The sequence below is a fragment of the Bufo gargarizans genome, chromosome 2, assembly GCF_014858855.1.
Source record: "Bufo gargarizans isolate SCDJY-AF-19 chromosome 2, ASM1485885v1, whole genome shotgun sequence".
Classification (NCBI taxonomy): Eukaryota; Metazoa; Chordata; class Amphibia; order Anura; family Bufonidae; genus Bufo; species Bufo gargarizans.
Genome location: NC_058081.1, coordinates 704,451,281 through 704,595,459, shown reverse-complemented (window position 1 = coordinate 704,595,459; position 144,179 = coordinate 704,451,281). Strand labels below are relative to the sequence as shown.

Sequence of the window (144,179 nt, the reverse complement as noted above, 5' to 3'; positions counted from 1 at the left end):
CCCCCCATGTGCCAGTATTAATAACAGCCCCCCCATGTGCCAGTATTAATAACAGCCCCCCCATGTGCCAGTATTAATAACAGCCCCCCCATGTGCCAGTATTAATAACAGCCCCCCCCATGTGCCAGTATTAATAACAGCCCCCCCATGTGCCAGTATTAATAACAGCCCCCCCATGTGCCAGTATTAATAACAGCCCCCCCATGTGCCAGTATTAATAACAGCCCCCCCATGTGCCAGTATTATAACAGCCCCCCCCATGTGCCAGTATTAATAACAGCCCCCCCCCCTTGCAGTAAAAGTATTGTATATATAAAAAAAAAACCACATACTTACCTCCATGTCAGCGATGCAGGCCTCTTCTGGCCTGTGTCCCGCACTGTATGGCTCAGGCGGCGCGATGACGGCCTCTGATAGGTTGCCGGCCTAGCGCCGGCAACCTATCAGAGGAAGGGAAAGGGACACGCCTCTCACTCCCCTGCCGCAGCATAGACATCTGTATCTCTGTCCTGAGGACGCCGATACAGATGACTGGAGATAAGCGCTTCCACAATGGAAGCGCTCATCTCCCTGTGCCCCGCCGCCGCCAGCTCGGGGGGGGGGGGGGGCAATTGCCCCGTTTCCCCCCCGTTCCCCCCCCCCCTGGATCCGCCACTGGCCGGGAGTTGGACCCTCGACAATCAGAGGGTTGAAATGATGAAGCGCTTCCCCTTTAAGTGGGCCAATCCTCCATCCTAAATGTTTGTTATTCTTTATAATCTACAAGATGGCGCTTCCTCTTCCACAGTGTAAATTTGGGTTAATGATTCGCAGAGCAGCAGCTCATTAACGTCTCTGGAGGCCAATAAAATATAATTAATGTCCTTGATCTCATATATAAGATTCTGTTAATCCGGCGCTCAGTAGTCTGGAAATCCTTTGACTCCATTGTGCGACAGGCAGTCCTATGCTGGATTAGCAGCAGATTGGCCAGTAGTGTGGCAGGCAGGTCATAATGGAGCGGCAACGCACATACATGACAGTGGGGAACAGGGGGTCCCATGTTCTTATGATCAGCCAGAGCGCCAGCTGTTGGACCCCCGCTGATCAGATACTAATCCTCTATCCTGTCGATAGTTCATAGGTGTCTGTAATGAGACAACCCCTTTAAAGGGATTTTGAGGTATCCAACAGTTATCACCTGTTCACAGAAAATGGGACGTCTGACCGCTGGGACCCCAACAATCCCGAGAATGGGGGACCCTGTGTGAATGACCACTGCTCTGTTCCCTTCTATTAGATGGGCATGTAGTGAATGCAGTGGTGCCCACCCTTTTTCTGGTGATTAGTGGGGGTCCCAACAGTCAGACTTCCCAGCGTTCATACATTTTATTTCCTATCCTGTGACTAGATGTTGCTTATAGGAAAACTTCTTTTAAAGGGGTTCTCTCATGATTAATATAGTACATTACAATCTTGCTAACAAAGCTAGAACCAGCCCTGTACCTCATATGTATCCAGAGATCTCCTCATTCATTGCTGTGCTAGATTTATATCAAGCTGGCAGCTCAGGGGGTGTGTCCTCTCTCCCTATCACAACTTAGGGGGTGTCCTCTCCTATGCAGCTCTCTCCCTATCACAGCTCAGGGGGGGGTGTCCTCTCCTATGCAGCTCTCTCCCTATCACAGCTCAGGAGGGGGGGGGGGGGTGTCCTCTCCTATGCAGCTCTCTCCCTATCACAGCTCAGGGGGGGTGTCCTCTCCTATGCAGCTCTCCCTATCACAGCTCAGAAGGCAATTGAAGGATGGAACGGAGCATGTGCATCCACGTCAGTGAAGTGTACAGAGAAATATGAAAGAGAACAAACAGCAGGTGGCGCTGTACAGATACATTTTATCGAGTAGCTCAGTGGCTATGCAATAGTTTTAATTACATGCAATTACAAAAGTATTCAGATCCAGATGCTGGTTTAAAAAATGTAGAATATTTTTTTGTGTGGGACAATCCCTTTAAGAACAGATTGATTAGGTTCTGGAGATGTACTAAACTGCACTCTGACCCTCCACTGTGCTTGGATAAGTATGTGTTACATGTACAAAGCCATGTATCAGAATACTCTAAATGCCATAGGTTATGTAGCTTCTAACAATCTGTATACGTGACGCCGTAGGCTAGTGACAGTCTGATGCGTTATTCTTCATGCCGTGTCGTCTCCTGACGCTGAGAAGCTGATGACATTTCTGCCTGCAGTAATTACATGTTACAGGATATCCGTCATAATAATCACCACAGCCATCTAGAAATCAAACACCAGAGCTGCTGGATATTTATTCGTTCTTTTCTACTAAAGTCTTTGTCCAATGGAACAGATTCCAAACGCCAAACCCGCAAAGAGGTATCTCATGGGGAAATAAAACAATTTCTCTAGCGCCACCTTTTGAAAGTGGCTCTGTCATGTACTTGCTTGTCCACGCTCCCACGGCAACTCCGGTTTCTCTGTGGCGGCGCCATTGGAGTTGCACTCTCACAACCAGCCCTGGCCTATCTCCTGGTGCTGATTCCATCAGGTATTGGACTCTGTGCTTGTCTCTTGTTTTGGTTCTGACGTTAATCTCTGGTTTGAACTCTGGCTTATATTTGGTTCTGCATTTGGATTTGGATTCGGTCCTTGTTGTACTCATCTGGTTCTGATCTGGGTCTGTCTGACCACCCCTTCTCCCTCTTGTTTAGGTCCTGTGCACTTAGCTAGGTGAGGGACTATCGCCCAGTTGGGGGCCGCCGTTTAGGGCAAATTGGGACAGTTATGTAGGTGGAATTTAGTGCTGCACTGTCCCTACCTTACGTGACATGCTCCCTATGAATCAGTCTGACTTTTTAACAGGCCTTGGGAGATGACAAGGGAAAATAGCCCAGTCAAATATCCATTGGTAGACAGCTATTTTGGGTTGCTTGCCCTTAACAGTACAAATTAGGAGTTTGGCTGCATGTATGACCAGGCACAGGACGTCGCACTTCTGTCTGTTAGGAATGGAAGCCTGGGTGCTGGATTGGAGTAGTGGTGAATACTGTTTTCTCTGTTAAACTCTTTCACAGCCATAACTAAAACTGGTTTAATGGTCAGACAGGCTACTTTAACCCCTTCAGGATGGCGGATGTCTGCACTTTAAAGGTGGAACTCAGGAGCCTGGCCATAGCACAAAGCATACTCCTGGGGGCTAATGTATGTGATTGATAACGCTGATCGCTGATCGCAGACTTTTAAGCCCTCAGATGCTTTGGGGTCTGTTTTGACCATGTATGAGGCATGTTTCCCCAGGAGGTCTGCGCTCCATAAGCCCATATGGCTCCCCACATGGCGATCACAGTAGCAGTTCATTCCCTGTGGTACCCTTGGTCCCTCCATTACCCAACGAGCCCTGTGTGTGGGCAGAGAAGCGCTCACATATTGCACTCTCTCTTTGCTGCAGGAGAGGATGCAAGACGGACTCACTAGAAAGATGATGGTCCCGTCTCGATTGCATCTCCTGAGGTGGGGCTTGTGGATCCATCCGGTTTTGTAGAATGGCTTTACTCCCTGCCTCAGAGAGCATATGAAGCAATTTGTCTGCCGCTGGATCACAGCGAAGCTGCTCAGTGTCCACCAGGACAAAGAACCCGCAGAGAGCGTTCGAAGATACTGAGCTGAAGACAGCCGAGACAAGTCTGACGGGTAACTGCCTATCTTATGATCCGTGGAAAGTCTGTAGAACCATTGCCAAAGAACCCGCAGAGAGTGCTCGAAGATACTGAGCTGAAGGCAGCCGAGACAAGTCTGACGGGTAACTGCCTATCTTATGATCCGTGGAAAGTCTGTAGAACCATTGCCAAAGAACCCGCAGAGAGTGCTCGAAGATACTGAGCTGAAGGCAGCCGAGACAAGTCTGACGGGTAACTGCCTATCTTATGATCCGTGGAAAGTCTGTAGAACCATTTCCACGTATCTGGCTTAGAGGTGGGCGATTCTGGCAAAAAATAAATAAAAAATATTGATTATTTCTACTTTATGGACAGTTATCTATTATTATATTTTTTTTCTTGCTAAACTGACTAAATGATTTTCAAGGGGTTGCACTGTGTATAGAAGAGGTATCCCGCATATATAGGGGGTCACGGGTCTCCTTTTTATAGAGGGCATGCACTGTATGTAGAGGGGATGTCCTGTATATAAAGGGGGGTTGGGGTGTCCTGTGAATAGATGGGTAGGTGGTGTACTGTAAATAGCGGGGCGGACTGTATATAGGGGAGTGTCCTGTGTTCAGAGGGTGGTATATAGAGGGGGAAGGTGGTATATAGAGGGGTGCACTATATAGGGGAGAGTCCTGTATATAAAGGGGGTTGGGGAGGCTTGTGAATAGAGGGGATGGACTGTATATAAAGAGGGGTTAGTGTCCTGTGTATAGGGGGGTTATGGGTGCACTGTACATATAAGGGGCGGTGTATAGCTATAACTCCCAGCATGCTCAGGCAGGGTTCAGTACAGATATAGAGGCCTGACATATCACAGAACGGAGGCTCTCCGTGCTCCAGTCACAGTCCTTACATCATACTATTTATATAGAACAGCACACATGATATATACAGGGAGTATACAACATAATATCTACTGATATTATTCAGATAGGGAAATACTCCTACCAGTTCATGCTCCATAGTAGTTGTATTCTTGTACATAGGAGGCAGTACTATAGTGGTTATATTTGAGACCATATACTACATATGCCAATGTTTTGGCCCTGGGTTATACATTTTGTACACTCCCTTTAATAAGAATCAAAGTTTAAAGGTTGGGCACTTTCTGGCTAACCCTTAGGTGCATATTTTATAATTTTACAAATATCACAAAACTCATGTTTGTTTATAAGGCCTCATGCACAGAAACCTTGTTTTGGTCCGCATCCGAGCCACAGTTTTTGCGGCTTGGATGCAGACCCATTCACTTCAGTGGGGCTGCAAAAGATCAAAAGATGCGGACAGCACTCCGTGTGCTGTCCGCATCCGTTGCACCGTTCCGTGGTCCGCCCCAAAAATATAACCTGTCCTATTCTTGCCCGTTTTGCAGACAAGAATAGGCAGTTATATTAATGGCTGTCCGTGCTGTTCCGCAAATTGCGGAACGCACACAGATGCCATCCGCAATTTGCAGACTGCAAAACAGACAACGGTCGTGTGCATGTAGGCCTAACTAGTTGAAAAAGTGACAGTGAAACATTCCCCTGATGTCATATTACTAACTTTAAGGGACAGAAGAGCTCTTCTATTTTTACTACTGGCAATTTTGTCAGCTCCATTTAAAATCCTATGGGGGTATCCCTGTTTTAACAAGCGACATTTGATTTCACTGGCCGCTTGTTGAAAACTTTCCATATTGGAGGAGTTCCTCCTAGCTTGTTTTAGTTCCCCTACTGGTGTCTCTTTTATATTGTGAAACAAGAGTCCACGTGAAGAGCGGTATTACATATAGTGATTGGACCATGTTATTGTGTAAGTAGTCAACATGCAGCTTCAGATCAAGAAATGTATGGTTTTCCCTATGGTGATAAGTGAGCGGTAAATTCACATCACTGCAGCCGAATGGACTCTACTATGGCCGCCACGGGACCAGTCTAGATGAATAATAAATCGTCTACGTAGCGGCAATACCAGAGTAAACTGTCTGCAAACTGGTAAAATGTATAGGGACTCCCATAGTAACTCATGAAAGTATTACCTAGGGAAGGTGACCCCCATGGGTGCTCCTAAGATTTGTTCGCAATATCACCTGTTAAATATGAACAAAAAAATGGAAAATTGCAACATAAATATTCTCCCAAATCATTATTGTGATCAGTATAGAAAGACAGAGACTGCAGTAAGGCGCTGACTGCAGGGTTCTGAGGAACAGCTGTGTATAGTGGAGTTACACCTGCGGGGAACCACCAATGGTTTTCTACCCATTCACAGTCATGGAGAGCATAAAGGACATGATTGATGTCTCTCAAAAAACCGGGAATCCGCTTGACAAGAGGCTTCTAAATATCGGGCTAATTAATTTATATTAACACTAACCGGAATAACGTTATATGTTATCAGAGAATGCAGATGATGTACAATTGCTAAGGGAAGTTGGCTCCAAAGATCCTGGTCATTGGGATCTCTCTTCTGGGCTTTCTTTGTTTATCTGTGTTTTCCTTGTTCCCTCTGTCTTTTTCCTGTTGCTCTCCCCCCCCCCCCCCCTGTGTGGTTTATGATCACAAACTTATCAGTTAGACACCTTCCTAACTTGAGTTTTCCAATCATTGTTGGCTAGGCGTGTACATATGATAATGATGGTGATGTCATTGTATTACCCAAAATGCATTTCTGCTCTTGGTGTAATGTTACTCATTTACCCCTAGGTGACACTATTACCTAAGCTATTATTATCATCCTAGTAAGGGTTAAATATCCAAGTTTGAATTTATCTCACATTCTATACACATGACATATGGAGCCTTAAATCAAAGCTAGGGTATTCGTTTTTGACACAAAAACTAACTAAAACACAGACTTTGTGGTACCATTTGGCTGTTTCTCACACTCTCAAATTTATTTTACAGATAATAATATAATGAACCTTGTTCTCTCACAGAGATATGTGTCTCCTCTGTTACACCAATGGGAGATTAATGGTTAGTTAAAATAACACATCTTTCCTTGAACAGAGACTCATTAACAAACACTTTTAAATTCGTGCTTTAGGAGTATATGCGTTCCTAGTGAGAAATATATATATATATATATATATATATATATATATATATGATAACCGATACATAGACGTCCTTAAAAATAGTAATATAAAACAATACATAGTTTTTGTTTAAGAAAATCAATAGGACCTAAGGTTGATTATACGTGTATATAGATATTACAGATTTTCTGCTTTATTAATAGATACCAAACTGTAGAGATAATTAGCACCAGCTGCATCTAGGAAATATCCTTATCTTAGTAGTAAATCTACAAGGAGACAAGAACGACTCTTCTCAGACTGGTACATGAACTGTCCTTTCCATGAACCTCTTTTAGCCATCTTTAAAATGCATGACATAACGGTGAATATAACACACATGGCCTATTATATATTAAATCCACTATAATAAAAATATTTTGCTATAAATTTTATATACCACATAATAAAAAATTAAAAAAAGGCTGCTCTCAACTGCTCCTTCTCTGCTGTGAGCACGGAAAAAAAACGCACCTGGATGCGGGTAACGAAGTTTAAACAAAAAGCAAAATCCAGACCAGTCTCGCGGAGGTAAAATCGATACTTTATTGACGTGGTATAAAATTACATCCAGGAAAAACAATCTAAGTCTACATGTTTCGGGCTACTTAGAATGTGAGCCCTTTACTCATGACACATTCTAAGTAGCCCGAAACATGTAGACTTAGATTGCTTTTCCTGGATGTATTTTTATACCTCGTCAATAAAGTATTGATTTTACCTCTGCGAGACTGGATTTTGCTTTTCGTTTGGACTTCAAATTTTATATACCTATGAAAAGGCACAACAGTTACTACAGATGTAGTTGTCATTTATCATATTCAGATTTCACTCTTTATAGAAACCTGAATCAAGCAGAACAACGATTCCACCTCTGTGGTCTTGTCACGATGTCAAATCCTGTATACGAGTTAAAAAAGTTTTCCCATGAGTAATGTAAATAATGAAAATCAGCCATCGTACAGTATATGACCATCTCAATCTTGAGCAGAACAATAGTTCCACCTCTGTCGTCTTGTTTCACCGTCAAATCCTGTATATTACGGAGAGAGTTAATGGCGACAATTAGTCTAGACCAGTGGTGGTGAACCTATGGCACTCAGAGCCGTCTCTGTGGGCACCCGCACCCTGGAAAAAGTCTTTGGTGTACCAATATCCCTTAGACTTTTCCTGCCATTCATCAGCGCAGGGCGCACTATGAACAGCACGGGCAGCGCAGTGAATGTAGGCAGCCATTATAGCTAAATGATAAAGTACACGGAAGATACTATACTGGACTGTAGTATTGGCACTTTGCGATAAATAAGTGGGTTTTGTGTTGCAGTTTGGGCACTCGGTCTGTAAAAGGTTTGCCACTGCATTTTGTTAGACAGTGAAATTGAGTCCCGCTCGACTGATTCCTAAAACTTGTCCGGAGCAGCGAGCGTGACTGCACAGGGTAAAAAATTTGACTGTGAAACCTGTTGACTTGTGAACCGGATCTATCGCCCGTAAATCACCTAAAGTACAAATAGCTCCTTAAGGGCCACGCGTTCCGAAAAAGTTATACCCTGATTTTTTTTTTTTTTTTTTTTTTTTTGTATGCATTTCTGCATGTGTACCACCAGCACTAGTGAAATCGTTATCCCCTCCAGAAAAGTTGTTTTTAACCCTTAAATTCCGAGCCAGTCTGTTCACATGAATGATGGTTGAATACAAGTCAAAGTGATAAGACGGCGCAAACGTCAATCCTGTGGATGATTCGTTTAGCTCAGAGATGGCCAACCTGCAGCTCTCCAGCTGTTGCAAAACTACAACTCCCACCATGCCCTGCTGTAGGAATAGGAAGTGTGGGCATGCTGGGAGTTGTAGTTTTGCAACAGCTTGAGAGCCTCAGGTTGGCCATTCCTGATTTAGCTGGTCTTGTGAAATTACTTTAGCAGATAAATGATATAGGGGGACATCATCTATTAGCGATGTCGGCAGGGATAGCCATGGCCTGCGCTTTTTTTTTTTTTTCTTCCTTCCCCACCTCCGTTTTTTTTTTTTTTTTGGTGAATGTCAAAGTTCGCTTTGCTGTCTCCTGCATTTCTGGTTAGAGGCATCATGTTTTGTTCCAGGATCTTGTGTTGAGATGTGGCGTTCTGTAGAGTTAATGGAGAAGTCTGACCTGCATAGTCTCAGCCTTGGCTGATTCCAGTTTGATCAGATTAGCTTGTATTGTGGCGTTCAGTTCCTCGTATGCCTGTTGGTTATGTAACATCATAGCTAACACGGATGTCAGTAATCATCATCATCTGTGTCTCAAAGGTACTGTGTTGAAGCTGTTATGTTGAGTGACAGCCACAAAAGAATTTTTAAAGCAGCAACATTTTTATGGACATGGTGGTGGAGAGACACGCACGCTAACTGATCATACAGTTCATGTCATGTTTGGAGAAGATTTTATTTCAAGAGTAAGGCCTGTATTACACCAACAGATTATCTGACAGATTAGTGTGACCAATCATTGGTCAGATGGCAAATTCCACTCACAGATCTTTTGTTATACACACCAACTATTGGTCTGATTGGACAGGTATTGGTCAGATAATCTATTGGTATGATACAGGCCTTACGCACATGGTGAGATCCGACTACCCTTCAAAGTTAGGTTTAAAAAAAAAAACCATATGGTTTCCAAAAGATTATGGCTTCAAAAATTCACCACTCAAGTTTACTCTGATACCGATAAATTCAACTGAGAATCAATCGGAGTGTACCTGAGTTTTCAAAAAAGTTTGCATAATGTCTTCTTTGTACTGATAATTGTATATATATTAATGTCATTATAATCATGAAGGAACTGGTGTTTTTTTTTGGCTTCCCTAAAGTCTGTCGGCTATATTATTCCCTGTTTTAGCTGCTCAGCTAGATGCATTTCTTTCACAAGCAGGGGATGTCTCTCTTCTGCCAGTACTTTAATGTAGTGACCTCACTTCCCACTATGTTTTGTTTTCTTCTAGGCAGTTCAAAAAGATAAGGAGGGGGATATCACACAGAAAAACAGGACGCTCCTGTGATTTTTAGAAGCCATTCTTTTGCCAGGCTGGGCGTTATGTGAGCTCCTGTGCTCACTCCACTAATGGCCTGCATACCACATCGTATAGAGTGCAGAAGCTTCGCTCCGCTGTCTGTGTCCGCTCTGCTAAAGTCTGACATAGCCCATCTATGCCAGGCTTTAGGAGAGCAGCGCTGGTACAGGCCGGAGTGGCTGCAGGGGAATCTGTACTTTAGTGCACAGTGCTGTACAGATTGTAAAGTGCAAAAGACACCTGAACATCGGGCTACTATTTTGCATGAAAAATTTAATTAAAAAAGTATTACAAAAAATATTTTTAGCACATTTAGAATAGGAGTGGCACCTTCAAGTGTGAATGCACTCCTATTATCTGGGGAGTAGCATTCTTATGCACTTTTTGCCCCGCCTAGCCCACAAGCGACCTTGATTAGGAGGTACATATGGCTGTGTGTGCTTCTCCTCTCATTGGAGAGGAGCAGCACACTATATGTGCAGGGTCTGCTCTCCTGAATGTAGACGCCCAACGGGATAGGTAGGTTTAGAGAAGGACCTGCCTAACTGAGACCACCATGGTGCTGGTAGGTGGGCACAGATGTGTTTTGATCAAAATATATTGGCTGAGAGTCTCGGATTCTATCATATCGGAGTGAGGGCTTAGTCCATATATCATGTTTGCATCTATTGTGTTAGTGCATTATTTTCTTTTCTTTTTTTTTTTTATATTTAGAATAGGAGTTAAGAAAGTTTAGTTAAAAGTTTAGGTGCACTTTAATCTTATCAAATTGGAATCGGACATGGCTGAGACTAAGCAGGTTAAATTTCTCAGCGACCTTCAAGACTACAAATCTGTTTCTTTTTATAATTGACAACGTTCTGATATAAAAATTTCTACTTAATTGACAACATTCTGATATAAAAATTTCTACAAGGTGATTGATTCTGAAAAAAGGCTAATAAAAAGAAACAAACCCAAAAAAAAGCTCCCATCTCGAGTTTATTTCATCTCTTCAGACCTTGATTCCTCAGACACCACATCTCAACACAAGATCCTGTAATAAAACATAAAGGGGGTTATTTATTAAGACCAGCATTTTAGACACCAGTCTTAATATCCCCTATAGCCGGCGGTGGATGCGCCGAATTTATGTAGAGTTGTCGGCCTTTATATAACTTCAGCGTATCCACCGCCTGTCTAAATGTACTCTAGCTTTCTTGCTGGCGTAGATTAGGCCATTTCTACACCTAAAACAGGCATAGAAAATGATAAATGAGATGGGCCTGCTGGCCCGCCCACATCGCGCCCCCTTTTTTTATTTTTTAGACCTGGAGTGAGTGGGGAAACGTTGCAAATAACCTTTGCACCCCAATCTGTGCCAGGTATACACTAAACAGTGGTGCATATCTGTTAGTAAATGACCCCCAAAGTCTCTAATCAAAAACACAGGACGCAGCAAAGTGAAATTGGACATTCACCAAAATAAAAAAGAAGAGACTGAGGGGGAACACAAGCACTGGCCATCGCTATCCCTGCAAATAGATGATGTCCCCATATATAATTTCAGCAGAAATTCTTTCACAAGACCCGCCAAATGTATGATCCAAAGGACTGACATGTACGACGTCTTGTCACTTTGACTTCAATTCAACCATCGTTGCTGTGAACAGACCATCTCGCGGTTTAATGGTTAAAAATGGAGATGAACGAATTTCAAATTTTGAAATTCATTCACGCTTCGTTTACTGGTAAAAGGGGAATCGCGTTATGGATTCCGTTACCACGGACCATAACGCAATTCTATGACAGAATGCATAACGGAATACCTTTAGAGGCATTACGTTATTCATTTCGTCATAACAGAAGTCTAAGGGCTGCAAAACAGATCCGTTCCGTTTCCGTTATGCAGGAGAGGACTCCCCTGCATAATGGAAACGGAATGTATCCGTTTTGCAGCCCATAGACTTCTGTTATGACGAAATGAATAACGTAATGCCTCTAAAGGTATTCCGTTATGCATTCTGTCATAGAATTGCGTTATGGTCCGTGGTAACTGGATCCATACTGCAATTCACCTTTTACCACCAAACGAAGTGTGAACGCAAAAGACTTCTGGAGGAGGTTATGATGTCACTATTACCGGTGGTATACTTGCAGATCTGTATATAAAAAAATATTTTTTACAACAAGTGCCCCTTAAAGGCTGTGTACACCTTTTTTGGAGTCTTTTTTTATTTATTTTTTATGGTTGCATTTAACTTATTTTTGGCGAAAAATAATATTTTCAATTTGCTTTTAAAAAAATACTGAGCTGTTCTGTTACAAAGGGTTACCTGTTTTTCTAACTGTGTGACCGGTACTTTCACATTTTTACTTTGTGCCGTCATCTAATTGCCCTGATCTGTAAACTACTAAGAGGTCATAAACACATAAGCCACATTCTTAGGCCTCTTGCACACGACTGACCGTATGTATTTTGCGGTCTGCAAGAAATGGATACGCAAAAAATACAGCTGACATCCGTGTGCATTCTGTATTTTGCGGAACAGAACAGCTGTCCCCTAATAGAACAGTACTGTCCTTGTCCATAATGCGGATAATAATAGGACATGTTCTATTATTTTTTTTGCGGAATGGAAATACGGAATCAGAATGCACACGGAGTACCTTCCTTTTTTTTTTTTTTTTTGCGGACCCATTGAAATGAATAGTTCCGTATACGGTCTGAAAAAAATAAACAAAAAAACGGAACGGACGCGGAATGAAAATACATTTGTGTGCATGAGACCTTATCAGTAAGATAAGTATTGAGCTTTAATGAGTGTTTATAATGTCAGAGAGCAGAAATGAGGATTCTGTCTGCTCCTCAGATGACTGAAAAGACAAAAAATCCACAGGCAAAAGAATTCCATATTAATAAAATTGAAAATATGCAATAATACAAATGTAGCCATTAAATAAGTTTTCCGAGATCTTAATACTGATGACCTATTCTCTGGATAGGTCTTCAGTATGTGATCGGTGAGGGCCCTACACCTGGGACCCCTGCCGATCAACAGTTTGAGAAGGGTCCTGTGAGCGCTGCGGCCTTCTCCTTGCTTACCGAGCACAGCGCCGTACATTGTATAGTGGCTGTGCTTGGTATTGCAGCTCAGCTTCATTCACTTCTATGGGGCTGAGCTGCTCCTAGGCCACGTGACTGATGAATGTGACCTCACTGGGCCTAGGGAAAGCAGAGGGAAGGCCGTGGCACTCACTGGTGCCTTCTGAAACAGCTGATCGGTGGGGGTCCCAGGTGTCCAACCCCTGCAAATCAGATACTTATGACCTATCCAGAGGATAGCTCATCTGTATTAAAATTGGTATTCCCACCCACACTTTGCTCCCATTGCATTGGGCACCGGTTTGCTGGGTGAGCGGCAGTCGGAAGGGCAATCCGTCTTCTGCAGCCTCTCGTCAAGGGGATTCCAGGTTGAGAGACACCAATCATGACGACTTACACAACAGGGTCAATAGTGTCGCACGTGGTCAACTCGCTGCATGTAATACTGCTCTTCACGTGGACACTTGTCATGCGTTTCATTCTATAAAAGTGATCCCCTTAGGGGAACTAAGGCTACTTTCACACCTGCGCTTTTCCTTTCCGTTATTGAGTTCCGTCATAAGATCTCAATACCAGAAGAAAACGCTTCCGTTTTGTCCCCATTCATTGTCAATGGGGACAAAACTGAACTGAGCTAAACGCAGTGCACCAGAATGCCTTCCGTTCAATTTATGTAGTGTTATAGTAGTTATATTCTTGTACATAGGAGGCAGTATTATAGTAGTTATATTCTTGTACATAGGAGCAGTATTATAGTAGTTATATTCTTGTACATAGGGGGCAGTATTATAATAGTTATACTCTTGTACATAGGAGGTAGTATTATAGTAGTTATATTCTTGTACATAGGGGGCAGTATTATAATAGTTATACTCTTGTACATAGGAGCAGTATTATAGTAGTTATATTCTTGTACATAGGAGGCAGTATTATAGTAGTTATATTCTTGTACATAGGAGCAGTATTATAGTAGCTATATTCTTGTACATAGGAGGCAGTATTATAGTAGCTATATTCTTGTACATAGGAGCAGTATTATAGTAGTTATATTCTTGTACATAGGAGCAGTATTATAGTAGTTATATTCTTGTACATAGGGGGCAGTATTATAGTAGTTATATTCTTGTACATAGGGGGCAGTATTATAATAGTTATACTCTTGTACATAGGAGCAGTATTATAGTAGTTATATTCTTGTACATAGGAGGCAGTATTATAGTAGTTATATTCTTGTACATAGGAGGTAGTATTATAGTAGTTATATTCTTGTACATAGGAGGCAGTATTATAGTAGTTATATTCTTGTACATAGGAGGCAGTATTATAGTAGTATATTCTTCTACATAGGAGGCAGTAGTATAGTAGTATATTCTTGTACATAGGAGCAGTATTATAGTAGTTATATTATTGTACACAGGGGCAGTATTATAGTAGTTATATTCTTCTACATAGGAGGCAGTATTATAGTAGTATATTCTTCTACATAGGAGGCAGTAGTATAGTAGTATATTCTTGTACATAGGAGCAGTATTATAGTAGTTATATTATTGTACACAGGGGCAGTATTATAGTAGTTATATTCTTGTATATAGGGGCAGTATTATAGTAGTTATATTCTTGTACATAGGAGGCAGTATTATAGTAGTTATATTCTTGTACATAGGAGGCAGTATTATAGTAGTTATATTCTTGTACATAGGAGGCAGTATTATAGTAGTTATATTATTGTACACAGGGGCAGTATTATAGTAGTTATATTCTTGTACACAGGGGCAGTATTATAGTAGTTATATTCTTGTACACAGGGGCAGTATTATAGTAGTTATATTCTTGTACATAGGGGCAGTATTATAGTAGTTATATTCTTGTACATAGGAGGCAGGAGGCAGTATTATAATAGTTATATTCTTGTACATAGGGGCAGTATTATAGTAGTTATATTCTTGTACATAGGGGCAGTATTATAGTAGTTATATTCTTGTACATAGGAGGCAGTATTATAGTAGTTATATTCTTGTACATAGGGGCAGTATTATAGTAGTTATATTCTTGTACATAGGGGCAGTATTATAGTAGTTATATTCTTGTACATAGGGGCAGTATTATAGTAGTTATATTCTTGTACATAGGGGCAATATTATAGTAGTTATATTCTTGTACATAGGAGGCAGTATTATAGTAGTTATATTCTTGTACATAGGAGGCAGTATTATAGTAGTTATATTATTGTACACAGGGGCAGTATTATAGTAGTTATATTCTTGTACACAGGGGCAGTATTATAGTAGTTATATTCTTGTACATAGGGGCAGTATTATAGTAGTTATATTCTTGTACATAGGAGGCAGTATTATAGTAGTTATATTCTTGTACATAGGAGGCAGTATTATAGTAGTTATATTCTTGTACATAGGAGGCAGTATTATAGTAGTTATATTCTTGTACATAGGAGGCAGTATTATAGTAGTTATATTATTGTACACAGGGGCAGTATTATAGTAGTTATATTCTTGTACACAGGGGCAGTATTATAGTAGTTATATTCTTGTACATAGGGGCAGTATTATAGTAGTTATATTCTTGTACATAGGAGGCAGTATTATAGTAGTTATATTCTTGTACATAGGAGGCAGTATTATAGTAGTTATATTCTTGTACATAGGAGGCAGTATTATAGTAGTTATATTCTTGTACATAGGAGCAGTATTATAGTAGTTATATTCTTGTACATAGGAGGCAGTATTATAGTAGTTATATTCTTGTACATAGGAGGCAGTATTATAGTAGTTATATTCTTGTACATAGGAGGCAGTATTATAGTAGTTATATTCTAGTTTTCATTCTATCTCACCATTTATAGGGCAGCCTCCTGTATTCGCTGATGTTCTTCCTTCTAGTCATCCTGTCCAGTCAGTTGACAAAACCAGTTTGTAATGCGGTATATCAGCTTTTCCTGGCTGCCATGTGGCTGTTTGTGAGCGGTGGGTGTGGTCAGGTACATTCCTTCTACGTACAGGTTGTCGCTGCTCTCACACCTGTTACACGGAGCTGGAGGAGAATTATCACAATCTCGTGACAGTCCTGTTCAGAACCTTGATGGTTAAAAGCTGACCTTCAGGTGAGTGGTTGTATGTGACTGTAAGTCATTCAATATGTATAAGAGGTATAGTCTGACCTTGATGATGGCTGAGGGTCTATAGGTGGGCACAAAAACCATGATCATGACACCTCTGTATGGTTGGGTTCACATCTGCTCTGTGAACTCCGGCAGTCTGTTCCGGTGTCGCCCCGAATCGGGCCTCCACCTGTGCGGGTAACGCTTGCTTCTCAGTATATAGGCTGCATCATAAAATCCGCCATCCTCTGGCAGGAATGTACTTTATAGGCAATGTGTATTGGGACGGTTTATGTACATTGAGAAGACTGTGAGGTGGATCACATCTTAAGACGACGGTATCAATAGCACTATTGTACGTCTAGTTGGAAACCACGGGAGCTTCCGAGTATCGGCGTGTCATTGTTCTATAGTGGTCTGTGGCCATTACAGGGATTACCTGCAGTTCTATCCTGCCCTGGAGTCAATGCTGCCGGACAGGAATCTCCTGTTCTGTGCTCTCGGCCGCTGATGTCAGTATTTCTTGTGGATGGAAAGTATTTAAATGCTCCTGGGATCTAATACTTTTGCAGCGGCAATGACCTGATTATCTGTACTATAGGCCATAGGGCCCAGGTACGTGTTGTCGATGATATCCTTGTGAATGTTGTCACATTTGTCGTCGTTTTGACTGGAGGTTGTCCTTGTTTTGATGGTGGACATTTTAGGATTGCAATCTGTATATAAAGCATCAATATTTTTCGTTCATGGCTGTTGAGTCAGTAAAATATTCAGAATAAAAATACATGATAAAATCATTGAAAAGCCTGATGTTACCATGATTGTACTGCATAAAAATTATTACTAGTTATTCTACATAAGGTATTTATGCTGATGTCGAAGTGTGAAAAATAGAGGAGTCTATACTGTTACTGATCCCGAGTTACATCCTGTATTATACTCCAGAGCTGCACTCACTATTCTGCTGGTGCAGTCACTGTGTACATACATTACATTACTTATCCTGTACTGATCCCGAGTTACATCCTGTATTATACTCCAGAGCTGCACTCACTATTCTGCTGGTGCAGTCACTGTGTACATACATTACATTCCTTATCCTGTACTGATCCTGAGTTCCATCCTGTATTATACTCCAGAGCTGCACTCACTATTCTGCTGCTGCAGTCACTGTACATACATTACTTATCCTGTACTGATCCTGAGTTACATCCTGTATTATACTCCAGAGCTGCACTCACTATTCTGCTGGTGCAGTCACTGTGTACATACATTACATTACTTATCCTGTATTAATCCTGAGTTACATCCTGTATTATACTCCAGAGCTGCACTCACTATTCTGCTGGTGCAGTCACTGTGTTCATACATTACATTACTTATCCTGTATTAATCCTGAGTTACATCCTGTATTATACTCCAGAGCTGCACTCACTATTCTGCTGGTGCAGTCACTGTGTACATACATTACTTATCCTGTACTGAGCCTGAGTTACATCCTGTATTATACTCCAGAGCTGCACTCACTATTCTGCTGGTGCAGTCACTGTGTACATACATTACTTATCCTGTACTGATCCTGAGTTACGTCCTGTATTATACTCCAGAGCTGCACTCACTATTCTGCTGGTGCAGTCACTGTGTACATACATTACTTATCCTGTACTGATCCTGAGTTAGGCTACTTTTCAATTCCGCTATTGAGATCAGTCATAGGATCTCGATAGTGGAAGGAAACACTTCAGTTTTGTCCACATTCATTGTTATTGAGAACAATCCTGAACTGAATGAAACTGAATGCTCCAAAATGCATTTAAAATGCAAGCATCGGTTTTTTTTTTGTCCGCGATGTGGTGCGGAGCAAGACACAATGTCAGTCAATGGGGATGGATCCGTTTTCTCTGACACAAGTCCCCCATTGCCTTTCAGTGGCTAGAAGCGTAGGACGTGCCGGCAGATGAGAACCATTTGGCCCATCTGGGGGTCATTCTTCATTCTCTGCAGTCTATTTTTGCTTGTACCTCATCGGTGACCGAGATTTTCCATCATTGCTGTTTGCTTGGAGCGTATTGTATGAAAGCATATTGATTACATTCTGAACAGACACAACGGTGAGCACAGCGGGCGGACATGTATTTACAGAGCAGGGTGGATGCTGGGGGCGCTGCCAGAGCACACAGCGCGGAGGTGCTGGGCTTTGTAGTCCTAACCAGATGCCATTGCTGAATCTGCAAAGAGGTATCTCCCAAGGAAGATGCCTCATTAGCGCCTCCTCTTTGAAGTGGCTCCCTGTGAGTCAAGATCCAACTTTCCAATATATAGCAGTGCCAGATATCCGTAGAGCGCTGTTTCCTCGCACCCTGAGTGACTGAATCTGGGATTGTTTGGTTTTGACTTGGACCAGATCCAGGAGACCATTGTTTTATCTCTCCGGTGGCGGATATCGCCTGTAATCGCAACGAGGGTCCTGATGGTTTATCCAGGAACACGTCTTGACTTTATGGTGCAAAACGTCTCGCACCTCACATTTGTAGCTGCCTTTTCAGCTATTGCTCTCTGGTATCAACCTCTTAAAGTAGAGCAGCCGTGACAGGGTGCAGACTACTACTCCCCCCGCAGACTACTACTCCCAGAATCCCTATTTAAAGCGAAGGTAGAATTTATCGACGGTGAATCGATTGCTTGAAAGTACAGGATAAGTCTCCTCTCCCTCACAGTCCATGATTTTGTGTGGGTTCTTGCCCTCTTATTCACTTTTTTCTTGCCGTCTGTCCGTCACTCGTCCCTGTAATGACTGTGGCAGTGGTTGTGTCGTGCGCCCCCCCCCCCCCCCCCCCGCCCTTCCGGCCTGTACGACGTTATTTGCTCTGCCGTGGACTTTACCCCCGGGACTTGGCAGCCAGATCATTTATCTCTCAAATCTGGAGTAGTCTAAATTGAGAGGCATTTAACGAGTCCCGTCCCCCCCCCCCCCCGCGAAATATAGCGTGTGCATGCCATTGGAAAACTGTCGTCTCGCTCTGTTATTCGTTACACCTTCAGGCAGTCATCCCTCTATACAGGCAAACGCAGTGCGTTGCTCTTCGCCATCGGGCTGTTTCCCAATGTTTACCAGCTATTGTTTGCCGTTATTATCCCCTTATCGCAAGTTTCCCTAGGCTATGTGACGTCACGTTCATCTGTCACATGGCCTAAACGTAGCTCAGCCTCGCTGAAGGGAATGGGGCTGCAATACCAAGCACAGCCACTACACAAGGGATGGCGCTGTGCTTGAGCTAAGAGGAGGAGCGGCGCTACTGTGAGTGCCGGTGCCTTCTTAAACAACTGATTGGCGGGGGTCCCGGAGGTCAGACTCCCACCGATCAGATACTGATGACCTATCCTGATGTCCCAACTGGGAACTTAAAGAGGCCCTGGGGGAAAAATAAATAAAAGTTAACACATTTTGTAGTCAGATCCAAATTGACTAAAGGCAGGGCCATCAGTATCATATTGTGGAATGTTATACCCCCCAGCATCACAAAATACCTACCCCAAACCAAAACTGCCCCTCTGTGGCGTCCAGCACCACTCACCATGTTCTTTTCTCCTACTCCAGGATGGCAATACAGTTGAAATCAGGAGGGGACAGATCGTTAGTCACCATGGCTGGTGGCTATGAGGAGGGCACTGGAGGCCCCATGGGCATCGGCCCACCTGGAAGTTTCCCTGTAGGATCTATGGCCAGTCCGCCCCTGGTCACGCGGCCTTTGCGCAGCTCAATCCGATGCAAGTAAATGGTATTGAGCTGCAATACTAAGCACGGCCACTATACTGTGAACAGCGCTGTGCTGGGCGGAGGTAGACTCTAGTGTTCTTTAGGCCCCATGCACACAACCGTATTTTTGGTGTGGATCGGATGTGGACCAATTAATTTGAATGGAGTCGCAAAATATACGGCATCACACCGTGTGCTGTCCACACACATATGTCCATTCCGCCGTCCTGCAAAAAAGTTTTGCAGCTGAGAATAGCCATTTTTTAAATGGAGTGGGACACGGGGAACGTGAAAATGTGTGACGTACATGGCTGTTAAACGTGCGTTTGAGGACCGCAAAACTGAGATGTGGTGCAACAGTCCATGTAGAATCGGCCAACAGAACAGGATTTTAAGTGTTTTTTTTTCTCAATAGGTCATCAACTTCTGATCCTTGGTGGTCCGACTCCCCTGCTGATGAGCTGTATGAGTGGACCGCAGCGCTCTAGTACACCCGTCAGAGTGCTGTACATTGTATAGCGTCTGTGCTTGTGATTGCAGCTCAGCCCCATTCACTGGAATATAACCGAGCCACACAAAAGCCACGTGACCAATGGACGTCGTGTCACAGGCCACGGAAGGGTGCGCAACCGTCACCCAAGCACCATGGCCTCTTATAACAGCTGATCGGCAGGGGTGCCGGGAGACAGACCCCCACCCATCAGATTTAAAGACAGGTCATCAATAAGGGCTCATGCACACGACCGTGTGCTGGCCTTCCGTGCATTGGTGACTACAATTTGCTGTCCCGAATGTGCGGCAACATCCGTGCGGCGGCCGCAGACAGATCCAGACTTTTTCAACTTGAATGAGTCCGTGATCTGTCCACACCGCAAAAAAATAGTGCATGCATTACTTTTTTGCGGTGCGGAGGCACGGACAGAAAACCCACGGAAGCACACCGTAGTACTTCTGTTCCATGCCTCCGTTCCACATCTCCCGGACTGCGGACCCATTGAAATTAATAGGTCCGTGATGCGGGATGCACACGGCCAGTGCCCGTGTATTACGGACCCCTTGTATGTGGGCTGCAATACGACCATGGGCAGCACATGGTCGTGTGCAAGAGCTTTAAGTCCCAGAAAGAAGAAATGTTGCAGAAATGCCCTATTTTTGTCATTTATTGCTCTTTTTACAGTAGCTGTAAGTTGTTGGGGTTTAATTTTAGCTGTTTATACTTGTTGTACTTGTATTTTGCAGTATAATGACCCAATGTGGATTTAAAGCTCTACCATTTGTCCTCAGTATTATGTGGCAGTAGCTGCCCCCAGTCTATGCACTGAAATGCTGCTCCAACCGGGGGGAAATTGGCCTGTTTAAAATTCAGGGTTTTTGCTCTCCAGCAGAATTAACTTTTCCAGGGGGAATATAATTATATTGTGACCATTATTACTAGGGGTGCACCGAAATTTCGGCGGCCGAGAATGCACCTAATCTGTTTCTGCCGATATTTTTACATATCGGCCGGAAATAGCGGGGAGGGACTGGGAGGAGGAGCTGGTGGCCGGTGCGTTCACTGTGCTCCGGCCCCCAGCTCCAGTAGTTATAAAATGTTGTACAATTAATAAGCATTCTATTCATGAGGCCCCCTCTGCAGTATTACATTCAATACAGCCACATCCTACGCACAGGGCTGTCATCTTAATGCTGGCCGGCCGGGCAGACGAGCGGCAGCGTCACGACTGACGTCACATGCCTGCGCCGCCTCCTTCATTCAGAAAGTAGGCCGGGCACATGACGTCAGTTGTGACGCTGCCGCTCGTCTGCCCGGCCGGCCAGCATTAAGATGACAGCCCTGTGAGTAGGATGTGGCTGTATTGAATGTAATACTGCAGAGGGGGGCCAAATGAATAGAATGCTTATTAATTGTACAACATTTTATAACTACTGGAGCTGGGGGCCGGAGCACAGTGAACGCACCGGCCCCCAGCTCCTCCTCCCAGTCCCTCCCCGCTATTTTCTATTAATCTATTAATTGTACAATGGGGGCTGTGGATGGCACTGTTATGGGGTGGGTGGGGGTCTGTGGATGGCACTGTTATGGGGTGGGTGGGGGTCTGTGGATGGCACTGTTATGGGGTGGGTGGGGGTCTGTGGATGGCACTGTTATGGGGTGGGTGGGGGTCTGTGGATGACACTGTTATGGGGTGGGTGGGGGTCTGTGGATGGCACTGTTATGGGGTGGGTGGGGGTCTGTGGATGGCACTGTTATGAGGTGGGGGGGTCTGTGGATGGCACTGTTATGGGATGGGGGGTCTTTTAAAAGTATCTGGGCAAAAAGGCAGTTTCGGTTTCGGTTTCGGTCAAGGGGTATCCTGAATTTTCGGTTTCGGTTTCGGACCAGAATTTTCATTTCGGTGCACCCCTAATTATTACCCAGTGTTTCCCAAACAGGAACATTTCCAACAAGCTCTGCATCATTAGAAATTACCAGATGCAACAAAACATTGCCCCTAGTGTGGTCTTTTACAAACTGGCCCATAAAGTGGTCCATGATCAAACTGAGGAATCTTCTCCACTTTGTAGCTAACCAGGACTCATCCGTGAACAGAACGCCTCTCCAACGTGCCAGACGCCATCGAATGTGAGCAGTCAGGTCCAGACCCCGATAAGGACGACCAGCATGCAGATGAGCTTCCCTGAGACAGTTTCTGACAGTTTGTGCAGAAATTCTTTGGTTATGCAAACCGATTGTTGCTGCAGCTGTCCGGGTGGCTGGTCTCAGACAATCATGGAGGTGAACATGCTGGATGTGGAGGTCCTGGGCTGGTGTGGTTACACGTGGTCTGCGGTTGTGAGGCCGGTTGGATGTACTGCCAAATTCTCCGAAACGCCTTTGGAGAGATGGCTTATGGTAGAGAAATGAACATTCATTGCACGGGCAACAGCTCTGGTAGACATTCCTGCAGTCAGCATGCCAATTACACGCTCCCTCAAACGTTGCGAAATCTGTGGCATTGTGCTGTGTGATCAAACTGCACATTTCAGAGTGGTCTTTTATTGTGGGCAGTCTAAGGCACCCTGTGCAATATACATGCTGTCTAATCAGCACCCTGATATGCTACACCTGTGAGGTGGGATGGATTATCTCGGCAAAGGAGAAGTGCTCACTAACACAGATCTGGACAGATTTGTGACTATTTGAGACTAATTGGTCTTTTGTGAATGTAGAAAATGCTTCAGATCTTTGAGTTCAGCTCATGCAAAATGGGAGCAAAACCGAAAGTGTTGCGTTTTTTATTTTTGTTCAGTGTATATAATCTTTAGTTATTTTAGAATATTTTGCATTATAAGCAGTTTTGTTAAATATTATCTCTTAGTGACGACTTCATTCATCCTGTAGTATTACTACTTGTGTCTGCACTGAGGTCCCATCCTGTTCTTTCCTATTTACACATACAGTACAGACCAAAAGTTTGGACACCCCTTCTCATTCAAAGAGTTTTCTTTATTTTCATGACTATGAAAATTGTAGATTCACACTGAAGGCATCAACACTATAAATTAACACATGTGGAATTATATACAGAACAAAAAAGTGTGAAACAACTGAAAATATGTCATATTCTAGGTTCTTCAAAGTAGCCACCTTTTGCTTTGATTACTGCTTTGCACACTCTTGGCATTCTCTTGATGAGCTTCAAGAGGTAGTCACCTGAAATGGTCTTCCAACAGTCTTGAAGGAGTTCCCAGAGATGCTTAGCACTTGTTGGCCCTTTTGCATTCACTCTCCGGTCCAGTTCACCCCAAACCATCTCGATTGGGTTCAGGTCCGGTGACTGTGGAGGCCAGGTCATCTGGCGCAGCACCCCATCACTCTCCTTTATGGTCAAATAGCCCTTACACAGCCTGGCGGTGTGTTTGGGGTCATTGTCCTGTTGAAAAATAAATGATTGTCCAACTAAACGCAAACCGGATGGAATAGCATGCCGCTGCAAGATGCTGTGGTAGCCATGCTGGTTCAGTATGCCTTCAATTTTGAATAAATCCCCAACAGTGTCACCAGCAAAGCACCCCCACACCATCACACCTCCTCCTCCATGCTTCACGGTGGGAACCAGGCATGTAGAGTCCATCCCTTCACCTTTTCTGCATCGCACAAAGACACGGTGGTTGGAACCAAAGATCTCAAATTTGGACTCATCAGACCAAAGCACAGATTTCCACTGGTCTAATGTCCATTCCTTGTGTTCTTTAGCCCAAACAAGTCTCTTCTGCTTGTTGCCTGTCCTTAGCAGTGGTTTCCTAGCAGATATTCTACCATGAAGGCCTGATTCACACAGTCTCCTCCTAACAGTTGTTCTAGAGATGTGTCTGCTGCTAGAACTCTGTGTGGCATTGACCTGGTCTCTAATCTGAGCTGCTGTTAACCTGTGATTTCTGAGGCTGGTGACTCGGATGAACTTATCCTCCGCAGCAGAGGTGACTCTTGGTCTTCCTTTCCTGGGGCGGTCCGCATGTGAACCAGTTTCTTTGTAGCGCTTGATGGTTTTTGTGACTGCACTTGTGACTGGGGAACGTTCAAAGTTTTCCCAATTTTTCAGACTGACTGACCTTCATTTCTTAAAGTAATGATGGCCACTCGTTTTTCTTTACTTAGCTGCTTTTTTCTTGCCATAATACAAATTCTAACAGTCTATTCAGTGGGACTATCAGCCGTGTATCCACCTGACTTCTCCACAACGCAACTGATGGTCCCAACCCCATTTATAAAGCAATAAATCCCACTTATTAAACCTGACAGGGCACACCTGTGAAGTGAAAACCATTTCAGGTGACTACCTCTTGAAGCTCATCAAGAGAATGCCAAGAGTGTGCAAAGCAGTAATCAAAGCAAAAGGTGGCTACTTTGAAGAACCTAGAATATGACATATTTTCAGTTGTTTCACACTTTTTTGCTATGTATATAATTCCACATGTGTTAATTCATAGTTTTGATGCCTTCAGTGTGAATCTACAATTCTCATAGTCATGAAAATAAAGAAAACTCTTTGAATGAAAAGGTGTGTCCAAACTTTTGGTCTGTACTGTACATAACTCAGAAATCTGTGACATATATCTTTGTCACTGTTTGCATGGTTTCCGCTTCTTGTCTTGAACCTTGTATGGACTTAATTTTTTTGCAATGGTCGTTAACACATTGTTTTTATTTGTAGACTCGAGCAAGCTGCTGGGAGACCAGCAAAACAGCAACTACGGGACGGTCCCGATCTTTAGGCCCCCTTGCATGGTGAGTAGTAGGGAGGTTGGCAATTTACGGTCTAGTAAATGCGTCCTCATGTCGAGTGGCTAACACCCCCCCTCCCCGCTCTATAAACTCCCTCCTCATCCTCTCCCCTTTTTCGCAGGAGCTTTGTGGATACTGTAAAGTAAGATGGCGCACAGTTATCTGTTACCTCCTCTGCGTTCTCACCCTGGGGCTTCCATTCATCATCTTCCACTGGAAGCCTCGACTCTACGTCCTGGCCACCAGCCGCCGCTGCTCCCTGGCTGAAGCCGACACGCTGGTTATTAAGGTAAACGGGCCGCGCCGCAATGTGAAGCGCCGTCCGTGTCCAGAGCTTCTTGCGTTTTTGTTTTCCCCCTTGCGTTACCTTTTGTGTCTTTTGGTTATTTTCCAAAACCTCTCACCCGACAGACTTGATTTGTCGCTTGGTGATCGGACATATTAGATCCCGTGGAGTGACGCTGCTGTCTTTTTGATTTCAGGATATCTTTGGACAGACGTTTATAGTGGACGTGCAGGAGGAGCAGGGAGTGGATCCCAGGTGCGTCAGTATCTCACTTGTAGCTTCACCCACCCTTCAATAAATCAACTGGCGGTGACGGCACAGAATAAGCTAGGGTTCGTCCACATGGGGTGTAAATTACGAGCCGCCGCCTCTTCAAACGGCTAAACTGCTGCGGTGCTGGGATTTGGACACCCTCATCATCAATATTTAAAGGGGTCCTCTCACTTCAGCAAATGGCATTTATCATGTAGAGAAAGTTACTACAAGGCACTTACTAATGTATTGTGATTGTCCATATTGCCTCCTTTGCTGGCTTCATCTATTTTTCTCATCCAGGGGTTACGACCACCCTGCAATCCGGCAGTGGCACTCGTGCTTGCACACTACAAGAAAAAGCGACAGCCTATGTGCACCCCCTCAGTCCTGGCCACCAGATTCCTATAGTGTGCAAGCACGACCGCCGCTGCTGGATTTCAGGGTGGTCGTAACCCCTGGATACGAGCAGTGTATAATGTGATGAAAAAAATGAATCCAGCCATCAAAAGAGGCAATATGGACAATCACAATACATTAGGAAGTGCCTTGTATTCACTTTCTCTACATGATAAATGCCGTTTGCTGACGTGAGAGGACCCCTTTAAAAATCACAAACCTTCTTTTAAAGATGTATTTCCATCTGAGACAATGGGGGCATATCTCTAGGACCCACACCTATCTCGTAAAGTCCCGGAGGGCGCACCTAGCATGTGCGGTTGCCTTCCATTAATTTCTATAGGGCTGCCAAAAATAAAACTGCGGTGGCTCGCCTGTTTCCGTCGGACCCATAGAAATGAATGGGAGCGGCGGCCGCCCATGCGTGGTGCGCTCCCATTCACTTCTGTGGGGGAGAGCACTTGGTGGTGGCCGGACCTCCAGCCACCACTTTCCCCGCTCCGTTCTCGATATAAGAGCGGGTCCCAGATATGCCCCCATTGTCTCAGGTGGGAATACCCCTTTAAGCTGTTCCCTGTATGTTTCTATGAAGATGTGTCCATTTAGAGTTAAATAATTTCCAGCATCTGTATTTGGTCTAATGGTTGGTGTTCATAGCCTGCAGGTTGACAGCCAGCTGGGCGCAGCGGTGGGTGGCAGCGTGGCTCTTGCTGTTGGTGAAGAAGATGAGTTCAAGGACACAATTCAGCTGCAAAACAAGGAGGAGGTGAGGAATCATCGGCAAAACTTAGGACAATGACACAATAAGTGTGTTCCGGATTTCTCTGATTTGGTCTGCTGCGCACATTGGATAATGTGTATACAAGTAGTTGGGGACATGCTCTACTCTGCATATATATATAACACAGGCATTCATTTTTTTATTTGTAGACGAACGTCCTGCGCTACTTTGTGTTTGAGGGGATTCGCTATATGTGGAGGGAGCAGTCGATGGACTTTGTGAAGGTCTGGTAAGTTGACCAGCGTCTCTAACAGCCAGATGTGATAACCAAAATCCTTTCTACCATGAAGAATCTGCTGGTCACATGTGACTTTCTAACAATTATTTCTACTCCCAGTTCACTGGATGAAGGGTTAACATGCGGCGAGGTTCATAAATTCAAGTCCGGCCTTAGCCAATCAGAGCACAATAGTCGGTGAGTTGTTGGTTGGCGAGAATGTCACTATATTGTAATGTGGTGTTTTTTAAGACACTGTGATGACAGAGGAGGCTGTGCTGTAGAGAAGGCTGTGGGCACCAGGGAGGCTGTGCTGTAAAGAAGGCTGTGGGCACCAGGGAGGCTGTGCTGTAGAGAAGGCTGTGGGCACCAGGGAGGCTGTGCTGTAGAGAAGGTTGCGGGCACCAGGGAGGCTGTGCTGTAGAGAAGGTTGCGGGCACCAGGGAGGCTGTGCTGTAGAGAAGGTTGCGGGCACCAGGGAGGCTGTGCTGTAGAGAAGGTTGCGGGCACCAGGGAGGCTGTGCTGTAGAGAAGGCTGCGGGCACCAGGGAGGCTGTGCTGTAGAGAAGGCTGTGGGCACCAGGGAGGCTACACTGTAGAGAAGGCTGTGGGCACCAGGGAGGCTGCATTGTAGAGAAGGCTGTGGGCACCAGGGAGGCTGCATTGTAGAGAAGGCTGTGGGCACCAGGGAGGCTGCATTGTAGAGAAGGCTGTGGGCACCAGGGAGGCTGCATTGTAGAGAAGGCTGTGGGCACCAGGGAGGCTGCATTGTAGAGAAGGCTGTGGGCACCAGGAAGTCTACACTGTATAGAAGGCTGTGGGCACCAGGAAGTCTACACTGTAAAGAAGGCTGTGGGCACCAGGCAGGCTGCATTGTAGAGAAGGCTGTGGGCACCAGGCAGGCTGCATTGTAGAGAAGGCTGTGGGCACCAGGCAGGCTGCATTGTAGAGAAGGCTGTGGGCACCAGGCAGGCTGCATTGTAGAGAAGGCTGTGGGCACCAGGAAGGCTGCACTGTAGAGAAGGCTGTGGGCACCAGGAAGGCTGCACTGTAGAGAAGGCTGTGGGCACCAGGGAGGCTACACTGTAGAGAAGGCTGTGGGCACCAGGGAGGCTACATTGTAGAGAAGTCTTGGCACTAGAGAGGCTATAGTTTAGTGAAGGCTGTGGGCACTAGGCAGGCTACATATGTCCTCTCTGAGCTGTTGGCTCCTTTGTTCAGTGCTCTCCTTCATTTTTGTGCCTTGCAGGAAGTTGATTTATGGTAATAATGAAATTGATGTTCCTGTTAAATCATACGGATACCTTCTAATCGAGGAGGTAAGTTGGTGGCGCCCCCGCCTCTTGCTTTCGCAGACACTTCACAGTGTGAACACGGGCATGCTTGCATCGCAGGCTGTTCCTAAGGTTGATAATTGTCCCTGTTTCCTGACAGGTCCTGAATCCATTCTACATCTTCCAAGTGTTCAGTGTCATCCTCTGGCTATGTGAGAAATATTATTACTTTGCCGCCTGCATCATAATCATATCTGTCATCTCCATCTCCGTCTCGCTCTATGAAACTCGGAAGGTGAGAACTTTGTTACCCCCAGTCCTTTACCGGGATATGGCAGTCATTTTTACATTATGATACAATTCTGTAAGCTCGGTCAGAGCGGGGGAAGTCTTCATGACGGCAGCTTTACCTCCCTGATCTATTGTCTCAGACTTGTTACTTGCATTGTTAAGTCTCCCAATGCATTTCTTCTGTCTCCACTACAGCAAAGTGTCACCCTGCACAATATGGTGAGGATGATGGTGAACATTACAGTGCGAAGGGCGAGCGGAGGTGAGCGTAGATCCCAAATGGTGTCACTGATACTGCTCACATAAATCATGATACTGTCATCGACACATAGGAAATAGTATGGTTTTGAGATTATTTCTCTAGTTTATATTTTCATCTCTTATACTCAAACTCCCACTGAATATTGTATGGCAGGGACACTCCGCTAGTTTAATGAAGGTCAGGGGAAGGTTCGAGCTGAAAAACAACACTGAAGATGTTGTCTTATTAGGGGTTCACAAACTTTGTAGAACTATTGTTATTTGTTAGTAGGAAAACCAGAACAGAATGCAAAATTAGGACTCCGGACCCCTAAGGTCACTCTGACCCCAGTCATATGCCGAAGGTCATTCAGAACCCAGACCAGATGCCTAAGGTCATTCAGAACCCAGACCAGATGCCTAAGGTCATTCAGAACCCAGACCAGATGCCTAAGGTCATTCAGAACCCAGACCAGATGCCTAAGGTCATTCAGAACCCAGACCAGATGCCTAAGGTCATTCAGAACCCAGACCAGATGCCTAAGGTCATTCAGAACCCAGACCAGATGCCTAAGGTCATTCAGAACCCAGACCAGATGCCTAAGGTCATTCAGAACCCAGACCAGATGCCTAAGGTCATTCAGAACCCAGACCAGATGCCTAAGGTCATTCAGAACCCAGACCAGATGCCTAAGGTCATTCAGAACCCAGACCAGATGCCTAAGGTCATTCAGAACCCAGACCAGATGCCTAAGGTCATTCAGAACCCAGACCAGATGCCTAAGGTCATTCAGAACCCAGACCAGATGCCTAAGGTCATTCAGAACCCAGACCAGATGCCTAAGGTCATTCAGAACCCAGACCAGATGCCTAAGGTCATTCAGAACCCAGACCAGATGCCTAAGGTCATTCAGAACCCAGACCAGATGCCTAAGGTCATTCAGAACCCAGACCAGATGCCTAAGGTCATTCAGAACCCAGACCAGATGCCTAAGGTCATTCAGAACCCAGACCAGATGCCTAAGGTCATTCAGAACCCAGACCAGATGCCTAAGGTCATTCAGAACCCAGACCAGATGCCTAAGGTCATTCAGAACCCAGACCAGATGCCTAAGGTCATTCAGAACCCAGACCAGATGCCTAAGGTCATTCAGAACCCAGACCAGATGCCTAAGGTCATTCAGAACCCAGACCAGATGCCTAAGGTCATTCAGAACCCAGACCAGATGCCTAAGGTCATTCAGAACCCAGACCAGATGCCTAAGGTCATTCAGAACCCAGACCAGATGCCTAAGGTCATTCAGAACCCAGACCAGATGCCTAAGGTCATTCAGAACCCAGACCAGATGCCTAAGGTCATTCAGAACCCAGACCAGATGCCTAAGGTCATTCAGAACCCAGACCAGATGCCTAAGGTCATTCAGAACCCAGACCAGATGCCTAAGGTCATTCAGAACCCAGACCAGATGCCTAAGGTCATTCAGAACCCAGACCAGATGCCTAAGGTCATTCAGAACCCAGACCAGATGCCTAAGGTCATTCAGAACCCAGACCAGATGCCTAAGGTCATTCAGAACCCAGACCAGATGCCTAAGGTCATTCAGAACCCAGACCAGATGCCTAAGGTCATTCAGAACCCAGACCAGATGCCTAAGGTCATTCAGAACCCAGACCAGATGCCTAAGGTCATTCAGAACCCAGACCAGATGCCTAAGGTCATTCAGAACCCAGACCAGATGCCTAAGGTCATTCAGAACCCAGACCAGATGCCTAAGGTCATTCAGAACCCAGACCAGATGCCTAAGGTCATTCAGAACCCAGACCAGATGCCTAAGGTCATTCAGAACCCAGACCAGATGCCTAAGGTCATTCAGAACCCAGACCAGATGCCTAAGGTCATTCAGAACCCAGACCAGATGCCTAAGGTCATTCAGAACCCAGACCAGATGCCTAAGGTCATTTATACCACAGACCAGATGGCAAAACTCATTTATACTCCAGCCCGGACCACTAAAATCGTTCAGACTCCAGCCCGGACCACTAAAATCGTTCAGACTCCAGCCCGGACCACTAAAATCGTTCAGACTCCAGCCCGGACCACTAAAATCGTTCAGACTCCAGCCCGGACCACTAAAATCGTTCAGACTCCAGCCCGGACCACTAAAATCGTTCAGACTCCAGCCCGGACCACTAAAATCGTTCAGACTCCAGCCCGGACCACTAAAATCGTTCAGACTCCAGCCCGGACCACTAAAATCGTTCAGACTCCAGCCCGGACCACTAAAATCGTTCAGACTCCAGCCCGGACCACTAAAATCGTTCAGACTCCAGCCCGGACCACTAAAATCGTTCAGACTCCAGCCCGGACCACTAAAATCGTTCAGACTCCAGCCCGGACCACTAAAATCGTTCAGACTCCAGCCCGGACCACTAAAAAACTAATTTAGACACCTGACCAAACCCCTGAACTAATTTAGACCCAAGATCATATTCCTAAGCTCATGTAGACCACAGACCAGACCCCTTGAGCTCCTTTAGACCCCAGAGCAGACTGCTAAACTCATTTAGACCCCAGACTAGATGCATAAGTTCATTCAGACTCCAAACCGAACCCCTAAACTAATTCCGATCCAGACTAGACCTCTAAACTAATTTAGACCCTGACCAAACCCCTAAACCAATTCAGACCCAAGACCAGAGGCCTAAGCTCATGTAGACTCCAGACCAGACCCATAAACTCATTTAGACCCTAGACCAGTCCCCTTTAAGCTCATTTAGACCCCAGAACATATCCCTAAACTCATTTAGACCCCAGACAAAATGCCTAAACTCATTTATACCCCATACTAGACGCATTTAACTCATTCAGACTCCAGACCAGATCCCTAAACTTATTCCAATCCCAGGCTAGACTCCTAAAATCAATTAGACCACAGACCAACCCCCTAAACTAATTGTGACCCAAGATCAGATGCCTAAGCTCATTTAGACCCCAGAACAGACCCGTAAACTTTAGTCCTCAGACCAGACCTCTAAGCTCACCTAGCAGTATTTCCTTCTACAGTGATGCAGTTCACCTTTAACTGTGGCTATTCGGTGAGTGCTGTTAACTCTTCTCCTTCCATTGTCTTCAATTTTAGAGGAGCTGATTGTGAATTCTCTGGACCTGGTTCCTGGGGACTGCATTCTCCTGCCACCGGAGGGGCTGTTAATGCCGTGTGATGCCGCCTTGCTGTCAGGGGAGTGTATGGTGAATGAGAGCATGCTGACCGGTGAGTGGAGGCTGTATATTACCACGATGGTATGGTCACACGTCTCCATTTATATAATTCATTCTCTGCCTCTTGTGACTTTTAGGTGAAAGTGTGCCCGAAATGAAGACCCCGTTACCTGACGAACCCTCTGCTGTTGACACAGTTTACTCTTCGGATGCCCATCGCCGTCACACTCTGTTTTGTGGAACCCAGATCATACAGGCTAAGAGCTACCTGGATAAGGAAGTCATTGCTGTAGTCCTAAAGACAGGTATCGCATGACCTAAAGAAAATGCCATCCAGTAATAAACGGGTTGAATATTTATCCTGTATTAGATGAAAAAATAACTGAAATATGTTTATTCTTTGTGTTAGTGCAGACTGCAATCATGCCACAACCAAGGAGAATATATATGAATCTATTTTTTTAATTCTGTTTATTGCCTTTTTGATGTGATAACATTTGTTTGTGGTGAGAGTGATTTGTCATATGTCCATAGTTACATCCTGTATTATACTCCAGAGCTGCACTCACTATTCTGCTGGTGGAGTCACTGTGTACATATATTACATTACTTATCCTGTACTGATCCTGAGTTACATCCTGTATTATACTCCAGAGCTGCACTCACTATTCTGCTGGTGCAGTCACTGTGAACATACAATACTTATCCTGTACTGATCCTGAGTTGCATCCTGTATTATACTCCAGAGCTGCACTCACTATTCTGCTGGTGCAGTCACTGTGTACATACATTACATTACTTATCCTGTACTGATCCTGAGTTACATCCTGTATTATACTCCAGAGCTGCACTCACTATTCTGCTGGTGCAGTCACTGTGTACATACATTACATTACTTATCCTGTACTGATCCTGAGTTACATCCTGCATTATACTCCAGAGCTGCACTCACTATTCTGCTGGTGCAGTCACTGTGTACATACATTACATTACTTATCCTGTACTGATCCTGAGTTATATCCTGTGTTTGCAGCTCTGAAGCACACAAGACTGCTGACTTTTCCCAATGACAAGCAGCAGTTTTATATCAATATGTTCAGTAGTGGACACAGATTTTAAGCCTGACCTGTTCTGTTCATCAGTTAAAGGGATTCTGTCACCAAGTTTTGGGCTATAGAGCTGTGGACATGCACGGCTAGATCGCTGCTAGCATGTCCGCAATATACCTGTCCTATAGGGCTGTGTACTTTTATAAAAATAAAAAAAAGGATTTTAGAGATATGTAAATTAGTCTTGTAGGTGCCCAAGGGGCTGTACGAACCTTCCTGGTGCCCAGCCACGCCCGCCTGTGAAGGAGCCCAGCACTGCTTATGTCCTCCGAATCTCCTCCTTTCATCAACGATAGATAGCCGTAATCTCGCGATGCGCGAACTCGCGCATGTGCAGTGCCGGTATAGTGTTCCTTCCCTGTGCTGGCATCAGCCTCAGGGAAAGAACTGCGCATCGCGAGATTACGGCAATCTATCGTTGATGAAAGGAGGAGATTCGGAGGACATAGGCGGTGCTGGGCTCCTTCACAGGCGGGCGTGGCTGGGCACTAGGTAGGTTTGTACAGCCCCTTGGGCACCTACAAGACTAATTTACATATCTCTAAAATCCTTTTTTAAAGAAAATAAAAGCACACAGCCCTATAGGACAGGTATATTGCGGACATGCTAGCGGTGATCTAGCCGTGCATGTCCGCAGCTCTATAGCCCAAAACTTGGTGACAAAATCCCTTTAAGGCTTTGGAACTGAAATGATCTTTGTTTTTGACCTTTTAGGTTTTTGCACTGTGAAAGGAAATCTCATCAGCTCCATCCTGCACCCCAAACCGATCCGCTTCAAGTTCTACCAGGACTCTTTCAAGTTTGTCCTCGTCCTCTCTATATTTGGTAAGTTATTTCAGGCTCTTGTGATCGAAGTTTACCCTCAGTGGGTCCAAAGGTCCGGGAGAAGTACTCTACTAAGTATATCACAGGAAGCAAAAAAAAACTTCCCCCTAAAACCTAACTTTTATTGTTACACTTAAAAAGATCCAAAAAATATAGGCAAGAAAAACCCTACAACGTCCCTGTGTCACACATGCACTCCTGGGCAGGCTGGCTCCTCACATGGAGTTGAGCTTCCCCCTGGGGAACCGTCCCTACTACTGGGGACACCGTTCAGGTTGGACCTATCATCTACCAGGGTGATTACTGGATCATCGTCAGCCTCGGGCAAGATGTATATACCATATCTAGTCCTTGACATATCTATCTTTAGGGAGGGATGGTATTTAAGGTTGTCTCAATTTATCCACTAGCCCCTGATGAACCCAGGATAAGACCCCCCCTCCCCGGGAAGAAAGGCGTTGGGCTTTTGGCTAATATCCTGAGACATCAGAGCAATAAAATAAAATCCTACCGTCCCGTTTTATGTGTACACAGGTATATTACTATACACTACGTGCAGAATTATTAGGCAAATGAGTATTTTGACCACATCATCCTCTTTATGCATGTTGTCTTACTCCAAGCTGTATAGGCTCGAAAGCCTACTACCAATTAAGCATATTAGGTGATGTGCATCTCTGTAATGAGAAGGGGTGTGGTCTAATGACATCAACACCCTATATCAGGTGTGCATAATTATTAGGCAACTTCCTTTCCTTTGGCAAAATGGGTCAAAAGAAGGACTTGACAGGCTCAGAAAAGTCAAAAATAGTGAGATATCTTGCAGAGGGATGCAGCACTCTTAAAATTGCAAAGCTTCTGAAGCGTGATCATCGAACAATCAAGCGTTTCATTCAAAATAGTCAACAGGGTCGCAAGAAGCGTGTGGAAAAACCAAGGCGCAAAATAACTGCCCATGAACTGAGAAAAGTCAAGCGTGCAGCTGCCAAGATGCCACTTGCCACCAGTTTGGCCATATTTCAGAGCTGCAACATCACTGGAGTGCCCAAAAGCACAAGGTGTGCAATACTCAGAGACATGGCGAAGGTAAGAAAGGCTGAAAGACGACCACCACTGAACAAGACACACAAGCTGAAACGTCAAGACTGGGCCAAGAAATATCTCAAGACTGATTTTTCTAAGGTTTTATGGACTGATGAAATGAGAGTGAGTCTTGATGGGCCAGATGGCTGGATTGGTAAAGGGCAGAGAGCTCCAGTCCGACTCAGACGCCAGCAAGGTGGAGGTGGAGTACTGGTTTGGGCTGGTATCATCAAAGATGAGCTTGTGGGGCCTTTTTGGGTTGAGGATGGAGTCAAGCTCAACTCCCAGTCCTACTGCCAGTTTCTGGAAGACACCTTCTTCAAGCAGTGGTACAGGAAGAAGTCTGCAAGGTAAGAAAAACATGATTTTCATGCAGGACAATGCTCCATCACACCCGTCCAAGTACTCCACAGCGTGGCTGGCAAGAAAGGGTATAAAAGAAGAAAATCTAATGACATGGCCTTCTTGTTCACCTGATCTGAACCCCATTGAGAACCTGTGGTCCATCATCAAATGTGAGATTTACAAGGAGGGAAAACAGTACACCTCTCTGAACAGTGTCTGGGAGGCTGTGGTTGCTGCTGCACGCAATGTTGATGGTGAACAGATCAAAACACTGACAGAATCCATGGATGGCAGGCTTTTGAGTGTCCTTGCAAAGAAAGGTGGCTATATTGGTCACTGATTTGTTTTTGTTTTGTTTTTGAATGTCAGAAATGTATATTTGTGAATGTTGAGATGTTATATTGGTTTCACTGGTAAAAATAAATAATTGAAATGGGTATATATTTGTTTTTTGTTAAGTTGCCTAATAATTATGTACAGTAATAGTCACCTGCACACACAGATATCCCCCTAAAATAGCTAAAACTAAAAACAAACTAAAAACTACTTCCAAAAATATTCAGCTTTGATATTAATGAGTTTTTTGGGTTCATTGAGAACATGGTTGTTGTTCAATAATAAAATTAATCCTCAAAAATACAACTTGCCTAATAATTCTGCACTCCCTGTACATAAATATTATATAACTTTTTTGTGATCCCAATTGTTTACCCGTGTGCACAGGGTTTTCTAGGGACAACAAAGACGACAGTAGGACCGCCCGCGTCAGGGCAGTTCCGCTCGTGGGTAGGGTGGAATAGGGATGTTGCAGGGTTTTTCTTGCTTATAGTTTGGGGATTTTATTTTTTTATTGTAGTAATAAAGGTTACGTTTTAGGGTAATTTTTTTAATATATTTTTTGTTTTCTGTGATATTCTTGTGCTCTATGGGTCACGTGTCATATGTAGATGTAATCTAGTCCTGTGTGTTTTGTATGGTTGTGATATTGGTCATCACCTCCCTCCGGGGAGGGATTGGGGACTTAAAGTGGCCGTGGAAAACAAACTAAAAGTTGCCCAATGTTGTAGGCTGGTCCAAATTGACAGAAGACAAAACAAGTAGGCAGGGCCTGCAAAACCGTAGTGCAGCACAGAATGCCGCCATAACAGAGCCAAATACCACAGGGCAGCACAAAATACTGCCTCCCCAACCACAGTATTCAACTGGACTGTAGTTGAGTTCAGGAGGGCACCTGCGGCCGTTGAGCAACAGATCATTATGTACCTGGCCTGCGGCCATCAAGAGGGCTTGATTGCCCCCCTGGCCATCGTCCCGCCAGAAAAAAAAATTCCCTGTAGGGTCTGTGGCCAGTCCGCCCCTGTGCACATCTAACTGCAGATAACGGCCAAGAGGAAAGAGAAGGCGCTCATAGGGTAAGTAAGTTCAGCAAATCAGATTTCTAGTAAAAAAAATGGTTTGCTCACCTATTGTGGTTGCATCAATTGGATGCAACTGCAATGGAGAATAAGTGTAGATAAATGACGGTTGGTGCAGCCTAGATTCGTCCGATCGCCTTGGGCAGGAGCCACCCTGCCACTTGGGTAACGGTATGAAGAAGAGTACGCTAGACCTTAGGTAGAGCGTGTGGACCACAAAGGGCGCACGAGACAACCGATCGAAGACAATGTTTTTGATTTCAGCAGTATTCCATTTATTCGTAAGACAACGCGTTTCGGGGTGCTAGGGTCCCCTTTATCAAGTCTGAACCGGAAGGCTGGAGGGATGTCACGGCTCGTCTGTAGAGGCACGTGTAGAACGCTGACGTGTACACGTGCCTCTACAGACGAGCCGTGACATCCCTCCAGCCTTCCGGTTCAGACTTGATAAAGGGGACCCTAGCACCCCGAAACGCGTTGTCTTACGAATAAATGGAATACTGCTGAAATCAAAAACATTGTCTTCGATCGGTTGTCTCGTGCGCCCTTTGTGGTCCACACGCTCTACCTAAGGTCTAGCGTACTCTTCTTCACATCTAACTGCAGGATCAGTGCCATCTTTCCTTCATGTCCATCTGCTGAATACAGTCTGTTAATTACTGTTGTCTCGTTGCATGGTCGTTCTGTCGGTCGTCAGGGCTACTTAACAAATCTGATTTACGTCTTTTTTTATTTTATTTTGCAGCCATCATTGGGACCATCTACAGTGTTGTCATCCATATCACCTACAAGGTATGTGTCCTCCATAGCTGCTGCCTGTCCCAAGGTTCTCCTGGCATGTGCCGCTGATTACCTGCTTGTCTCCCGAGCAGGATAGCGTACCTGATATTATTATAACAGCCCTCGATGTCATCACTATTATCGTGCCGCCTGCTCTTCCCGCCGCCATGACTGTGGGCACTATTTACGCCCAAAGCCGGCTGAAGAAGAAAGGTATATTCTGCATCAGTCCCCCACGCATCAACGTCAGCGGCAAGATAAAGATGGTGTGCTTTGATAAGGTCAGTTCCTCTTTTCGCTCTTTATTACTTACACCTCCGTGGAAATGTGATTTAAAGGGGTTTTCCCAGAATGAAATATTGATGTCCTATCCTCCAGGATAGTGTCTGTGTCTGGTATTGCAATGCAGTCCCATACACAGCAGTCCATGTCCTTCTGGGATAAAACTGAAGGTCACTTTTATCCCAGAGGCTAAAATTCTGATTATATATGACAAACGCAGCTCATTCCAAATATGTTTCACAGTAGTGGGAGTGCGGGGGTCCTCGCTGTGTACATAGCAGATGCGCAGTCCGTAGGTTGTCAGGATTTATGGGCTACAGTGTGCCTGATGAGTCATTCTCTCGCCCCCCCAGACAGGAACCCTGACGGAAGAAGGCCTTGATGTTTGGGGAGTCATTCCCCTGGAGAACTTTAGTTTCTTGCCAATCATCCACGAACCTCGGTCACTCCCCGAAGGACACTTGTTATATTCACTGGCCGCCTGCCACTCTGTCACTCTCCTCAACGGACATCCCATTGGAGACCTGATGGACCTCAAGATGCTGGAGTCCACAAGCTGGGTGAGGTTACAGGGGTCAACACATATGAACCTCGGCACTGTCTACATATTGTTTTGTCTATGGCCCCTGAAGTTTTCTTCATTTTTAAATGGCTCATCAGTATAGCTTAAAGGGCATCTGTCAGCAGTTTTGTACCTATGACACTTCGGCTGACCTGTTACATGTGAACTTGGCAGCTGAAGGCATCTGTGTTGCTCCCATGTTCATATGTGCCCGCATTGCTGAGAAAAATGATGTTTTAATATATGCAAATGAGCCTCTAGGAGCAACGGGGGCGTTACCATTACACCTAGAGGCTCTGCTCTCTGCAACTGTTGTATCCTCTACACATTGATTGACAGGACCAGGCAGTGTAAATGTGATCACATCTGGCCCTGTCAATCAAAGTGCAGAGGGCGCGGCAGTTGCAGAGAGAGCAGAGCCTCTAGGTGTAATGGTAACGCCCCCGTTGCTCCTAGAGGCTCATTTGCATATAATAAAACATCATTTTTCTCAGCAATGCGGACACATAGGAACATGGGACCAACACAGATGCCTTCAGCTGCCAGGAGCACATGTAACAGGTCAGCCGGTGTCATAGATACAAAACTGCTGACAGATGCCCCTTAATCACTGTATAATGAAGAGCTCTGAAATTTTCTAATCTACTTCCTTAAGTTCTGCCAGCGAATGGAATAGATATTTAGTTTCATTAAGGAACTGAAAAACAAAGCTCCTTAGAAAGTTGCAGAACTTTTCTCTATCGGAGGATTTACATAAAGCTGTTAATCCCCGTTTCTAATGAGCTTCTCTCTTTTGCAGATCCTGGAAGACGGAGATGTGGATCCGCAAACAAAAGAAGTTTTTGGGACTAAAGTGCTATCCGTGATGAAACCTCCGAGCCTGGAGGAACAGCCTCATGGGCCGGTAAATGCTTTACGTTCTGTCCTATCCCCTCCTCCTTCCTGAAAATGTTTTCCCCCTAATGACGCGAAAAAACAAGAGTACAACTGTACGGAAATACTGCCGATTTACAGCCAAATGTTACAGTGCCAGGAAAGTGGATGAGATTTTAAGAAATCTGCAAAAAAAAAGCAAACAAAAACAATCTGCAGTGTAAATTCACCTTTCATGTGTGAATCAACAACCACATGCTTGGTTCCGGCCCAGCTGTGATCACCTCGGAAGCGGCCGCCATGTCTGATGCACACATGTATTATAGGGAGGGAATTTGGTTGCAGGCCACGAAATCGCTGCTTCATAGTTGCAGAGAATAGCACCAGTTAAACCCGGTCCCCCTTTAGTGACGCCTTATAGCGGTATAAGGTTTAGGTGACAGTGGCCGACATTTCTGCTCTATTGCTGCTAGAAACTGTTCTGTCTGTTACACGTTCATCTGATCCAGAAATTTTTAATAAAATACAATTCTCTGTACTTTGAGCTGATTGGTTTTTTTTTTCTTCCCTTTTTTCTTCCCAGAAACACCTGGTGCCTGTAGGGGTCCTGCAGAGGTTTCCCTTTTCCTCCAGTCTGCAGAGGATGAGTGTCATTGCCAAACTTCCAGGAGATCACCTGTCTGAGCTGTATATGAAGGGGGCTCCAGAGATGGTTGCCAGTCTGTGCAAGCCCGATACAGGTGAGGCGTGAGGCCTGGTGTATGAATTAGAAAACGGATGTGTGATTGTCACAGCCCTGCCCCCCCACCGCTCCGGTCTAGAACCCAGACTCCATACGGGGGCACGATGACTGGTCTCAGTAATGACATGATCCTAACTGGCACGTGACCCCTTCTGTACACCGACTGGAATTAAAAGGTCACTAACTTTTTCACAGAGGTTTGATATTTCATAGAGACATATCAATAGTTTAGTCACTGATCGCCGAGACTCCCACCGATCCCTAGAACGAGGTGAGAGGAGGGCGCGCTCTCTCCTCGCTGCAAAGAACAGAATAGAGAGGGCACATCTCGTGCAACGAAGAGGCTCTTCTCTCCCCTCGTACTACGGTTATCAGCGCTCAGACCCCCACCAATCTAAACTTTTGATAAGTTTTGTGAAAAGTTAGTTACTCTTTAAAGGGGCTGTCTCACTTCAGCAAATAGCTTTTATCACGTAGAGAAAGGTAATACCAGGCACTTACTAATGTATTGTCATTGTCCATATTGCTTCCTTTGCTGGCTGGATTCATTTTTCCATCACATTATACACTGCTCCTATGCAGGGGATATGACCACCCTGCAATCCAGCAGCGGTGGCCATGCTTGAACACTATAGGAAAAAGCACCAGCCTATGCGCGCTCCAACGGTCCTGACCGCCAGAGAGGGCGGCGCTTTTTCCAATAGTATGCAAACACGACCATCACTGCTGGATTGCAGGGTGGTTGTAACCATAGAAAGGACCTGTGTATTTATGTGATGGGAAAATGAATCAAGCCAGCAATATGGACAATCGCAATACGTTAGTAAGTGCCTTCTCTACATGATAAATGCCACGTGCAGAAGTGAGACAACCCTTAGGGACCAGAAATTCGCCGAACAGAACTCGGGAACAGGAGAATATGAATCTTTCCATACGTACCACACACTAGGGGCGCTACTAAGAAAAGTATTAATAAAGTACTTTTTGCTAAGGCTCTGAGCTGTTTAGAAGTTGGTGCCCTCTACTGGCAATGGAAAGAATTGTTCTTTTTGTCCTCATCATCGTAGTATTAATGTAGTTATAATGACAGTGTAATAAGTGTTTTTATTCCTGCAGTACCGCCCGACTTCACAGCGATGCTTCGGCAGTATACTCAGGAAGGTTACCGGGTTCTCGGGTTTGCCCGTAAACCTCTCCCGTCAGTGCGGACATTTGAAGAGGCGCAGTCCATCTCAAGGTTTGTTGCCCTTTGGTTTAAGTGTAAATTTATATTGGTGGTCCAGCTCCTATCTGCCGGACCCCGGCAAGGTCTGTATACAGTCGTGCCTGGGATCCATGATTAAGGTTTACTCCCGCTGTATCTGGCAGAGGCTCCGCAGAACAAGGTCTTACTTTTTCTGGCTTCCTGGTGATGAAGAACGTCCTTAAACCAGAAACTGCACCCGTCATCTACTCTCTAAGGAAAGCCAATATACGGACGGTCATGGTGACAGGTGAGCGTCCGTTATAAGAACCTTTACCCGTCAATGTGTCGGATCTTTTCACTGATAACGAAGCCTGTTTCCTCGCTCTTCAGGGGATAACATGCTGACAGCCGTGAATGTCGCCAAGAGCTGTCACCTGGTGGAGCCGGCAGAGAAGGTTTTCTTTGTGAACGCGTCCCCTCCCACATACAGTAGCTCAGCCACCCTGAAATTCATTCCGTCAGAGCCAACATATGGAGCAGAGGCCACAGAGGTGAATTGTCTTGTTTTAATATCTAAAATCAGAAGGGTAAAGATGTATGCTCACAGGGGAGGTGCACTTAAAGGGGTTCTGCAGTTTGTGTAAACTGATGATCTATCCTCTGGATAGATCATCAGCATTTGATCGGCGGGGGTCCGACACCTGGGACCCTGCCGATCAGCTGTTTGAGAAGGCAGCGGCACTCCAGGAGCCCTGCGGTAAACATTGAGAAGGCCGCGCCGCTGCCTTCTCAAACAGCTGATCAGCAGGGGTCCCGGGTGTCAGACCCCCGCCGATCAGATGCTGATGATCTATCCAGAGGATAGATCATCAGTGTAAACAAAGTGCAGAACCCCTTTAATCACACCACGGGGAATGCAAACGGTGCTCATTCCCTGGTAACCTCATACCACATAAAAGTTGTAAAGGGGAAAAACCCAGAGAAATGTGTGTCGTCACCTCACAAGGTTCCTCTTCTTCCTCAACAGGGACTGTACCAGCAGGCCGGAGTGTTCCTGGACGGGGGCCCATACTGTTTTGCGATGAATGGCAAATCTTTTGCGGCACTGTCTGACTACTTCCCTGATCTCAAGCCCAAGGTAAGACTGTGACTTGTGCTGCTATTTGTATCCTACGAGCAGCATCCTGCACCTGCATTTAAAGGGGGTTCCCTGTCGTGAGAAATTATAAAAAAAAAAAAAAAAAAAATGGATTAAAAATCTGCATAAGGCCCTGTTTACAGTAATGTTCGAATTCCGACCCATTGATTACGCAATGATTTTAGACCGGACGATTCCTGACATATTTGCTCCATATTTCTATGGAGTCGTGAGAACAGCCAAGCAAAGTGTACATCTTGGGAGTCGTAGTTTTACCACAGCTGGAGTGCCGGAGGTTAGCCGTCACAGGCCTATCCTGAGGATGGGCCATTCATATATCAATCTTACATAGTAACATAGTACATAAGGCCGAAAAAAGACATTTGTCCATCCAGTTCGGCCTGTTATCCTGCAAGTTGATCCAGGGGAAGGCAAAAAAAAAAAAAAAAAACGCCCTGTGAGGTAGAAGCCAATTTTCTCCACTTTAGGGGACTATAAACTTCCTTCCCGACTCCAATCAGGCATCAGAATAACTCCCTGGATCAGCGACCCCTCTCTAGTAGCTATAGCCTGTAATATTATTACACTCCAGAAATACATCCCGGCCCCTCTTGAATTCCTTTATAGTACTCACCATCACCACCTCCTCAGGCAGAGAGTTCCATAGTCTCACTGCTCTTACCGTAAAGAATCCTCTTCTATGTTTGTGTACAAACCTTCTTTCCTCCAGACGCAGAGGATGTCCCCTCGTCACAGTCACCGTCCTGGGGATAAATAGATGATGGGAGTGATCTCTGTACTGACCCCTGATATATTTATACATATTAATTAGATCGCCTCTCAGTCGTCTTTTTTCTAAAGTGAATAACCCTAATTTTGATAATCTTTCAGGGTCCTGTAGTTGTCCCATTCCAGTTATTACTTTAGATGCCCTCCTCTGGACCCTCTCCAGCTCTGCTATGTCTGCCTTGTTTACAGGAGCCCAGAACTGTACACAGTACTCCATGTGTGGTCTGACTAGCGATAATGTCTCTTGGAATGTCTCTTTAAAGCTACGGCTACGCCACAACTTTGGACACACAACAGCAAGTTGCATACGCACGCAACTAAGGCTAGTTTCACACTTGCGGCAGGACGGATCCGACAGGCTGTTCACCATGTCGGATCCGTCCTGCAGCTATTTCGCCGTGCCCGCGGACCGCCGCTCCGTCCACATTGACTATAATGGGGACGGGGGCGGAGCACGAAGAAAGGCCGCCGGACTAAAATTACTGCATGTCAGGCTTTTTAGTCCGGCGGCTTTCTCCGTGCACCGCCCCCGTCCCTATTAAGTGTGAAAGTACCCTTATAAAAATGTGTACAGCTTGCTATCGCACAACTATTTTACGATGCAATTCGACGCCAAGTTGAAACAGCCTTTGGACCGTACAAAACAAAATTCCCGGCAAGTTACAAGGGATCACATTCACACAAAACTTAGATTAAAGTCTATGCCGGAGAAGCAGCATATGACCAAAAAATCTTGCAGGTTTGGATTTTTTGCAGCTGCTGGGTCGCAGTCACTTTATGCTGTTTGTCGAAATACATCCACATTCACGGTCTTTACTTGCGATATCACCATGCAGAATTGCAGTCTTTATGGCGACTTTGGCAACATGTCATATAGTCCTAGCCTAAAGGAAAGCTTACCGTAGAGCACCTACGCATTTTGTCGCCACATAACGCGTTTCATCTCTCTCTCTTCAGATTCTTATTCATGCTGCAGTTTTTGCCAGAATGTCGCCAGATCAGAAGACCCAGCTGGTGCGCGATTTCCAAGATCTGAAGTAAGTGAATTACAGTATCTAACAAATTATGGACATTGTGAATTTGTAATATATTTTATTAGAGAATTAAAGGGGTTGTGTCACTTCAGCAAACAGCATTTATTATGTAGAGAATGATGATACAAGGCTCTTACTAATGTATTGTGATTGTCCATATTGCTTCCTTTGCTGGCTGGATTTATTTTTTCATCACATTCTACACTGCCTGTTTCCATGGTTACGGCCACCCTGCAATCCATCAGTGGTGGTCGTGCTTGCACACTATAGAAAAAAGCACCGGCCTATGTGCGCTCCCACCGTCCCGGCCACCAGAGAGGCCAGAGCTTTTTCCTATAGTGTGCAAGCACGACCACCGCTGATGAATTGCAGGGTGGCCCTAACCCTGGAAACGTGCAGTGTGTAATGTAATGGAAATATGAATCCAGCCAGCAAAAGAAGCAATATGGATAATAACAATACATTAGCAAGTGCCTTGTGTTAACTTTCTCTACATGATAAATGCCACTTGCTGAAGTGACACAACCCCTTTAAGTAAACAGGCTTAGCAAAACTTTGACAGTTGCTAAAGAGAATCCGTATTTAGCATCTACTGAATGGTGAATACAAACATCTGTAAGATGCGGAGGCAGGCTTCTCAGCCTGCCTCTCCTCCCCCTGACCTAGCTCCTGCATTCACAAGGGCATATAGTGCATTTTACTAAAGAACTAGGGATTTTACTTAGGTCCCTGCATATTTGATTCGCTGGCAGCCCCAGCATGTCCCTTATTAATTAGTAATGCTGGCGAGATGGAGAGGGGCAGGGCTGCAGTCAAGGCTACTTTACCAGCACTTAGCAACTAACCAGGGACATGCTAAGATAGAGGGGAGGGAGCATACCACTGTTGTTGGCGACTAGTCAAATAGGCAGGGGGGCTTGGTAAAATCCACAGTTTTTTAGTGGAATAGATGATATACACTTGTGGAGGCAAGGAGAGGAGAGGCAGGTTGTGAAGCCCTCCTCTGCATCTTAGCGATCTGTCATCAACTTTTAGTAGATGCTGAAGACGGGTTCTCCTCCGCAACACTGAGTTGTGCTAAATCTTGCTAACCTAAATCTGTAATAAAGTATATTACAAAATTACTTAAAGGGCAAGCTCCTTCAGAAAAAAAGGAATTGATAGAACAGCTACACCTTAACTGGGACGTCATGGCAGTGACAATGTTATGTGGTGGCTTCATTGGAGTTGGTGTTTGCAGGTGTTATCTCCCCTTATAAATATCCACTCACCTTCACAGGGGCATAGCTATAGGGGAAGCGGCTGATTTGGAGCCCAAACTCATAAGGGGCCCATCCTGGAGCACTACTGCAAAGTTTTATTGTCAGGACCTCCTCAACAGTATTATACAGTGACACTAGGAAACAGGTGGCCGCTGGGCCTGGTCAAGAGAGAGTGATCTTAAGTAGCCACAGGAGTGGGGTTTGCAAAGAAGTTTCTGGGGAAGAGGGCATTCAAACATTTGCTGTGGGGCCCAGTCATTTCTAGTTACGCCACTGCACCTTCGGTTTCTTTAGTGGGAGAGGATTTCACGTGTTTGTGGCTTATGATCTGTGTTACATTGGAGGGGGCTGTAGCTACTTCTCCAGATCATGATTTTCTCCTGTAGGATGTCTTCCTGTCCTGACCTTTATGCTCTTTTGCAGTTACTGTGTAGGGATGTGCGGTGACGGAGCCAACGACTGTGGTGCCTTGAAAGCTGCCGACGTGGGAATCTCTCTGTCAGACGCCGAAGCTTCCGTCGCTTCTCCATTTACAAGCAAACTCAACAACATCGAGTGTGTCCCCATCGTCATCCGGTCAGTGGGAATCCTGTCACTACCTAATGAGACACAAATGTCAGGTTTTGTCGAAACTACATTAAAGAGGACCCGGTACCAGAAATACAATGCAGTCTGCAGGCAGCATGTTATAGAGCGGGAGGAGCTGAGCCGATTGGTACTTTTTTTTTTGTGGGAAAAGATTTCGTAAAAACTTGCAATTTTTACATTTTATATCTGCAGGCCTGAGAACCACTACAGTCGGTGACTGATATACGCACTTATGCACACAATGGCGTCAGTCACTGATAACCCCTCCTCCCCGTACCGATCCCTGTTCACAGGCCTGCGGATATAAATGTAAAAATTACAAGTTTTTGTTAATTTATTTAAGTACATTTTTATTGGTTTTCATTTCATTTTAAGGTTACAATTTATAGTCCATTACATCACATGTAAAATAAAACCGGTTTCCATTAAATAAAAACAATAAAGGATTTATATATAAATATATTAACTGTAAAGTATAATCAGTGTATAGGTGATCAGTATCAGATCAGCGGGGATCCGACACCTGGCACCCCTGTTGAACAGAAGGCGCGCGCCGTGCCAGCGCTGCCTTCCTTCATTGTTTACCTGCTCGCCATCGCAACAGCAGCGGGGCACAGGTGTAATTACAAGTATGGCTCCTTCCTATTCAAGTGCGTGCATACTACAGAGCCGCCCCATAGAAGTGAATGTGTAATTACACCTGCTGTTGCGATGGCGATCAGGTAAGCAATAAAGGGAAGGCAGCACCTCTTCAACCAACTGATCGTCAAGGGTTCCGGGTGTCGGACCCCAGCCGATCTGATATTGGTGACTAGGGATGAGCGAATCCAAGTTCGGTAAAAAGGTGTTTTACAGTAGAAATAAATTTGTTAAAGTTATTACCCGAAGTCTCGCGAGACTTTGCAAAGTGATAACTTTGGCTCTTCGGAGCCAATACATTGTAATACTGTACGGAGCTCCCTCTCCATACAGTATTCTAATGAAGTTTTATGCCAATCGATTTTGGATGTTTCATCTGAAGTCGATTCGCTCCTCCCTATTGGTGATCTATCCTGAGGATAGGCAATCACTATGAATAACTATGACCCTTTAAGTAGGCTCTAATTTTTAAATTCATATAATATAATTTGTTTATTTAAATTATGAAAATAAAAATTCAATTAACTAATTTGTCGAAGTGACGTTTTCCTGAATCTTTTCCCACAAAATGGATATTCCGGTAATCTGCCCGGCTCCTCCTGCTCTATAACTTGCTTCTGGCAGATTGCATTGTATTTTTTGGTGACATCCTTTTTTTTTTTTTTTTTTAAATGCCTCTCTACTGAAATGTCTGCTCGAGTTAGGCTAAGGCTAGGTGTACTCGACGACATTTGTCGTGCGACAATAAGTCACGCGACAGATAGGGCACAACTACACGGCAACATTTGTCGCGCAACATTTTGTTGCACCAATGTCGCGCGACAATTTTTATAATGGCAGTCTATGGTGTCGCACTGCAACATGCTGCGACTGCGACCCAACAGTCGCAGAAAAATCCATCTCGAATGGATTTTCTGCGACTGTTGCGTCGCAGTCGCAGCATGTTGCATGTTGCAGTGCGACACCATAGACTGCCATTATAAAAATTGTCGCGCGACATTAGTGCAATAAAATGTTGCGCGACAAATGTCGTCGTGTAGACCTAGCCTAACACTCATTTCACTACCTCTTCTCCATTAGTGCATGGTTATGATCAGGGACAGAGGTTTAGTCTTCTGCTCAGTCTTTCCCCCATGCTTTATACTGCAGCTCTGCTTATTTGAGTCCTGTGGATAAGCTTTGGGGGGACATTGGTTTATGGAGGGGCGATTTCGATCACAAGAACAAAATGATTTTAAAGGGGTTTTCTGATACTTTATCAGTATCTCATCGGTGAGAGTCTGACCCCCACTGATCAGCTGTTTGAGAAGGCACCGATGCTCATAGTAGTGCCATGGCCTTCTTTCAACCTAGTGTAGGCCAGGGATGCTCAACCAGCGGCCCTCCAGCTGTTGTCAAACTATAACTCCCATCATGCCCTGCTGGAGACTGATAGCAGTAGGCTGTCCTGTCACGCTGGGAGTTGTAGTTTTGCAACAGCTGGAGGGCCGCTGGAAGGTTAGCCATCATGTGTCGTCACATTCAGTAGCCACGTGGCCTAGGCACAGCTCCGTCACATTGAAGTGAATGGGGGCTGAGCTGCAGTACCAAGCCCAGCCACTATACAATGGACGGCGCTGTGCTTGGTAAGCAGGGAGAAGGCTGCGGCACTACTGCGAGCGCTGGTCCCTTCTTAAACAGCTGATCAGACACTGATGACCTATCCAGAGAATGGGCCATAAGTTTAAAAAAAATCTTGGAAAAGCCTTTTAAACTATAAGTAACGAGCCGTGTGTTGATTGGGGAGCAGCTGCTGTATTTAGACTGAGGGGAGGAGCCTGACTATGTGGGAGGGGCATTAATATGAGGGAGGAGCTTTCCGTTTCTGACAACCATTCAGTCTTAACTTTTTGCTTTTTCTTTCTTTTCCATTAAACGTTGATGCCTCTTGTCCTACAGGGAGGGACGCTGCTCGCTGGAGACCTCGTTTGAGATGTTCAAATACATGGCCATGTACAGCCTGAACCAATTCATCAGCGTGCTCATCCTGTATACTGTAAGTGATAAGCGGAATATGGCGGTGGTATTACCAGAGGCAAATATGTGACCCCGTCTGTTCTCACCAGTTGGGAGGAATTGGGTTGGGGGTTGCAGCTGGTCCATGTCGGGGCTGTGTGTTTTTTAATGGATATGTTCTCACTTTTACAGTTGAACACCAACCTGGGTGACTTACAGTTCCTCCTGTTTGATCTAGTGATAACCACCACCGTGGCCGTGTTAATGGGCAGGACCGGGCCTGCCAGCCAGCTGGGGATAAAACGCCCCCTGGGCACCTTGATCAGTATCCCAGTTTTAGGAAGCATGATCATTCAGACCAGCATGATTCTTGTTGTCCAGCTGTTGTCGTATTTCCTCGTAAGATCACAGCCCTGGTAAGTGTGTAGAACTGGGATCAGCAAGCTCCGTCACTTCAGCTGTCCACAAACTATAACTCCCAGTATCCTCCTTTCACTTCTATAGGGGTTACAAGAAGAGCCGAGTAAGTGTGCATACTGGGAATTGTATTTTCACAGCAACTGGAGTGGCGAAAGTTGCTGATGCCTAATGTAAAATAACCCCTTATTTTGAAACTGCTGCATTACCCTTCTACCATCATCCAGTCTCATCATGGAGTCTGTGACTACTTAAAGGCTATGTACATTTTTAGTTTTTTTTGCATTGTACTAAAAATATTTTTTTTGAATTGGTCTTTATTAAAAATATGGAGCCCTTTTTTCTGCACAGAGATGAGATGCTCTAGTAGCACCCTTTGGATTTTTTCTGCCTTTTTCGTCAGACCAGGAGCTGACAGGCTCCTTATCTCTGCTCTCTGACATTATAAACACTCATTGTAGCTCAGTTCTTATCTTACTGATAACAATGTAGTTTAAATAAGTGTTTATGACGTCTCAGTAGTTTAGAGAATAAGGGTTATTAGATGACGGCACGAAAGTGAAAGTACCAGTCTCACAGCTAGAAAAACGGTTAACCCTTTGTGACAGAATGGCTCAATATTTTTAATAAAGGCTAATTGAAAAAATTATTTTTAGACAAAATTTTTTATAAAAATTGCCTCCGAAGGTGTACATAGCCTTGAAAGTAAACTAAACACAAAATCCAAACACAAAAAAACTCCTTAGGTGTCTTTGTTACTTGCTCTTGTATCGTCAGGTATCACAATTGCAGACCATGAAAAATACGATAGAAAGGCAGCTCATTGTTCTCTCAGGCTGCAGCCATGTACTCTACCCTTTCTTATGCTCCTCTTTTATGTGAAGCAAGATGTATCGGAGGAGGGGGCTGGGTGTGGTCTGGAATTTTTTTTGTCTACAGCGTAGGTGGCCAATTTGTTGGCTACAATAAAAAAAAGCAAAAATGGCTTGGTTGCTAACTCCTAAAATACATGTCGGTCGAAGGGAATAACACCCCTGTCCTATTCAGGCTCCTCTTCTCCATCTAGTGGTAGCTTTTTAGATTGCATGTTGCATTCACTTGACTGCACAATTCCAGACATTGCCTTTCTTCATGTAAGTAAATTATTTATTTATTCCCCCCCCTCCTACAGGTTTGTCCCTATTAATAGCACCAGCACCATACCACACAAACTGCCAAATTATGAGAACACGGCTCTCTTCTGTGTGTCCGGATTCCAGTACTTGATTCTTGCTGTCATCGTTTCTAAGGGATATCCTTTCCGGAAGCCGCTCTACACAAATAGTGAGTAGTTTCATGTCGCATATATTATCGTGACACACTATATTATAACCCTTCTGATGGTCGTCCATTTGTTCCCACAATCCTGTCGGCCATTCTGTGCTTGCGGTAGCCTTTTCCGGCGGGGGAACAGCCTGCCGGATCCGTGCCGCCGGAGGTCCGCTCCAGCCCCATTCACGATAATGGGGGCGGGCCAGAGGTCCGGTCGCAGCACGGCAAACCAGGCGGCCGGTCAAAAACGACAACATGCTTCTGTTTTGGTCCGGCAGTCACTTGGCTTGTTTGCCGTGCTGCGGCCTGACCTCCGGCCCACCCCCATTATAGTGAATGGGGCTGGAGCGGACTTCCAGCGGCACGGTGGACTAGCGGCAGCACGGATCCGACAGGTTGTCTGTTCCCCCGCCGGAGCAGCCTGCTGGAAAAAGCTACCGCTAGTGTGAAAGGCAGGTTAGCTCTCTAACCTTTGCTGTTTTCCCTTCAGTTCTGTACCTCGTGGCTCTCATCCTGCTGTTCGCCATCATGCTGTGGGTCACACTTTCTCCCCTGAAGTTCATGCTGTCTATCCTGGATCTCAAACCGATCGACGACTTCAACTTTAAGTTTGTGTTAGTTGGAATCGTGGCTGTGAACTTCATTGCTGCCTTCATTGTGGAGGTGAGTGATACCAGGGGGGGACGTCAACGAGACATAAGGTATTCGTTCCGCTGTAGAAGACTGTGTCTGATGCGCGCGCGCGCTTGTGTGTCTGTACGATCATACACAAGGATGGGACTCCGGCTATAGCTATATTGAACAGTGCTGACAATGTTCTCACTTACTTCCAGAGTGCCCTGGACCATGGATACTTAAACTGCATAAGAAGACTACGAAAAAAGAAGGAACCCAAAAAGATTTACAAGAAGCTGGAGCTGCAGCTTCAGGGACAGCACTCCTGGCCCCCTGTAAACCAGACTCTGTGCCCCAGCCACTCCAAGCACTCCAGGTAGCAGGACATCAGCCGAGGTTGTTCTATGTGACTGGGCTGATTGCTGCATACTTCATGAAGCCCCTCCAACCCTGGAGACCGATGATCGTCCTGGAACATAACATTTGTTACCTGATGATGACCCCTCAGTATGGGTGAAGCCTGACAGTGCTGCAATATTCGGGTGAGCTCCGTGCCAGGATCCCCGAACTGCAGCCGGACAACCTGATGTAATAAAGGTGACTGGTCCATATTCAGATCCCTGGTCCTGGAGTATGAAGTAAGCAACCACAGTGAATGCCTCACTCAAAATGCACTAGTAATCTACTGGATTCAGACCGTCAGCAGGACACGCCGCGGAGCTTCACAGGAAACGTCTGCAAGGACATAAACGGCAACGCCACTTTGCAGGATAGTTTAGGAACCACCAACTTCAGCCGCTCAGGTTACTGCAGGGCCGTGGCCTAGAACCCTGCTGTAACCTGCAGTCAGATCCTCAACGAACAGTGTGTCCTAGTCGCCCCAGCCGGAGGGATTTGGATAATGATTTTACATTAGGAAATTGCATTTTAAGGAATTCCTTATGTCATTTTGCAAAGTTCTAGGGTGGGTCTGTGTTCCCCCCCCCACTTTATTTTTTTTAAGCCTGCAGACTGGTCCTCTTCTCACGAATGGAATGATCCTGGATAGGTACATCACCGTTAGTCTGTGGGATATAGTTTCCTCTTTGTCCGATCTGCTGATCATCTCCCAGGACTGTGAGGCTGCACATCGCACTGGAAAGTCCGCCATTCAGCAGCCAGTCCGTGGTTGTAACTGCATATACCATGAAGACCTGCCCAGGATGCAGACTGTAGCGTGCCCCCCTGTACAATGCCTCTTTTTAATTTATTTCTGTTGTTCTGTATTTCTACACTGTCAGCTGTGTATTGTTATTTTTCTATGTGTCGGGGTTGCATTTGCCCAAAAAAAAAAAAAAAAAAAACACCTTAGTCATTCTGTTCACTTGTCTGACTTTTGCATTTATTTTATTTTTCATGTTTTATTATGTTGTTTTTTTTAATGTCCTGTCCTTCCTGTATTCTAGCACTAGGTGGTGCTACGTGTGAACGGCCATATCTTGTAGTTCCTGTACTGTAGCACTAGGTGGTGCTTTGTGTGAATGGCTATATCTTGTAGTTCCTGTACTGTAGCACTAGGTGGTGCTACGTGTGAACGGCCATATCTTGTAGTTCCTGTACGGTAGCACTAGGTGGTGCTACGTGTGAACGGCCATATCTTGTGGTGCTACGTGTGAACGGCCATATCTTGTAGTTCCTGTACAGTAGCGCTAGGTGGTGCTACGTGTGAACGGCCATATCTTGTAGTTCCTGTACTGTAGCACTAGGTGGTGCTGCGTGTGAACGGCCATATCTTGTAGTTCCTGTACTGTAGCACTAGGTGGTGCTACGTGTGAACGGCCCTATCTTGTAGTTCCTGTACTGTAGCACTAGGCGGTGCTGCGTGTGAACGGCCCTATCTTGTAGTTCCTGTACTGTAGCACTAGGTGGTGCTACGTGTGAACGGCCATATCCTGTAGTTCCTGTACTGTAGCACTAGGTGGTGCTCTGTGTGAACGGCCCTATCTTGTGGTTCCTGTACTGTAGCACTAGATGGTCCTACGTGTGAACGGCCATATCTTGTAGTTCCTGTACGGTAGCACTAGATGGTGCTCTGTGTGAACGGCCATATCTTGTAGTTCCTGTACTGTAGCACTAGGTGGTGCTGCGTGTGAACGGCCATATCTTGTAGTTCCTGTACTGTAGCACTAGGTGGTGCTGCGTGTGAACGGCCCTATCTTGTAGTTCCTGTACTGTAGCACTAAGGGCCGTTCACACAGAGCACCACCATCTTGTGGTTCCTGTACTGTAGCACTAGGTGGTGCTATGCTTTCAGTACAGTAAACGGATCACCTATAGCCCACCTGTCTTGGTAACTCCAAAAAAACCCACAAAAACCGTAGCCCTCATTCTTGTGCTTCCTTTCATCTCTTATGAAGGAGGAAACCCCTGGAGATGTGATGATTGGTGGCCCTTTTACTGCCAAGTCCATGGTTAGACCGGACCAGCACCCTGCTATAGTGATGGGTGCTCCGGGTACCATGTTGTAGGGTCGATGCACAAAGCACCCCTGGAATCTGTAGGTAGGTCTTTGGGCCTGAAGGATAATTCTGCCCCCTCCATCTTCCCGGATCCCCCGGGTATGGATGGATCTTGACAATTTCTAGGTTTATATTCATGACCTTTTGTGGCCTTTTTCATACAAACCAAATATAGAATTATTTAGTAAAAATAATTTTTGGGAAATTGTATTTTATGGTGAAGTTTTGGAGTATTGTGCGACTCACTAAAAGGATACAATAAAATCGTATTTTATACCCTCCTGTGCCCTGTGTGAATGACTGAAAGGTCGTTGTGATCAGAATATCTAGCCGCCATCTTCCCTCTGATCCTCCTCGCCCAGTTCTTCTGACTTATGCAGGTTGGTCTTTATCTTTTAATTCTCCTCCTATTGAATTTTTGCCGCCTCTTTGTGACTTTTTTGTATCTGTTCTACCCCATTTGTAAAGCGCTGCAAAATATTTCGGCGCAATAAAAAGATTATACCTGCACTACTTCCTTTTGGCCTCCAGGAGGAGCTCTACAGCTATTTCTCTGGTAGCAGCAAAACTTGGCTCCTTCTTGTCCTTTACCAAAAACTTTTGTCACGTGAGTGACGGGTCATGGATGGAGTTCTTACATTATTTGGCACAGGAGCTGTGAACACATGACTTCTCGGTAATGGTACTACACAAGGGGGCGGGGCAGTGACAACCTTTCATTCAACATGGATTATGTAAGGACACTGGAACTTCTATCCAATATTTACACCTCCCTCTCGCTCTTCCTCGTTCATTCATTTGGCCTTGAGCTGGTTGTTCTGATGATGTCATGAAATTTACAGTAAAGGTGGAGTGGAAACCCCCCAGGGTGTGAACCTGCTGCTCTCCTCCCCCTCTCCTCCATGTGACCACCATTCGGGGGCAGGTCTGTGAATTTAGGCCATCTGTGCCCTATAATTTAGGACCCTTGCAGACTTCTGCTGGAGGTTCAATCCCAGGACCATAAAATTCTCATTTACTTTTTCTCTGAAGGCACAAAATTAACAAATCAGAGGTTTTCTTCTATTATACAGCTTTCAAGTTCTAGAGACGCAGCCTGCAGTGTAAAGAATTGTGAACTAAACATGTATCCTTTAATATACTTGTGTCATCCTGCAAACTAAGGGCTCGTGCCTGGCCGTTACCCGTATGGGGCCCGCAAACGGCAGGTCGGCAATATGCGGGCACCGGCCGTGTGCTCATCGCCTCACGGATGCGGTCCCGTTCACTTGAATGGAGGCACGGCACTATGGAGTGCATCCGTGGGGTTCCTCCCCACCGAAAAAAAGTGCGGACGGACCACAGTTGAATGGGTCAGGATTCGTCATATGTTGCCTGTGCATTGGGGGATCGCAATTTGGAACGGCTGTGTGCATGAGGCCTAAAAGAAACGCATCGCTGCATTTAGCCATAGGGGGAAACCTCCATTCTTTACACTGCAGGCTACATCTCTAGAACTGGGGAAAAAAAATATGCATAATTAAATAAAAGTGACAATTTGCTAATTTTGTGAATAAACCTCCCTGCTGGAGTATTCCTGGATTCAGAATGTAGATGTTTCCTGGTTGCCGTCCCTGGATCGTGGCCTGGTCCTCATTGTCTCAGTAGTCACCGCTCTGGAATCCTGCAGCACTTGGACACGTTCTAACATGTAGTGCGGTTACAGCAGAGCGGGCAGCCGCGGATTCCAGGATTGTAAGTTCTGCGGCTCCAGACAAAAGGGCGGTGGGGGCTGAGCCATAACAACCGAGGCCTTTACACAGGCGCTAGAGTCCTGCAAGGGGGGGGGGGGTCATTCTCAGGGATCAGAGACAAATCGCCTCTCAATATTTAGGTCCAATTAGAAGCATTTCACACAAAAAAATAATTATTATTCTCCTTTTCCCTTTAAATTTCTTCTGTTTTTATTTGCCATTTATAAGATCTGTTCATTGAAAAAGGTTGTCACGGCCCCGCCCCCTGCTCCATTCCGTAGCCCCGCCCCCCTGGTACTGATAACGCTCAATATTATGTAATAGTAACATAATTACATTGTGAACAGACAAGAGAATCACATTGTGTATTAATGTAAGGCCTCATGCACACGGCCGTTGTTTTGGTCCGCATCCGAGCCGCAGTTTTGGCGGCTCGGATGCGGAACCATTCACTTTAATGGGGCCGCAAAAGATGCGGACAGCACTCAGTGTGCTGTCCGCATCCGTTGCTCCGCAAAAAAAAAACATAACCTGTCATATTCCGCACAAGGATAGGCATTCCTACAATAGGCCGCCCGTTCCGCTCCGCAAATTGCAGAAGGCACACGGACGGCTTCCGTTTTTTGCGGACCGCAAAAAAAAACGGAACGGTCATGTGCATGAGGCCTTATTTTTCAACTTTTGGAAGCCAAAATCATTAATGGATCATAAAAAAAATATAAAGGTATAAAGGACAGATACGACTGGCTTTTGGCTTCCAAAATGGCATCAGGAATCGGACCAGTGTGGCCGGACCCCAAGCTTTCCAGCAGCCGCCTGGCGTTGAGTAGCGATAACCATGTCTACGATCTTCCATCCTGCTGGGTTTCTGGCACTGCTGTAATTTATTCTGATATCATTCATCCTGATTTTGACCCCTTTTCCCCCAATGTAATTATCCCCCAGAGGTTCGCAGCATCTGGACTTGTGGCTTCAGTCCTGGTCACGGTTCACACATGTGTTTATATCTGGTAAATAAGAATTAAATCTGGATCCAAAACTCTCCAATCTGGACACCATGTCCTGGAGAGAGGGGGGGGGGCAACCGCCCCCAAGGGGCTGACATGTTTATTATCCTGCTATAAACTCCAGGCCTCTGATGGTGCAATCACTGACGTATGGAGGGGTCGGTGGGGGAGGACGGAGGTGACACCGAGGTGTCAGAGGGGAAGCAGACCCAAATCAGGGGGAGAAGAGTCGCCTTACACAGCCATTAATGTAAAGCAATGTCCTGCAGATCTCTAGAGAGGTCAGAGGTGTAATAATCTGCAGAATATATTACTATGTGTATGTCAGGAGGTAGAGAGAACAGAGCGATGTTCTGCAGATCTCTAGAGAGGTCAGAGGTGTAATAATCTGCAGAATATATCACTATGTATCTGTCAGGAGGTAGAGAGGACAGAGAGATGTTCTGCAGATATCTAGAGAGGCCAGTGGTGTAATAGTCTGCAGAATATATATCACTGTGTATGTCAGGAGGTACAGAGGACAGAGCAATGTTCTGCAGATCTCTAGAGAGGTCAGTGGTGTAATAATCTGCAGAATATATCACTATGTATATGCCAGGAGGTAGAGGGGACAGAGCAATGTTCTGCAGATCTCTAGAGAGGTCAGAGGTGTAATCATCTGCAGAATAGATCACTATGTATCTGTCAGGAGGTAGAGAGGACAGAGCAGTGTTCTGCAGATCTCTAGAGAGGTCAGAGGTGTAATAATCTGCAGAATATATATCACTACGTGTATGTCAGGAAATAGAGAGGACAGAGTGATGTTCTGCAGATCTCCAGAGAGGTCAGTGGTGTAATAATCTTCAGAATATATCATTATGTATCTGTCAGGAGGTAGAGAGGACAGAGCGATGTTCTGCAGATTTCTAGAGAGGTGAGTGGTGTAATAATCTGCAGAATATATCACTGTATTTGTCAGGAGGTAGAGAGGACAGAGCAATGTTCTGCAGATCTCTGGAAAGGTCAGTGGTGTAATAATCTGCAGAATATATCACTATGTACCTGTCAGGAGGTAGAGAGGACAGTGCAATGTTTTGCATCTATCTAGAGAGGTCAGAGGTGTAATAATCTGCAGAATATATCACTAGGTATCTGTCAGGACTCAGGAGGTAGAGGGGACAGAGCGATATTCTGCAGATCTCTAGAGAGGTCAGAGGTGTAATAATCTGCAGAATATATCACTATGTATGTGTCAAAGAGCAATGTCTTTTTGGCAGCACAGAGGGTGTCAGGAGGTGATACTTGAACTGTATCCTGTTTCTTTAGGACCCAGCGGAGCAGCTCAGTCTGGATGTAGGGATTTGTCCCCTTGTGAGAGCCTCAGATAGAGAGAAGACAGCAAGAGACTGCAAGACAGAAGAGACAGCCCGGAGCCTGCACTACACTGTGGTAAGACGCTGGGCCCCCCAGCCCAGACCAGGGCCCCCAGGCTCCGCTCCCACAAGTGCCGCAGAGTTGGGGGTCCTGCTCCAGGCTGGGGGTCATTCATTTCTACTTGTTGCTATTTATAGGTTCATTGAATGATTCTTGTAACAGAAATGTATCAATTATCCATAAATATAAAGCTTCTGTGCCACATAGTGACCCCTGCGGCCAGGGCAGCCCCTCACCCGCATAGTACTCATTAATTATTCCGGAGATTTAATTACATACTTTATTACTGTGTTCTAATTACTTCTCAGTCTGCCGTATAACGTACGCAGGACCTTCACGGAATTAACCCCTTAGTGGGACACCAGAGCATGGTGGCCATTTACATTGGTTAACCTGGGATATAGCAGTTTTGGGTTCCCCCATAAATTCTATGAGATGACTGTGCCCTGGTGACAAAGGGTTAATCCCACCTTCAGACAATATGGCTGCTCAAGACGGCTGGGGTCAGTGGGTTCTGCTTAGGGGGGGCAGTTATAGGACTCCCCATTTTTATATATATTTTTTTATTTTCGGAGGTAATGTAATTCATGCTCCGGGGCCCTCCAGGGATTTTTGGGGGTTCCAGCAATGGGCTCTTAATAGTGCACCCCAGGAATGAGGGGGGGGGGGGGGCCTTGTATAAGGACACCCCTTCCCTCCAGCGCAGGCGGCTCATGTAATTAGACTTTGTCTTCCTGATCAGCAGCCAAATCCTAAACTTTGTCTAGTTTTTTTTTTTGCCTTTTGCCTTTTGCCTTTTGTCCCCCTTGTTCACAGCTGGAAGTGTATAAAGGGGAATTAAGGGGTAGGGGCTGGGAGTGGCCCCTGGGGGGGAGGGCTGTCCTGGATTTTGGATGGGGTGGGTTAGAGGGGGGGTTGGCTGATGAATCCCAGATGTTTCCATCCTGAATGAACCACAAAATGAAGGGAACAAAGGCTTCCTCTATTTCAGGAGGGGAGCAGGGGCTGGGGGTGGAGGGGGGTTATGATGATCCCTTTTACAGCTGGATGTCACCTTGCAGCGGGCACTAACCAGGCAGTTTACGGGCCCCAGGGAGCAGCTGCTGGGACCATTTGGTTACACCAAATGTCCAGGATCTGCAGCTCCAACACCTCTATGTAGAGGAGAAAATGTGAGCGCGCGGGCCGAAGAGCTGACAATCACTTACCTTATACCCTCAGTTGCTTCTTGCCGCTGTCTGGACACCTATTAGGCTAGGTTCACACCTGGAAAAAACCTGATGCAGAATCCGATCAGATGTGTTTTTAATGCGGACCGTATAGGGAACCATTAATTTCAATGGATCCGCCCCCAAAAAAACGGAAGTTACTCTGTGTGCATTACGTTTCCTTATGTCCGTATTTCCGTTCCGCAAAAAAATAGAATGTGTCCTATTATTGTCCTCATTATGGACAAGGATAGGACTGTTCTTTTAAGGACCGTCCCACAAAATACGGAATGCACACGGACATCATGCATATTTTTTGTGGATCCATTTTTTTGCAGACCGCAAAACACATACAGTCGTGTGTATGAGCCCTTAACATGCAGATTGCCCATTGAAATCAATGGAGAAGATCTGCACGTGTGAACCTAGCCTTAGGGCTCATGCACACAAATGTAAGGGCTCCGTGTCCGTGCTGCGGACCAATGCATGGGCATCGGCCGTGTGCAGATGCGGACCCATTGACATGAATGGGTCCATGGTCCGCAAAATACGGCAAGAGGTAGGTCCTATCTTTTGTGCTGTGGAGACATGGACCCGAACGCCTACGGAAGCGCTTCGTAGTGTTTCCGATCCGTGCCTCCGCTCCGCAAAAGATAAGACATCTCCTACCTTTTGCCGTATCTTGCAGACCCCTTCAAGTCAATGGGTCTGCAGCACGGAGTGCACACGGCCAGTGCCCGTATATTGCGAACGCCGTTTTCCGTCTGCAGTACGGGCACGGAGCCCTTGGGCACGCGGCGCTGTCTTGCAGAAGTTCCGTGCAGATATAATAATCTTTATATAGCGCCAACATATTCTGCAGCGCTTTACAATCAGGGGCTTCTAGTACAGCAGCAAACGGGTCAACAATTAAAACAGGAGGAATGAGGGCCCTGTGCGCAAGAGCTTACAATCTATGAGGAGATATTAGTGTGTTTCTGCATATGATGTTTCGGATATGACGCGGTTTTGCGGCAGATCTCACTCTTGCATTGAAGAGGGTGAGATCCGCACAAATGGCGAACACGCTGCAGATTTCAAAATCCGCACGGAACAAAAAAAGCAGAGTGTACGTGCGACGTGTGTATTACAATGCAGATTTTCCGCGGGGAAAAAAAAAACGGACGCTGTCTCTGATGTGAACCTGGACTTTACAAGAAATACTGCACAGACACCTCCACTTTGAATATCGCCATCAAATCAGAAACCCTGCCGGGGGGGGGGCGCCAATCTGTTCCTATGAGGTTCTTTTTACGGATACGTCGGCACATGTCGTAAATGGACACTCAGAGCGGCTGAGACTCATTGTATAATTGTCGCCATGCGACTGTCGGAGACATTATTTGATCTGCCATCCTCCATGAGCAGCAGTGGCGGGGGTTCTGCGCAATTTCCATCCCATTCTCTTTTCTGGGCTGCAATGGCCAATGACAGGAGGAGTTAAAGGGGGTGTCCGGGATTTAGAAAACTCGTCTGCTTCCTTGTAGAAACAGCGCCGCACCTGTCCATGGGTTGTGTGTTTGCTTTGCAGCTCCGTTCTATTGAAGTGAATGGGGCTGAGCTGCAATACCACACACAACCTGTAGACAGGTGTGGCGCTGTTCTTGGTAGAAAGCAGCCATGTTTTTCTAATCCTGGACCCTTGATCCTCAAAGTGGTGATACATAATGGATTCCAGATGGATGAGGGGTCCTTGGGGCTCACACTAAGGAACTGACAGCCAAGTGTGACGTGACACTTCTTCCTGACTCCTTAGAGGTAGGAAAAGTAACACTTTGTGAGGTGTCGGGTGGATTAGTTTACACTTTTCCTCCTTTAACCACAGTAATGATCGGGCAGAGATTTTCTCGCTCAGTGGTCAGGGCCTCCATGTTTTCCTCCATCACGATGTGGTAATCCCGGGCGCCGGTGCCATCTCTTGTTTGCTGGCAGCGCTAGTCACGTAGAACCCCCCCCCCCCCCCCCCCCCGGGTCTGGCAGCAAAAAGTGGAAAATGTGATGTACGGAGCGTCTACCTGTGAGCGACATCATTGTGCCAGTGACCACGTCACCCGTGGGAAGGGGGGTAAACCTGTACAACAAGACTTTCCACCGAGTCCGAGTGAATAATGGGCGCTGCCATGTGACGGCGGCATCCAGATCAGCAACATCCGGCACTCCAGCTGTTCTGATACTACAACTCCCAGAATCCTTCTTTGATTTCTATGGGAACAGCCAAGTAAATGTGCATGATGGGAGTTGTAGTTTCACAGCGGCTAGAGTATCCCTGAACTATATAATAAAACTGAGGTTGGTCAACCTCTGTGGTTGGTGTGTGGTCCTAGGTACCTCATGCCTCAGCTTTGGCTTTTGTTGGTGTGTAGCTCCTGGTGCCTCATGCCTCGGCTGTAGCTCTGTGGGTGGTGTGTGGACCCAGGCAACTCATGTCCCAGCTATGGCTCTGTGGTTGGTGTGTGGTTCTGGATGCCTCATGCCTCGGCTGTAGCTCTGTGGGTGGTGTGTGGACCCAGGTAACTCATGTCCCAGCTATGGCTCTGTGGTTGGTGTGTGGTTCTGGATGCCTCATGCCCCGGCTATGGCTCTGTGGTGTGTGGTTCTGGATGCCTCATGCCCCAGCTATGGCTCTGTGGGTGGTGTGTGGTTCTGGATGCCTCATTCCCTGGCTATGGCTCTGTGGTGTGTGGTTCTGGATGCCTCATTCCCTGGCTATGGATCTGTGGTGTGTGGTTCTGGATGCCTCATTCCCTGGCTATGGCTCTGTGGGTGGTGTGTGGTTCTGGATGCCTCATAACCTGGCTATGGCTCTGTGGTGTGTGGTTCTGGATGCCTCATTCCCTGGCTATGGCTCTGTGGGTGGTGTGTGGTTCTGGATGCCTCATTCCCTGGCTATGGCTCTGTGGGTGGTGTGTGGTTCTGGATGCCTCATTCCCTGGCTATGGCTCTGTGGGTGGTGTGTGGTTCTGGATGCCTCATAACCTGGCTATGGCTCTGTGGTTGGTGTATGGTTCTGGGTGCCTCATGCCCCGGCTGGCTATGGCTCTGTGGTGTGTGGTTCTGGGTGCCTCATGCCCCGGCTGGCTATGGCTCTGTGGTGTGTGGTTCTGGATGCCTCATGCCCCGGCTATGGCTCTGTGGTGTGTGGTTCTGGTTGCCTCATGCCCCGGCTGGCTATGGCTCTGTGGTGTGTGGTTCTGGGTGCCTCATGCCCCGGCTATGGCTCTGTGGTTGGTCTGTGTGACTCGATGCCTCATACCCCGGCTCGGGGGTCTTGTCTGGACTCGCTGTGTTGCGGGGGCTGGAGTCAGGATTTGGCTTTTCTCCAGTTTCCTGAACCTCCCGGGTAATAACATAAACGTCTCACATTCCCGACACAGGATCGTGTTATGTCTGCGCCGGACTGGGGGCCGATGTTAGATTGTAAGCTCCTCTGGAGGCAGAATATTCCTTCTCCATTGTTACATTCTACTTCTCCAGTCACTGCTGGGACTGGGAGTATAACCCTCAACATGGAACTACATAGGAGTCATGGGTGTATCTGAGATGCACTACACAGGTATACAGTCTGGAGTACCGGTGATGAACCGGGCTCTCCATCGGGCTGCCAGGCGGAGGCTTCCGCCCAGCAGTGAGCCTGGTGACGTCACCGGCACTGATGGGCGGGATTTAGTGCTGCCCTAGCCTGTAAAACGGCTAGGGCAGCGCTAAAGCCCGCCCATCAGAGCTGGTGACGTTACCAAACACACTGCTGGGTGGAAGCTGAGAGTCTGAGGAGTAGTATCCTTAGGAGCTGATTCTTTACTGTAAAAGCTGAGAGTCTGAGGAGTAGTATCCTTAGGAGCTGATTCTTTACTGTAAAAGCTGAGAGTCTGAGGAGTAGTATCCTTAGGAGCTGACTCTTTACTGTAAGAGCTGAGTCTGAGGAGTAGTATCCTTAGGAGCTGACTCTTTACTGTAAGAGCTGAGAGTCTGAGGAGTAGTATCCTTAGGAGCTGACTCTTTACTGTAAGAGCTGAGTCTGAGGAGTAGTATCCTTAGGAGCTGACTCTTTACTGTAAGAGCTGAGAGTCTGAGTAGTAGTAGTATCCTTAGGAGCTGATTCTTTACTGTAAAAGCTGAGTCTGAGGAGTAGTATCCTTAGGAGCTGATTCTTTACTGTAAAAGCTGAGTCTGAGGAGTAGTATCCTTAGGAGCTGATTCTTTACTGTAACAGCTGAGAGTCTGAGTAGTAGTATCCTTAGGAGCTGATTCTTTACTGTAAGAGCTAGTAATCTGTGGAATAGTTACCCCAGGAGGTGGTTATCTACTGTAAAATCTGTGAATCCTTGGAACAGTAACTTCAGTAAGCTGAGAGTCTGAGGAGTAGTATCCTTAGGAGCTGATTCTTTACTGTAAAAGCTGAGTCTGAGTAGTAGTATCCTTAGGAGCTGAGAGTCTGAGTAGTAGTATCCTTAGGAGCTGATTCTTTACTGTAACAGCTGAGAGTCTGAGTAGTAGTATCCTTAGGAGCTGATTCTTTACTGTAAGAGCTAGTAATCTGTGGAATAGTTACCCCAGGAGGTGGTTATCTACTGTAAAATCTGTGAATCCTTGGAACAGTAACTTCAGTAAGCTGAGAGTCTGAGGAGTAGTATCCTTAGGAGCTGATTCTTTACTGTAAGAGCTGGTAATCTGTGGAATAGTTACCCCAGGAGGTGGTTATCTACTGTAAAATCTGTGAATCCTTGGAACAGTAACTTCAGGAGCTGATTCTTTACTGTAAAAGCTGTGAGTTCTGTGGAGTAGTAACCTCATAAACCATTCTTTACTGTAAGGTCTGTGGATTAGTCACCTCTAGAGCTGGTTCTTTACTGTAAGAGCTGTGAATCTGTCGAATAGTTATCTCAGGAGGTGGTTCTTTACTGTAAAATCAGTAAAGCCTCATTCACACGTCCGTGCTTAAATCTGTGAAAAAGTAGTCAGTGATGGATCCGTGTGTCTGCTGTCCGTGTGTCATCCGTGTTTCACCGACACTGAACAGCTGAATTTTTTTTTTCAAAGCATCTCTTCTTAATGATCTATAGACTATAATGGGCATGATGGATCCGTGAACACGGACAAAATAGAGCTTGCGTCCATGGAGAACATGACTGAGACTTAAGGGGTTAAAGGGGTTGTGTCACTTCAGCAAGTGGCATTTATCATGTAGAGAAAGTTAATACAAGGCTCTTACTAATGTATTGTGATTATCCATATTGCTTCCTCTGCTGACTGGATTCATTTTTACACCACATTACACGCGGCTAGTTTCCATGGTTACAGCCACCCTGCAATCCAGCAGCTGTGGTCGTGCTTACTCTCCGGTGGGCGGGACCGTAGGAGTACACATACGTTGGTGTTTTTTTTTATAGTGTGCAAGCACGGCCACCACTGATAGATTGCAGGGTGGTCGTAACCATGGAAACGAGCAGTGTATAATGTGAATGTAATGGAAAAATAGTGTCCTAACCCTAAGGCCTCATGCACACGACCGTATGTATTTAGCGTTCTACGTGCATTCCGTATTTTGCGGAACGGAACAGCTGACCCCCTAATAGAACAGTCCTATCCTTGTCCGTAATGCGGTTCTTTTTTGCGGAATGGAAATACAAACATATGGAAACGGAATGCACACTGAGTACCTTCCGGTTTTTTTTGCACACCCATTGAAATTAATGGTTCCGTATACGGTCTGCAAAAAAAAACAGAACGGACATGGAAAGAAAATACGTTTGTGTGAATGAGCCCTAATATAAAGAGTCATCTCTGGGTATTTACATGGCAGTGACGTCCGTTGGGGTTACTACCCCTTGAACGGGTGACGCAGCTCTGTCCGTCCCTTCACTCGTCACGTTATATTCTTATGATGTCCACATTGCGTCCATCCAGTCTGCCGTTGCGGGAGGCCGGTAGATGCATCCGTGCGTGTTGATCGGCTCTGACTTTGGGCACGTTGCCCGGCTTCTAACCGCGCTAAAGATGAAAGAAAAATGAAAAACCGCGTCGGTAATGATTTTGTGTAACTTTGATCTAACCCTACTTCTCAGGATATAAGTGATCTCATCAACGGGCTCCTTGGCTCTCCTCCCCCTCAGGTCAATGTGAATGCCCACCCATGGTCATGCCCCCTGCTGGCCACTTTAGTTTTATCATGATGTTCTAAAGGAGGGAAGGTCCTGGCGGCAGGGCTGTACCTCGATACCTCCTGTTATAATGTCTGCTGGAATCGGTGGAGCTCGTGGCCTAAAAATACAGAGTAGACACGACGAAGAGTCACCAAAGGGGCAAGAGACTTGGCCGGGCTTTTGCTGCCACATACAAATAGATTTGTACTAGTTTAGGTGGAAGATCCCTTTAAATTCCCAGCAGTTCCTTCTCAGCATCTGACAACAAGCATCATCTGCTGAGGAGCAACCGACAGAATGTCTGCGGTATGAGTGCAGCTCTGAAGGCCCCTTTCACACGGGCGAGAGTTCATGTCATCAAAGGTCCTTTTGCAGGTCCTGAAAAGAAGGAGAAAGAAGACGATGGCGGCTGCGCGATCAAGTGGATGAGGTGAGTTAATTTTTTTTTTTTTTTTTTTTAACCCCTCCATTCCCAATTTACTAAGCATTCTGTATTCAGAATTCTATTATTCTCCTTTATTACCATGTTATAAGGGAAAATAATAAAATCTACAGAACACCTAACCCAAAGCCGAACTTCTGTGAAAAAGTCCGGGTTCGGGTCTGGGTACCACATTCAGTTTTTTTATCACGCTCGTGCAAAACGCATTGCACTCGAGCGGAAAAAACTGAACAAGGGAACGCAATCGCAGTCAAAACCGACTTCAATTGCGTGCCTACTCGCACGATTTTCCCTGAACGCACCTGAATCACCTGCGACGCCCGTGTGAAAGAGGCCTAATTCTCCTTATGTTTCTGTATTGCAGATAAGCCTGTTTCCTGCAGCCATGCGCGCCGCTTGTCTCCTCCTCCTCTGTGTCCAGGGTAAGTGGTGAATTCGGCCCCTTTACATCACCCCTCATCATCCAGATTGTATCCGCAGCCAGTCACTGCGTCGGGATGCACCCAGTGGCTGTGCCTCAGCCGATCATCGCCAACATGGCGGCTTCCCTGGCGGGGGGGGGGGAAGCCGCCATGTTGGGGGGGGAAGCCGCCATGCTGCCTGAAACTGAAACAGCGCCCCCTACCCCCGCCCCCAATGCCAATTTTTTTACCCTAACTCCTTCCTTTCAGCCCATAGCCCCCCTCTTGCTCCTACCTGGTGCTGCCTGAGGCCCTCGCCTCACCTGGCCTCATTGGTGGTGCGCCCCCGGGCCCTGGACGAGCCCATATCTCAGTGCTTTACCATTGTGCTTCTCCCATTGTATATGTGACCTGTTCTTCATTGTATCTGCAGGAATTTTGGCTCAGCAGTTTGAGGCCAACCCTCAGTACGACATTCCCACAGGTAAGACCTGAGCGGGGCTGCGCCCCTCCTGTGTGATACATAGTAGTCTTGATATTTAGTAGTTAAGACTTGTGTTACATTGTTTCAAACCATTTAAAGGGCCGGTGCAGTCCCATGTTGGTAAATCTTGTTTGTAGCTTTCTAATAGCTACTGGGCGGAGGCATTAGTTAAGACCGGCGTTTCACATGGCGATTTTTAATCTCACGTCAGCTGCTCCATAGTTATGAAACGGAACTCTATTCCAGCAAGGATGCCGGCGTAGATCTCCGTTATTATATATGCTCGTTTCCTGGCATACATTATATTAATTGTGCCAGGCCGGCCCGCACTGACTGCTCTCTTGCCCGCCCGCCCTATTTTGGTTGGAAAAGTGTCGAGCAAAGAACTAAATTTTGCATAAGTTGAGTGTGGGCCAAACCTTGCAACTTTTTGAAACCATTTTCCTGACGTATTGATAGATGTCTCCCTTTTCTAAGCATTTTAAGGATCCATGCTTGCTGTCAATAAATGGAAGCAGTCTGGTTTACACCCAGAGGTCGAAAACCCGCCCTGACCCAATATGTCTCACAGCTGAGGGTTTGTTACAATTATATCAGTGAGTTAAACACAGTAGCAGCACAACGTCCCCCATACACTGAAGGCTGATTGGCTGCATTAATACAGTGGAGCAAACCCTCAGCTTGGAAAGCATTAGATGAGGATGGGTTTTCAGAAGCTGGCTGTGTCTGTTCACTGACAGCAGCAGAGATCTTGAACACGGTGATTAATTAAAGCATTTAGTAATTTAGATTGCTGTTAAACCATTGAAGGGTTGGTGTGAAATAAGGGTTATGTATCCAGACACAACACCCCTCTTTCCAATGAATGGAGCTGAGCTGCAATACCAGCCATGGACAGGAGGGGCGCTATATGTTCTGAATGGAGAATTTCTTTCTGCTTCTTACATCTTCTTTTTTTTTTTCTCCCCAGAGTCTCCTTATTACTACGACTATGACGGTAAGTGGCCACTAGTGGCGGATCTGATACCAAATATCACACAATTGGCCCTTCTTATAGACCCACTGCATATGAGGGGCAGATATCAGTAAGCTCCACCATTGTAAATCCAGAAACTAAAGGAAGGTCCCGTCCTCAGACCTTCACATGTAGTGACCCGTTTACGTTGTATCTAATATTCTGGATTTCTGGGCTCCTGGCAGAACAGTCTGTGGGACAGCATCAGCCGAACCAGCCCGTCCAGACCGGATTCCACGTCCTGACCGAACCGGATCATCAGCTAAACCAGTTTGAGTTTGTCCCTCAGCAACAGCAGCAAACCCAACAGGAGATCATCCCGGCGCCGACGTTTGGTAAGAAGATGAAACCCAAATCCAAGGAGGGATCTGCGTGAAATGTTGTTGTTGGCGACTCTGGAGAGGATCGGCGACGGCTTAGTTGTTTGTCTTCTATTTCAGATACTTATCAGACTGAACCAACAGAACCTGGACCCCTGGGTAAGTGTCAGCAGATCAGTCTATTGTCAGTACCTAAGTGACAGGCATAGCTGGGCGGAGGGGCCCTGGGTGCCAGGGGGCAACATCAAGGCATTCGACCCCAGCCCCAGGGTATTTACAGGGCTAAGGGCAAGAATTGTAGTCTTTGACCTGGAAGAAACAAGCCCGACTACGACTACACAACAGTGATCGCCACCGTAAAATCTGATGTGCGCTCATCATAAAGATGAAGAAGGATGATGATGATGATTTGCAATTCACATTATTATTAGGTGGAGAATATAAATTCCCACAGTAAATGTGCACAGCTCTGCTTTATGATGACGACGTGTCCGTTGTTGATGACACTTGTGTTGCCTGACAGATTGTCGTGAAGAGCAGTATCCCTGCACCCGCCTGTACTCTGTCCACAAGCCCTGCAAGCAGTGTCTGAACGGGATCTGTCTGTACAGGTAGGTGGCTGTGCTTTGCCAACGTGGCTGCTTGTCCACTGCGTGGCTGCTGGAGTCGGTGTGTTGATAGGTGGCTATGTTCTGCTGGGGTCGGTGTGTTGATAGGTGGCTATGTTCTGCTGGGGTCAGTGTGTTGATACAGTATGTGGCTATGTTATGCTGGGGTCGGTGTGTTGATAGGTGGCTATGTTCTGCTGGGGTCGGTGTGTTGATACAGTATGTGGCTATGTTATGCTGGGGTCAGTATGTTGATAGGTGGCTATGTTCTGCTGGAGTCGGTGTGTTGATAGGTGGCTATGTTCTGCTGGGGTTGATGTGTTGATAGGTGGCTATGTTATGCCGGTGTCGGTGTGTGAATATGTGGCTATGTTCTGCTGGGGTCGGGATGGGTGGTTGTGTTCTTCTGGGGCTGGTGTGTTGATAGGTGGCTATGTTCTGCCGGGGTCGGTGTGTTGATATGTGGCTATGTTCTGCTGAGGTAGGTGTGTGAATGGATGGCTCTGCTCTGCTTGGGTTTGGTGTGTGGATGGGTGGTTGTGTTCCCCTGGGGCTGGTGTGTTGATAGGTGGCTGTGCTCTGCTGCGGTCGGTGTGTGGATGGGTGGCGGTTCTCTGCTGCGGCCGGTGTGTGGATGGGTGGCGGTTCTCTGCTGAGGTCAGCGTGTGGATGGGTGGCGGTTCTCTGCTGAGGTCAGCGTGTGGATGGGTGGCGGTTCTCTGCTGAGGTCAGCGTGTGGATGGGTGGTTGTTCTCTGCTGAGGTCAGCGTGTGGATGGGTGGCGGTTCTCTGCTGAGGTTAGTGTGTTGATAGGTGGCTGTGCTTTGCTGGGGTCAGCCAGCATGTGGATGGGTGGCGGTTCTCTGCTGAGGTCAGCGTGTGGATGGGTGGCGGTTCTCTGCTGAGGTCAGCGTGTGGATGGGTGGCGGTTCTCTGCTGAGGTCAGCGTGTGGATGGGTGGCGGTTCTCTGCTGAGGTTAGTGTGTTGATAGGTGGCTGTGCTTTGCTGGGGTCAGCATGTGGATGGGTGGCGGTTCTCTGCTGAGGTCAGCGTGTGGATGGGTGGCGGTTCTCTGCTGAGGTCAGCGTGTGGATGGGTGGCGGTTCTCTGCTGAGGTCAGCGTGTGGATGGGTGGCGGTTCTCTGCTGAGGTTAGTGTGTTGATAGGTGGCTGTGCTTTGCTGGGGTCAGCATGTGGATGGGTGGCGGTTCTCTGCTGAGGTCAGCGTGTGGATGGGTGGCGGTTCTCTGCTGAGGTCGGCGTGTGGATGGGTGGCGGTTCTCTGCTGAGGTTAGTGTGTTGATAGGTGGCTGTGCTTTGCTGGGGTCAGCATGTGGAAGGGTGCTTGTGCTCTGTTGGAGTATGAACATGTAGTTGTGCTCCGCGGTATTGACTGGTAGCGGTGTTCTGCTGGGGCCGGTGTGTGAATGGGTGGCTGTGCTCTATGGGGACAGACATGTGGACAGGTTGCAGTGCTCTGCAGGGGCTGGCGTCTGAATGGATGGGTGTCGATGCTCTGCAGGGGTGGTGTATAGGCTGGGTTGTTCTGGTTGGTGGCTCCGGGTACAGTATCTCTATAACTTTGTTCTCCTCTGTGTCTTCTCAGCCAACGACGCATGTACGTAATCAACAAAGAGATCTGTGTACGCACTGTGTGCGCCCATGAGGAGCTCCTGAGAGGTAAAAGCATCTCAAATCAGTGGTGGTGATGATGACCTAGAGTCTGCCATGTGCCCCCCATTACAAACTTCCCCATTCATTTATTATACGCAACTTAGGGAGAGTTCGCATCACCGTTATTTTTCCGTTTTTCTGTTCTGATTCAATTGGCATCCATGTGAGCCACTTCTGTCTGAGATCTGTTTTTTAAGACGGGGAAAAGAAAAACCTGTATTCAGGACTAAAAATAACGGATTTCATCTGGAAATGGCTCTACCGGATGCCAAACCTGCATAAGGATCCGTTTTTTTCTTTATTTTTTTGTTCTTCTGACAGATCAGAAAAATAACGACAATGTGAACTCCCCCTTACTGCTGTCCACTTGTAAAGCTATCCATTGAATCTATTACATCCCATTAAAGGGCAACTCCAACAAGTAAGGGCTCATGCACCCAACCCTATGGCCTCTTTCACACGGGCGTTGCGGGAAAAGGTGCGGGTGCGTTGCGGGAACATGCGCGATTTTTCAGCGGAGTGCAAAACATTGTAATGCGTTTTGCACGCGCGTGAGAAAAATCGGCATGTTTGGTACCCGAACTTCGGGCTTGAGATCGGTGTTCTGTAGAGCTGGAGGGGTTAAAAAAAAGAAATAAAAAATATTTTAACTCGCCTTAGTCCACTTGCTCGCGCAGCCCGACTTCTCTTCTGTCGTCTTTTTTGCTGTGTGCAGGAAAAGGACCTGTGGTGATGTCACTCCGGTCATCACATGGTCCGTCACATGATCTTTTACCATGGTGATGGATCATGTGATGACCGGAGTGACGTCACCACAGGTCCTTTTCCTGCACACAGCAAAGAAGAAGACAGAAGGAGATGCCGGCTACGCGAACAAGTGGATTAAGGGGAGTTAAATTATTATTATTTTTTTTAACCCCTCCAGCGCTATTTTACTATGTATTCTGTATTCAGAATGCTATTATTTTCCCTTATAACCATGTTATAAGGGAAAATTATAATGATCGGGTCCCCATCCCGATCGTCTCCTAGCAACCGTGCGTGAAAATCGCACCGCATCCACACTTGCTTGCGGATGCTTGCGATTTTCACGCAACCCCATTGATTTCTATGGGGCCTGCGTTACGTGAAAAACGCACAAAGAGGAGCATGCTGCGATTTTCACGCAATGCACAAGTGATGCGTGAAAATCACCGCTCGTGTGCATAGCCCCACAGAAATGAATGGGTCAGGATTCAGTGCGGGTGCAATGCATTCAACTCACGCTTTGCACCCGCGTGGAAAACTCGCCCGTGTGAAAGGGGCCCATATGTATTTTGCGGTCCACAAAATAAAAAAAATAAAGACATCCGTGTGACGTCTGTGTTACATCTGTGTTCTTTGGGGATCCATTGTAACGATGCCTGAGAATAGGACATGTTCTATTTTTTTTTTTTGCGGAATGGTCTTGCGGACATACCGATAAGGAATCATTTCCGTATTTTGTGGCCCCATTGAAATGAATGCTTTTGCATACGGGCCGCAAAAAACCCTGAATGGACACGGACAAAAAATACATTTGTGTGCATGAGCCCTAAAGCTTATTGCACGTCCACGTATTATTATGGTTGGCGCCATCTGTTCACTTTGGTTGTCGTGTTGTCTGGTTTGCGCTCGTCGGTCATGTCGGAGCAGTCACTTTCCTCTCTTTTCCCCTCAGCTGACCTGTGCCGGGACAAGTTCCCCCGCTGCGGGGTGGTGGCGTCCAGCGGGCTGTGTCACTCGGTGGGAGCGCAGTGCACCAGAAGCTGTGGAGGCTGTTAGAAGAGAATGTGCCACCAAGAGGAAAAGCAACCCGCCACCGGAGGGCGCCCTGAGCCCTCAATCGCAGTCAGTGTGATTACTGAAAGGGGTGGGAGGTGCTAGTATTATATCCCCCTATATTTTACTGTATTGTACTGTATGTGCCCCTGTCAGGGCACTGTGGGCTCTCGCCCTTCTGTCCACTAGTCCTTACCATATAATAACCAGCCCAGCACACTGCACTGCTCCACCATATTCCCAGTGACTCTGCTCGGAACTGGTTTCTCCAGCAGTGGAGGGGTCTGGGGCTCCGGTTACATTGTGGCCAGTCGCCAGCAGCGGGTCAATGTGTCCTGAGGATCCAGAGCTCCGGTCGTTGTGTACTGTACGATCTCCTGCCATCTTCCCCCGCACCCCGGGCTCTGCCGCTGTCTGGCTCCCGCCCTTCACCTTTCCTCCCTGTTGTAGCCTCTGAGTCACCATCCGTTTCACATTACGGGGACGTGTGGATTCGACTTTCTTTTTTTGTAATGTGTTTTGTATAAAAGAGAAATAAAATGCAGAATTTTACCCCGTGCCACGAGGACGCGTCTAATTATAGCGAGGTGGGACTGGGAACCGTCTCTCCCGGAAGCCAAGACCATTAGAAATCATTTTGGTAAGTTATCTGGACTATCAACTGGTCAAAATCTGTCCTGATGCCACTGGCTAATGGGGGAAATTCAACCTCGTATAGTACAGGGGGCCTACAAGTAGTCGCATCCTTTAAATATTTGGGAATACAGGTATCTACCAATACACAGGAATTCGAAGACTTAAATCTACCACCACTGATTAATGGGTTTAGCGGTAAAGTAGAAGCACGGACTAGACCGCCTCTGCCTCTCACTATAATTGGAGGCACCAATCCACTAAAAATGATTCTTATGCCCCAACTTTTATATCTTATACATAAGCCCCGACCTGGATTCCACTCAGGTTCTTTTATAGGGTGATTGCCATATTTAGAGATCTAATATGGAAAAGAGGTATAAAACTTACTACACTACATAGGCCAAAAACACAAGGGGGGCGGCTAGCTGTACCAGACCCGTGGGTGTATTATCCAGCAGCAGGGAATGGCGAGAAGATACATACAGCAGGAAGGATACGGAGACCATGTCTCATGTCAGCCTTGGTGCCTCTGACTTGGAAAGTCCCATCTTCTAATACCAGCTGCTACTGTACGTACAATACATAAAGTTTGGTGGAAATCCAGAGACACAGCTAAAATAATTGGATTTCCACCAGTCATACCCCAATCTGGCCCAACTACATGTATAAAGAGATAGACAAAGTATCAGATATACAGATATGGACTTAGTCAGATGGCTCAATTATACTCTGATAAAACCTTAAAAGAGTTTGCACAAATAAAACGAGAATTTAAAAAATATACCCAAAAAGTTATTTTCATCTGTATTTACAACTAAGGCACGCTATACAATCCCAGGAGAAACAAGAGAGTGTTACACCTGCGCCAAAACATACCATTATAGATCTCACGGCATTGCACGAACTCTCATGGAAATGCAACATAAAAACAGACCACTACAACTATATGATAAATGGATAAGGGTTTGTGTTATTATGATTTAAGGTCTTTCAAAAAAAACGTTAATCAAAATTATCGGATTGAAAAAAAACTAATAAATTATAGCGGGAGGTGGGGGTAAAGGCAGCGGAAGTAAAGGAAGTCTCCCTCCCCCCACAATGCAATAATTAGTTTGGGGATTAAATAAGGGAAATATTTAGAACAGAAACCTTTGTCACCTGGAAATTCAAGGATTCTCAAAAATTACAGATATGACAGGGCCCCTTTAAATAAAAAATAAAAAAATGATTCTGTTGCAACTTTACTCAACTTCCACGTCCTAAAAAGTGGAGCAAGTAATATTTCAATATGGCGCTCCTTGAACATATTAATGTATTTACATTAGAGAACTGGCCTAAAAACACTGATAAACCTCCCCTGCTTCCTCTCCGTATAGTATAGTATGAAACTTACTGCCTGCAGCCACCACTAGAGGGAGCTTAGTGCACAGTAATATATACAATCACCATTGAACTCAATAGTAGCTGCCTCCACAGTAAGTACACCACTCTGATAAGACGAAGATCCTTATACTAATATGTAATTATATTATATCAGTGATGTCACTAACAGGGTGCGGGGTTGTGACAACCTCTCAGACATGATATACAGGCTGGTTGTCAGCAGTAATAGAGTAGTAGTGGTTTCTGTAGTATAAGGTGTGAGGATCTCATGTCTGATCACAATGTCAGTAACAGTGGGCGGGGTTGTGACAACCTCATACTACAGAATTAAATTGAATATTCTCTGCATTGATTATTGACACTACTGATTTATTATATATATATATTTTTTTTTATTAAAATCACAATAATAATCACAGTGGCACAAAGTGTACAAAACCCCAAAGGCATGTTGTGTTCCCCCGAAGTCAGAAAAGTACTAATACAAAAGGGTGACGGCACCTGTCCTCTAATACCATGTAGGGTGACTGTGTTAGGTCCCCCATGTAATTTGGCTCACAGACCTTTGTGCTGCAGATCCCATAGCGGAGCGGCGGCTGATGATGAGGTCCTTTTTTTAGTGCGTTTAATATTAAAATAGATATTTTCTCCACTTAAAAAAAGTATACAAACGTTTTCCGTGTGCGTCACAGGGGAGACGGCCTCTGCCAATCTAAGTCCCCGATCCTGCGTCCTTTAGGTTTGGTCTTATATCACCGCCTCTCCCTGATTAATTCACAGTTTTATACCCCTCCCCCCCTGCTCCCCAAAAATAACAAATACATTCAGTGTAAAGAGGACCCTGCAAATGTGCCTCTGTATAGAAGTACAACTCTCATCCTCAGAGTCCTCGCCGTCAGTGCTGTGATCAGAGCGATAAGAAGATATCAACAAGTATTGGTCCCAACGAAGCACCAGGGGTGTGAGCAGCGGCGCGGGGGTCTCCGTGTTATTTCCCTGAGAGCAGCGGCAGAGCGTAATGAGACTGGCCCCGGCGCAGTTCCTGCTGCAGCTGTTCCTTTAAGGTGGAGATCTGAGGATGATAAAGTAACAGCAGATGATGGAGATGCAGGTCCCGACCGCACCTGCTTGGAGATGTAGTACCCCAGGCTCTACCTGTTCCTCCAGGCCTCTGATCCTCTGGCGGTGTGCCCTCTCCCGGGCGTCCAGTGTGCGCTCGGCCTGGGTCTGGGAACTCCGTAGTCTCTCGATTTCCATCTGCAGCTCCTGCCGGTGTCGCGCTGCCGTCTCCATCAGGCTCTGGGAATGTGTCTGCTCCATGTCTGCGATCTGAGCCTGAGAGGAAAAGCGGGTGATGGGATCGGACGGTACACGGGTGGATCTGGCACTAGGAGCAGGATCTATGGCGGCAAGCATTGGATAGTTCTGCTCTAGATGGAACGGGAGGCGACAGCTGATGGGGTCGGGATAAGCGCAGCAGAAAGCGAAGGATCCAGAGCGCCGCCTCACAGGATAAGTCTCCATACAGCACTGAGCAACAAAGCATTTACCGTCTTATATACTCCAGTCACATCAAGAGCTGCAGTCACTTTTCTGTTGGTTTCAGCTTAGATCTCGGTCTGCAAGACTTGACAGATCGCTGCTGCTTTAGAGCAGTTCTGGGCTCTAGGAGATGTAGTCTTCAACCCTAGACCAGGGAGAAGCAACCATCGGAAATGCAGCTGTTGTGAAACTACAACTCCCAGCATGCACATTTGCTCAGTTGTGCTCAGAAATAGAGCGTGCTGGGAGATGTAGTGCTGAAGGTTGCCGATCCCTGTTGTCTCTGAGTCAAGAGGACACAGGCAGCAATGCAATGAAGCAGAGCCCAGTGCATTGTGTGATCTTAGCTAACATGCTCAGTGTGTGTCTGTCAGCAGAAGTGTTGCTACAGCTTTGGCTGTGACTGGAGTACACAACCTGATTTCTATTGAGGATTTAAATTTGAGGCTTAACTTAGTATTGTACTTTTTTTTTTTTTTTTAAGCCAAAATCAGGATTGGACTCTAAGGAGAGAAAAAAAATCTAATGTGACGCTTTTCTTGAATCCACCCGAGTGGCCATTTTTTTGGCACACAGCATTGTACATGAATAAAAAATAAAAAAAAGGGATTTTTTTTTTTTTGGGGGAGGGAGGCTATTATACCTCATATTATACCATACCTTGAATGGGTTTGCGGTGCGGAACGGAGGCACAGAAGCATTACCGAGTGCCCCTGTGGGGTTTCTGTCTGTGCCTCTGCACCACAAAAAAGTAGTGCATGCACTACTTATTTGCAGTGCAGATCAGGGACCCCATTCAAGTGAATGGGTCCACGTGTGCATACGGCGGCCCTACTGTGCCCATGCATTGCGATTCACAGCACGGGCCTGGCCAGCACATGTTCGTGTGCATGAGTCCTTACACTGGTTTAGGAAACGCTTCCCCGATCTTGGCTTAAAAAAATAAATAAATCCACATGCTCAGGATTATGGCGAGGAGGAGATGAGAGAGGAGGGCTCATGCAGGCAGCCAGGGGTAAGCTCGGAAAACGGATCCTGTGAGAGCAAAAGGGTGAAGATGGTCAGGATGTGGGGGCACCTTAGCTCTGAGTTTCCTGACTACTAGGCCTCACTCACCAGACTGAATGTGATCTTGCGCCTAACCCTGTATAATTGCGCCTTCACAGGGACAGCGGGGGAGGGGAGAAAGAATGACATGAACCAACCAATAGGAAGACCGAGCCCATCCAGCCCCCAACCACTTCCCTGAACTAGAGCTCGGCCTGTGAAAGCTGCGGTCAATACAGAGGGACTCCTACCTCCAGCACCTGCACCTGTCTCTGGGCCTCCGCCAACTCCTGCTCCACCGTAGTCAGGGACCGATCCAAGCGACCCCTCTCTGCAGACAGACGCAACGTGTCCTCCGCCTGTCTTCAGCTTCTCTCGCTCTACCTGCAGTGAGGCCAAAGTATATGACTTCATACGGCAGCGTATAAACTGCACCACATCCTCCGAGCAGAGAGAGAGAACATGCTGGACCCGAGGGCAGACAGAATAGGATTTAGAGAAGGTCCTACAGTGAACCGGACAACAGAGAAAAACACATGCTGGCACAAAGCTTGAGGCTGCACTACCGAGACATTCTAATGGCACACCATTCTGGATCCAAATCCACATCAATGTCCGCACATGACTGGCACCGTTCGGACCAAGCAGGTGTTAGATATTGATGGTCATAAGGATCCACATGAAGTCTCCCTGACAACACTGCACCTGAAATCCTGATCGGCCTCCGCTCCGGCATTGTTAATATGTGGGTACAGGGTAAAAGGTCCCGGACATGCTCCCCTCACCTTGTCCAGTGTTTTCTTTAGGGCGTTCTTATCCTTCTCGAGGCGCAGGGACGAGCGCTCCACCTCCCGTTTCTCCCCCTCTAACTGAGCCACCGCACGCTGCAGCCCAGCCAGCCGCTCCTGGAGGACGTCTCTCTCTTCCTGCAGCTTCTTGAGGTTACGGAGAGAGACACCTTCAAATTCTTGACGCTGTTGCAGAAGCTGTGAGGAAGGAGTAGAAAATCATAATTACACTTACCGGTAAATGGATTTTCCAGAACCCATGACAGCACCATAGAGAGAGATGGGTCTGCCCCCACAACTGGACAGGAAGCCCCAGAGCAATCAAAAAGGGAACACGACTTCCAACCTCAGTGTTAATTCCAGAGTAGATCAGTAGGAGCCATACAAAATAGAATTTCTATAATCTCATTCTTCCTTTTTCTTTTTACTTGAAAGACGGAAACAATTCTCATCAACCATAAACACCAGGGAGGGAATTAGAGGGGTGCTGTCATGGGTTCTGGAAAATCCAATTACCGGTAAGTGTAATTATCATTTTTTCCTTCACCCATGACAGCATCATAGAGAGATCGAATACCAGAGATAAAAAAAACACCTCTCGGGAGGGACGCGCTTAAAAAGTAATCTTAAAGGGGTTGTCCGGGTTCAGAGCTGAACCCGGACATAACCATAATTTCACCCAGGCAGCCACCCTGATGTTAGCATCAGAGCATGAAATGCTCTGATGCTCTTCCTTGCCCTGCATTGGATCGGCAGGGCAAGGGCTCTTTTATTTACAATAACACACTGCCGGGTGGAGGCTTCTGCCCAGCAGTGTGTTCGGGGTGTCACCAGCTCTGATGGGCGGGCTTTAGCGCTGCCCTAGCCGTTTTACAGGCTAGGGCAGCGCTAAAGCCCGCCCATCAGTGCCGGTGACGTCACCGGGCTCACTGCTGGGTGGAAGCCTCCACCTGGCAGCCCTATGAAGAGCCAGATTCGTCACTGGAACTCCAGAAAATGCCTTTGCCCTGCGCGATTTAGCCGACCAGGCGCAGGCTCAAAGGCAGCCGGCCGGCCGGCCGACCAGGCGCAGGCTCAAAGGCAGCCAGCCAGACAGGCATAAACCCAAAGGCAGTCAGCTGACCCAGCATGGACACACAAGTGTTCAACCAACCAGGCATAAATGCACAGGCGCTCAGCAGACCAGGCTTTTAACAAAGCAGGTATAGATGCAAGACATTCAGCTAAGCAAGCATAGATGCACAGGTGGACCGCCAACCAGGCGTTCAACAAAGCCGGCATAGATGCAAAAATGTTCAGCCAGGCAGGCATAGCCACACAGGCATACAGCCAAGCAGGCACAGGTCAACGGAATTTAACGAAACCAAAATGAGATCAAAGGCATTCACCCTGAAGCCAATAGGCAACCAACCAGGCAGTCAACCGGGCCCCCGAAGCCATGAGGCAGTCAACCGGGCCCCCGAAGCCATGAGGCAGTCAACCGGGCCCCCGAAGCCATGAGGCAGTCAACCGGGCCCCCACAAAGCCATGAGGCAGTCAACCGGGCCCCCACAAAGCCATGAGGCAGTCAACCGGGCCCCCACAAAGCCATGAGGCAGTCAACCGGGCCCCCACAAAGCCATGAGGCAGTCAACCGGGCCCCCACAAAGCCATGAGGCAGTCAACCGGGCCCCCACAAAGCCATGAGGCAGTCAACCGGGCCCCCACAAAGCCATGAGGCAGTCAACCGGGCCCCCACAAAGCCATGAGGCAGTCAACCGGGCCCCCACAAAGCCATGAGGCAGTCAACCGGGCCCCCACAAAGCCATGAGGCAGTCAACCGGGCCCCACAAAGCCATGAGGCAGTCAACCGGGCCCCACAAAGCCATGAGGCAGTCAACCGGGCCCCACAAAGCCATGAGGCAGTCAACCGGGCCCCACAAAGCCATGAGGCAGTCAACCGGGCCCCACAAAGCCATGAGGCAGTCAACCGGGCCCCACAAAGCCATGAGGCAGTCAACCGGGCCCCACAAAGCCATGAGGCAGTCAACCGGGCCCCACAAAGCCATGAGGCAGTCAACCGGGCCCCACAAAGCCATGAGGCAGTCAACCGGGCCCTGAAGCCCGACAAATATTCAAACCTATCAATCATGCTAAAGGCACCAGATTCATACCAACCACGCAACACAAATATTTGCTGTATAACCTAAGTTCATAAGGTGTTCCTTGTTTCACAGCCCCGGAGGATGCATGCTCCAGGCTCCTCTGTCCAGGACAGGAAACCACACTGAGGGAGGAGGTGGGTGTCCCCTTTTTGATTGCTCTGGGGCTTTCTGTCCAGTTGTGGGGGTGGATCCATCTCTCTCTCTATGGTGCTGTCATGGGTGAAGAGAAAAAGGGGGCCCATGTACAAAATACTATATGGGGCAGCACCAGGAATGGACCTTTATAAGAGGCATCAATTGTAACTGACCTCCTGCAGTTGTCTGACTTGTCCTTCCAGCTCCATGCGCCGAAGTTCTCCCTCTGCCACTTCATCCCTCAGCTCCTGGATCTGCTCAATTAATCCCGCGTTCTGCTTCTTCCCATCTGCCACGGCGAGCCGTGCCACCTCCAAACGCTCCTGGTGGAGGAAGAAATGTCAGAGACCTTAGCACAGGTCTGTTGTGTTGTGTTCAGAGGCGCAATGCTCTGCAGGGTTCAACAGGTCTGACCTGCAGGATGCGTCTTTCGTGCTCGCTGGTGGTCAACATCTTCTGCAGTTGTCCCATCTTCTCTTGCGAGGAGCTGGTGCTGGAGTTGCTCTCGGAGAGGGCGCTGGACAAGCTCTGGACTTTCTCCTTCAATGAGTTCTCGCTGTCCTGGACCTTACCCAGGGTGGTGTTCAGGCGGTCCACACACAGCTGCAGCGCACCCACCTTCCCCTCACTGTCTGAAAGCTGGGGAGAGCAAGAAGAGGGTTGTAAATAGGAGAGCACCCAAATAATCCGAAAAAGATTTAATAGAAATGTATACAGCGTTCTCTGAAGTTATAGGATTACTCCCGGGATGAGCATTACAACTTAAAGGGGTTTTCCAGGATTCTGATATTGATCGTCTATCCTCAGGATAGGTTATCAATATCAGTTTGCTGGGGGTCCGACTCCCAACTCTGCCACTGATCGGCTGTTTGAAGAAGCCATGACGCTCCGGGGAGTGCAGTGCCATCACATTCATCGGTCACATAGCCTATGTGCATCCCAGTCACATTCAAGTGAATGGGACTGGGCTGCAGTACCAAGCACAGCCACTATACAAGGTAAAAACTGGAACTGGTAAATCCCTTTCTTCGGGGTCCTGGCCATTATACACTGTACCAGAAAATCAAATGGAAAGGAAGAGCACACCCTGACAGAACATGTAGTACCGCACTATACTGTGGAGAGGCGCTACTACACAGCCAGTCAGCGCATGCAATTCAGTAATAAGGTGGTTTACAGGAGAAATATCCTGCAGGATTTTAGGCTGAAAATAAAGGCTGTAATGCAGTATTAGTAGAGGATAAGTAATTTAATGTAGGTACACAGTGACTGCACCAGCAGAATAGTGAGTGCAGCTCTGGAGTATAATACAGCATGTAACTCAGGATCAGTAGAGGATAAGTAATGTAATGTATGTACACAGTGACTGCACCAGCAGAATAGTGAGTGCAGCTCTGGAGTATAATACAGCATGTAACTCAGGATCAGTAGAGGATAAGTAATGTAATGTCACTGTGTACATACATTACATTACTTATCCTCTACTGATCCCGAGTTACAGCCTGTATTATACTCAAGAGCTGCACTCACTATTCTGCTGGTGCAGTCACTGTACATACATTACATTACTTATACTGTACCGATCCTGAGTTACATCCTGTATTATACTCCAGAGCTGCACTCACTATTCTGCTAGTGCATTCACTGTGTACATACATTACATTACTTATTCTGTACTGATCCTGAGTTACATCCTGTATTATACTCCAGAGCTGCACTCACTATTCTGCTGGTGCAGTCACTGTGTACATACATTACATTACTTATCCTGTACTGATCCCGAGTTACATCCTGTATTATACTCCAGAGCTGCACTCACTATTCTGCTGGTGGAGTCACTGTGTACATACTCCACCAGCAGAATAGTGAGTGCAGCTCTGGAGTATAATACAGGATATAACTCAGGATCAGTACAGGATAAGTAATGTAATGTATGTACACAGTGACTGCACCAGTAGAATAGTGAGTGCAGCTCTGGAGTATAATACAGGATGTAACTCAGGATCTGTACAGGATAAGTAATGTAATGTATGTACACAGTGACTGCACCAGCAGAATAGTGAGTGCAGCTCCGGAGTATAATACAGGATGTAACTGGAGCTATGAGTGTTTGTTATGAAAAAATTGTTTAGATTGTAACAAACATCTGAGTGTGTGTGTGGGGAAGGGGGGGGTGTTCTGCACTGATGATAATACTCGTTACAGGCATTCCTATGGAATACAGGTTATAACGCATGCAAACAGTGAAGTCTGCTACATCTGCACTGATGACCTGTCTCTGCAGCCCTTCTGTCCGCTGCTGCATATCTTGTATCTCAGCCTCTCGATCAGCCAGCACCAGCCTGACCCTCTGCAGCTCGCCTTCCAGTCCTCTGCGGGACAGCTCCAGTTTAGTGTTGCGATTCTCGGCAGCGTCGAGCACTTCCTTCAAACGTCGCTTGTCGCTCTCAAGTTTTGCTTCATTCGCTTTCATTTTATTGACCTTCTCCTGATGAACAAATGAGAAGTAAAAGGTAAATGCATCTGCACCCGTCATAGAACTGCTCTGCCTGGAACCAGCTGTCGGCCATGACATCCCCAATACCCTGCGTGTTGTGTCTAACAAAAAGGCAACAGGGCTGATAATGTCCGGACGTGAGATGCTTAGAATAAAATATAAGCTGCTCAAATACAATAAAAACATTATAAACTATCTGAAATTACAAACTCCAACAGCGATGGACAATGGCTGTGTGGAAACAGTCTCCACTAGGGGGGGGCTCCTCTATATAGCCCCCATCTGCATTAAAATTCCACTAGGCTGGATGATGAATATATGTGGACATTCCCTTTAAGACTGCATTCAGACTGTATGACAAGAGAAGAAAGGTTTCCGTATTGGTCGTCCTTAGTACTTAAGGGAATCTGTCGCCATGATCTTGGATTATTTTCTGCTGTAATTACATGAGCTGCCCCCCGTTTCCTCGCTGTCAGGGTTTAAAGCTGCCATGAAATGTATTGTCTGCACCGCTGTGCATGCGCACAGGAGTCCTCTCCACTATATTAGCACAACTGTGTATTTCAATGGAGCGTTGAGTGCTGACACAAAGGATATTGTAGAAAAATAAGAAAATGGCCGTCTGGACTAAAGATGAGCGAACCGATTCAGACTTTGTCCTGATTTGTTTTAAAATTTTGGGTGACAGAGTGACAGAGAGAGAGCGAGATGCAAACTAGAGAAGAGTAAATTTCTTGAAATTAGTTTTTTCACCGATTTGCCGAACTTTTAAGAAAATTCTATTAAGGTAGGAATCAATTCTAGTCCTAGAAGATGAGAGAGACAGGCTTAGGCCAGACACACACGAGCGAGCTCAATGCAATACACTCGCAGCGTGCGTCAGTGTGAGGTCCCGTTCTGACAGTATCGCACAGCATTATACTGATTTATAATGTTGTGTGACCCAAGGAGTCCTGGAATCTATTGTATTACACTGACAGAATGAGGTCAGTGCAATTCAGTATCGCGCATGTTCCCGCAACACACCCGCACCTTTTTCCGCAACGCCCGTGTGAAACCAGCCTAAGGGTTACACTGTTGTGCTTTTTCCCAAGTGTATATAACATTATGTAAAATTATCCTAATTATAGAGGATTTGGTATATAATAGACCATGTGTGTTATATTTACCATTTTGTATGCATTTTAAAGATGGCCGAGAGAAGAAGTTCATGGAAAGGTCACTGTTCATGAGATTTCTTCTCATAAATGTACCAGTTTGAGAAGAGGCATGCTTGTCTCCTTATGGATTTATGACTTAGATAAGGATATTCTCTAGAAGTAGCTGGTGTTAATTACCTCTACAGTTTGGTATTTATTAATGAAGCAGAAAATCTGTGATGTATATGTTAGGGGTGGGTGGTATAGGCGATATGTGATATAAATTTGTGACACGAGATGGATTTTGTGCATATCGCCTATATCGCCGGACTGCGATATGACCACGGAGCAGCAGTTCCGATCGGAGTCCCAGCAGTGTAATGCTGGGGCTCAGATCGGTTACCATGGCAGCCAGGACGCTACTGAAGTCCTGGCTGCCATGGTATGTCAGTGAGCAGCATTATACTCACGTGCGCCGTGGCCGCTACTTTTTCTGTCTGTGCGGCGCATTGCTAATGCTTATAGCTCACGTGCGCCGTGGCCGCCGAGCGCTCCTTCTTCTCATAGGTCTGTGCGGCGCATTGCTAATGCTATAAGCATTAGCAATGCGCCACACAGACAGAAGAAGGAGCGCCCGGCGGTCACGGCGCACGTGAGTATAATGCTGCTTACTGACATACCATGGAAGCCAGGACTTCAGTAGCATCCTGGCTGCCATGGTAAACGATCGGAGCCCCAGCATTACACTGCTGGGACTCCGATCGGAACTGCTGCTGCCACCAATGATGTAGGGGGGGGGGGGGGGGGGGGGGGGCCACCAATGATCAATACTGGGGAGGGAGGGGGGGGGAGCACTGCCACCAATGATTAATACTGGGGAAGGAGGGGAGGTGGGTTTGAGTTACCAGAGGGGGCTGATAAGAGGGAGAGGCTGGGGGGCACATGAGAGGCTGATCAGAGACTGGGGGGCACATCAGAGACTGGGGGGCTGATCAGAGGCTGGAGGGCCCATATAAGGCTGGGGGACACATGAGAGGCTGGGGGACACATGAGAGGCTGGGGGACACATGAGAGGCTGGGGGACACATGAGAGGCTGGGGGACACATGAGAGGCTAGGGGACACATGAGAGGCTAGGGGGCACATGAGAGGCTAGGGGGCTGATCAGAGGCTGGCTGCCATGGTCAGCTCCCTGCTGTTGTGTGCACAAAGCACAGGTCAGCAGGGAGAGTGTAAAGTCATAGTCACCCTAATAGAGCTCTATTAGGGTGAATATGACAAGGGTTCTAGCCCTTAAGGGGGCTAATAGTTATTAAATAAAAAGTAAAAAATAAAAAAAGTTTAAACCCCCCCCCCCCCAATATAGAAAACAATATATCGCGATATATATCGCATATCGCACATGCTTAAAATGATATTGCAATATAGATTTTAGGCCATATCGCCCACCCCTATACGTATAATCAACCTTAGTTTTGTATAAGAAAATCAATAAGACATACATATGTATTGTTTTATATTGTTGAATATTATGAAGGACATCATATATATTTCTCAATAGGAACGCATATATTCCTATTATATGATGAAAACAGTTTAAGTATGGACTTTGTTAATAAGTATCTGTAAAGATGTGTTATTTTAACTAACCATCAATTACCCATTGGAGTAGCAGAGGAGGCGCAGATATCTGTGAAAGTACAGTGTTCATTATATTATTCATCGGTACATAAGTCTGAGAGTATGGGAAAAGTTCAAATGGTGCCTAAAAGTCTGTGCTTAATTGGTAGAAGTGTCAGAATTAATCCCTCTAGATTTGATTTAGGTTCCAGAGGTCATGTGTAAAGAATGTGAGAAAGTCATACTTGGATATTTAACCCTTAATAGAATGATACTAATAGCTTAGGTAATAGTGTCACCTAGGGGTAAATGAGATGTGATGTTGTATTACACCAAAAGCAGAAGTGCATTTTGGGTAATACAACATCACAGTCCTTATCATATGTACACGCCTAGCCGACAATGATTGGAAAACTCCAAGTTAGGAGGTGTGTCTAACTGATAAGTTTCTGATCATAAACCACACACACATGAGGGAGACAAACAGAATGGAAACAAAAAGAGCAACCGGAAAAAGACAAGGGGGAACCAGGAAAACACAAAGAAACAAAGAAAACCCAGGAGAAATATCCTAATGATCAGCTCGTACCTTAGAGCTGACATCACTTAGTCTCTGCACATCATCTGCATTCTCGGTAATGTATAACTTATTTTGTGTAGTATTGATATAAATGAATCAACCTGATATTTTTCAAACTCCCTGCTGTTGGCAGATGTATAGTTGTTAAAAGTGCTACATCAATATTGTCACTATTCAGTAAAGATGCATATTACTGAATAAAAGACCTAAATATTGATTTCAGAGGTAACTCTCCGATTGGAATAATTTAATTCCATAGTCAATACCAGGCTTGATCATTTATAAGTTGTGTGACCATCCTACCCGATTATCCGAGATTTGTCATGGTTTGTGCAGAGCAAGGGTTCGTATCTAGCCTTTACCCTGCTTTCACACCTGAGCGTTTCTCAAATGCGCGTTTTAATGCGCGTTTTTTGTAATAGTAAACGCGCGTTTGACGCGCGTTTGTGTGATTGACTGCAGTGTCCTATGGCCACAAACGCGCGTCAAAACGCCCCAAAGAAGCTCAAGTACTTGATTATGCGTCGGGCGTTTTACAGCGCGATCGTACGCGCTGTAAAACGCCCAGGTGAGAACCATTCCCATAGGGAAGCATTGGTTTTCATGTGTTGAGCGTTTTACAGCGCGTTTGAACGCGCTGTAAAACGCTCAGGTGTGAACTTAGGGTTAACATTATTACGTTTTTATATCTAAAAATTATGGTCGAGACGGATTGTATTATATTCTTCTGTCTGAGAGGTACCGTGTACACGCTGGTATTTGTGTTGGTGCCATCTACTGGCGAATTTTGGGTACTGCATATCACTGTGTATCATTGCAGATTATTGAATTTCACATTGATTAATCTTTGATTGTATTTAAAATGATTGTATAATAAATCATTTATATTTTTGCATAGACGCTTGTACCTTATTTACTGAGTGCACAACATAATTAAATTAACAACAATCTCTTTTTGAGATGTTTTATATGTCCACCTCGAGGATTTGAAATTTTTCCTTTGATCCTATATTTTTTTTTAATATAAAGCATTTGCTTTTTATCCCCGACAACACAGCATTATAAATCATCATACTAAGGGTCCATTCACACGTCCTGTTTTTTTTTCATCCTGAAAAACGGTCCGTTTTTTGCGGATCCGTTGTTCCTGAAAATGTTTCCGTATGTCATCCGTTTTTTGCGGATCCGCAAAAAACGGGAACATGTATACATTTCAATAATCAAATAAAGTTGTTTGGATTTCTTTGAAAAAAATTTGAAAAAAAAAATAAAAATAATAATTTGTTATGTGTTTCCAGGAACGGAATCCGCAAAAAACGGATGACATACGGAATGACATCCGAATGTCATCCGTTTTTTGCGGATCCATTGACTTTGTATTGTACCAGGATCCGATTTTTCAGGACAAGAATAGGACATGTTTTATATTTAAACGGACATGCGGAACGGAACAACGGAAACTGACAGCACACATTGTGCTGTCCGATTTTTTCCAGGACCCATTGAAGATGAATGGGTCCAGATCTGGTCCTGATCTGTTCCTGAAAAAACGGAACAGATCAGGAAAGAAAAAACGGACGTGTGAATGGACCCTAATGCTGTGTGATCCTGTCAGAGAAGGGGAGGTCAGAAAGGGACCTCACACTGACGCACGCTCTGAGTTTACCGCATTGAACTCGCTTGTGTGCGTCTGGACTTACTGTTCATTTCTTTTGTAAAGTAAAGCTTATTTGAATGTCTTTCTCCAAAACCCAAAAAGGTATGAAAATTAGCTTTCCTTCCAAAATGAAAAGAAGGCTAAGCCTCTGATACAATAAGATTTAAGATGCTAGAATTTCCATTTATTTTTCCAGAAACCCAGAGGAGCATTGTCTAGCCTACAATACTATTCACGCTTTCCATAAGGAGAAATGTTACACCCCCCCCCCCTCCCCCAACCAAGGCCTCTCAGGCAGCTAAGCTTATCCTCTCTGCTAATCTCTAATAAAAAAGAGCTGTTTGCTGGTATGAGACACTCAGTTTTCTTTTCCTCTTGAAAGAAGGACAGTATTGCATGTTTCCTTTTCCAGAGGAGCGATCTGTGGAAGTATTTAATTTTCCTTCCTTTTGGAAGGACAACAGATTTGCATATCTCTTTGCCAGAGGAGCGTTAAATGGAGACATTTAGCATTCCATCCTTTAGGGCTCTTTCACACAATAGGCACATAGCATTATAAATCAGTATAAAGCCGTGCGCTCCTGCAAGACGAGCAGTGTCCAGAACGGAGGATCATGCTCACACGCTCGTGTGAAACAGCCCTAAGGGTACTTTCACACTTGCGTTGTTGGATTCCGGCAGGCAGTTCCGTGACCGGAACTGCCTGCCGGATCCAGAAATCCGTATGCAAACGGGTAGCATTTGTTTCCGGATCCGGCTGACAAATGCATTGAAACACCGGATCCGTCTCTCCGGTGTCATCCAGAAAAACGAATCCAGTATTTATTTTTTTCTCATTTTTAAAGGTCTGAGCATATCAGGAAACAAGTCTGGTTTTCGAGAACACTTAATACCGGATCCGGCATTCCTGCAAGTGTTCCGGAATTTTGGCTGGAGAAAATACAGCAGCATGCTGCGGTATTTTCTCCAGCCAAATACCGTAAGAGTGACTGAACTGACGGAACTCAATACCGGAAAACTTTAACACAAGTGTGAAAGTACCCTAAGTAGGACAGATTTGCATGTTTCTAGTCCGGAGTCTCTCTCTCTCTCTCTCTCTCTCTCTGATTCGTGTAGAATCAATTTAGACCTGAATCAAATGTTTTGCAAAATTCAGCGAATTGGACCCGAAATGAATTTTTAAGAAATTCAATTATCTGTACATTGACTCCTTATGTGCAGTACTCATCATGTATGACTGCAGATAATAGTCCAGAATCATGGCGACAGATCGGCCCTAATGCATCTGTGTACGAAGACACTGAATATCTCACAATTAGCCTCCAAAATGTAATGAGCATTCTCCTGTATTACATATGGCCTCTTGATAAGCTCCTGTATATGTATATATATATATATATATATATATCCCCCTATAGATGATACCTGGGCTGCCCGATGCTCGGTCTCTGCTGCCTGCAGACTACGTTCCAGGCTGGCAGCTTTCTCCAGCGCTATCTTGCGCTCCCTCTCGCAGCGACGCAGCGTTTCCTCCTGCAGGATGAGTGTGGTCTGCACGTTACTGAGCTTCCCATCAGTGGCGCGCTTCCCTTTAAAAGGTATAGAGAAATGCGTAAGATAGGAGGAGGAGGTAACCTGCCCACAGCAGCGCCTTTCAGGCAATGATGCACATTACCATTCTCCTTCACATTGAACTGCTGACACCTCTCACCCCGACAACCCTGCACCCCAAGTCTCCTCACCTTCCTCGATCTCTGACAGCACTTTCTGCAGCTGTTGAATCCGAGTGGTTGCTCCGTCCTTCTCAGCCTCCATCTCTACCAGCTGCCGTGATGTGGCTCCCACCTGAGTGCGCAGATCGTCCTTACAATAAGGAAGAGAAAGGATATTACTACCGTAGATTTGAATCCGGAATTAGATGACGGGGAATAACTGGGAACGTTAGGACGCGGGTGACGTATCATCTGGTTAATAGCACGGGCCCCAGGAGTCTGAGGCCATCAGAGGCCGTATAGTGCTGCCAGTCACATTACATAGACGGGTCCCCTATGTCGGGTCAGCAACTAGCATCCATCTACACCTTCAGAGCTACAGGTCCAGAGTGAGCGTGTGATGACAGGCATAGCCTCTTGTTTAACCCCTTAGGCGCCGCTGTACAGGTCGACCATTGGTGCAGTTCACGCATAAGGTAGACATGACAATAGGGACCGACCACGTCACCAGAACAGAAGACCAGCCTCTTACGGCCCAAGCCGTTTTTTTTTTTCTATCTTCTCTGTGTTGCATTATAAGAGCCATAACTTTCTCATTTTGTTCTGCAGATATATCTGTATGAGGGCTTGTCGTTTGCGGGATTAGGTGTGTTTTTCCATGGCAGGAGAAGGGATGCAAAAAAAAAAAATAATAATAATAATTGGAATTCTGCCAATTTTTTTTTTTTTTGGGGCATTTTCTTCCCACTGTACAGCGTGTGGTAAGAATAATAAGTTACATGTACTGTATACTACAGGCTGGGACAAATGTAAGGATACCAAACACACAGAGGTATTTTTAGGGCACCACATTCCCAGTGCCATACCTTTTTTTTTCAGTTTTCCACTGAAGTAGTCATGTTACTGGGTGTATGGAAGTTTTTATTGATACCATTTTGGCATGCATATAATGTATTACATAATTTTTATACTTTTTTTTTTTTAGGGGGGGGAACAGGGGAAAAGGCAAATTCATCATTGCCTCATGGCAGAATTTTTTGTTTCATTTATACCATGCGCTGTGTGGTATAATTCATATATTAACTTTGTGGCTGTGTCCTATGTGCATTGTTGTTTTTTTTTACTATTTTTAAGCAGTCAAATTTTTTTCCCCCATCAAAAATAGGTTTATTTATACTTAGTATTCCAGAGCATTATAGACTGTCTGTGTAAGGCAACCTACCTGCATGGGTTATACCTATGGCAGACCTGTGGGCAAACTGGGGGGGGGTTGTCAGGGTACTGCATAGGCATCCTGCGATCACATTGCAAGAGGTTGATGAGCACAGAGAGGGAGCCCCTTACTCTGTCAGGCTTCACAGATGCCATGGTCAGTATTGACTGCAGCATCTAAGAGGTTAAACGGCAGGGACTGGAGGTTTAACTGATCTGGCTGTTACAGCAAGTCTCCTGCTGTCAAAAACCTGGGCATAGCTACTATGCCTCCGACATACCTGTATCGAATGGGGCCTTAACATACGGCAATCCATGATGTACAGGTTAAAACACATGGTGACCACCAAAGACCACCTTACTCCACTTCTTACCCTTTCTCTCTGAGTGTCTCTCAGTTCCTGAAGGAAATCACGCAGAGCGGCTCGAATCACCTCAGGGTCAATGTCTGCAGTGAGCTGCTCCCCTCGTGTTGGGGACGTCGCCCTTTCTGGGGTCTTACTGCGCTCTGGACTTCCTGTACGAGGGATGGGGCTGCCGCGTCCGTCAGTGGTGGTCGTGTAAGTGTTGTCATATCCTAGGTGAGCAAAAGACAGACAGTGATGTAGGGAGGAATCCTGCCGTGTAATCGATTCTCCAATTGACTTGTATGCTTAGCTGTACCTTTCAGTGGTGAAAACGTCCTCTTGGGGGAGCCACTGCGCCCTCGTACAGCTGGGCTTGGTGTACGTCCGGCGCGGCCGATTCCCAGTGTCCTCCTCAGAGCAGAGTGTAAGCTGCTGAGTTTAAACTCCAGCTCCCTCTTCTGCCCCTCGAGCCGGGACAGTTCAGCCTCCAGTCCGTGCACACGGCCCTCACTGGCGCTCAGTTTCAGACCAAGTTGCGCCGCCTCCTCCTGTGATGCGAGTAGCTTGATCTCCAGGTTGCGGGTATTATCCAGCAGCTTCTTCTCATTACCTCGCGCTTCCTCCAGGTTGCCCTGAAGCTCCTTCTCACGGAGGTTGAAGTCACTCTCGACCTCAGACAACTTCCTCTGGAGGGCACTGAGCTGCAGGGGGGGGTGACATGTTAGGAACCTGGACCACGGACCCTTTTCATCACACAGCTTTTGAACACACGCTCACCTCTTTCCTGGCAGCTTCGCGGCCGCTCTCTGTCTCCACAAGCTTCTGTTTCAGGGAGAAGCTGTCTCTGCGCGTCTCTTCTTCTCGCTGTTCACAAAGAGAAAGACGTGCCTGCACCTCGGCCAGATCTCGGCTGCGCTTTACACCCTCATCATCCAGGAGCTTCAGCTGGAAAACAAGAGGTGAGAAATACAAAATGGAGCAAAGACCAATCATCCTGAAATCCTGGATAACTGGTAGATAATGGTGGGGTATGTAGTTCTGCACAGGCCAAAAATAATACAATGAGGTCTGTCGTATCAGGGACTACACTGTGCCTCCCCTTATCCTCACCCCTGTCCTGCTCACCTGTCTGCGGAGATCCTGCAGTTCCCTCCGTGCCTCCAGCCGTGACCGCTCCACCTCTCTCAGGTTGCTGCGCAGATCTGCTGTCTCCTTCTCCGAAGCCACTCGAGACTCTTCTAGCACTGAAAGTCTCTGCTCCTTCTCCTCATTAGCACGCTTCAAGCTGTCGGTGTAGAAAGGAAAAACTGGTGAGCAGCCCTGGAACAAGACTGCTGCACATCATCCCCCTGCACAGACAAAGATCCCCCCGATCCAACAAAAGCTCCAATTTGGTGTATGAAGAGGCATATACAGTCTTCTATGGTAGGAGATGTGTATGAAGGGAGACGTGGCATATAGTGGTGTATGATGAGAGAGGTGTATGATAGATGTGATGTATGATGGGAGATGTATGATGGGAGAGGTGTATGATAGGAGATGTGGTATATGACAGGAGATGTGGGGTATGACTGATGTGATGTATGATGGAGATGTCTATGCTAGGAGATGTGGTTTATAATTGGAGAGGTATATCATAGATGTGACATATGATGAGAGAGGTGTATGATAGGAGATGTGATGTATAATGGGAGAGGTGTATGATAGGAGATGTGGTGTATGATAGATGTGTATGATAGATGTGACGTATGATGGGAGAGGTGTATGATAGGAGATGTGGTATATGACGGGAGATGTGGGGTATGATGAGAGACGTGGCATATGATAGGAAATGTGGTGTATGATGGGAGAGGTGTATGACTGATGTGATGTATGATGGAGATGTCTATGCTAGGAGATGTGGTTTATAATTGGAGAGGTGTATGATAGATGTGACATATGATGAGAGAGGTGTATGATAGATGTGACATATGATGAGAGAGGTGTATGATAGATGTGACATATGATGAGAGAGGTGTATGATAGATGTGACATATGATGAGAGAGGTGTATGATAGATGTGACATATGATGAGAGAGGTGTATGATAGATGTGACATATGATGAGAGAGGTGTATGATAGATGTGACATATGATGAGAGAGGTGTATGATAGATGTGACATATGATGAGAGAGGTGTATGATAGATGTGACATATGATGAGAGAGGTGTATGATAGATGTGACGTATGATGAGAGAGGTGTATGATAGGAGATGTGGCATATGACGAGAGAGGTGTATGATAGGAGATGTGGTATATGACGGGAGATGTGGGGTATGATGAGAGACGTGGCATGTGATAGGAAATGTGGTGTATGATGGGAGAGGTGTATGATAGATGTGACGTATGATGGGAGAGGTGTATGACTGATGTGATGTATGATGGAGATGTCTATGCTAGGAGATGTGGTTTATAATTGGAGAGGTATATGATAGATGTGACATATGATGAGAGAGGTGTATGATAGGAGATGTAACGTATGATGGGAGAGGTATATGATGGGAGATGTGGTATATGATGGGAGATGTGGTATATGATGGGAGATGTGGTATATGATGGGAGATGTGGTATATGATGGGAGATGTGGTATATGATGGGAGATGTGGTATATGAGGGGAGACGTGGCGTTTGATCATTGCTCCACTTGCACTGTCGTCAGGTGACAGTGAAGTAAATTCCAGTAAGTGTTCTGAGGGACGGCGTCGATTTCCTCAGCACGGATGCTGGCAGGGATGGGTACCTGATGCGCTCACTCTCGGCCCGGCGCACTGCTCCGCGTAGCTCCTCGTTAGATCTCTGCACGGCTTCCTTCTCTTTAGACTCATCACTGAGAGATCGCCGCAAGTCCAGGACTTCCTTCTTGTGAACCTCCATTGCCTCGTGGCTCTCCCGCACACGTCGATGAGCTTCGATGAGTTCCCGCCGCACCGCGTCTCTGGCGTCCTCAACGACACACAGCTGAGTCTTCAGCTCCTCTACCTAAAGTGACCAGAGAGGGCGCTAGGTAGTTACTCTCCACATTAACTACAACACTACATGATGAGAACTTTAAAGGACTTATCACCTTAAATTGATCACCTTATCACCTTCTGCAACTTTGATTTTAATTGCCTTACCATTTCCAAGATCTCTGCTTGCTGTTATTCTTCATGACAGTGGCTGAAAACCTAGTACCTCCCAAGACATGGGAGAGATCTGTGCCTATGTTCAGCCCCTTAGTGGATTCCATACTAATACATTGTAACAAACCCTCAGTGAGATCTTGAAAATGGTTAGAAATTAAACACTATTCTCCATACGCCATTTTTCTGGTGTTAAAAAGTCGCAATGTTTTCTATGCCTGCCATGGTCAGCACATTTATCTTCCTTTACTATATAGAGGAGAAGGTCTTTAAAACAAAAACATTATTTAAGGAGACAGATGTGAATGCTTACCAGCTGCCATTATGGTCCCTGGCTCAAAAACATACCAAAAGGACAATTTAAAATAATTTATCGTAATTGCACTGATAGAGAGGTATATGAGGAACAAAGTCAACTTAGGCTACTTTCACACTCGGCGTTTGGTGCGGATCCGTCTTGTATCTGCACAGACGGATCAGCACGAATAATGCAAACGCTTGTATCCGTTAATAACGGATCCGTTTGCATTATTCATAAAAAAAAAAAAGTCTAAGTTCAAAACGGATCCGTCTTGACTTACATTGAAAGTCAATGGGGGGACGGATCCGTTTTCAATTGCACCATATTGTGTCAGTGAAAACGGATCCGTCCCCATTGACTTACATTGTAAGTCAGGACGGATCCGTTTGGCTCCGCATAGTCAGGCAGTCACCAAACGCTGCAAGCTGCGTTTTAGTGACCGTCTAAAAAACATAATGGACGCCAAACGCAGACAAGTTGATGCATTATGAACGGATCCTTATCCATTCAGAATGCATTGGGGCTGAACTGATCCGGTTTGGGCCTGCTTGTGAGATCCCTGAAACGGATCTCACAAGCGGACCCAGAAACGCCAGTGTGAACGTAGCCTTATCCATGAACGGTTTAAAGAAAACTGTTACTGTGAAGATGAATTAATTAGATGTAGCAAAGATATTGATGTGAAAAATGAAAAGAACATGAAGGGAAAGAAGGAAACAGATTTTCACTTTACCTTCCTTACGCAGTACAATAAGAATGCTGGAATCATGAAAAATGCCTTAACGAAAAATTGGGCAGTTTTAAAAAAACAACCCAATTTTAGGAAAAGTGATCCCTGATCATCCTTTAATAACATTTAAGAAAGCCCTGAGCATACGAAACCACCTGGTGCGGAAGCTATATTGCTGGAGGTGATACAAAGAAAGGAAGCCGCTTCACACGGTGCGGCTTTTGCCTCCCGTGTAAAAATAGAACCAAAGAAAACAAAAAGAGAAGTCTACAAACAATTTATTCTAATAAGGCCGAATGCAGACGTGAGCGGTCCGTGGTATCCCGGCCTGGCATCCTGCTGACAGCAGGAGCGCACGGCGTCATTGGTTGCTATGAAGCTGTGCGCTTCGTGCCGCCGCTGCAGTACAGTAATACACTCGTATAGATCATACCAGTGTATTACTGTAGTGCAGCGGCGGCATGAAGCACACGGCGTCATAGCAACCAATGACGCCGTGCGCTCCTGCTGTCAGCAGGATGCCAGGCCGGGATACCACGGACCGCTCATATCCGCGTTTCACGGCCTAAGAGAGATATACAGGTGAAAACTAAAAAAATTTGAATATTGTGCAAAGTTCAATTATTTCAGTAATGCAACTTAAAAGGTGAAACTAACACATGAGACTCATTACAGGCAAAGGGCTCCTTCACACTTGCGTTGTCCGGATCCGGCATAGAGTTCCGTCGTCGGGGCTCTATGCCGGAAGAATCCTGATCAGGATTATCCCCATGCATTCTGAATGGAGAGAAATCCGTTCAGGATGCATCAGGATGTCTTCAGTTCCGGAACGGAACGTTTTTTTGGCCGGAGAAAATACCGCAGCATGCTGCGCTTTTTGCTCCGGCCAAAAATCCTGAAGACTTGCCGCAAGGCCGGATCCGGAATTAATGCCCATTGAAAGGCATTGATCCGGATCCGGCCTTAAGCTAAACGTCGTTTCGGCGCATTGCCGGATCCAAATTTTTACCTTTTTCTGAATGGTTACCATGGCTGCCGGGACGCTAAAGTCCTGGCAGCCATGGTAAAGTGTAGCGGGGGAGCAGCATACTTACCGTCCGTGCGGCTCCCGGGGCGCTCCAGAGTGACGTCAGGGCGCCCCACGCACATGGATGACGTGATCGCATGGAAACGACATCACTCTGGAGCGCCCCGGGAGCCGCGCGGACTGTAAGTATACCGCTCCCCCGCTCCTACTATGGCAACCAGGACTTTAATAGCGTCCTGGGTGCCATAGTAACACTGAACGCATTTTGAAGACGGCTCCGTCTTCAAATGCTTTCAGTACACTTGCGGTTTTCCGGATCCGGCGTGTAATTCCGGCAAGTGGAGTACACGCCGGATCCGGACAACGCAAGTGTGAAAGAGGCCTAATAGAGGAATAACATACATTTATATGGATACGGGATTCCAATATGTATACTGTTTACTAAGTAAACATCTCCCTGCTTGATGTGAACTGTAATTATATTGAAGACAATCCGATAATGAAGGCGAGGGATGCGGTCTGCACTACTGAGTGTCTGAATATGTGGCAATACCTAAATAGAGGGTGTAATTGGTTATAATGGAACCTTCATATCATTATTTAATATATTCGGGGGGTATGCGAGATGGATTGACAAGTGGAAGATGCTACGTCGAGAGAGAGTTGAGACTTATTTAGAGAGACACCAATTCACACAATATGAATTGACTGTAAAGGAAAGCCGCGGGGAGGTTGTAGTAGTCATGACGGTTGTAACTTCCCATTGGATGGGGGAGAACATGTGACGGTGACCTAATAGCTGAATAGTGAATGAGGTGTGTAGCTTTTGTGAATGGATAGTAATGGAGGGAAATAGAGAGATACATTAATAAATTCTGCGAGCCAGATTGGGCTGCATTTTTGATGTATTAAGATTGAGAACCCACTGTTTTAAATATGTGGATTTGTATTGTTGGTGATGTGAAATGGCGCAAAGGGGGGGTGGGATCGCCCGGAATGAGAGAGCGTGTTCGCCCCTGACGAAGCGTCAAACGAAACCCGGGTCGGGCATGAACAAGAGGATATACTTCTTTCATATGTTTTAAACTCATCTATGTTTGTGAGTATAATAAACCTTTTTATTACTGTCCTTGGCTGATGGTGCTTCACTATTTGTGCGACCCCTTTGCTAATCCGCAGAGTTGCTCAACGATTAAAGGGCGTCTTGTGTGGACCGATGTGTCCCTATATCTGAAGGTGCATATGGCTCCGAACTAAAGAGGAACACCTCCGGAGAATTCTGAGCAGCGCGGTCCGATACCTATAAAGACTTGCCGTGTGAACTTTACCAATTTCACTATAGGACTTGCAGCGCACAACTGACAGGCAACGTATTGGAGACTTTTTAGTGTTTTATATCTTCCTTTAAGCCAGTTTTCTAGCGTGCATGAAGACTGAAAAGAGGAGCTGCCATAGATATCCGTTTTGGTGCACAGGCTGCTGGAGGGTGCACCTAAGTTATAACAACGCCATAAATTAAACACACCCTGTGGTACCGCAGTGGATATCAGGATGGGAGTTCCACATGCTACTCTTGATAAATTTCCCATGACATTATACGTTTATCACGGCGGATGCTTCCGTCTTGTGATCCCTCACCTCCCGCAGCGCTGACTCTCTTTGCTTTCCGAGTTCTCGGATTTGCTCGTGGAGACCCTTCAGCTCTCGCTCATGAGACGCCAGTGATTCTTCATACTGCACCCGGAGACTCTTGAGCTCAGAGTTCAGAGAGATGATGGTGTTCTGTGGAGAAAGGAGCATGCAGTCAAGGATTTGGGTCACCACCACCAAAGCTGCACCCCAATATCATGATTCACCTGTGACCAGTGCCCTTGATATCCTCTTCCAATCATCCCAACCTCTCATCTTATAAAAGGTAGGTGAGGGACACAGTGGTTCACATACAGTGTCACCTCTGCTGATCAGCACTCCACCATCTATCAGGGTCCATCAGTAATCTCTGGTGTGCTGTGGTCTTCACTAGTTCAGAGATGATGGGATGACGTCTCCTGTCGGCCCCTCATTACCAGCAGTTTCCCCCCCTCAGACTCACCCGGTCCTGCTCTTGCCTAGTCTGGTTCTCCCGCTTGTGTCTCTCCAGCTCCAGGTTGAGGGAGGCCAATGTATGGTGAGCGTTGCTCAGCTTCTCACTTAGAGATGCTTTTTCTGATTCCTTCAGTGATAAAGCCTGAGATGTAAGCAGAAGAGATGACGGGGTATTTATGTGACATTATTATTCTAGCCCAGGGGTGCACAACCCATGTGGCCTGCGACGCCATCCTGTGCGGACCCCAATCATCTGGACACGTGTGGACGCATACATGTACCATAGCGTCCATGTCAGAGAGGAATGGCACACAGCTTAGCAGTAGGGACGGGCAAGGACTAATGCAGCCATCCATGGGTCCTCTGTGCATCCCCCGACCCTGTGCAGCACTCCAGAAAGGAGTATATGACGTACAGTGGTGGCCCTCCATGCAAATGGCTCCCATTACAGTTTATCAGAATTGTGTAATGCTAGTCTGTTACCATAAAACCCAAGATTTACAATGGTGAGTGCCACATGCATGAATGGTCTCCTACTCTCTGTAATGGCAATATGGTTAAAAAGTGACCCCTGTCTCCTAGGACATTTATGGCACATACTTCAATATGCCATAAATGTCTCAGATGGTAATAGCCCTTCAAATTGTATTGTGGCCCTTGGGAATGGACCAATATGACAATGTGGCTCTTGAAAAGGAAAAGGCCGGGCCCCCCTGCTCTAGATGATCACTATATCAGGAGGTCCGACGCTCTCGTCCTCACCTGCTGCTTCTCGCTCTCTGCCTGTAACAAGCTGTCATCTCGCTCCTGCTGCAGAGTCGCGATCTCTTCACTCAGCTCCTCCCGCTCCATCTCGTATCGTGCCAACAGCTCCTCCCGCTCCTGCGTCAGCCGGCGGAGTAACTCCTCTTTCTCTGACTGCAGTTCCAGACGGACGTCCTCCTGTACCACAGGACACTTCAGTCATTCTTATTCATTAATGGGTATTGGGGGCTGTAGCAAGGTCTACCCTATCCACAGGACAGGGCATGACTATTGCACCAGTGAGGGACCACTACCCATCACAAGAATGGGGGCCCTGTGCCCCAAATTTAAAGACTTGGCGGCGCCACACATGCGCCGTGATGCTCCATTCATTTGCTATGGGACTGCTGGAGATGGCAGAGTACAGCACTTATTCCAAAAGTCCCACAGAGAGTGATGAAGTGGCATGGCGAACGTGTGACCCGCCGTTCCTTTAGTTTCGGGGTATGGGATCTAATACTTATCACATTTCTTGTGGATAGGGGATAACATGTTAGAACCAGAATACCCCTTTAAGCCCCATAACAATAGATTACACAACTTGCTGGGGCCTGTAGTTCCACACTGACTGCTGGCGAGTATTTTGGTTACCCACCTTCTCCTGCAGAAGCCTCTCCATATCTTCTTCGTGATCCTTCTGCTTGCTCTTCAGGGTGATTTGTGCTTCTTCCTCCACATGGATCAGTTGCTGATTCAGAGACTCCTTGTCTCGCTCAAGTTTAGCGAGCTCGGCCTCCATCTGCCTCCTTACAGAGCTGGTCTCCGCTGAGGACCAGACATAAGCCGTTATCAGCACCGGAGATAGCCGTCTATGGGTTCAGGTATTTTCCATTCTCTCATAAGGGAAGGAGTTAATTCTAGCTGAGCTACATACAGAGTCCTCTTAGTGGCCACATGCACCGCCACGCCTGATGCTCAGACCCAGGCTCGCCCTGTGCAGGGACTGCTGTGGACTGGACTCTATATGGTAGCTCTAGTCATGCACAGTGACGGGTCTCTACCTTGCAATGCCTCCTTTGCCAGCCGTAGATTCTGGTTTTCTCCCTCCAGCTGCTCTTTGCGGTTAGTCGTTTGGACTAGTTGCTGCTGGACATCAAACAGTGCCGTCTCCAGCGCCTCTTTCTCTGACCTGTGGAGACAGACAGCGATTGGGATCTGCGTCCCTCGTAACAGCCGGCCTCTCCCATGGGGCTCCAAGGTTTGTCTCTGTCAGTCCCAGAGTGGCTTGCGTTACCACCTGTGTGTTTAGTTTGCTGCTTAGCTACGTGCAGCCAGCCCAGCATCACACAGATGCTGCCCCCTACTGGCCGATAAACCTCAGGACAGACAGTATAATGGCACCCAGACACAAGCCTGTGAAACAGCCATGCTGGCATCTAGGCATTGGGTACGAGTTCAGTATGATTGTAAAGTGTAATTATGGGGCAGGACATAGACCCAGAAGCAGGACTCTGCTCATCTTTTATGTAAACAGTTATGTAATGAAGCTATGGAGCCTTGAATACCTGAGTGCGGCAATCTCTTCTGACTGCGCCCGGTTCTCTCTCTCGGACGCAGTGAGCTGTACCACTAGGCTGCCTTTGTCTTTCATTAGCATCTCTTTCTCTCTGGAGGCACGCAGTAGACTCTCGCTTTGCTGCTCTACCTCCTTGCGGCTCTGCAGCAGGTCCTCGCTCAGGCCGTTCCTCTGACGGGTTACCTAGTAGGGAAATTATGAAATTAAGGTACTAAGCCTTCCCACAATTCTTTGCTACTCAACATACACTTACCTGTCCCGTCCTTCTACCCCACGTACTCCACCCCAACCCGGTATCTTCCATGGCCTCTCTCACTCTGTATGTAGCCTTGCTCTTACCTGCCCCAGCTGTTCTTGTAGATGTCCCTTCTCTTTACGCAGTGATTGTAGCTCCAGAAGTAGTTTCTCTTTGCTCAGCTCCATGGCCTGCAGGGAGTTATCCAGCCCAAAGCGTTCCGTGTCCAGCTCCAGCTTTTCCTGCTCCAAACGAACCAGTTCATCCCTGATGGAGGTCTTTTCCTGCTCTACTTCATGCTTCTGTCCCTGCAAGGAGGACCGCTCCTGCTCCAGCTGCAAAAGGAATAGAGTAAGTAGAGCTCCATTGCCCTGCAGCCTCCTGCTCCTCTCTGAGGCTTCTCCCTCCTTCGGACCCCATATATCCCCCAGCAAGGACATGTACCTGAGCGATGACTCTGTTGAGCTCCATCTTGTCCTGGGCCAGACTCTCGTTCAATGCACTCATCTTAGATAATGCGTCTCTAAGTGAAGCTTCTTCTGTCCTCTGTCTATTCAGCGACAGCTCAAGCTCTGCTCGGTTTATTTCATGCCTGGATGGTTAGGGGGGGTACATACTTTTCAGTGTCTACAGTACTGGGTCAGGTTACTGCTCAATATAAGTGAAGAGGTGCAGAATGGTGAGTGAGGTAGGTGCGTCTTAGGACATTTATTGCATGTTCACCTCTAGGACCCGCTCCTGCCTTAAGACTATCGCTGTTGCTTGTGTGGCCAAGAATGGAGAGGAAGTCATGTACGCACAGCTCAAACCATTCACTTCTATGCAAGTTCTAAAAAATGCTAAGCTTGACTATTTTCAGCAATCTCATAGAAGTGAAAGGAGAGAGCCGTGCATGGGTGGGAACCTCTTCATTGATGCTGGGGCAAGAAAAGGCCCCATTCTCGAGTTCTGTCAGTGAATGGGAACTTTTTGGAGACTGAAAACCAATTATCTAACCAAGTCCCATTCACCCAGCTGCTGGGCTTGCTGCAACGTATCAGCGTAGGTACAAGGGCCGGAGTGTGGCCAACAGAGCACGGTCTACCCTGATTATACAATAATTCATCTTTATGTGCATGGACTCCCAGCTGGATCATTTATGAGATCATTCTCACGTCTCTAGATCTCTCCTGTGAGAGATCGTGTACATTGTGCCGGATCTCACCTTGGAGAGCGCATGGGATATGTCCGTCTTCTCTGCTTCCAACACTTCCTTCTCCAGGCTGGATTGATGTAGAGATTCTTTCACCACAACCAGCTCCTTCCTGAGAGCAGAAAGTTTCACCTCCAGCTGCTCCTGGATCTTGTGTCTGAAAAATCAGGATTACAGTGTCAACTCTCACCCCTAATGTCCGGGACCACCATCTGTCTGCAGGGACCTTTACCATGTAAATTCCCTATCGGTAAGCAGATGTTGTCCTTGCTAAGATTTGAAGCTAGAATCCTAGCCACCATGCTTGCACATCACATCCCCATTCAGTCCTACTGGACAACATGCTCTTCCCTCAGAGCTCAAATTGTCAGATGTCTCCTCTGGGGTCTCTACTTTGTGTGGACCCCTAGTCCATGATGTCTGAAGGGCAAGTCCGCCCTCAGCCCATCCTCTGCTCACCCTCTCTCCACCTCTCGCTGGATTCTGTCGCGATCCTGGCAGGCGTCATCCTTCTCCTCCTGTAAGATGTCCCTCTGACGCTGAAGGTCGCTGTTCACCACCTGAAGTTTTTCAGCCTCTTGGCGCTGAGCCTCCAGCTGTTCCTGCAGATTCTGGACATTGCGCTCCAGGACAGCACGCTCGCTGTAGCAAAAGAGAGAACGTATGTGTCCACATAAGTGACAGACCTACAGCGCATTGTATGTTTTCTGCATTGCTCTCAGTGTCTGTCTGCACCTGTTCAGCTGCTCTAAGCTTCCGCGAAGTCTAGTGATGGTCAGCTCCGCATCGTCTTTGGTCATAGAGGACGTGTCTAGATCTTGCTGCAATTTACTTATTTTCTGCTCCAGAACCCAGCGATCGTTCTCGCTGTCGCTCAGTTGTTTGCGTAGAGTGCCCACCGTCTCTTGTCCGGCTTCCAGCCGCCCCCGCAGCTCCTGCAATCAATTCAACCAGTGTTACAGCAAAACTCCCAGGACTTACTCAGGATAATGATAAAAACTGGGACCTAGTAAGAGGGTTTTGCGGTAAGAGGGTGCAACACAAAATCTGCAGCAGAAGCATATCAATGTGCGAGCAGAGGGCACTGTTTATACCCAGAACTGCAGTGCCATACACACAGAACACAACGCCATTACTTACAGTTTTTACATTTTCCCATTAAAGGGGTTTTCCAAGACTTTTTAATTGATAACCTGTCCTCTAGGTCATCAGTATCTGATCGGTGGGGGTCTCGCAGCTCACCAACCACAGTGCAGTACAATGTATAGCGGCTGTGCTTGGTATCACAGCTCGGCCCCATTCATTTGTGACATCACTGACCTAGTCTGAGTTGCAATAAGGCTGCAATGCCTGACATGAGCGCCGGTGCCTTCTCAAACAGCTTATTGGCAGGGGTTCGGGGTGCTGGACCCTCGCAGATCAGATACTGATTACCTATCCTGAGGATAGGTCATTAGTATAAAAGTTTCGGAAAAACCTTTTAAGAAGAAAGAGATGCAAACGGAGACAACATACCTGGACCTGTAGCTGTCTCCTCTGGAGAGCAGATTGCACGGCTGAGAGTGCAGAGTCACGGAAAGCTGGAGACAGGCTACGTCTAGGGGAGGCACTGCGATGTGGAGAGGGGCGGCGGATAGGAGAAGATGTACGCAGGCTGCTGGAGAGGCCTCTGAGGCTGAGCCCCGGACCCTCACTGTCTGGAAGCTCGAATGTCCTATCACTGGTGGAAAGCTGAAGACCGCTGTCTGCATCAGCTCAGGACTGCCTGGAGGAGACGGCACAAAGACAAAACTGAAATATCAGAAAGAACCCGCAGTGAAGCTGTGATGACATGGCCGAATATTCAGTCTGCATGGGGTAAGTACACAGCAGCGGATACAAACAGAAGAAAAAAACATGGACCAAAATGTGGTCCTGAAAGAATAAGTGTATGATACAAGTTCTCAAGGCTTGTACTAATGGCCCCTGTGGAAGATGCAATTATAGGGGATATTATAATGATTTAATAATAAGTGTATATCACAGGTAACCAGATACCTGTGTGAGCTCCCGGAGGGTTTCCTGGAGAATCTCTCTCTCAGACTTCAGAGCTTCCACCTCTTCTCCTACCAGCGTCACCCGCTCCTCCATCTGATTCTTCTCCTGCAAGAACCAAATCAATACAGACGTTGATCACTCACTGTCCCCAGCAGAGCTTACAATCTAAATTCCCTATCAGTATGTCTTTGGAGTGTGGGAGGAAACCGGAGAAAACCCACATAAACACGAGGAGAACATACAAACTCCATGCAGATGTTGCCCTTGGTCAGATTTAAACCTAGGACCCCAGTGCTCACTACTAAGCCACCACGCTGTCACATAACATGCCCACCTGCTCCTCTCCACTGCTTCTTACACCACTAGAACCTCCGAATAATCTCAGATGAGAATCCTGGTAGGACCGATCACAAATAAGTCTCACGGCTCTCTATCACCACACTGGATGGGGCAATGAATGGAGGACAATGGGGCAGTAGCAGTATGGACATCATGGCACCCCAGATACTGAACCAGCAGTGAAATGTGGGATCATGTAGGCTAAGGAAGCATCTAAATGTAGCTTTGGATGCGATTGGTGTATAAAACTTGATGTAGCTTAGGCATGTATGCCAGAAACCCAATGGATGCCATTACCGGAATGCCTGCCGTAGCCATAAGGATTCACACCGTTGCTAAACTCTGACATCAATTGTAAATCTATCGGTAGCGTTCAAAAGTGGATCTCCGATTTAACCCCTTCTTGCCTATCCTTCTCTGCTCACCTGTTCTTGCAGCCGTCTGATCTGCAGCTCCTTGTCCATGTTCTCGCTCTGCAGAAGCTCAAGAGTCTTACTTAGCTCTGCCGCCCTGTGATGTAAATGGAGACTGGCATCAGACAGAGAACCAGTACCACGACTGGCGCTGAGGCAAGGGTCAGTAACGCAGCGCTGAGTACCTCTGTGCCCATCACTTACCTGGCGCTGAGCTCTGCTTTCTCGCCATCGTACGCGGCTTGTAACTGGATCATTTCTCGCACTTTGTCTTTCAGCTGCTCGTCCAGTTGGGCGAGCTGCAGCGCCTGTCTCTCCACCGCCACCACGCCGCTGTTCTCGGCCAGGCGGAGGGAGCTGCTGACGTTCAGGCAGGAGGCGTGCAGCGAGCGGCAGGACTGCGACAGCTCCTTCTGCATCACCGAGAGGTCCCTGCACAGAGAAGGGGGTCACACGTGATTATGTATGAAAAGGTTTCCTCTTCAGACACCGCCATCCCGCCGGGCACCCACCTCTCCGTCATCGTCTTCATCTCGCTGAAATGTCTCCTGAAGCCGACCACCTGTCTCCACAGAGACAACAGGCGGCTGTGCTCGGTGCTGAAGTACGTGTTAAAGGACTGTAGGGAGGTGACAAAATAAAAGATGAGATGGAATCCTAGGAGACTGGAAAGTTGGTGGAGGTTTAGCTCAGGGTGTGCACCGCCCTCACCTCCTCCTCGCGCCGCCACTCGCTCTCTTTCTGCTCCAGCTCGTCGCGGGCTCTGGTCCAGTCGGCCGTCAGCTTGCGCAGGTCCTCGCTCAGCGCCTGGTTAGCAGAGTTGGCCTGGTCCAGTTGCTCTCTCAGCATGACGTTCACCTGGGTGAGGCTGGCGCTCCTGTGCGTGGAGGAGGCAACGATAAAGTGATGAAATCCCAAAAAACTGCAGACTACTGCTCCCTGTTATCAGCCTCCCTATATGTGTCAGCTTAGAACTTCCTTCCGTTTTCTATACAAAAGAACAAGGTGAATATTTGATTGGCAGCCGCGGGACCCCCCTCCTACCTCTGCTGTTCCTCCTCCAATCGGATCAGAGCGTTCTCTAGTTCGTTGCTGGTCTCCTCCTCCTGTCGCAGCCGCGAGTCGGTCATCTCCAGGCGGCTCTGTGCAGAAAAGCGAGGAATTTGTGACATTTAGAACTCATATGGCGACTGAACACGCAGTTCTAAGGTGGAGCTACAAGGCTTTGTGTTATACTCCTCCTTAGATCCAAGCTCTCTGCTTGCTGTCATTGAATGGAAATAGATCAGATCCAGCTGACAGGTTGCTACAATGCATTAGAGGAGGCAAGCAGAGATCTTGGATTAAAATACAAAGAGGAATGTATAATTGTCCTATGGCGTGCATAAGTGGCAAATTTTGGCAACAAAATTTGCCACTTTTCCCTGTTTTCAAACTCCCTTGCCACATTTACAAAAAAGTAGGCAGTGCATGGGCAGGCAACAGACGTTACATTTAACCCCTTCAAAATGAAGCCCATTTTAATTTTTGCTTTTTCCTCCGCACATTCCAATAATTCCACCAAGCTTTTTGGCGTTTTAATATTACTGAGTTCACAGTGCGCAAAAAATTGCATGACGTCCTTATTCTGCGGGTCAATACGATTACAGCTATACCAGATTTGTATAGTTTTTATTTCATTTTAAGGGTACTTTCACACTTGCGGCAGGACGGATCCGACAGGCTGTTCACCATGTCGGATCCGTCCTGCGGCTATTTCACCGTGCCGCCGGACCGCCGCTCCGTCCCCATTGACTATAATGGGGACGGGGGCAGAGCTCTGGCGCAGCACGGCGGTGCACGGAGAAAGGCCGCCGGACTAAAATTACTGCATGTCAGGCTTTTTAGTCCGGCGGCTTTCTCCGTGCACAGCCGGAGCTCCGCCCCTGTCCCCATTATAGTCAATGGGGACGGAGCGGCGGTCCGCGGGCACGGCGAAATAGCCGCAGGACGGATCCGACATGGTGAACAGCCTGTCGGATCCGTCCTGCCGCAAGTGTGAAACTAGCCTAATACTAAAAAAAAAAAAAAAAAAAAAAAAAAAAAGCTTTGGAAAAAAATCTAATCTAGCCATAACTTTTTTATATTTCCGTCTACAGAGCTATATAGGGACTTGTTTTATGGGGAGCAAACTTTAGGGAGACATTTATTAAGACCAGCGTTTTAGACCCTGGTTTTAACAACCCCTGCGCTGGTGGTGGATCCGCCAAAGTTATGTAGAGGCGCTGGTCTAAAATGTAAGACAGCTTCCTTGCTGGCTTACATTTAGACCACTTTCTACGCCTAAAACAGAAAGAGAGAACTATTATGGTCTATGGGATTCTGCAGCTCTGCCTGCTGAGCTGTGCCTCGTGCACAGCTTTACAGGCATTATACCATGGCAGACCCAGGAACCTTCGGAAGGCCCAAGGCTGTCATGGTAATCGATCACAGTGCCGCAATTTAACTGCAGGGGCTCCGATCGGAAGGCAGAAGGAGCCCCCTCCCTCTATCTAACTCCACAGATGCCGCAATCACTATTGACTGCGGCGTCTCAGGGGTCAAAATGACCAAGTTCAGCATTAATCCCTGTCACTGCGGCCAGATGCCTGCTGTATTATACAGCTGGACCTCACCATGAATGGAGTGAGCTCAGAGCAGCAGCCCATTCCATACAACCACTTATGCATCATCTTTATGTACATGATAATGTATGAACTGGTCAACGATATGTGCTCCAGAACACTGGTGCACATTGCACCATAAATCTGCAGAGCTCGGGTCTCATACTTCCACCCGCTGTCAGACTCACAGTGAGACGTTCCTGTTCCAGTTCCGTGGAACGTTCCAGAAGCTGCTGCTCCACCTCTCCACACCGCTTCTTGTACTGCAGGACCTGACAGAGGGATAAGTAATGAGTGACAGGTATGGAGACTGCGTGTAACTTAAAGGACTCTGCTGTTCTCTGTTGTCACGTGCACTGGAATATTTTCACGCCATGAGCTGCGCTCACCACCCCTTGCACTCTCACTCACCTTGGCCTGGAGCTTCTGCACAAGCTGCGCTTGCCGCTGCTGTCCCTCCTGATAGGCCTGCAGTTTCCGCTTGTACGCAGCCTGCTCCTCTTCCAGCCGCCGCCGCAGCTCAACATTCTGCTGCGCCAAGCTCCGTGTTTCCAGGGAATCCCTCTCACGCTCAGCCGGTTTCTAGCCGCAGGGTTTGCTCCAGCTGCCGGGACCAATAGGAGACGCGGAGTTATCGCACATATTTTATTTCTCCACCTCATCATGGTGACCGCTAATATCTACATTTTATGTAAACATCCTCCATTTTTCAAATAGTTATTTTTTGCTCCAGTGCTTCACTATTTACAAAACCTCTGCTTGCTGGCAGTGCATGGCTGATCTCTTATTTAGAACCATTATGTTTGCACAGCTGTAGTTTGTTGCAATGTATCAGTGTAATACCCTGGATATGTCAGGACAGATATTTGTCAACCTACTGCTGCAATGGTGACAGGTCACGTGCAGCCTCTCCTATAGTGATCACATGATCCCCCACAAAACCAGAAAGTGCCTTTAATGTTGAGATCTCTGCCCCCTTCCCCCCAGTATTCGGGGTCCAGGGGCTTGTCATAGTGTCGTGGTCACGCTGCAGGGTACACACCTCGCTCTGCTCGGTGCAGTCCAGCCCGTACGTGACCGGTCTTCTTGGCTCCTCCCACTCCCAGAACAGGGGCTGGTGCAGCTTGTACCACAAACAGAGGCGGAGTCAGGGGAGGCATGTGACATGGTACATACAACACGTATGATAATAAGTAGAAAATGAACCCTTTGGTGACGGCCCACAGAATACGCTATTACTGAGATACACACATCTGCGTTCGTGACAGGATCCAGACCTCTCCGGCGCAGGCAATCCTCCAGCTGTGGCAGACAGAAAGACGTAATGCAACTGCACCCCGATTTCAGTGCCCCCCAATGTCAGGTTTCTACCCGCACTCGCTTTAGTTCCCGGCCTCTCCTCCCCGTACTGGTGCCAACTCCCAGTCTCTCCTCCCCACACTTGCTCCAGTTCCCAGCCTATCCTCCCCGTACTCGCTCAAGTTTCCGGCCTATCCTCCTCGTACTGGTGCCAGCTCCAAGCCTCTCCTCTCGACACTCACTCCAACACCCATTCTGTCCTGTCGTCTACGCACTCGCTCCAGCTCCCGGCCTCTCCTCCCTTCACTGCTTCAGTTCCCGGACTCTCCTCCCTATACTGGAGCCAGTTCCCAACTTCTCCGTACTCGCTCCAGCGCCCATCCTGTCCTCCTCACACTTGCTCCAGTAGGTGGCCTCTATCTGGCAGTGCCCATCCTTTCCATTCACCAGTCTCCTGGGTCCCATACTCAGGTCCGTACCCTCCACATCTGGGTAACACAGAATGTTAGGTTTCTCCCCGCACTCGCTCCAGCTCCCAGCCTCTCCTCCATGCACTTGCTCCAGATCCCAGCCTCTCCTTTCCGCACTCAATCCAGATGCCAGCCTCTCCTTTCAGCACTCGCTCCAGCTCCTAGCCTTTCCTCCCTGCATTCGCTCCAGTTCCCGACCTCTCCTCCCTGCATTCGCTCCAGTTCCCGACCTCTCCTCCCTGCATTCGCTCCAGTTCCCGACCTCTCCTCCCTGCATTCGCTCCAGTTCCCGACCTCTCCTCCCTGCATTCGCTCCAGTTCCCGACCTCTCCTCCCTGCATTCGCTCCAGTTCCCGACCTCTCCTCCCTGCATTCGCTCCAGTTCCCGACCTCTCCTCCCTGCATTCGCTCCAGTTCCCGACCTCTCCTCCCTGCATTCGCTCCAGTTCCCGACCTCTCCTCCCTGCATTCGCTCCAGTTCCCGACCTCTCCTCCCTGCATTCGCTCCAGTTCCCGACCTCTCCTCCCTGCATTCGCTCCAGTTCCCGACCTCTCCTCCCTGCATTCGCTCCAGTTCCTGACCTCTCCTCCCTGCATTCGCTCCAGTTCCTGACCTCTCCTCCCTGCATTCGCTCCAGTTCCTGACCTCTCCTCCCTGCATTCGCTCCAGTTCCTGACCTCTCCTCCCTGCATTCGCTCCAGTTCCTGACCTCTCCTCCCTGCATTCGCTCCAGTTCCTGACCTCTCCTCCCTGCATTCGCTCCAGTTCCTGACCTCTCCTCCCTGCATTCGCTCCAGTTCCTGACCTCTCCTCCCTGCATTCGCTCCAGTTCCTGACCTCTCCTCCCTGCATTCGCTCCAGTTCCTGACCTCTCCTCCCTGCATTCGCTCCAGTTCCTGACCTCTCCTCCCTGCATTCGCTTCCAGTTCCTGACCTCTCCTCCCTGCATTCGCTCCAGTTCCTGACCTCTCCTCCCTGCATTCGCTCCAGTTCCTGACCTCTCCTCCCTGCATTCGCTCCAGTTCCTGACCTCTCCTCCCTGCATTCGCTCCAGTTCCTGACCTCTCCTCCCTGCATTCGCTCCAGTTCCTGACCTCTCCTCCCTGCATTCGCTCCAGTTCCTGACCTCTCCTCCCTGCATTCGCTCCAGTTCCTGACCTCTCCTCCCTGCATTCGCTCCAGTTCCTGACCTCTCCTCCCTGCATTCGCTCCAGTTCCTGACCTCTCCTCCCTGCATTCGCTCCAGTTCCTGACCTCTCCTCCCTGGCATTCGCTCCAGTTCCTCCTCCCTGCATTCGCTCCAGTTCCTGACCTCTCCTCCCTGCATTCGCTCCAGTTCCTGACCTCTCCTCCCTGCATTCGCTCCAGTTCCTGACCTCTCCTCCCTGCATTCGCTCCAGTTCCTGACCTCTCCTCCCTGCATTCGCTCCAGTTCCTGACCTCTCCTCCCTGCATTCGCTCCAGTTCCTGACCTCTCCTCCCTGCATTCGCTCCAGTTCCTGACCTCTCCTCCCTGCATTCGCTCCAGTTCCTGACCTCTCCTCCCTGCATTCGCTCCAGTTCCTGACCTCTCCTCCCTGCATTCGCTCCAGTTCCTGACCTCTCCTCCCTGCATTCGCTCCAGTTCCTGACCTCTCCTCCCTGCATTCCCTCCAGTTCCTGACCTCTCCTCCCTGCATTCCCTCCAGTTCCTGACCTCTCCTACCTGCATTCGCTCCAGTTCCCGACTTCTCCTCCATGCACTCGCTCCAGTTCCCGGCCTCTCCTCCCTGCACTCGCTCCAGTTCCTGGCTTCTCCTCCCTTCACTTGCTCCAGTTCCTGGCTTCTCCTCCCTTCACTTGCTCCAGTTCCTGGCTTCTCCTCCCTTCACTTGCTCCAGTTCCTGGCTTCTCCTCCCTGCACTCGCTCCAGATCCTGGCTTCTCCTCCCTGCACTCGCTCCAGATCCTGGCCTCTCCTCCTGCAATCACACCAGCTCCTGTCCTCTCCTCCTCTAACTTGCTTCAGCTCCCAGCCTCTCCGATCTCACCCCACGCCTGTCCTATCCTCCCCACACTCACTCCAGCGCCCGTCCTGTCCTCTCCACACTTGCTCCAGTATCCATCCTCTCCTCACACTTGCTCCAGTAGGTGGCCTCTATCTGGCAAGGCCCATCATTTCCATTCACCAGTCTCCTGGGTCCAATACTCAGGTCCTCTAAGGAGAGGATGGGAATCCATAACCTGTCACTGTACACAGTCACACTACACCCAGTGACAGCAGCCTGGTTCTGAAGCAGTTAAAAGTCACCCTGGTATATATTCTTCAGAGTGTCGCTTACAGAGGCGCAGGAGCAAACAGCGGCAGCCTCGGCTTTGCATCGCCCGTCAGACATCAGTATACTTGCCCGAACCACTCTCTTCCTGACAAAGGCTCCGGCCTCCTCCTCCTCTTCCATTCTTACAAGAAAATGGAGACCAACAACAGCTGCTGCAGCACCGTCATCTTCTCCCTCACCCTAATTATACCGCCAGCACCTCCAGTGCCCCCTCCCCATTCACAATCAGCGCTAGGAGACGGGAATAATGAGATTATCAACGAGGGAAACGTGCAATCCCTTCCTGATGTCTGAACGCTCCAATCCTACTACACAGATGGACAGCGATATAATGTACAGCGGCTGCAGCTCCGGAGAGCTCGACCATAACCCAATAATCAGGGTGAATGAGCACAGGCAGTAGGAGAGGCATGAAGCCAGGACATACCCCCGAGGCACACGATACACAGAACATAACCCAGAGGCACAAGGTCCACAGAACACAAGTATCAGGACAACAGGACATACCCTCTGAGGCACAAGACCCACAAAACATACCCACAAAGACAACGGGACATACCCCAAGGGACAAGGTCCACAGAACATATGCACAAGGACAAAAGGACATAATCCTGAGGCACGAGGACAAAAGGACATACCCCATAAGGCAAAAGGTCCGCAGATTAGGTAATTCTGCAAGAAATTAGGTCACAAAAGAAAACAAAGCCCCAAGGCCTAAGGTCCTCAGAATAGGCCATTAACTGAGGCATGAGGTCTAAAGAACAGGACATATGCCTTGGAGATAGGTTAAAAAAACCAATACATACTCGCCAAGCCACAAGGTCCAGAAAAGACTTGCCACTGAGGCACCCCAAAGAACCAGTCATTCCCATGAGGCGCACAGAGCAGGATATACCCATGAGGCATGAAGATAACATAAAAGCATATAATCTCAAGACATAAGTTCTACAGAACAGGACACGTTGCTGAAACATGAGGTATACAGAAAAGTACACTATTCACAAAAAGTTTGGCTTTTGGGTGAAATTTATGGAAAATTTAAAAAGTTTCCGCTCCAGTAATATCATATCATGAAAGTAGGACAGTTAAGTAGAAGCAGCAATGGTGATGTCCTCATCTCAAACTATTTAATGAAACAAAACCCAACACTAGTGCTGGGTATACCTCCACAAAAATATCAGGTGTCTCTATAACTTGTCACGTGGCCCTGAGCATCAATACCAGCTTGACAACGACGTCTCCTGCTGTTCACAAGGCGCCTTATTGTCTGCTGAGGCACGGCATCCCGCTCTTCTTGAAGGGCGGCCCTCAGGCCATTGAGGTTCTGGGGTACAGAGTTATGAGCCTCTACATGGCGACTCAGCTGATCCCATAGGTTATCAATGGGATTCAGGTCTGGAGAAAGTGCAGGCCACTCCATTTGAGGTCCCCCAGTCTTCAGGAGCCGTTCCCTAATGATGCAACCTCGATGACCTGGCGCATTGTTGTCCATGAAGATGACATTAGGACTGTGTTGTTCCTGCAGAGGCACAATGACTGGATTCATGATGTTATTTAAGTAGTATGGGCTTGTCACTGGACCATTCACAAAGTGTAGGGCAGTTCTGTACTGACTAGACACACCTGCCCACCCTGTAACACCACCACCACCACCAAAGGCTCATCTGGTGACAATAGTGGCTGATGCATAGCGCTCTCCTTGACGTCTCCAACATCGTTGGCGGCCATCATTTCTGCTCAGCGTGAATCTACTTTCATCACTGAACAGCACTGAGGCCCACTGGTCCCTGGCCCAGCATAGATTCTCCCTGGCCCATGCAAGACGATGATGCCTGTGCCTGGTGGTGTGGTCAGGTTTCCTTGCAGTTCGTTTAGCACACAGACCACCCTGATGTAAACGGTTTTGAATGGTCTCAAATGACACTTGGGTGCCTCTCACCTCCATTAAATGTGCCTGGAGTTGTGTGGCATTCATCATCCGGTTCCGCTGGGCATTGTTCACAATGAAGCGGTCATCAGTGTGGGATGTGGCCAAAGAACGTCCACTTCTATGCCTTTCTGTGACTCTTCCGGTCTCTCTGTATCTCTGATACGACCTGCTGATGACACTCTGTGAAGCTCTAAGCTCAGTGGCCACTTCCATCTGAGAACATCCTGCTTGAAGCCTCACAATGGCGAGGTACTGATGATCAATTGTTAGGTGTCGTCTTGGTCTCATGATGTTAAAATGTGAACAGCATGATGAGGAGGACTGTTAAAATACCAATTCTAATTGAACCAGGACATTTATTGGGCGATTCATGGATCAAACACCTGTTGTGAATTTTGCCGATAAGCTCCTTGTTAGAGGACAGCAAGTTGTGCAAAAAGTACTGAAACATTGAATAGTTGGACATGTGCATTCAAAAGTTTAGAGAAGGTCACATTAAGTTCACCTGTAAAGGTTAGAGTGCATTTTAGGTTCATCCTGACATGTCGCCGAGACATGTGGGTCTACAGAACAGGACATGTCCCCGAGACATGTGGTCTACAAAACACGTTGCTGAGACATGTGGTCTACCGAAAAGAACATATTGCTGAGACATGAGGTCTACAGAACATGTTGCTGAGACGTGGTCTACAGAGAAATGAGATCCATAAGGCAAAGACCCAAAGGCAGAAGAAGCATCTCCTGAACATATTAGGGGGATGACATTCAGAGGATGACCACGTGTATGAACTCAGTCCTGTCGTAGCGATTCAGATTACGCTATAATAATATATATAACACGGCCGCTCTGGTATATACTATAAAGCACCTAAAGCGTCATCAGAGTGACTTTCTAATAGACCCTGTCTTGTAAGATCTCTGTTTGCTGTCAGTAAATGAGAAAATTTCATGTTTACTTCCAAGGGCTGGTAATCTTTCCTGATCTATTCCTTCTCACACAGCTGAGGGATTGTTACAATGTGTCAGTGTTGACAAGACAAGTCTGTACATGTAGATCATAGTAAACCTCAATATTGAAGTCCTGTATCTCTCCCTATTTTAAGTCCTGGGAGAGTCCGCAATAAACGAGCGTCCTGCAGCCATGTCTATTGTCCCTCACTGAAAGAAAGCTGTGAATAGCGGACGTTTACCATCTGCCCGGCAACAGTCACCAGAGCGACCGTCAATTCAGGAAACCCAGTGATCACTACCGGGACGACACATGTCAGTCACAATGATGAGAGTTGCAGTCACCTCCATCAATCTAGAGCGATGACTGCAAGCTCTGCAACCAAGTGGTCCAGATAGGTGCAATGTCATGGCTGAATGTGGTCCCCTGCTATAAATGACAGAAATCCCGCAGGCGCTGTCCGTCCGCCGAGGCGCTGTCGGCCCAGAAGGCATTATAGCTTTATAATGGGTGAGTGCTGATGTCATCACTACACTGACCTAGAAGATGACTCTGCACCAGTGTAAGCGGCAGGAGCTTCTCAGGGATGGTGGTCACCATACATAAGCAGCGACACTCACTGCTGGGGGTCTGGACAGTCTGGTGGGAACGGATGATGGGACAATGAGGTTTATGAATGCACCATTGAGATCCGGACACTGGACATGGGGAACACGGGCAAGTCTCAGCCTGCCGGCTGCCCTTCACTGCCCGCTGCCTGCCCGGACAAGACACAAACCTAGAGACAAGAACGAAGAGCAAAATATCTGAAAACTACTGACCAAACCGGGTGGGAGAAGGACATAGTATGAAGAGAACTAGAGAAAACCCGAACTCATACCAGCTGTATAAGTATATATATAATATATACAGGAGATGCCCAGGTTATACCAGCATGCTCCATATCACTATATACAAGAAGATGTATAACTTATACCAGCTGTACCTATATAATTATATACAGGAGATACCCAGGTTATACCAGCATGCTCTATATCACTATATACAAGAAGATGTATAACTTATACCAGCTGTACCTATATAATTATATACAGGAGATGCCCAGTTTATACCAGCTGTACATATATAATTATATACAGGAGATGCCCAGGTTATACCAGCATGCTCCATATCACTATATACAAGAAGATGTATAACTTATACCAGCTGTACATATATAATTATATACAGGAGATGCCCAGGTTATACCAGCATGCTCCATATCACTATATACAGGAAGATGTATAACCTATACCAGCTGCACATATATAATCATATACAGGAGATGCCCAGGTTATACCAGCATGGTCCATATCACTATATACAAGATGATGTATAACTTATACCAGCTGTACATATATATAATTATATACAGGAGATGCCCAGGTTATACCAGCATGCTCCATATCACTATATACAAGAAGATGTATAACTTATACCAGCTGTACATATATATAATTATATACAGGAGATGCCCAGGTTATACCAGCATGCTCCATATCACTATATACAAGAAGATGTATAACTTATACCAGCTGTAAATATATCATTATATACAGGAGATACCCAGGTTATACCAGCGTGGTCCATATCACTATATACAAGAAGATGTGTAACTTATACCAGCTGTACATATATAATTATATACAGGAGATACCCAGGTTATACCAGCATGCTCCATATCACTATATACAAGAAGATGTATAACTTATACCAGCTGTACATATATAATTATATACAGGAGATACCCAGGTTATACCAGCATGCTCCATATCACTATATACAGAAGATGTATGAACATGGGACCAAGTGCACATGTAACAGGTCAGCCAATGTCATAGGTACAAAACTGCTGACAGATGCCCTTTAAAGGCCCCTTTCACATGAGCGAGTTTTCCGCGCGGGTGAAATGCGTGACGTGAACACATTGCACCCGCACTGAATCCTGACACATTCATTTCAATGGGTCTGTGTACCTGAGCGTTTTCTTTTCACACATCACTTCTGTGTTGCGTGAAAAACGCAGCATGTTCTACATTCTGCGTTTATCACGCAGCCCCGGCCTCATAGAACTGAATGGGGCTTCAGTGAAAAACGAATTGCATCCGGAAGCAAGTGCGGGTGCGATGCGTTTTTCACTGATGGTTGCTAAGAGATGTTGTTTGTAAACCTTCAGTTTTTTATCCCGCGCGTGAAATACGCATCAAAACGCATTGCACCCGCGCGGAAAAAACTGAAGAACTGAACACAATCGCAGACAAAACTGACTGAAGTTGCTTGCAAAATGGTGCGAGTTTCACTGAACGCATCCGGACCTAATCCGTCACACTCGTGTGAAAGAGGCCAAAGGGTTTGTCTAAAAATGGGTACCTGCACGTGCAGATTTGTATGCAGAAAATTAATACCAAATGCGTGCATAAATCCGTTTAACTTATCGCAGTTAGGCCTCATGCACACAACCGTGCCGTTTTTTGCGGTCCACAAACCGCGGATCCGCAAAAAACGAAAGCCGCCTGTGTGCCTTCCGCAATTTGCGGAACGGAACAGGCGACCCATTGTAGAAATGCCTATTCTTGTCCGCAAAACGGACAAGAATAGGACATGCTATATTTTTTTTGCGGGGCCACGGAACGGAGCAAAGGATGAGACCAGCACACGGAGTGCGCACACCTGTTTGTTAGCCCTATTGAAGTCCATGGGGAAAACCTCTCTACACATATGTGACAGGCGGCAGGTCAATTTACGCACAGAAGAAAAAAAGCTAAGTCTACATGCGATTTATCAAATCTCATTCACATTGCTCACTATTGTATTACGCTGCGGTTTTTCTGCATGAAACTCTGTGCAGTAAAAACAATGCATAATCCGCATCGTGTGCAGGTAACCCGAGTGTCCTGAACCCCACTTGTTCCAGCGCTCCTATCCTCCCCCCCACCTCTGCAGCCATAATGTTTCCATATACCGCATATGACCGCTGCAGGCAATCGCTGGCCTCAGCAGTATACGGCCTCATGCACACGACAGTATTTTTTCACGGTCCGCAAAACGGGGTTCCGTTGGTCCGTGATCCGTGACCGTTTTTTCGTCCGTGGGTCTTCCTTGATTTTTGGAGGATCCACGGACATGAAAAATGAAAAAAAAATCTAAGTCAAGTTTGCCATTGAAATGATAAGAAAAAACGGACACGGATCACGGACACGGACGCGGATGACAATCTTGTGTGCATCCGTGTTTTTTCACGGACCCATTGACTTGAATGGGTCCGTGAACCGTTGGCCGTGAAAAAAATAGGACAGGTCATGATTTTTTCACGGCCAGGAAACACGGATCACGGATGCGGCTGCCAAACGGTGCATTTTCCGATTTTTCCACGGACCCATTGAAAGTCAATGGGTCCGCGAAAAAAACGGAAAACGGCACAACGGCCACGGATGCACACAACGGTCGTGTGCATGAGGCCTACAGCATATGACAACTGAAGCCACATCATTGCTGCACTCTGCACGTTACAGGGAACGGTATCATGGCCCAATTGAGGTGAAACATTAAAGGGGTTCTCCCATGATTAATGTAATCATATAGCATATGACAGTCTCTTTCTAAGGGCTCATGCACACGACTGTATGTATTTTGCGGTCCGCAAAAAATACAGAGGACATCCGTGTGCATTCCGTATTTTGCGGAACGGAACAGCTGGCCCTTCATAGAACAGTCCTATCCTTGTCCGCAATGCGGACAGTAATAGGACATGTTCTACGGATGACAGTCGTGTGCATGGGCCCTTAAAGGAACTGTGAAGGACTTGGATTTAAAGGGGTTGTCCCATTCAGCCTATCCTCAGCCGATCACGCAGGCCCTGCGTTCCCATTTTTGAGCACTGGAGCGATGGTCACGCATGCAGCTGACACTCAGTTCTGCTCTATGGGGCTGCCGGGGATAGCCAAACACTTGCATCCAGCAGTCCCATGGAGCTGAATGAAGCAGCCACCAGGGGCGTGATCACTGCTCCATTCAAATACAGGGTCCCCATGATCATCGGGGGACCCAGCGGTCAGACACTTACCTCCCAGTGCTTGTAATGGAACAACCCCTGTTAACTAGCGCTGCCCCTTTATTCTGCCACTGGCCATATACATTAGATATATGTTGGCTGAACCGGACAACCACTGAACGTGTATGGGGTGGTCCTGGCGGCCTGCACGTGTATGGTGGGGGATCAGGAGATGAAGGAGCATTTGGCTGCCAGTTATATCAAGTGTAAGGGTCAGCAGGGGTCCTGCCATCATCAAGTGCAAGGAACTTCAGCCCTCACTTCCCTTGGATCGGCAGCGTCCCACAGGTCAGATCCTGGCCATACGGCATAACATCCCCTTTAAGGAAGTGAGCTGCGGCAATTGTCTGAAGACAGAGAATTCCTTCTTACCCTCTCACTTATTGCGTTGTATTTAATGGCTAACTCATCCCTCTCCGCCCGACTCTGCGCCAGGAGATCCTCCACCCGCGACAGCTCTTGTTGCAGGATACGGTTTTCCTCTTGTAGAGAAAGAAGCGACGACATGTCTGCCGGGAGACCTGTGCAGGACGAGAACACAAGAGCGAATACTAAAGGATATTCACACAGGACAGACTGCTTTCCTTGACGGATGTGCTATTCAAATATTTTTTTAGAATTTTCTAGCCTTCGGGTGGCGCTGTTTCCTTTGCTGAAAATTAGGTACAACAGCAACACCTGCAGGCGGAAGGCGGAACTACACCTGCAATACTCAGCAATGCGCCTTCGCCTGCACCCTCCTCACAGTAGCAGTGCTCCGGCTAAAGGGCCACTCCGACCACAGTAATCGTCTCCTGAACTGGGAATCGGCTGGGGTCTCAGCTCACAGACCCCAACGATCTTCTCTGTCTCAATGATTGTAACCCCTTAGAGAAATGTACTTGCAGCCCCCAGACCTCAGCATCCACTGCTAGCAATTGTATGAGTATGCTGGGAGTTGTAGTCTGCAGTACGGCACATATTCCTATGAACACAGAAGCATGCACTAGTCTTTAGTCTGAACCGCACATATTCAGGGAGGCTCTGCATCAGTCATCACCCCCAGATATCAGCGGGGGCATGGTACTCACCAGGGCCAGGTGGCGGGCTTAAGTTCCTGGTAACAATCTCTCGGATACGCGCCGGCAGACGGGCAGGGAGGGAGTTTGTGGGGTCACCGCGGAAGGTGAGCGTCTTATCTTCTGGAGATCCGAGCACCCGGGCAGACAGGGCCTACAGAGGAGAAAGAAGAAGTGAATGAATGAAGACATGCGATTCTGGATAAGCACTCTGAGTTCAGCTCTGAAGATTCTTTATATTCCTGCGCTTAGATTCTATAGGGGATCCTAAGTGCACACAGGGGGGAGTCACACTGGGGTCCTATAACAGAGAGGGCACCGACCTCTATCACGGCCTCCAGCCTCTGCTCAGTGGCGTCCTGGGCATCCTCTACCTCCAGAGCTGCACTCATTGATGCCGCAACTCCTAAGGAGCCTCAGAAGACAGGAGCTGTTGCCCAGTTGCTGTAAACTCCCAGTAACATGGCAGCGGGACTCCATGGGCAGCACGCCCCCCCGTTCACTGTGCAGCCTCTCAGATTAGCCGTAAATCTGCTTAGGCCAGTCCTCGTTCATCCTCCGAAGCAGGCGGCGAATTGCTGCCATTGTCGGCACGGCCCCTCCCAGACCCCCAGACAATACCCACAATGAATGAAGACATCACAGGAGAGGGTGGGCAGGAGCTAGGACCCCCGCACATGGAATCTACATAATCGGGGGGGGGGTCATAGTTACGTACAAGGGACAGTAGCCATGGAGAACCCAAACATCCTGGATCACGTGTGTGCGGTGTCTGTAGGGGGCGCTGTGCGGGGGTCAAAAGGTTTACAATGTAAATGGTCAGGTGAACACATAGAAACAGTGCAAAATTTACACCAAATAATAAAAAAACTGTCACCACCCTTCCGCTGGTGAAATATTTACCATGTAGGATATTGGGGGGTCCTGGAGTATTAGGTGGGTCTAGGGAGTCAGAGTTCAGTTCTGTATTACAGTATTGAGTGCGTCCTCTTATTTTTAGGGGAACCCACGGGCTCAGAAGGACGGCGCTCTAATGTTACCGTACACAAGGGGTCTCGAGGGTTGTGATGTGACTATTGGGGTACACAAGCCTTCGGTGAGTACAGGGTGCAGCCACTTGGGCGTCATCATGAGATTAGATTGGGGGGTCTGGCGCCCACCTATCTTGGGGTACACAGGGGCTAGCTATTTGGTGATACGGAGGTCCTGAGGGGCTCAGATATCTCAGAATACACAGGGAGGCACAGACATTTTGGGGGTGGGAAGGCTGGAGCCGATATCGGGGTACAAAAGGGGGGGGCTCATATTTCAGGATTCCGGAAACACAATGGCACTGCTGGTTAATATCGGGGTACGGGGGGGGGGGCACACAGGCGCGCAGCTGGAGGGCTCCGATATATCGGGGTACTCAAGGGGGACAATATTTCTGAGCACACAGGGGGCTCATCTTTTGGGGTATAAGAGTCAGCAGATGGAGTTGAAATGTTGGGGTACATAAAGGGGCTCAGATATTTCAGAATACACAGGGGCACTGCGGGCACACAGGGGGCTCATCTTTTGGGGTATAAGAGGCTTTGAAATCTTGGGGTACAAGAGGTGTTGAGGGCTCTGCGATACTGCAGTTGGGGTCCAGACATAATGGGATACACGAGGGGTGTCTGCAGGATTTTGGGGTACATCATCCCAGGGATCTGAGACGTTTTTAGGCACAATGAGAGGGGGGGGGGGGTCGGAGCTTCTGTCTGTTAGTCCGGAATAAGAGCCCCTTGCCGCGGTCTCCCTCACCTTCTAACCTCCGCTCTCTCCATGCCGCTGCCGGGGTCTCCCGCCCTATGCCAGCCGCCGGCCTCTCATGATGCCCGGCAGCCGCCTGCAGGAAAGTCCGGGGATTGGCTGAGGCCTGACACCGCCCAGCCCTGACAGACAGGAGAGGGGCGGCGACCTGCAGGCTGGGAAGAGGGGGGCACACAGGCGGCAAAACCTCCGGCATCAGGGGACCGACAGGCGCCGGATCGTCCGATGTTCTGGATTATCGGATGGCATCATGTCTGTGCTGGACGTAGGACTGGGAACCTAAATCAGAGTGGGGGTGGCGGCAGTAAGGGCACATTCAGACATAGCGGATGCACCGTCTGAATAGGCGCCAATATACGCGCAGTAATATTATGGCTGGTGTGTGAACGCAGTCTCGCGTGCAAAACATTTATCGCCGTAAACCGCAATGGCCGACTGATGGTTTTTGTCCTTTTTATTTCGCTGTGGAAAACATTACCGGACTATGAGACCTTCCGGACCAGGATTACCATGGTTTCACACGTAATATTTTGTGGAATATTATTTTTGGGCATCTTTGCACCTTTTTGTGTGACAAAAACGCCAGGTCCTGATTTTTGTCCTTTTTGTCTTCCTTACGGTCCTTTTGTCATTTTTATTCATTAAATTTTTTTGCATTTTTAGGTGTTTTTACATCTTCCCTATAAGGGAATAACGCTAACGGTGAGACACATGGGGAGAGATTTATAAGGGCTCATGCACACGACCGTATGTATTTTGCGGTCCGCAAAACGTGGATGACGTCCGTGTTACATCCGTATTTCTTGCGTATCTATTGTAACAATGCGGTCTGCAAAACGGAAAGAATAGGACATGTTCTATTTTTCTGCAGAACAAACTTGCGGACATACGGATACGGAATGCACACTTTTTTTTTGTGGCCCCATTGAAATGAATGCTTCCGTACACGGAGCTCTAAAACCCTGGGTTTGCGACATTTTTAAATGCCATCTGCACAAAAAATGTTGTGCAAATGACATTTCTAGGCAGATTTATCATCATTTATACCACTTTTCTAGTGCGTATGACTGAAATCTTCACCAGCCACGAGCGAGTGCGGATTTCGTACTGGATGTAAGGACTGGCGAAGGATGTCGTCGCTTTGTCATAAATTAAGTGCATCCTCCGGCAGCAGAGTAAATGCAGGTCTTGATAATTTTCCCCAATGTGCAAAAAAAAAAAAAAAGCCCCCCAAAAAGTTCGCTTATTTAGGATTTTGTTTTTTACACAGGTAAAAAAAGAGGCCCATTCATGTGTGTAAGTGCACTAAAGGGATTTCCGTTTGCACGGAGCCGTCACTCCTGCGGCGGTGATGACTGCCTGTTTCCTGCAGGACGAGGTGTCGTTCTGTGTTATCTGATAAGCGGTCTCCTGTATACGCAGCCTGTGCACACGTAACCAGGGCCACCGCAAACAGGACAACGTCCCACCGACCCGCCACCCGTCCTCTAAGGTCGCATTCACACCTGCATATTCTGGTCGTGATGTGTCGCCCAATACCGGGAGTGGAAGGACGACAAAGTACAATGGAAAGATCTGCTCGTCTTCCATCCTCATCTGTGCTTCACTCCTGGTTTTGTTGTGTGAATGAGGCCCAATGTTGAGAATATACCAGACACCAACCCATACCAGACACGGATACTGTCCATGTTGCATCCGCATTTTTTTCCAGACCAGTTCACTTCAGTGGGTGCGTGGGAAACATTTTGCGGCCAATAATGGTACATGCATACGTACGTATGCGCAAAAAGCCATCCGTATGTCCGCTCCGCAAAGGATGGGGCTCATCTTATTCTTGGCCGCAAAATGTGGCCCACAAAGCCATTGAAGTCAATGGGATGGCAAAAAATACGGATGCAACACAGACGTATTTTGTGGAGCTGGCATTTGTAGACTGCAGGATACATAGGGTTTGTGTGCATGAGCCTTAGGGCTCATGCACACGACTGTATGTATTTTGCGGTCCACAAAAAATATGGATGATTTGTGCATTCCGTATTTTGCAGAACAGCCGGCCCCTAATAGAACAGTCCTATCCTTGTCCGTAATGCGGTCAAAATCAAAAACAATAATAGGACATGTTCTATTTTTTCTGCGGAACGAAAATACGGACATATAGAAACGGAATAAACACTGAGTAACTTCAGTTATATTTTTTTGCGGACCTGTTAAAATGAATGGTTCCGAAAAAAATAAAAAATAAAATGAACGGAGATGGAAAGAAAATGCGTTTGCGTGCATGAGCCCTTATTAGGTTCACATAGGCGGCATGAAATCCCGGAGTCTGTCCTGGCAGAGGAGTTAGTGTAGGAAACTGCCGCACACCGCTGACTATAATCGGATCCGACCTCTTTCCGGCATAAATGGCGGTTTCAGAAAGACAAGTGCTGGTGCACGGAGCAGTGTTTGTCTGTCCGAAAGCCATCATTTATGCCAGAAAGCGCCCGGATCCCATTACAGTGAGAGGGGTCCAGCGGTGTGCGTCAGTTTCCGGGTATGCCGGATACACTAGGGGCGCCTTCACACGTGGCAGAAAATTCTGCGACTGAAAATCTGTTCCATTCATTTGAATGGGGCGGCGAGCGCATGGATTTCTGTAAGCCCCATTCAGGTGAATGGAATGGATTTTCACTTGCGGAATTTTCTGCCATAGAATCCGCAGTGTGTGAAGGCGCCCTAAGGGCCAATTCACACGACCGTGGCAATTTTGCGGAACGGATGTGGACCCTATAATTTCAACGGGGCCCCAAAAGATGCGGATCCGCAAAACGTGGATGCCGGCAGTGTGTGTTCCTCAATTTGCGTAACATCCATTTGCTGTCCGTTTTTTTGAGGACCCATAGAAATGAATGGGTCGGTGTACAATCTAAGAAATGTGGTTCAGACGTGCAAGCAAAATACGGTCGTGTGAGTGAGGCCTGACACAATCCACCCGGACTACACTGCCGCATGCGTACACCCCGAGTATTTCCTTTCACAATCGGAGCACAGACGCCATGTTGACAAGTCAGAGTGCTCGCTAATCCTCTATTTACAGATAGCCGTTCCCAGTAGCTCTCCGTGGGACAGCGACTTGCACTCTCTAGCTATTTGTTGTGTTCGCAAGCAGAGCGGTTGTATCTGATCTCAGGAAGCTGACCCCCCTCGTACTGTTTGTTCTGGCACAGAATAATGAGATCCTTAAATCCGGCACGGCGTCCCAGCGCACGTCACCCTCAACTTTGAGGACGCATTTTTAAACGTGCATATGCAACACAGACAGCATCCGTATTTTGCAGATCCCCGATTTGTGGACCGCAGAACGGACGCGGTCGTGCGCAGGAGGCCTTTATCTGCCTCCTAACAACAACCTGATTCACATGCATTGTCCATCACTTCTGTCTATCCCCAGTAAGACTGTAGAAAGGGGCGCCCGTCCTCCTCACTGTCACCCATGTTCGGGGGGGCGCTTATTTACACTGGGGAGATAAGGCTACTTTCACACTAGCAGCAGGACGGATCTGACAGGCTGTTCACCCTGTCGGGTCCGTCCTGCCGCTATTTCGCCGGACTGCCGCTCCGTCCCCATTGACTAAAGAGAGCGAGAGCCCGCCGGACTAAAAGTACTGCGGCACGGCGAAATAGCGGCAGGACAGATCAGGCAGGGTGAACAGCCTGTCGGATCCGTCCTGCCGCTAGTGTGAAAGTACCCTAAGGCCCCTTTCACACGGGCGAGTTTTCCGTGCGGGTGCGATCCGTGCGGCAAACGTATGGCACCCGCACTAAATCCTGACCCATTCCTTTCTATGGGGCTGTGCACATGAGCGATGTTTTTAACGCATCACTTGTGCGTTCAGTGGAAATCGCAGCATGCTCTACATTGTCCGATTTTGACGTGACGCAGGCCCCATAGAAGTGAATGGGGTGCGTGAAAATCGGATGGCATCCGCAAGCAAGTGTGGATGCGGTGCAATTTTCACGCACGGTTGCTAGGAGACGATCGGGATGGAGACCCGATCATTATTATTTTCCCTTATAACATGGTTATAAGGGAAAATAATAGCATTCTGAATACAGAATGCATAGTAAAACAGCGCTAGAGGGGTTAAAAAAATAATAATTTAACTCACCTTAGTCCACTTGATCGCGAAGCCGGCATCTCCTTGTGTCTCCTCTGCTGATGAACAGGACCTGGGGTGAGCTGCTCCATTAAATACCGGTTAAGGACCTGCGATGACATCACTCCGGTCATCACATGGTCTTTTACCATGGTGAATCACCATGGTAAAAGATCATGTGACGTACCATGTGATGACCGGAGTGACGTCATCGCAGGTCCTTAACCGGTATTTAATGGAGCAGCTCACCCCAGGTCCTGTTCAGCGCAGAGGAGACACAAGGAGATGCCGGCTTCGTGATCAAGTGGACTAAGGTGAGTTAAAATTTTTTTAATTTTTTTTTAACCCCTCTAGCGCTGTTTTACTATGCATTCTGTATTCAGAATGCTATTATTTTCCCTTATAACCATGTTATAAGGGAAAATAATACAATCTTCAGAACATCAATCCCAAGCCCGAACTTCTGTGAAGAAGTTCGGGTTTGGGTACCAAACATGCGCGATTTTTCTCACGCGAGTGCAACGCATGACAATGTTTTGCACTCGCGCGGGAAAATCGCGCATTTTCCCGCAACGCACCCGGCTCTTATCCGGCCAAAAAAACTGACGCCCGTGTGAAAGAGGCCTAAGGGGAACATTATTGGGAGCATTTTATATACAGGGGGCACTATTGGTGGGATTTTACACACAGGGGGGCACTGAGGGGGACTTATATATACTGGAACTACTATGGGAGGCAGTATAGACACTGGGGGCACTACATGAGGAGGACATTATAGATACTGGGAGCATTATTGAGGGCTTGTTTATGCTAGGGGAACATTTTTATATATGGGGAGGCACTATTAGGAAGTATTTTATATACAGAGGGCACTGTGGGGGCCTTATATATACTGGAACTACTATGGGAGGACATTATAGATACTGGGAGCATTATTGAGGGCTTGTTTATGCTAGGGGAACATTTTATATATGGGGAGGCACTATTAAGAAGTATTTTATCCACAGGGGGCACTGTGGGGGCCTTATATATACTGGGACTACTATGGGAGGCATTATAGACACTGGGGGCACTACATGGGGGGGACACTATTGGAAGCATTTTAAATATAGGGGCACTATTGGGAGCATTTTATATATAGGGGGTACTGTTGGGGGCCTTATATATACTGGGGCTACTATGGGAGGCATTATAGACAATGGGGGGACTATTAGGGGCCTGTTTATACTAGGGGGACACTATTGGGAGCTTTTTTTATATATATAGGGGCCCTATTGGGGGGTATTTTATATACAATGGCTACTATGGGAGTCATTATAGACCAGGGGGTCAGCAACCTCCGGCACTCCAGCTGTGGTGAAACTACATCTCCCAGCATGCACATTTGCTTGGCTGCTCTCTAAACTCCCACACAGGTGGAAAGAGCACGCTGGGAGTTGTAGTTGCACAGCAGCTGGAGTGCCGAAGGTTGCTGATCCCTCTTATAGACACTGGGGGGACAAATGGGGGCACTATTGGGAGCATTTTTTATATAGGGGCACTATTGGGGGGTATTTTAAATACAGAGGGTCTTGTATATACCGGGGTTACTATGGGAGGCATTATAGACACTAGGGGCACTACAAGGGGGGGCATTAGAAAATTTTGAGGGAATGTTTATACTATGGGGAAAACTATTAGGAGCATTTTATGTATAGGGGGTATTAACAATGAAATTCATCTGCTTTTCATGACATTTCTAACGGCCATTAATAACGGACAAATGGCCAGAAAATGGTTCTACACCTGGATGCACAATGGCCATGAAAACCTGAGAGTGAATGTAGCCTAACGGACACATACTGTAACAATAGCTGATGGTATCTCATCTGCCCCTGGCTGGAATATCCTGGCGCCTCTACATACGGTGTGCGGCCGTACACTCCCTGTAATAATCCCCTATTGTACCATTGTGAGGCTGCTGTAAGCCAAACGATATTGTCCAACAAGGTTCATTTCTACCACTTGTTCAATAAAACGAGTTTAAAAAAATAAAACGCCCGTGAGAGTAAATTGCTGCATGGGCATAAAAAAAGTTGCAAAATTGGGTCTTGCAACTTTTTTTCTTTTTTACATCAAAAATAGGTATCAGCTTCTTAATAAATGACCCCCAATGTGTGCAAACCCTGGAGGCTGCAATAACCCCCCCCCCCCAGGAACGCTCTCAACACGAAAAGTATGCCACCAGCGTGCTGCATCGGGGGAGGACTCTCCTCCAATTGGTTCATCACTGAGAATCATTCAATGGTTAATGCCTCATGCACTCGAACGTATTTTTTTTCCGTGTCCGTTGTTTTTTTTTTGCGGACCGTGTGCATTCCATTTTTAAGTATGTCTATTCCGCAAAAAAATAGAACATGTCCTATTATTGTCCTGCATTACGGACAAGGATAGGACTGTTCTATTAGGGGCCGGCCGTTCCGTTCTGCAAAATACGGAATGGACATAGACGTCATCTGTGTTTTGCAGACTGCAAAAAATACATACGGTCGTGTGCATGAGGCCTAAAATTGATCGCTGTGATTTTTTTTTTATATGGAGAGAGATGGATAGCACCAGATGGTAGAGCATGTGCCCCCTGTAAGCAGCAGTGACTCTCACTCACCTGTGTGCAGGAATCTCCCTCACCCTGCTCCTCGGTGGCTTCTGTGAGTCTGGCCGGGTCACTTTCCATGGACGCAGGTGCCTGTCATCCCCGCCTCTCACACAATCAATCAATTAAAGGTCTTTTGTTCCCGTGCCCTGGTTACCAGGTAGGGAACGGCAGCAGTAATCCCTGTGATCTAAGCTTATTAACATAGAGCCCTGGGTGGCTGGTAAACACAACCTGCGTGTTTGACAGGGGGTTGCCCTGGGAGAGCTTCACAAATTCAAGTGACTCTCGGATTCCTGCAGAGAAAAAAAAACACTCAAATCTCCATTACACCTGAGAAGTAACTGCTCAGCTCGGCGCTGGACGGAAGGTTGTGCCCTGAGGGCTCGGCAGGGGGTCATAATCCAGCAAAGGGTTGGGAGACTCATTTGCAAAATCAGTTTCTTAGTTACATTTGGGAAGGCGGCGTGATAAGCAATGTCACCCAGCTGTCCTACAATCCTGAAGAGCAAATCTGCCTAGTTATGTAATCATACCACTACACAATTATATGTATCCTTCAGCAGAATAGTGAGTGCAGCTCTGGAGTATGATATAATATGTAACTCAGGATCAGTAATGTATGTACACAGTGATTCCACCAGCAGAATAGTGAATGCAGCTCTGGAGTATAATACAGGATGTAACTCAGGATCAGTACAGGATAAGTAATGTAATATATGTACACAGTGACTGCACCAGCAGAATAGTGAGTGCAGCTCTGGAGTATAATACAGGATGTAACTCAGGATCAGTACAGGGTAAGTAATGTATGTACACAGTGACTGCACCAGCAGAATAGTGAGTGCAGCTCTGGAGTATAATACAGGATGTAACTCGGGATCAGTACAGGATAAGTAATGTAATGTATGTACACAGTGACTCCACCAGCAGAATAGTGAGTGCAGCTCTGGAGTATAATACAGGATGTAACTAAGGATCAGTACAGGATAAGTATTGTACAGTTGTGTTCAAAATAATAGCAGTCAGACATCACTAACCTGATCAATCACTGTTTTTGGTAGAAATGATATTTCTACATGGCAAATAATTTACTAGCAGGTGTAGTAGAGTAATAGAAATCCAACAGTCATGACATGCATGCTGCTGATTCTGTGTAATTGAATCACTAATTGAAAGGGGCATGATCAAAATAATAGCAGTGTGGAGTTTAATGAGTGAGGTCATTTATTCTTCGAAAAACCGTTGGCAAATATTGCCCTTATTTAAGGAAGGCAGCAAATGTAGCACATGCTGGTTACAGTGCATTTCTCTCAGAAATTCTGAGGAAAATGGGTCGTACCAGACATTGTTCAGAAGAACAGCGTATCTTAATTAAAACGTTGATTGGAGAGGGGAAAACATATAATAAAGTGCAGAAAATGATAGGCTGCTCAGCTAAAATGATCGCAAATGCTTTAAAATGGCAACCAAAACCTGAAAGACGTAGAAGAAAGCGAAAAACTACCATTCAAATGGATAGAAGAATAGCCAAAATGGCAAGGACTCAGCCAACAATCAGCTCCAGGAAGATGAAAGGTCTAAAGTTCCCTGTGAGTCCTGTTACAATTAGAAGACGCCTCTGTGAAGCCAAGCTATCTGCAAGAAGCCCCCGCAAAGTCCCGCTGTTAAGAAAAAAGACATGTGCTGAAGAGGTTACAATCTGCCAAAGAGCACATTGACGGCCTAAAGAGACATTTTGTGGACTGATGAAAGTAAGATTGTTCTTTTTGGGTCTAGTGTCCGGAGACAGTTTGTCAGACGACCCCCAAACACTGAATTCCAGCCACAGTGCACTGTGAAGACAGTGAAGCATGGTGGCGCAAGCATCATGATATGGGGATGTTCTCATACTGCGGTGTTGGGCCTATTTATCGCAGACCAGGGATCATGGATCAGTTTGAATACATCAGAATACTTGAAGAGGTCATGCTGCCTTATGCTGAAGAGAAATGCCCTTGAGATGGGGGTTCCAACAAGACAACGACCCCAAACACACCAGTAAACGTGCAACATCTCGGTTCCAGACCAACAAGATTGACGTTATGGAGAGGCCGGCCCAATCCCCAGATCTTAATCCTATAGAAAACTTGTGAGGTGACATAAAAAATGCAGTTTCTGAGGCAAAACCAAGAAATAGAGAAGAACTGTGGAATGTAGTCCAATCCTCCTGGGCTGGGATACCACAGGGGCCAGACGTTGGTTGACTCCGAGCAACACAGATGTCCAGCAGTTCTCAGAGACAGCGGTTATACAACTAAATACTAGTGAAGTGATTCAAAAGAAAGCAAAATCGTCAAACATTTTCCAGTTTATATAGTGAATGTTTGAGTTTGTAAAGAAGAATACAAACACTGCTATTTTTGTGAACAGTCTAATATTCACTTTTCTTCAATTTTTTTAATATATTTTACTTCATGTTTTGATTTGGAATAGAATGTGTAGTGTTCCCAATGCATTTATTTGTGTGTATGGAAATAAAAGCTATTAGATGGATTTTGAACTTTATTCACTTTTTTAAACACACTGCTATTATTTTGAACACAACTGTATGTAGATAGTGACTCCACCAGCAGAATAGTGAGTGCAGCTGTAGAGTATAACACAGGATGTAACTTAATGATTTTCCTATTTCATGACGTAAAGTCATAGTTTTATTAAAGACACGGAGGCTCATATTGCTATCTCCTTCTTTACTTCCACCAATAGCAGCAAAGGAGAAATTAACATAATCATAACAATAAAGGACCCTCCCCTGACAGATCCTATAATAAGCAGTGTCCTCTTTATATCTTCCTCTTTCTTTGAATCCACGACACCAACCGCCAACCATAACCGAAAACGAACTAGGGCTGCAGCTAACGATTATTTGAATAATCGATTAGTTGCCGATTAATTTCTACGATTAATCGGCAAAAACGACAAAATTACAAAACAGAGGTTTATATGATCTTACTTGAAAAAATATGTTCAAAGGCCATATTAAAACAAATTGTGGACGACACTTATGGGGGATCTGTGGACGACACTATTATGGGGGATCTGTGGACGACACTATTATGGGGGATCTGTGGGTGGCGCAGTTATGGAGAGGGGGGATCTGTGGACGACACTATTATGGGGGATCTGTGGGTGGCGCAGTTATGGAGAGGGGGGATCTGTGGACGACACTTATGGGGGATCTGTGGATGACACTATTATGGGGGATCTGTGGGTGGCGCAGTTATGGAGAGGGGGATCTGTGGGTGGCGCAGTTATGGAGAGGGGGATCTGTGGATGGCGCTGTTATGGAGAGGGATCTGTGGGTGGCGCAGTTATGGAGAGGGGGATCTGTGGGTGGCGCTGTTATGGAGAGGGGGATATGTGCATAACAGTGCACAGATCCCTTTCCTCATAACAGTGCACAGATCCCCCTTCCCATAGCAGTGCCATACACAGACCCCCCCCTCCCCCTCCATAGCAGTGCCATACACAGACCCCCCCCTCCCCCTCCATAGCAGTGCTATACACAGACCCCCCCCCCCCTCCCCATAGCAGTGCCATAGACAGATCCTCCCCCCTCCCCATAGCAGTGCTATACACAGACCCCCCTCCCCATAGCAGTGCCATAGACAGATCCTCCCCATAACAGCCCCGGCCCCGATGCTTATAAAGTCGGACTAATCACGTCTGCATCTTTATTTTACCTTTTTACAACGACGCTCCTGTAACAGCCAGGCAGAGCGGACGGCGGCGTAACGTCCCTCACGCACGTGACGCACCTGCTCCGCCCACCTCATGAATGAAGGAGGCGGAGCAGGTGCGTCACGTGAGTGAGTGACGTTACGCCGCCGTCCGCTCTGCCTGGCTGTTACAGGAGCGTCATTGTAAAAAGGTAAAATAAAGATGCAGCGACCGCCCGCCCGCCCGCATAGCAACGAATCGGCGACTATTCGATAACTGGATTCGTCGACAACGAATCCAGTTATCGAATATAATCGATTACATCGATTAATCGTTGCAGCCCTAAAACGAACCGAACTGGAACTGGTTCCGACACCGACCATTCTGGTCCCTCCAACTGAAGAACTCAAGCCAACATGGCCAACATCTCAGGAAACCTGGAACAACACGGAATGCCATCCGCCAAGGAGTTTTCAACCTGAAACAGAATAAATAATATAGCCAGTGTAAACACATGGGTACAAATGCGCAAACTCGACCCTATAACGGTCGCACATCAAAAGGTCGCTGAAACAAAACCATAATAAACCTTAACGGTAAAACGTCATAAATAACAATAAAAGACAGTGTAATAGTCAATAACAGTAATACCATAACAATAGGGGGGGCAGGAGAAACCTAGGGCGGGCAATACTCGCCTCCGTGTCTTTAATAAAACTATGACTTTACGTCATGAAATAGGAAAATCATTAAGTTTTACAGCAAGACATATTAGCTGAAAACACATGAGTGGGAGGACGGAAATAAAACTCTGTGAACGTCGTGGCCCTAGACCAGTCAGCCAGACGCAGAATGTCCTCCAAACGAGCCCCCGAAACTGCCAGGGCAGTGGCAGCCGCGCCCCTGGCCGAGTGAGCGGTAAAGATCGTCGTATCAATTCCGGAAAGGGACATGACCCACTTCATCCAACGCGCCAAAGTGGGAATGGTCACCGGGCCAAAGGGATGGCGAATAGAGAGGAAAAGCTGCAGATTGTCCGCAGAACGGTGAGACCGAGTGCGCAACTCATATTCCCGCAGGCAAACTACAGGACAGAGCGCCGGAGAAGACGGAAAACTGGGATAGGACACAGACCGAATATTGGTCTTGGTACGCCGCGTGATGTTAAAAGTAACACCCTCGGGCATAAAGGATCTGGCATCATGATCCAGAGCCCTGACATCAGAGACCCTCTTACAGGAAATCAGGCAAAAAAGGGTCAGCAATTTGGCCGACAGCTGACGGAGGGAAAGAGCCGCATTGTCGGGCCAGGAAGAGAGGAAAGAAAGGACCAGGGAAACATCCCACGTAGTGGTGAAACGTGGCCGAGGAGGCCGAGCCAAACGTGAGCCACGTAAAAGTCGAGACACCAAAGGGTGTTGACCAGCAGGAACGCCATCAAATCCCTGATGAGTCGAGGAAATCGCAGAACGGAACAAATTGATGGTCCGATAAGCTTTCCCTGCTTCAAAAAGAGATGTCAGGAATTGCAATAAATGGGTTACAGATGCCGAAACGGGATCCAGGTCCCGTTCCATGCACGAGCCAACCCAAGATCCCCAAGCTGCCCGGTAAGATTTTCGGGTGCCGGGAGCCCAAGCGTTGTCCAGGAGGCGTCTAGTTGCCTCCGAAATTCCCTCGACCTCTCCTGGAGTCCTGAGATTCGGCATGCCAGAAGTTGAAGGGAGCCTTCGACCAGGAGGGGATGTGGGGCACCCAGCGGGTCCTGGAGGAGATCCGCCCGCGTCGGGAGTAGGAGAGGTACATCGACTAGGAGTTCTAGGAGGATCGGGTACCAGGCTTGAGATCCCCAGAAGGGAATCACCACCACCAGTTCCGCCACCTGACGCCGAGTCTGTAGCAACATCCTCGGAATCATGGCAAACGGTGGGAACGCGTAATGTAGGGCTGAAGACCAGTCCTGTAGAAACGCATCCACCGCTTCTGCTTCCGGGTGCGGCCGCCAGCTGAAGAACCTGGGCAGGTGAGTATTGAGCCGGGAGGCAAAAAGGTCTATGGAGCAAGGACCCCAGACGTCCGAGATTGTGGAGAACATTTCCGGATTCAGCCTCCAGTCGCTGCCGTCCGTGAAGCATCGGGAACTCCGAACCGCTTTGTAGTTGTGAAGACCCGGAAGGTACTCCGCTTGAATCATGATGTCCCTGGACAGACAGTAGGACCAGAACTCCTTCGCCAGTCGGGCTAAGGTGGCCGATTGAGTGCCGCCTAGGTGATTGACGTATCGGACCGCCGACACATTGTCCATGCGTAGGCGGATGCATGCATGAGCTATGCCCTTGGTGAAACTCCTGATGTCAAACGAACCCGCTAGAAGTTCCAGAGCGTTGATGTGAAGATGGGTCTCGGACTCCGACCATCGACCCCCAGTGGAGATACCCTCGCAGTGGGCACCCCAGCCTTGGAGACTCGCGTCCGACTCTACCGTGAATTCCGGTTGGAATCCGAAGATTGCTCTGCCGTTCCAGGCTTCCAAGTTGCTTAACCACCAACGAAGTTCCTCCTGAGCTTCCTGATCCAGAATCACCGCGTCTGCAAACGAGGCCCCGGCACGGAGGTGGGCGATCTTCAGGCGCTGCTGTAAAGCCCGATAATGGAGTGGAGCGGGGAAGACTGCCTGGATAGAGGAGGCTAATAGCCCAATGATGCGAGCCAGATGGCGTAGCGATAGGGAGGGAGTTGAGAGAGCATGTCTCAACTCCTTGCGTATCGTCCGCAATTTCTCTGCAGGAAGACTGAGAGATTCCGCGACAGAGTCCACCGTGAAGCCCAGAAACTCCATACGTCGAGTTGGTGCGAGGCAGGATTTCTCGAGATTGAGTAGAAAACCCAGACCCGTCAGAAGATCCGAGGTCCACTGGAGGTGTTGTAGCAGAGACGGCTGACATTGGTGCATAATGAGGATGTCGTCCAGGTATATGACAAGACGCACCCCACGACTCCGCAGCCAGGTCATGACTGGGCGCAGTAACTTGGTGAAGCACCAAGGCGCTGAGGAAAGGCCGAACGGTAGGCAAGTGAAGCGCCACACTTCGCCCTTCCACAGGAAGCGAAGAAGGTCCCTGGAGGAGGAGGCAATCGGAACCGTCAGATAGGCATCTTTGAGATCCAGCTTCACCATCCAGTCCCCCGGAATCAGCTAGTCCCGAAGGAGGTGAATCCCCTCCATCTTGAAGTGGCGGTAGCGCACCACAGAGTTCAGTGCCCGGAGATTTATGACTGGACGAAATTGTCCCCCTTTCTTCTGAACTAGAAAAATGTGGCTGAGAACGCCCCTTTGGGTAGGAGGGGTCCTTTCTATCGCATCCTTGTGCAAGAGGGAAAAAAGTTCTACGTCCACTAGCTTCCTGTCCAGTAGCGCCAGGGGAGGGGGAGAAGGACGAAATCTGGGGAACCCGTAAGTTCTATGTGGAACCCCTGCACAGTGTTCAGCACCTATGGATCTGATGTGATGCTGGACCAAACGTGGGAACATAGACGGAGTCTGCCCCCTACACGAGGAGTGAAAGAAGTCCCCACTGGGGAAAGACTTACCGAAAGATTTTCTGTAGTTCGGATTTCCTCTAACCGACCTGGAACGCCATTGGCCGCCTCTGGCCGGGAAGAACGAGGGGGGATTCCTTTGGTCCTGGAAAGGAGGCCTCTGGTTGAAGGAGCCTCTGCCCGAGCTGCGGGCTTGATAACTGGAGCGGCCGGACAGACGGCCCCTACCACTGCCGGCCCTAGTGGAGACCCGTCCCTGAAATACCCTTTTCATGGAGGACTGGGCCTTGTCCAATGCGGTAAATGCTCCAACGTACCTGCTGAGGTCCTTAATGAAGGAATCCCCGAACAGTTGACCCTGAGCCTCCTTCCCTGTCTCAGTGAGTGCCAGGTTGGCCAATTTTGGGTCAATTTTAAAAAGAATGGCTTTACGCCTTTCAATGGACAGGGAGGAGTTAGTGCTGCCCACAATGCAAATGGCTCTTTGAATCCAGCCAGTAAGCTCCTCCGGATCAACCGGAGAGCCGTCCACTCTGGCCGATTCGGCCATCTCAAAGATTTTGGCGAGGGGGCCAAAAATGTCAAGGAGCTTGTCCTGACAACTCTTTATAGCGGAATCTAGCCCTTTACGGGGATTCCAGCCGGTTTTAGCCAAAAACTGCGTCATCTTTTGATCCACAGATGGCGTTTCACAGACCTTGTTGGGGATCAATGGTCTGGGGCATTCCGCACGGAGCTTGCTGCGCGCCTCTTTGCTGAGAGGACGACGCACCCAATGCTCCAGGTAGTCCCTCACATGAGCTACCGGCATCCACTCCGCCGACCTAGGGTGGTGGAGGGCATCAGGGTCAAATAGTGGGTTGCCAGAAGGATCCACCAGGGTAGAAGCCGTGATAGGGGCAGAGGTGGATGCGCCCACGGACCCAGATGTGGAAGGCCTAGGGCCTGAGGTGCTTGGAAACTCCGGTTCCATCTCCAACTCTCCATCAGAGTGGTCACCTGCCTCCGCATAAGCCTCCATGTCAGATTCATTATCAGAATCTATGTCATCAGTTTGTGCTCTAGCACATTTCCACGTTCGTGCCCTTTCTGCCTGGCGCGGTAAGGCTCTTTTGCGCGATCTAAGCGCGCTATCATGGGTGGCTTGGATCACACCAATCAAATTCTCCTGGGCAGGAGGTTCAATGGTAGGCTGCGGGTTAGTGGGTGTAGGCATTAGATTAGAGGGGCCTGGAGCATGGGCAGATAAGGCCTGAGATATGGTCTGAGAGATCATTGAGGACATGGAGCCCATGGCCTCTATAATGGCACTAGACACTGAGCGTTGTAGCTCCAGGGCCTGTGCGCTCATGGCTGGCAAGCTGGGGTCCCCCGAGGGTGGGGGGGGATTAGGCCCAGAGGGAGAGCGGTCTGAGGACATGATCTCGTTTATTTTAAGATAAGATCTAAATGCAGAGTAACCGATGGGGGTACCTAGTCTAATGGTGCCTAATCTGTGGTAGAAAACTAACCTAAGCAGGGGTTAATCACCCCAAGCGCCGCAGTGTAGCAGGAGCCGATCCGGAGCCGAGTGGAGCAGCAAAGCACTGGTGAATGCTCCGAAATCCCGCGAGAGGACGGGCGGGAGCTCCCAAGATGGCCGCCGAGATCTCGCGAGATCTCGGAGCCGCGGGAAGCAACAGAAAAATGCCGCCGAAAAACCTATGCCGCCGGAGACCAGCGGGGAGGAATCGGAGAGGCGCGAAGGTAGGGGAAGAGGAGGGGGGTCAAAGAACACACCCCAAAAAGGAAAGGATTCAGGGGATAAAAACGTCGATGAAGCAAGGCAGAGGGGAGAGAGAGGGAGGGGGGAACGACCCCCAGAAGAAGACCGCAATAGGTGTATGGGGGATACAGTAATACTGTGATAAAATCTCCACAAATGAAGGGAAAAGGGAGACCCTGTTACAGGTCAGAACAGTATATACAGGTCCTTCTAAAAAAATTAGCATATTGTGATAAAGTTCATTATTTTCTGTAATGTACTGATAAACATTAGACTTTCATATATTTTAGATTCATTACACACCAACTGAAGTAGTTCAAGCCTTTTATTGTTTTAATATTGATGATTTTGGCATACAGCTCATGAAAACCCCAAATTCCTATCTCAAAAAATTAGCATATCATGAAAAGGTTCTCTAAACTAGCTATTAACCTAATCATCTAAATCAACTAATTTACTCTAAACACCTGCAAAAGATTCCTGAGGCTTTTAAAAACTCCCAGCCTGGTTCATTACTCAAAACCGCAATCATGGGTAAGACTGCCTACCTGACAGCTGTCCAGAAGGCCATCATTGACACCCTCAAGCAAGAGGGTAAGACACAGAAAGAAATTTCTGAACGAATAGGCTGTTCCCAGAGTGCTGTATCAAGGCACCTCAGTGGGAAGTCTGTGGGAAGGAAAAAGTGTGGCAGAAAACGCTGCACAACGAGAAGAGGTGACCGGACCCTGAGGAAGATTGTGGAGAAGGAACGATTCCAGACCTTGGGGACCTGCGGAAGCAGTGGACTGAGTCTGGAGAAGAAACATCCAGAGCCACCGTGTACAGGCGTGTGCAGGAAATGGGCTACAGGTGCCGCATTCCCCAGGTCAAGCCACTTTTGAACCAGAAACAGCGGCAGAAGCGCCTGACCTGGGCTACAGAGAAGCAGCACTGGACTGTTGCATGTCATTCGGAAATCAAGGTGCCAGAGTCTGGAGGAAGACTGGGGAGAGGGAAATGCCAAAATGCCTGAAGTCCAGTGTCAAGTCCCCACAGTCAGTGATGGTCTGGGGTGCCATGTCAGCTGCTGGTGTTGGTCCACTGTGTTTTATCAAGGGCAGGGTCAATGCAGCTAGCTATCAGGAGATTTTGGAGCACTTCATGCTTCCATCTGCTGAAAAGCTTTATGGAGATGAAGATTTCATTTTTCAGCACGACCTGGCACCTGCTCACAGTGCCAAAACCACTGGTAAATGGTTTACTGACCATGGTATTACTGTGCTCAATTGGCCTGCCAACTCTCCTGACCTGAACCCCATAGAGAATCTGTGGGATATTGGGAAGAGAAAGTTGAGAGACGCAAGACCCAACACTCTGGATGAGCTTAAGGCTGCTATCGAAGCATCCTGGGCCTCCATAACACCTCAGCAGTGCCACAGGCTGATTGCCTCCATGCCACGCCGCATTGAAGCATCCTGGGCCTCCATAACACCTCAGCAGTGCCACAGGCTGATGGCCTCCATGCCACGCCGCATTGAAGCAGTCATTTCTGCAAAAGGATTCCTGACCAAGTATTGAGTGCAGAACTGAACATAATTATTTGAAGGTTGACTTTTTTTGTATTAAAAACACTTTTCTTTTATTAGTCGGATGAAATATGCTAATTTTTTGAGATGGGAAATTTGGGTTTTCATGAGCTGTATGCCAAAATCATCAATATTAAAACAATAAAAGGCTTGAACTACTTCAGTTGGTGTGTAATGAATCTAAAATATATGAAAGTCTAATGTTTATCAGTACATTACAGAAAATAATGAACTTTATCACAATATGCTAATTTTTTGAGAAGGACCTGTATATACTAGGCCAGTATTAAAACACCATGCAAAGACATAATTGCTTCCAAACTAAAATCACATAATCGAATATATAAATAACTTAGCTTTGGTGGAGCAGCAAAGAAAGAGGAAGATATAAAGAGGACACTGCTTATTATAGGATCTGTTAGGGGAGGGTCCTTTATTGTTTTGATTATGTTAATTTCTCCTTTGCTGCTATTGGTGGAAGTAAAGAAGGAGATAGCAATACGAAGCCTCCGTGTCTTGCTGTAAAACTCAGGATCAGTACAGGATAAGTAATGTAATGTATGTACACAGTGACTGCACCAGCAGAATAGTGAGTGCAGCTCTGGAGTATAATACAGGATGTAACTCAAGATCAGTACAGGATAAGTAATGTAATGTGTGTACACAGTGACTGCACCAGCAGAATAGTGAGTGCAGCTCTGGACTATAATACAGGATGTAACTCAGGATCAGTACAGGATAAGTAATGTAATGTATGTACACAGTGACTGTACCAGCAGAATAGTGAGTGCAGCTCTGGAGTATAATACAGGATGTAACTCAGGATCAGTACAGGATAAGTAATGTAATGTATGTACACAGTGACTGTACCAGCAGAATAGTGAGTGCAGCTCTGGAGTATAATACAGGATGTAACTCAGGATCAGTACAGGATAAGTAATGTATGTACACAGTGACTCCACCAGCAGAATAGTGAGTGCAGCTCTGGAGTATAATACAGGATGTAACTCAGGATCAGTACAGGATAAGTAATGTATGTACACAGTGACTGCTCCAGCAGAATAGTGAGTGCAGCTCTGGGGTATAATACAGGATAAGTAATGTGTGTACACAGTGACTGCACCAGCAGAATAGTGAGTGCAGCTCTAAAGTATAATACAGGATCTAACTGCATGATTTTTCCTAGTCTATGGTAAAGTCATGGTTTATTAAAGACACAGAGGCGAGTATTGCTATCCCTTTCTTTATTGTCCACCAATAGCAGCAAAGAATACATTTTACAAAATTAATCAAGAACAAGTAACCATAGTAACCAGGTCCCTCCCCTGACAGCCCCCTATAATAGGCAGCTCCACCTCTGAACCTTCCTCTTTCTTTGAGAATCTGACACCAAGGCCGGAATTACAAACAGGAACCGAATCCCGAACTGGAATCGTACAACTGGAGGAAAACCGCTTCAGCACCAGCAAAACTGCACGATGGGGCCAACCTGTCCAACTTGTGGAAAGGCGAACCAAAGATGTAATAAGTCGCAATCGGTAGGAACTTCAACCTGAAAGGAGAAAAAACAGAGAATATAGGGAAATTAATAGAGCGTAAACCCCAGACTCGCTGGTCAATTAAAATCATCTATATGCATGAAGGATAAATAACACCAATAAATAAATTATACAAATATAAACGTATATTATAATTAACAAGGGAGGGAAAAAAGGGTGGGCAATACTCGCCTCCATGTCTTTAATAAAACCATGACTTTACGTCAGACTAGGAAAATCATGCAGTTTTACATCAAGACACGGAGGCTCCTATTGGAAGTTCAAAGCTGTTCAATTATGGCTGAAAAAACATGCGGAGGAAGACGAAAATAAAATTCCCTGAATGTCGTTGCCCTAGACCAATCAGCTAGGCGTAAGATGTCCTCCAAACGAGACCCAGAAATCGCCAAAGAGGTAGCAGCCGCACCTCTCACCAAATGCGCAGTGAAAATGGAAGTATCCACTCCCGCCAGGGACATAACCCACTTCATCCAACGAGCTAAAGTAGGGCTGGAGACTGGACCGAAAGGATGGCGAATGGAAAGAAAAAGCTGAGGAACCGTAGGAGACCGATGAGGCCTGGTCCGCGATTCGTACTCCCGTAAACAGGCAACCGGACAAAGAGTCGGCGCAGACGGGAAACTGGGATATGATGCCGATATGATGTTGGTCTTAGTGCGTCTGCAAATGTTGAAGGTGACGCCTTCAGGAGAAAAGGATCTGGCATCATGATCAAAAGCCCGGACGTCAGAGACCCGTTTGCACGAAATAAGACAAAAGAGAGTCACTAACTTGGCCGACAACTGCCGCAAAGATAGGTCCGGATTATTGGGCCATGTAGAAAAAAAGACAATACGGAAGAAATATCCCAAGTCGTAGTAAAACGAGGACGGGGAGGACGAGCCAGGCGAGACCCATGCAATAAACGACAAACCGAAAGATGCTGCCCAGCAGGGGTACCATCAAAACCCTGATGTGTGGAAGAAATGGCAGATCTAAAGAGGTTAATCGTCCGATAAGCCTTACCTGCCTCAAATAAGGAAGTGAGGAACTGTAACAGGTGCCGAAACGGGATCCAGGTCCCGTTCCAGGCACCAGCTAGACCAAGTTCTCCAGGCTGCCCTATAAGATTTTCTGGTGCCGGGAGCCCATGCATTGTCCAGGAGGCGTCTAGTTGTGTCCGAAATGCCCTCGACCTCTCCGGGCGTCCTGAGATCCGGCAAGCCAGCAACTGAAGGGATCCGTCCAGTAGGAGCGGATGGTGTTGCCCCTGCGGATCGCGGAGAAGCTCCACTTGACTCAGCAGAAGAAGAGGCACGTCCACGATGAGTTCCAGAAGAGCCGGGAACCAGGCCTGAGTCCCCCAGAATGGGACCACCACTACCAGATCGGCTGACTGGCGACGTGTTTGAAGTAGCATCCTCGGGATCATAGCGAAAGATGGAAACACATAGAGAAGCCAATCGGACCAGTCCTGCAGGAAAGCGTCCACTGCTTCCGCCTCCGGATACGGGCGCCAGCTGAAGAAGCGAGGGAGCTGAGTGTTGAGTCGCGAGGCGAACAGGTCTATGACAAGAGGACCCCAAACGAGAGATATTGCGGAGAAGATCGTCGGAGCCAGCTTCCAATCGCTGCCGTCCAAGAAGTATCGGGAACTCCAATCTGCCCGACTGTTGTGGAGGCCCGGAATGTACTCAGCCTGGACCATGATATCCTTGGTAAGACCAAAATTCCTTCGCCAAACGTGCTAGAGTCGCAGAGTGGGTTCCGCCCAGACGGTTGACGTAACGTACAGCTGAGACATTGTCCAGTCTGATGCACGCGTGGGCAATCCCATTGGTGAAACTCCGAATGGCAAAGGAGCCGGCCAGAAGCTCCAAGGCATTGATGTGGAGAAGTGTTTCGTCCTCTGACCAACGGCCGCCTGTAGAGATCCCATCGCAGTGAGCCCCCCAGCCCTGGAGGCTCGCATCCGACTCCACGGTGAATTTGGGCTGGAAACCGAAAATTGCTCTGCCGTTCCACCCCTCCAGATTGTTGATCCACCAACGGAGTTCTTCTCGTGCGTCCGAATCCAGGACCACCGTATCCGCAAACGCAGCCCCGGAACGAAAGTGTGCTATCTTCAGACGCTGAAGAGCACGGTAATGCAATGGTGCCAGGAAAACGGCTTGAATAGAGGAGGCCAACAGGCCGATGAGTCGGGCTAGCTGGCGCAGCGACAGATGGGGAGCTGACAGAGCATGTTGGAGTTCTTTGCGTATAGAGTGTAACTTCGTTGTGGGGAGGCTGAGTGACTCTGCAATCGAGTCCACGGTGAATCCCAAAAACTCTATCCGTTGTAACGGGGTCAGGCATGACTTCTCCAGATTGAGGAGGAAGCCGAGGCGTGAGAGGAGATCCGAAGTCCAATAAAGGTGTTCCAGTAGGGTTGTTCTGGACTGATGCATGAGGAGGATCTTGTCCAGATATACAATCAGCCGCACTCCCCGACTGCGTAGCCATGACATGGCGGGACGCATCAGTTTGGTGAAACACCAAGGAGCCGATGACAGGCCGAAAGGGAGACAGGTGAAACGCCAGACCTCCCCTCTCCAACCGAAGCGCAGGAGGTCCCTGGATGGTGCTGAAACCGGAACCGCCAAGTAAGCGTCTTTGAGGTCCAGTTTCACCATCCAGTCCCCAGGAAGGAGAAGATCCCGGAGCAGGTGAATCCCCTTCATCTTGAAGTGGTGATAACGAACCACTGAATTCAGAGCCCGAAGATTTATGACCGGGCGCATCTGACCACCTTTTTTTCTGCACTAGGAAAATATTGCTGAGGACTCCCTCGGGGAGAGGGGGAGCCCTCTCGATCGCTCGCTTGCAAAATAGAGACAGGTTCCCTGTCTACGAGTGCACTGTGGGGTCGCGACAGAGGCAGTGGAGGGGGAACTAGGTCTGGGGAGTCTACCAGCTCAATGTGGAACCCTTTACCGTGGCCAAGACCCAGGGGTCTGATGTGAGGCTGACCAGGCATGGAAAAAATGACGGAGTCTGCCCCCGATGTAATGTTCCGAAAAAACCCCATCTGGGGGAGGACTTACCGTAAGGTCTCCTGGAGTTGGGAGTTCCTCTGAACGATCTGGAGCGCCACTGGCCGCCTCTGGCCGGGAAGAAGGGTGATGGGTTCCTCTGCTCCTGGAAGGGAGGTCTTTGGTTTAAGGAGCCTCTGCCCACACTACGGGCGTGGAAACTGGAACGGCCAGAGAGGTGGCCCCTGCTACTGCCGGCCCTAGTGGAGACCTGTCCCTGAAAAACTTTCCTCATAGAGGACTAGGCCTTATCGATGGACGTAAATGCCCCCACAAAACGCCCCTTAATGAACGAGTCTCCAAACAAGAGGCCTTGGGCGTCAATGCCTGCCTCAGGGCCAGGTTGGCCAGTTTAGGTTCAATTTTAAACAAAATGGCTTTATGCCGTTCAATCGCAAGGGAAGTGTTGGTACTACCTGCGATACAAATCACTCTCTGGACCCAGCCCCTAAGTTCTTCCGGATCTACCGGAGAGCCTTCTGCTCTGGCAACTTCTGCCATTTTAAACTATTTGGCCAGGGGACCAAAGATATCAAGCAGTTTGTCCTGGCAACTGCGTAGAGCGGAATCCAACCCTTTCCGGTTCCAGACGGACTTAGAGAGGAACTGTGTGACTTTGGGGTCAATGACCGGAGTCTCGCACACTCTATTGGGGACTAAAGGTCTGGGGCATTCCGCCCTGAGCTTACTACGTGCAGTGGCGACTCTAGGAACAATATATAGGGGGGGCACAAAGATACCACAGTCAAAAATGGGGGGGCAAAAACAAAATAAGTATATAGAAATAAGATTACAAAATACTAGAGAGTTGCGGTATGCAGGGATACATTTATAATAAAACAATTTACTTACAAAAGAAGCTATTCAGTCGTCTGCTGTGCCGTCCTCTGCTTGCTTCCGCGGATTCTTTCCCCTTCTTTCTGTCTCTCGTCAGTGCACAGGCGCACTGTTATGGTGGATCTGTGGAAGACACACTGTTATGGGGGCATCTGTGGATGACACATTATGCCTCTCATTAGCCCTCATTATGCCTCTCATTAGCCCCCATATCAGCCCTTATGCCTCATTAGCCCCCATTATTCTTCATATTAGCCCCATTATGCCTCATTAGCCCACATTATGCCTCATTAGCCCACATTATGCCTCTAATTAGCCCCATATGCCTCCTATTAGCCCCCATATGCCTCCTATTAGCCCCCATATGCCTCCTATTAGCCCCCAATTAGCCCCCATATGCCTCCAATTAACCCCATATGCCTCCAATTAGCCCCATAGACCCCATATGCCTCCAATTAGCCCCCATATGCCTCCAATTAGCCCCCAATTAGCCCCCATATGCCTCCTATTAGCCCCCAATTAGCCCCTATATGCCTCCAATTAGCCCCCATATGCCTCCAATTAGCCCCCATATGCCTCCAATTAGCCCCCATATGCCTCATATTAGCCCCCATATGCCTCATATTAGCCCCCATATGCCTCATATTAGCCCCCATATGCCTCCAATTAACCCCCATATGCCTCCAATTAGCCCCATAGACCCCATATGCCTCCAATTAGCCCCCATATGCCTCCAATTAGCCACCAATTAGCCCCCATATGCCTCCTATTAGCCCCCAATTAG

General features: G+C 47.3%; 3 protein-coding genes across 4 annotated transcripts in view; 2 read left to right on the top strand and 1 right to left on the bottom strand.

Moving 5' to 3' along the window:
• Positions 1-52,353, top strand: part of ATP13A2 (ATPase cation transporting 13A2) — a 64,560-nt gene extending 12,207 nt beyond the window's left edge. Inside the window, exons 1-29 of one of the 2 annotated variants that reach the window (XM_044282509.1) lie at positions 15,884-16,022; positions 24,972-25,045; positions 25,164-25,331; positions 25,525-25,583; positions 26,637-26,745; positions 26,910-26,989; positions 27,098-27,175; positions 28,227-28,296; positions 28,412-28,546; positions 28,738-28,804; positions 31,923-32,054; positions 32,140-32,307; positions 33,826-33,936; positions 37,525-37,571; positions 37,652-37,840; positions 38,195-38,401; positions 39,203-39,307; positions 39,860-40,016; positions 41,135-41,255; positions 41,387-41,511; positions 41,595-41,755; positions 42,232-42,342; positions 44,089-44,168; positions 45,851-46,003; positions 48,593-48,689; positions 48,842-49,065; positions 50,238-50,389; positions 50,868-51,040; positions 51,211-52,353. In XM_044282509.1, the coding sequence (XP_044138444.1) occupies positions 25,043-25,045; positions 25,164-25,331; positions 25,525-25,583; positions 26,637-26,745; positions 26,910-26,989; positions 27,098-27,175; positions 28,227-28,296; positions 28,412-28,546; positions 28,738-28,804; positions 31,923-32,054; positions 32,140-32,307; positions 33,826-33,936; positions 37,525-37,571; positions 37,652-37,840; positions 38,195-38,401; positions 39,203-39,307; positions 39,860-40,016; positions 41,135-41,255; positions 41,387-41,511; positions 41,595-41,755; positions 42,232-42,342; positions 44,089-44,168; positions 45,851-46,003; positions 48,593-48,689; positions 48,842-49,065; positions 50,238-50,389; positions 50,868-51,040; positions 51,211-51,372 (3,444 nt within the window). In that variant the 5' untranslated portion in view covers positions 15,884-16,022; positions 24,972-25,042 and the 3' untranslated portion in view covers positions 51,373-52,353. Of the gene's footprint in view, positions 1-15,883; positions 16,023-24,971; positions 25,046-25,163; positions 25,332-25,524; positions 25,584-26,636; positions 26,746-26,909; positions 26,990-27,097; positions 27,176-28,226; positions 28,297-28,411; positions 28,547-28,737; positions 28,805-31,922; positions 32,055-32,139; positions 32,308-33,825; positions 33,937-37,524; positions 37,572-37,651; positions 37,841-38,194; positions 38,402-39,202; positions 39,308-39,859; positions 40,017-41,134; positions 41,256-41,386; positions 41,512-41,594; positions 41,756-42,231; positions 42,343-44,088; positions 44,169-45,850; positions 46,004-48,592; positions 48,690-48,841; positions 49,066-50,237; positions 50,390-50,867; positions 51,041-51,210 lie in introns of those variants that run through there. The other variant, XM_044282508.1, reaches the window with a different exon arrangement.
• A 5,186-nt stretch (positions 52,354-57,539) lies between these two features.
• Positions 57,540-72,333, top strand: MFAP2 (microfibril associated protein 2). Its single transcript, XM_044282510.1, has 9 exons — positions 57,540-57,658; positions 65,837-65,894; positions 66,307-66,357; positions 67,328-67,354; positions 67,558-67,707; positions 67,813-67,851; positions 68,216-68,303; positions 69,908-69,981; positions 71,675-72,333. Exons 2-9 carry the CDS (start codon positions 65,858-65,860, stop codon positions 71,776-71,778), a joined length of 570 nt encoding a protein of 189 aa, XP_044138445.1. The 5' UTR covers positions 57,540-57,658; positions 65,837-65,857; the 3' UTR covers positions 71,779-72,333.
• Positions 72,334-74,161: 1,828 nt separating this feature from the next.
• CROCC (ciliary rootlet coiled-coil, rootletin) lies at positions 74,162-119,277 on the bottom strand. Its single transcript, XM_044282507.1, is given in 39 exon segments — positions 74,162-74,866; positions 74,950-75,129; positions 76,635-76,748; positions 76,750-76,767; positions 77,169-77,369; positions 79,624-79,773; positions 79,865-80,089; positions 81,723-81,938; positions 88,368-88,531; positions 88,685-88,805; positions 90,241-90,443; positions 90,530-90,914; positions 90,991-91,158; positions 91,339-91,498; positions 92,993-93,231; positions 97,071-97,214; positions 97,525-97,659; positions 98,280-98,459; positions 98,917-99,086; positions 99,323-99,450; positions 99,827-100,020; positions 100,177-100,407; positions 100,517-100,664; positions 101,260-101,421; positions 101,724-101,906; positions 102,000-102,199; positions 102,780-103,018; positions 103,295-103,406; positions 104,066-104,150; positions 104,258-104,485; positions 104,566-104,672; positions 104,765-104,930; positions 105,098-105,195; positions 106,884-106,967; positions 107,107-107,268; positions 107,270-107,299; positions 118,124-118,272; positions 118,822-118,963; positions 119,133-119,277. Coding segments are annotated over 39 exon segments (6,174 nt in total). The 5' UTR covers positions 119,202-119,277; the 3' UTR covers positions 74,162-74,782.
• Positions 119,278-144,179: the final 24,902 nt, after the last annotated feature.

Coding starts and splice junctions, on each gene's coding strand:
- MFAP2 (XM_044282510.1), top strand. CDS start 65,858: ATGCGCGCCGCTTGTCTCCTCCTCCTCTGTGTCCAGG. Junction 66,358..67,327: donor TCAGTACGACATTCCCACAG/GTAAGACCTGAG, acceptor TTTTCTCCCCAG/AGTCTCCTTATTACTACGAC. Junction 68,304..69,907: donor AACGGGATCTGTCTGTACAG/GTAGGTGGCTGT, acceptor GTGTCTTCTCAG/CCAACGACGCATGTACGTAA.